At 35.0% G+C, this 123,276-nt stretch overlaps 1 protein-coding gene across 2 annotated transcripts; it reads right to left on the bottom strand.

Moving 5' to 3' along the window:
• Positions 1–6,536: 6,536 nt before the first annotated feature.
• On the bottom strand, positions 6,537–120,315 carry Uvrag (UV-resistance associated gene). Of its 2 annotated transcripts, none has more exons than XM_090385827.1 (15): positions 120,095–120,315; positions 87,403–87,513; positions 84,116–84,227; positions 76,821–76,855; positions 74,732–74,792; positions 71,296–71,390; positions 67,376–67,462; positions 60,729–60,826; positions 56,814–57,046; positions 43,235–43,407; positions 42,644–42,707; positions 25,313–25,478; positions 22,018–22,096; positions 14,964–15,055; positions 6,537–7,577 (listed from the first exon to the last, which is right to left on the bottom strand). In XM_090385827.1, the coding sequence occupies exons 2-15, from the start codon at positions 87,469–87,471 to the stop codon at positions 6,686–6,688; spliced, it is 2,256 nt and encodes a 751-aa protein (XP_090241953.1). In that variant the 5' UTR covers positions 87,472–87,513; positions 120,095–120,315; the 3' UTR covers positions 6,537–6,685. The 2 variants fall into 2 exon arrangements, with proteins under 2 accessions (XP_090241953.1, XP_090241949.1); XM_090385823.1 differs by having other exon boundaries at positions 120,099–120,315.
• Between the last annotated feature and the right edge of the window lie 2,961 nt (positions 120,316–123,276).

Here is a 123,276-nt window from a genome sequence, read left to right as displayed (position 1 = left end):
TGAAATATTAATTTTATTCCAGATTATCCTAAGTTAAACATAATTTCCAAAACAACAATAATGGAGCTAAAGCTGCTTGTTTGTTAACTGAAGAACTTAATATTTGGCAAGCTCAAAGTCGTAATATCATAAGACCATAAAATTTGAAGAAACCAGAAGCATAAATGATGCAAAAAAAAAAATTGCATCATTTATGCTTGATGTGATTACATTGCATGACCACCACAATCACAGATCTATCCTCTCTTGATTTCTATCTGTGGGATGTAATGAAAGATCTTGTCTACAAGATGAAACCACAAACAATTTCTGAATTAAAACAAACAATTACTCAATATGCTATGAGAGCTTGTAGGAGTGTTATAGCAAGGGCTGAAGCTTGTATTGAACAACAGGGGAGGGGACATTTTGAACATTTTTTGCAGATAACATTCTGCTACATAAAGGAACATATTAAACATTAGATGACAGTGTTTGAGTTTCTTTAATAAAGTGAAATCATTAAAAATTTATAAGAAAAACTATCAAGAATTTGTAAAATAAATAGAAATAAAAAAGGGCATTTATTTTGGACCACCCTGTATGTGTGCACTCTAGGCTAGCTTGCATATGTATGAGAGGAAATCAGAGTTTCTGGGAGATAAAAAATCCCACACTGCTGCTTGAGATCAGCTAGATATAGTCTCAAGTGAATTGGATAAAAATAACACATGTCTTACTTAAAACTGCATCACTTCTCATCACTGTTATGTTGCATAGCATTACAAAGGATGAGGGGGGGGGATAAAAAGTATTGTAGTTTCTCACCACTCAAGGTTTGTTATAACTATCAGTGGGCATATAAAATGTGGTTCATTTTCAAGGCCATAATGTTTTGAAACTTATATTTAACATTACTCTTAATTATTCATAGAAAACCAATAGGAACCAATATAATAATAAAATTTATGTGAAATAAAATTTTTAATTGTAAAAAATGTAATTTTTTTAAATTAAAAATATACTAAAACATGCAGTTCTACAAAATGACTACATGAAAAAAAAAAAAAAAAAAATTGTGTATGAATTGTAAAGCAAACTAAAAGTTCATTTATTTGTCCACTAAGAGTGTTTAATGGAATATTGCTAAAAATATTTGACTCAAAAACAAAGAATGCAAACTAATGAATCATTTTTCCAAAATTAGACAATGGTTAAACTAAACAAAAGAAACCTGGGCAACTTCCTAAGTATGAATTAATTGAAATGGCAGATTTTTTTCCAACCAAATTCCAATGTTCTGATATAAGTTTCCAGTAAATAGCATTATTATAAATATTTCACCTTTCTCATCCCTTGAAAACAGTGATTATGGAAACCCTACATTTCTACTGACATGCATGCTATTTTTTTTTTTTTTAAATAACAGGACTTTTTTATAGCAAAGCGGGATTTTTTAAAAACTTTCTCTGCCAAAACCAAACAGAATGATCACATCACAAGTCTAAGTAATATAATTTCACAGAGTTAGAAATAAGTGCAAAAATTAATTAATAACAAATCACTATTGTTATCCCAAGATTACTTCAGTAAAGTAGACATAAATACCAAGAAGTCATTGTTATTTTGGATATATTTACTAGACAACAATAATGCAATTGTGTGCACATTTCTTTTGGATCATGTTTAAACAATATTTTGGAAAATATAATATACTTCTCACAAAATATACCCATCCTAGGAACATTCAATACCATTTGCATATAACACCTTTCGTTAAGTCTACAATTACAATTGCTAAAATTAGAGAATTCACTGGATCATACCAATTAAAATCTAGTCAATGTACACCTTAATATTGTTTTTTCATTAACCTTAGTTAAAATTATTCATACTAAACTAGGGTGACTAGATGCCTTAAGACAATTAAAAAGGAAAAAAGAACGAGAACTTCATGTTTAGGTAACATGCATTCTGAAAATGAAAAACATTCATAAAAGAGAAAGTAGGGCTTAATGTATTGTAAAATAATTATATTAATATACTTGAGTATTGCAATAAAATAAATCAAGAGCTTCAATCATATTTTATTGAATGACTTTCTACCTTAATCATGTTTTGATGAATAAAAATCTTTACACATTAAATTCATTTTAAATTTACACAATACAATGGCTTTAACATTCTTGCATCCAGACAGTTTCATCCATATGACTGATAAACAGATAGTACCATCCTAAAACATACTTTAATTAATAAATTTTCCAAGGAAATAGTTTTAGTGTGATTGATAGTAGATTATAAATTACAAAATCTTTTAAATGAATTATAGGCTTTGTTCAAATGAACTCAAATTTGAAAACTCAATATTGGTGTGGCCAATTATAATTTTTTTTGAGAATATATTCTTCATTATGGGCCAGAATGGCAAACAAAAAATAGATAATTTTTCAATTCCTAAGGTCCACTCTTCAAATACAAACAGGATAAAATAATGATCACTGACTGTAACAAGTTCTCTTAAACAACCATTTCTCTTTCAAATCACCTAAAATGAAATTTTTAAGCAAAAGAAAACTGAATAAATATTGAATGGGTTTTTCAATATGAAATTCCACATCAATAATATTTTGATACATATTTTGATACTTTCTCCCAAACAGTTATTTTTAAAAGCATCCAATTTCATAAATTGGAGTTTATTGAAGGGTTCAACCAAGTTTTCTAGGTATTCACAAGTTGCTTTATACATATCAAACATTTCACCTTTAAATAATATAATTTTTTTTTTACTTTGAATTTTTGATCAGTTAAAATTTTGCAAGCACTTAAGGCAAAAAAAAAAAGAAAAAAGTTTTCTTCAATATGTAAAATGCTTTCTCAGCATTTCAATCATTTGATGCATTTTAACTTGTGACCTGCATTATGCAATTTTAGGAACATCAATTTTTAGTATTTACTTATTAAATATGCCAAGTGCACTATTTATAAATGGAAGTATGCTTCACTTAATGGTTATTCAAAAAAATTTCACAATAAATTTCAGCAGCTTTTCTTCCACAAGAAAAATGCCTTGAATATTTAAAAAAAAAATTGTAATGATTGATTGCTTGGTATAAACTTAACCAACGAGTTTTTGAATATATCAACAGTTTGTTATATGCTACATTGTCTAAAGAACAAAATTAAAAAGTTCAACTACTATTAATGAAAATAAAATCACATCCTTGAGCAAGATCTATGGAGATTGCAAAGCAGATTGTCCCACTACAGAACACAGATTGTCTGTTGTCTACTGTCCATGTGGAATTCTGCCTTTTAGCCCTTTGAGGGGGGGGCACTGCAGAATGACAAAGTAGGTGCACTCAATCTGCACCTGCTGTATCATACACTAAGACTGCTTATAGAAAGAAGAGAAGGAAGGGAAATGTGCCCAGCTGTCATCCTTATTTTCTTATAATCAGCTGTTGAACTTATTTGTATAAATGCTTTTCCCAGTACTAAAAATGTGAATGTCTTTTATATAGAGTGACCATATGTATTAGTTTGACCAGGACAGTACCGGTTTCAGAGAACTTGTCCCAGTGTCCTGAAAGGTTAAAACATCACATTTGTATTGGTATTGCCATATGACTATGCAGGAACAAGGCAAAAAAAAAAAAAAATTTGTATGGATGCACAAGACGGGAATTGTTGTGTAGTGCTGTGCATCCACACTACACAACAATGCAGAATAATAAATCAGACATTTATTTGGATTTATAAAATTTTTATTGTGGTTTCACAGTGAATAATTTAAACAGAAGAAAAAAAAATCTAAACAATGAATTTTGTCAGTTACTCTGTGCTATGTCACAATCTCTGTATTTCATATTCAACAGCCACTTGCCAGTTAGCTAAGTGTTTAACTTAAAGAGTGAACAACATTATAAATAATTTTAAAGAGTTCCAAATTGTTTATAGTCCCTAAAAAAGCAGTAAACTCAATACTGATGTAGAAAAACTGCTAAACTTAGTTTAATCCTACTGTCAAAAGTACTTGAAAATGAGACTTTATTCCAGATATGTTAGTTTTATCATATTCAGTTTTTTTTTTTTAAACTGTTTGTTTGCTTATTACTTTTTTTAAGGGTCTTGATTTTTCATTTTTAAAATCAGATATCTGGTTGTAACACACAGCATTATAACAAGGTGACCTAGTTTGAGTTTCTGAAACTCTCTCCAAAAAAAGACAGATTTAAAATTAAATCCTGCAGATATAGATGACAAAAACCATTGGGTAAGCCATTTAAAATTTTAGAAGAAAATCCAGGACATTTATGCAACTTGAAAAGAATCTTTCAGGAGACTAATAAAGCAACAAGCAAAATGTGTACACCGAATAAAATCAAGCTATCACTGGAAAATACACCAAGGGAATCCTCAAATCTCCTAAATACCATTCAGATTTAAAAAAAAAAAGTATAGCAATTTTTTTTTTTTTTTTTTTTTACATTTTCACTATGAAAAACTCAATATGAAATTTCTAAAAGTTATGCCCCCATACAAAAACTCATGTTTAATTTTAACATGATACAAAGATCACAGAAGAGTAAAAACAAGAGTCTTGTAAACTGCTAACAATAACTTAAAGGAACAAAAAAAAAAAAAAAAAATCCCTTTTGATACAAGGAACTACAAAATAATCAACTAAAAATGTAAACTCAAATCATATAAGGTTTTTTAAATAATTTTTGCAAATGAATTTAAATAAAATAGAATCTTTCCACTTATCATAAAAAAAAATATACTCTCTGGGAATTTAATATGCTCAGAATTTAGGAACTTTAACTCCCAAACATACTGTCAAGAAGTGTTATATGGTTTTGACACAACAAATGCCAATTACTGCATCACTTTTCAACTCTGCCTTAACTGGGATGATTTCTTGATTCTCTGAAGTAGTTGAAATGTGATTTTTAATCCTCAGATAGGTATGCTTAAAAAAAAAAAAAAAAAAAGCCATGAGCAAGTGCACTGGTGTACATTGTACACCATTGTTTTTTTTCTGGGAATGGAGGCTAAAAGGTTAAACTATGCACTTTGCGATGCCATTTTAACATTATAATGGATAGAATTTAAAAAAACATTTTTTTGATTGGAACATTGCAACTAAGCACCAAAACCAGCTGTCTTTGTGGGCAAAAGTATTAAGGAGCATGGTGTATTTTTATTCATCAATCAATATATTTTGAAAAAAGAGCAAGAAAGTAACTTAAGATAAAGATTTGGTTCTTCATTATTTTAATTTTTAAAAATAGTTTTCTCAAAAAACAAATAAAACAAGGTACACCAATGTCCTCTACTCTAACTTATATATATTCACACTTCTTGAATTCTAACAGTGATGCAATTCAGAATTTACGAATGCTAAAATTCACATGCATCACGCTTACCGATATTTTAATTTTTATTATTTTAATGTACAAATACAACCAATGCACCTGCTTGACTGCTAACAACAAAATTTCCAACATTCTGTGACCAAAATTTTCACATTCATTATGCCAGCTTGACATCACCACCTCCTTCTCTTAAAAACTAATTCTGGAAGCCCTGCATTTACACTGACAAGTAGTCTATACAAAAGATGAAACAAAAAAAGTATACATATTATAGAAGTATTATATTTTCATAATGAAAATAAGTGTAAAAATTAATAACTATACTGAATTTAAATAACTTGACAAAATGAATAAGAATCCAATGCCAAGAGAGATCATGTAATTTCTAGATTGCAGTTATAATATGCCAGTGGTCTTCTTTTAGACCGTGCTTAATATTTATGAAAATATAATACCACACCATGCCTCTTGCACAATGCGTATATGAATAAACCTTCAAAACCATTTGTGTAATGTTGCCATTACGTCTAAAGTTACATCACTGATATTCAATATGACAAAAGAATAACAAGATATTAGGTTAAAAACTGCTATGTTCTTTATACTCAATACTTTAATTAATGAAGTTTTCAGAGAAGTTCTATATTATTAATGGCTTAATTATTAAATAAAATTCAATAATAACTTAACAAATGTAAAATATATAAATCTTAGATGGGTCGTTAAAATTCTATGGGAAAGTTCATCAAGTTGAATTGCAAATAATTTTTTAAATATTTACTATGATATAAAAAAATTTCCTCCTAAGTGCATAAAAATTCCACTTTAACTGGTTTACTGGACAGAAGAATAAGATGTAAGAATATTTCATGTAATTTAAGATTGCAAAATTTTTTGACAAAAAAGAATTTACATAACAGACTACTTAAATCTCTGAAAAACTATTGTATATAATATACAGAATCTTCAACATGAACAATAAGCTAGTTTTTACAGAGAATACTGAACCACTGAAAGACTCAATACTAGGCAAAATAAAAATTTTAGTCTCCTTATAATTGATAGCTACTATTTTACATGGCTTAAATGGATAGTCTTCCAAAGCTTAGTCCAAACTTTATATTTCAAGAACCATAAAAAGGTTCTTGAAGTCTTTTTACTATTTTATTTTTTTACACATATGGGTGGATAACGAGCTTCACAGAAGCTTGCTTAAATAAATCTCTTGCACGCGTGCATACACACAAATTGATGCCCACACAAGAATATAGCTATTTAAAAGCTCACTGGTATTTTATGTCTGCTATTTGGTTGTTGAGGCATTAATTTGCATTTACAGAAGAGGTGCTTTTTTTCCTCAGGTGAAAACTACCACTCTTATTAGCTAATTGATCTGTCCTAGCTGCCAATTCTTCATTGAATGATATATCTAAACTTGCTTCTCCAGTTAAATTACTACAACAATTGTCACAACTCATATCACAACTGGCTGGGTTGTGCAGAGAGTTGCTGCTGCTACAATGTGCAGTCCAGGGCACCATATCATTGAAATACCACAAAGATTCTACTGCAGAATCTACACTACTCATTGTATTCAGTTTCTTGGGATCTTCATGAAGAATCTGCTCTTCATCTGAATTGTTTTCTGAACTAGCTGTTGCCCATATTTTCAGAGCAGTACCAGGATTATGCTGGTGATTCTCAGCGAGGAAATTCTGATTATCTAAGGATACACAGGATAGGTTAGCTGTGAGATTGGGAACACTGGAATGATGGCATCCTTGCCCAAGTTTTCGCAGCTTGGACTTCAGTTTTTCTGAACTTGAAACACTATCATTTTCCATGGATAATTGTAAAATCTTTATGTCATTTAATCCCTTGTCAACAGAACAACTAAGATTTGTCCCCAAAGCATCACCTGATTTACTTGGTGATAATGACCCCTCTGCAACTTCTGATACATCATTAGGAAGCATTCCTTCAATTTCTTTCTTCAGATCCTCTATCATATCAGAATTCTTTTCACCTGCTCCATCATTCTGATGTAGGCCATCAGTGACACTAAGCACAGCTGTTGTTAATCCATTTTGGGCATTACTATTTGTCTGCAACAAATCTCCAGTTTTCTCATTAATAGGTACAACCAACTTCTGATCAAGGAACAATGGGAAATTTGGAGCCAGTGGAGATGATGCTAACACAGGAATCTGTTCACTGTAAGAAACAAAGTAATATTAGGTAAGCATAAATATTTCACCATTTACATAAAATATAAACGAACACTGGAAACAAGATTTTTAGCAGATTTTTATTAAAATACAAAAATGCAGTAAAATTAAATTATTATTATTAATAATAAAAATGATTTACATTCTTATTATTGGTTACACAGTGCAAGGAAGCCAAAACACACATCTATATATATTTCTTTTTCCATAGACAACCAATCTGTCAGACCTGTGAATTTCCCAAGACAATCTGCCTCAACTATCCACTAACTTATTCCAATGATAAATATGTTGCAAGATAAAGGAAAACTTGCTACAATCCAGTCTATAATTCTTTCCCCTTAGTTTGAATTTATTTTCACCTCCATTACCTCTCTTGGCACAAGCACCTTACAAATACTGCTTCCTCTACATCTAAAAAAAAACCTTGGTTTTCTTTCACTCTCAGCTTTACTTTTCTGAGCCCGTGCCCACCAAATACAGAGGAAGTGGAAAGGTCAGGGAATGACCACCGCATATCCTCCGAGCAATATGGCCTTAGTTGCTAATGCTCCTAAAAACCAAAACAACAACAACTTTACTTTTCTTCTAAACAGCTATTCATTCACTCTGGACAAATTGCAAATCTGCCCTACCATGGAATATTGTTCCCACATCTGGAGTGGCGCCCCCAAAACCTCTCACAGGCTTCTAGATTCCATTCAGAAGAGGACAGTTAGGTTAATTAATGACTCATTTCTAACAGAGTCTCTCCACTCTATCTCACAGATTTACTGTTTCTGCTGCATGCCTTTTCTACAGATACTTCCATGGGTGCTGTTCTGAATTGGCTTCTATAATTCCAGCTCTCTCTTTCAAAACAGTCCAAACACGTGCTGCCACCAGCCAACATCCACTTACTGTCCAGCTTCAAACACAGAGCAAACTTTTCATCTTCCTCATTTATTCATTCAACTGCCATTTTCTGGAACAACCTTCCTTCACACATATTTCCCGAAAATTAAAGTCTACAGAAATTCAAGTCTGTCAACAAATATCTTCTTTTGCCTTCTCAACCTTCAACCCATGCACAGTACTAAGTACTATAGGTTCTAATACCTCTCGTATTAGGGGTTTTCATAAAAAAAAAATTAAAAATAATGTAACCTGCAATGGACAACAAATTGCAACTTTTAATTATTTTCCTTCTTGAAATTGTAATATCTCATGGATTTTGATGAGCTGATCAAAATTTGAAGTCGGATATTGCCTAGCACCCACAAGTTTAGAGAGGAATACTGATTATGCTTATTGAATACTTTAATGAAATTTCAATGTGTATTACAATAAATTAACACGTGGATGGTACCAAGTACTACAGGTTGTACTACTTTTTGTGTGCTTCTGTAGCCAGGTGGGCAGGAGCAGCAGTGCGTAGCACACGCTTCTTGATTAGACCGGGGTTCGAGCCCGTCACCACCAAATATGGAGGATGCGGAAAAGTCAATGAATGACCACCGCATATTCCTGGAGCAATATGGCCTTAGTTGCTAATGCTCCTAAAAACAAAATAACAAACAACGTTTTTGTTTTTGGGGTTTTCATAAAAACAGAAAACTATAAAAAATAAGGTTTTTTCTTGTTTGTCTGTAATGATTAGGAGTCTCTCTGATCAACATCTAGCTGTTTTGTTTGTTTGTTATTTGGTTTTTAGGAGCATTAGCAACTAAGGCCATATTGCTCCGGGATATGCGGTGGTCATTCCCTGACCTTTCCGCATTCTCCGTATTTGGTGGTGACGGGCTCGAACCCCGGTCTAATCAAGAAGCGTGTGCTATGCACTGCCGCTCCTTCCCACCTGGCTACGGAGGCGCCCAACATCTAGCAATAGTTTGCCAGCATACTGAGCTTCCAATCTCCTTGATAACATTTCTCCATGGTAGCAATATCATGACGAAAACTTTCAGTGTTCAGCACTAATAAGTCTGAGTAAAATTCTAAATGAGAATGGAGAAAGTGTATTTTTAGAGATGTATCACAAATATTTTGGTAGGCTTGTAATAAATTCTCAATCAAGATTTCATATTTCTCCACTCTGTTGTTGCCTAGAAATTGTTCACAAACTTTCTTGAAGGATTTCCAAGCTTCCAGTTCCTAAGGATGTAACTCTCAAAATCATCACATGAAGAACCTACTTCATGTCCTGATCACCTAATTTGCAGCCAAAATAAATTTCACACACTTTCTTTAACAGAGCATTACAGATTGAGCTTTAAGTGAGATTTAACTGTGTAATAACTGCACAAATAACAAAAGCTATACAGCGAATCAAAGCAGACATTTTAGAAGCACATTCAAACTACAATTGACACCAAAAACTAGAAAAAAAAAAACAAAAAAAAAAGGACAAGTTCACTAATATATAAAAATGTTAACTCACACATTTATAACTCTGTTTGACTGATTGACATGCCTAGGAGGTTTGCTTTTTACATATGGAATGTGTGTGTGTGAGGAGGAAGGGGGAGGTGAATCTAGAAACTGCTGGAAACTGAACACTGCACATTCCAGAACTTCTCAATCAGCAGGCCAACTAATATGAACAGACTGAACAAAATCTAAGTAAAATGAAAAAACTATAAAATGAAATATACTGCAAACCGAGGGTGACAGGGTAAAAAAATGAAAAATGGGCTGTACATTTGAAATCAGCATTAAAAAAAATACACCAAGTTCATTCTATTTCTGCTGAAATTTTTTCACTTGTTTAATAATACAGAAAAGTCATAGGAACATAAGAAAAGGCAATTCAGTACTTGATGATCTTGAAAAAAAAAAAAAAATGCACACAACAGAATACATATCCAGAAATTTGTTCTTTCAAATTTTTAAAAAATAAAGCATCAAGGATAATCTTTTAAGGGGAATAAAAAGTTTGTATAAAAATAGAAAACATGCAATGAGGATTGAAGGGTTCAATGGAAAACAGTTTTACATTAAACCTGGAGAACGCAGAATTGCACCTTATCACTGCTTTTTATAATTTTATGGGTCATTTTAATAAAAGAAAAGCAGTTATTGACAAATTTTAGTGTGGGAGATGTAAAAATTGGATCATTAATTGTGTGAGTTGGATATGTTTTGTTCCATGTTGGGAAAACTGCACTCACAGTGAGATCCATAGCTGATGAAGATATCAGCACTTTCTGTATGTCAAAGTTCAGACAATAAACTCAGACTGGAGAAAAAAAAACCATGCACACAATCAACATTTTCACTTTCTAAAATTATAATACATTTAATCAGAATCTATTGTTAAATGCTATATATCACCTATTTTAAGTTATAACAAATAAACTGAAATCAAAAGCTATTTGACTATTGCTTTTTAGAACACTTAAGTAGTCTCTCTCACAGTATCTATACCTCTGGTATTACTACTGCTTCATTAGTTTAATTTCTATGGTGATGACTCTTTCCAAAAGCAAAAGAATGCTAATCAGGTGCAGTAAATTCTTATTTGTACAGCTCTTTATTATATGGATTTCTCAACTAATCAGCAATATATCATTCCAGATAAAATTTGAATAAATAGCCATTAAATTTTCAAGGAGGTGTACAGCACATTAACTTTATTTTTTATTATTACTCAATTTTATTACCTTATTAATTTTATGTTTACTTTATATTAAAGGAAATAACTACAATTTTTTAATTGCAAACTGTATTTTTAAATAAAATTTAAAATAAGTATATACTGGTATACTTTTTGTGCCTGTGCACCCACTTGAGCAAATGCACTGAAAAATTATGACATACAATATACAGTAGAACTGGCTGTTATCAGGAAGTCAGTCATTATCCGGAATAATTTGAAGGGCTGATTTTTCTTTTTCATTAATGGTAGCATTTGAGACAAATGTTTATTATGCTACAAGAGTATTTCTGTCGAGTGTAGGACTTGTGCATTCGGCACAAATACATAACATCAACCTGGGCCTAGAGAAGAGCACTGGGCAACAGCTGTCTTATATTGGCGACGGTAAAATACCTCACACATGTTTTTAGGCTAGATTTGTTGAGGTTCTACACCAAAACAGATGAACTAGGTGGAGATGGGCTTTTGCCTAGGAGCCACCCTTGACTCTGGGATACACATACGAAGTGCACCATGAGGTATAATATAATGTCTTATATATGTGTAACAAGAATGTTAATGTATATATCTTTTTGTAAATATTGTGTATAATATATATGTAATAATTGTGTGTACAAATAAATGAAAAAAAAATGTTTTTTTTATGTCATATCTGGTGAAATGTTGGATTAGGCCTGATGGGTTTTCTCATAAACCATGAGTGTTAAGAGTTTAGTCATTCACTTCTGTGAACCCAATTTTCCATGACATATTTTGTTGCGCCTCCGTAGCCAGGTGGGAAGGAGCAACAGTGCGCAGCACACGCTTCTTGATTAGACCGGGGTTCGAGCCCGTCACCACCAAATACGGGGGATGCGGGAAGGTCAGGGAATGACCACCGCATATCCCGGAGCAATATGGCCTTAGTTGCTAATGCTCCTAAAAACCAAATAACAACAACAACAACATATTTTGTTCTCTTCATTTCACATTATGTTTAGTTTAGCTCCAGATTCGGTAAGAATAATATCAGCTCGAAACTGCGATTTATTATTATTTTTCTCAGATTTTTTCATGGTAAAATGTCAACAGCATTGAAATGGGAAGAAAAGCGATATAAACTGGAAAGAATGCAATATAATCAAATTGTTATTATTAAGGAACTTGAGAGATTTAGCAGCAAAAAAATATATCACAACAAACAAAACAATTGAACATTTAAAATTTTTTTTTTAAAAACTAAATTTTTTCCACATAAAATTTTCAGTAAATTACTTATCCAAATATACATATTTAAACGTGTGAATTTTTATGTATAAGTTATTGTTATTACTTTTGTAATTAAATAAATTTGTTTTTTTTCATGCTATTTAAAGTCTTTCTTTTATCTTAATACATTATAAAAGAATTTGAAAACAAAATGCACAAGGCATAATTCTATGGGTTTTGGTAATTAACTATATAATATCGGTGTAAATACACCATAGTTAACCCATAAATTTGAACTACATAAGTAGTGTAGAAGGCATCGTTTTAATTGTATCTCATATTGTGGTTGCCTTCACAACAAGATAGCGGTATTGCACTACTTCAAATAAATAATGCTTCTCTAGTAGAGAAGACTACTGTTATTTATTTTCAGAGGATACCACCACCCAGATGATCATTTCGAAGCTATTGGGCTTCATCATCAGTGGGCGGGCAGGTACCCTGGTAATGCAACATGCCATCAGAGTTGCGAAGTTATATCCACAATATGAGAGATGCCAAAGGGTGTTGGGTAAAAATGCAATTTGAAAACAAAATGCACAAGGCATAATTCTATGGGTTTTGGTAATTACATTTTTACAAAATCGAATTACATTTTTACCAACACCCTTTGGCATCTGACAATGTCTTTTTTATGAAAACACCCAAGAAAGAGAAGAAAACTAGCCACAGCCCTGTAGTTCTGGTGTAACCACATTTCGTCCATATCCTTCATCTGCATCTCCTCCACATCCTAATTCCAATAATGATAACAACCTGCCGTCACTTTCCCCATAATTCTGCTGCTTAAACTCTTTCTCACGCTTTTCCCTCAAGCTGTCTTCATTTATTTTTTAAGGTAGGAATTAAATTTAAATGATTAAATTATTAATTTTACATTTTTCAACTGTGTTTTATTACAATTATTTATTGTGCTTGGTTATGTTTTGGTTACAAATGTGTATCCAATCTTGGGTAGTCAGCACCTAACTTTATTTTTCCCCATAAGGTCTGTTATTTATATTGCATGAGGGTTTCTAGGAACACAGCTATCGTGTTATACAAGGACTGACTGTACTGTCTAACAGAGACAGTGCAATTTCTGTACCACCTCCGCAATAGAGTGACCCATGTGTCGGGCACCCACTATCATCCTTCTTTCAAAGTCTGTTAACTCTCGATATTTATCCATACTGACGTAGAATTACTGTCTACATGAATGCAGTGTACCTATATTGTACGTCCACTAGTGACAGTGTTGCGTTGCCCAAGAACCAGGTAACCCACGAATTCTGTCCTTTTGGTGCATATCATATTAGAAAACAAATATGATGAAAAGCAAATTCGATGTAATGTTTATATTACAAAATTTCAAACCAAACTGAACATGAATAATATATTATTTTAAATAATAAATTGTGTTAAACATTAATAATTATAAATTTAATCAGTTGCAGGCAGTTAGTTCATCCCCAACTGTTGTTTTTGAAGAAATTAGAAATTCTGTTGAATGATGGTCCTGTTGTATTGCCAATTCATAATGCCATTCTTCATTTCTCTTAGAGTGCAAAAATAATTTTAAAATTCCTCTTCAGAATTATAAAATTTAGTTAAGTGTTGAGACAACTTCTGCCTTCATATAATTTAAAACATTCTTTTCTTTATTCCTTTTCCCTTCCCATTTCACATATGGCTTTTCCCTTCCCATTTCACATATGGCTTCTCTCAAAATGTTACTATTTGATCTTTCAAATTAAACTGCTATCTAGTATATAATTTGATCTTCTTTATCTCTGATTCCATCTAGATAAACAAGAATGTCGAGATCAAAGTTTTGTGTGAGCATTTACTTCATGTATTCCAGCTTTCAGCTCAGCTGTAAACAGAACATTTTACATTATAGTTTTGAATATTAGCTACTGCCTTCTTTCCTGTCAGAGTATCAAAATTTTCATTTATATTTCATTTCAATATAAACATTTAAAACTGAGTATAAACTCCCTGATCCACAGACTGTATGAGGACTGTATAATTGAGAGATAAGAAAAGGCACTTGATATTGCCATAATCACTTGATAAAGTTTCATCAGGGATGTGTAGGTACATTAACTGACATTAAAAACATCTTAAATGTTCTCATTGTATATAATTTTTCCTTTTGCAAAGTGATTGTGAGCTGTTCTGAAAAATCTCTATTCTGCATAAATAAAATACACACATTAAAAAAAGCAGCCAAATTAATTTAGACTGCCTTCTTTTTAATTAAATTAGTTTTAATTATTAGAATTTTGCTGTAGTACATAACATCAACAGAAATAGGTATTAGCTCTTGATAATTCATAACATTTAAATAAGCTGAAAATGGGATCAAGGCATAGGAAATACAATATAAAGAAAACATAAAACACATCTGAATTGCTAATCACTCACACCTAAAATATAATTTTAGCCATCATCTTATAAATTATACTTTAGAAGACAAAAATAAATATCAGAAAAAATTCTTACCTGTGTACACTTAACCTTAAGTCAAGTAGACTGTGTAGGTTTAGAAGAGTAGCTCGTAAATCTGGTGTAGTTAACCCGCAATAGTGACGGAACTAATAATAAAAAAAATTTAAGTAATAACAGCTAAAAAAAAAAAAAAAGCTTATAAAATAAATAATTTCTGATATGAAAATTTATTAGTTGGTTTAGAAAATGTAATTTAGTTTGTCTTAAACAAAAAATATATATATATAATTTTATTTCAAGGAAAATTAATGACATTACAATTTTCCTAAACTGAATAAATATAAATATTTATTTATTTAACAATTTTGGTACAAAGTATTAATAATGCTTGTTTACTACAAAATACACTGTTTATATATATACATTCAGAATCTGAGAAAATTTTTATTTACTGAATGTAATAGTATTGGCAAAATGATACAAGAAAGGAAACTTATGGTAGCACCAACCAAAAAATAAATAGCATTTAAATTAAATTTAAAAAATAAAGTAACCAACACTGTATTGCCTCCTTACATTTACTTATTTCTTTCAAGTGTTTATCCAATCCGACTTTAAATTTAGACAAACTTCCAACATTTCCACATGATGTATATGAGAGTTCACTCCAACAGCCAATCACTGACTCAAAGAAAATTTTTTGACAAAGTCTATAATTATCCATTCTCAGTTTAAGTTTATACTCTGTTGTGTATGTCACATGAATAAGAGTAAAAATTTCCTTGGTATTCAGTTTACTGAATATCTCTGATGCCTTAAACATCTTGATCAGGTCACCACACACACATATACCTAGTTGCTCATGCTATCGAGACAATAAGTGGGTCAGAAAACTGCTAGCTTGGAGGGATACACAGATAAGTATAGCCACAGGCAGAGGTGAAAGTGGTCTTCCATTGGTACATGGAAAGCAAGGTATCTGGGATTTCCAGCGTTGTTGTGGGTCATCAAGGAAAAAATGAATACGTGGACTGTGTTAGAGTAACTAAAAGTAAGAACACGTGCATGTATACTTGTGTGTACACTAATACTAGGAGCATTGTACAAATAGCAGATGATACAAAGGTTGGCAGGGTGGTTAATGACAGTCATCAGGGTGAGCTACTGCAATAATATCTAGGAAAATTGGGGTCAATGGGTTCAGAAATGGCAGTTGAAGTTTAACATTGACAAATGCAAGGTGGTAACATTTGTCAATGTTAAACCCCATTCTGGCAGCCTGTCTATATTATTCAGAAAACTTCACATCAGATTGTATAGTTACTCTGAAGTACTATTTTCATTAGTTACATGAGTTTGGTGGTACTCAAGTGGAATGTTACCTTGGTTTACTACTACCCAGATTGAAGACCTTGCATATCCTACACTCTGTGGAGTTGAACTAAAGTCAGTAGTGGAAGAACAGGGACTTGGGAGTTATGATAGGGCCAGACATAAAGTTCTCTGAGCATTGCAGACAGGTTGCAAGGAAGGCTCATGATGTCCTATTGATGATTTATCAAACACTGGCTAGTAGAGATAAGGATGTCAATCCCATTATATAAGGCTATTCCAAGACCACACTTGGAATACTGTGTTCAAGTGTAGAGATCACACCTAAAAAAAGAAAAAAACTTAGAGCTTCTTGAAAGGGTCCAGAGATGGGTAACTTGTCTGGTGAGATTGGCAAAAGGAAGTCCTTATGAGGAAAGACTTCAAATATGTGGGTTGCACAGCTTGGAAACTAGGCACCTTAGAGGTGACTTGATTGAAGTATTTAAGGCTCCGAAAGGCAATAGTAAAATGAATGAGGATTAAATTTTCACAGTTATAATTCTAGAACTAGGGGCCATAAATTCAAGTTATGGGGCGAGATGTTTAGACTGGATTGCAGGAAGTTTTATTTTAGCCAGCGAGTTATAAATTACTGGAATAAGTTACCTACATGGTTGGTAGAGGCTGACAGTTTGGGGAAAATTAAAGATCAGCTGAACTCATAGGTTGTCTATTTCTTTTTTTCTTATTATTATTTATTTATTTTATTTTATTATTTTTTTTTCAAATAATTTATTTGTCTTGTTAAGTAGCATACTCTGATTACTGTCATTGACTATTCTGCCCAATTTTGTGTCATCAGCAAACTTAAGCATTAAATGCTAAATACCTACATCAATATCATTAATGAATATTAGAAACAGAAGGAGCCAAGAACTGAACTCTCTGGGATCCCACTCATAACATACAGCAAGTCCATGAAGAGCAGAGGCCATTTATAATTACTGTTTCTTACTGCTTAGCTATCACACACTATTCACAGTAGTAACTTTCCCTTAGTGCCATATTTCTCCAATTTATACAATCATTTATGTGAGACTGTATCAAAAGCTTTAGCAAAATGCTGATTCATTCTATCCAGTTCTTTACTGACAACCTCATAGCAGCTAATTAGATTAGTCACACATGATCTGTTCTTAAAGCCATGTGAATCCTTTATAATTCCATACCTGTCCACAGGATATTGAACATCCTAACTAAGCAACTCTTCAATTTTCCCTGGGGCAGAAGTCAAACTGACAAGGCTGTAGTTGCTCATTTGACCCATATTTGTAAATAGGAGAAACATTTGCACATAATGCTTCTCTAGTAGAGAAGCATTATGTGCAAGTAATGTCCCTATAAATCTCCAATTTATAGGGACATTATTCAGATTCATCAGCTCCTGGTGTGTTCAGGAGCTGATGTTATGTTATGATGTTTACCACCAGTCTGAAGCATCATTTAGTAAGTAGAAAGTACTGTATGTGCTATTTTTACTTGTCCTGCATTTACCAGATTCATTTAATGATTTTAATTTAACAATTCCTTTTTAAAACTGTGTCAAATGCTCATGAAAGGAGAGACATCAAATATGACTGGAGCTTTCAAGTTTAAAATATTAAGACCACTATTATAAAAATTAATAACTAAGGACGTGTCAAAAGATTTAACCCACTTAGAAGCCATAATGGCTGTCTCTGCTGGGAAAGATGAGGACATACAAAGTAACAGCAGAGTTAACAGATTCATAAAAAAAAAAAAATAACAGAAATGTTACAGCTGTGTAAAAAGAGTATACAGATATCAACAGGTCATATTTTAAATAACCTCATCTACATAAAAAACAAGAATCTTCACATTGTCTGTGACAGACTAAAAGCTAAACACAGGTAACGAAGTGATTTCCCCACCCGTACAACTTTCCTTTCTTTCATAGTTATAGACTTAATAGAGATGGCTCCATATTATATAAACAAACAAACCATAGAGCTTCAATCTTCTCTTATTATATGCAGCCAGGCTGTTGCTATCATATTGTTTATATAAAAAAAAAGTAAATCTATTTCTTTCATTATTACTTATTTAAAGTTTGCTACTTAATTTTTCTTTTTGCAGTTTTACACCTACTCTTATGTTATCATTATAACACAGGAGTAGATGGAAAAATTGCCATTTACTTAACATTTTGCTTAATGATTCTTTTTTGAGGTACAAACCCTGTCTTAAAGAAAGGTATACCTGTATTCTCACAAGAAAACATGTAATTAATTTAGGTCAAAAGAGCAGGAAAGTCACTGAAAATGTACCATATGATTTACAGAAGTTACACCATCTGTAGGCATTACCTGTTTAAGTAAGAAAGAATGTATTTGGACAAAAAGATACATTTCTAAACACTTGAAATAAAAATAAAGCACTATTACAAATAAAGACATTTGAAGACTTCATATCTTGACCAGCAAAATTTCAAGAAACTTTTAACTCAGCAGTAAGGCATTTTTACTGACCTAACAATTTTGAAATAAGCAAGAAAGTTTGACAATTAGATAAGTTATAGGATTTCTTAAAGTACCAATATGATTGGACTCAAGTTCAAATAGCAAAGCTTAGTAAACGGTACTCACCTTAGATAATCTGCAGTTGTTACTTGAGGTAGGCTGGATGAATAATTTTGGGGTTTAAGAGGTTTTGAATAATTTAGAGTTTAAATGAGTTAATTAGTAAGGATAGGGAATTAAAAATTAAAAACGGAATTAAAATATGCTCAAGGAAGTAGAAGTGCACAACTCTGTTCCTGGAGTTGTGCACTTCTACTTCATCAATTAATTGATTAAAATATATGAAACCGGTGAAGCCAAAAGTCATAACGACTGACTTTTGTTTTTTTTAACGTCTCCAGTTGGTAATACTAAGTGAGGAGAGAACACGTGTTTTTAAATAACTTCTGTGTTCCCGTGATGCTCTTTGTGACATGTAGAAATCTAAGGTGCGCGAGATTCCAGACCGGGAAAAGGTTGGAGGGTAGTTTCGCATTTATGACATTTAATTTGGAGTGACGGCGGAACCATTCTATAATAAGGGCTTCGTATTGAAAAATTTTGTAACTAGATTTTAATTTTATGATGGTAATGGCTGAATCAACTAAAGGGGTGTGGTTGTGGGAATGTACGTGTAGTGTAAGCTCGGTACTGGATTGCCCTGTTCTGAAACTGTTGTAATGGTAATAAGCCCGTGTGTTAGAGGTTTTTGTGGAACTGTACATGGTAGTGGTGCTTCCGATGTAGCAGGCATTGCAATTTTGCTGACATTTGATTAAATATACAATATTATTCATGTCATTTATTAGGTATTTATATGTTTCTTTGTATGTATTAAACAGTGACCCAAGTTTGTTATATGAGGAAAATATAAGTGTAATGTCAGTGCCTGCGAACACTTGATGGAATTGTCTGGCGAGACTACTGTGATAAAGGAGAATGATGCACGTGCTCCCTTTTGTGTTGTGTTTGGGTGAACTATTGGTGTTATTTTTGGTGACGGAAATAATGTGTTGGATTAATTGGAACGGGTATTTCCTGGACATGAACTTTTTTGTAAGATATTGTAGTTCAACAGATAAGTCATCTTGTGATGAGCTGTATTTAATAGCATTGTGAATTTGGTTATAAAGAACAGCTTTTTTTGTGCTAAGTGGGTGGTGCGATTCAAAGTGTAGATATTTACCCGTGTGTGTATTTTTTCTAAAAATCTCGGTTCCCAGTTTGGTGCCTGTTTTGTATATTGTGAGGTTAAGGAAATTGATTTGTTTAACTTCTGTTTCAAGTGTGTATTTTAGTCTATCATGTATTGAGTTGAATTAATAAAAAGATTATCAATTGTAGTTCTATTTCCTATTATAAGTATGTCGTCTGCATAACATATATATAGTTTAATCCCTGAAGGGTAAGGCTGTAGTATTTGGTTTTCTATGGTTACTAAATAAATACTACCATAATTTCCAGTGGAGACATCTTAGCATCTTTTGATGTTGTTTCTTTATATACAAATGTACACTTACCATTTACACTACAAGCCTTATGAGAATTCCTAAGGACAGACAATACTTTAATCAACTGCACCTCTCTCTCTCTCTCTCAACAATATCTTAGAACTTACTTTGTTTTTACTGGATACTAGACACTTCCGGTTCCATAACCAAATATTTCAACAAACATTCGGCCCATTCTAGGAATTTCTGCCCCCTTATCTTAGATTTATTTAGCAACTCACTTTTAATCCTTTGAGGGCATCCACCCTGTCCTTCAAGCTCTCATATAGGCCCATAACAACGCCGAGTTGTCTCCTGATTTCGTTACACTCCTTGCATCACGCACACACAAAGACATCCTCCATGGCAATATCATGTCCCGTACCCGATTGCTCCACAAACATCAAGCAAGCAGTGATTCAGAGGGCAACTGCCCCTTTAGTTCTCCTCTGAGCCACAGCACTCCCATTAGCTTGAGCCTTTTGCTTTGCTGCTCTGGTCTGAGTCATGATTTCGATTTAATTTCTATTTCAGTATAAAATTATAACCCTAAACTTGTTTCCCAACACAGTTATAACGCTATATATATTTTTCAGTATCAAGTATTATCTACAAGTTCCGTTTATATAACTTCCATATCAACTTATGTATTAATTAATTATGTTACGTTTGTAATCTAAGTCGTTATATGCATTTAGTTAAAAGTACAATTTAATTGACAATGAAGTTTAACAAAATTAATAGATTTTACTGATTAATTGACAATATTATATTATATTATATACTATACTAATGCTATCTAGTTCAGGATATAACGTATCGTATAACAATGGCAGCAAGTTACGAACGGTAAATCTACGGACACTTAAGTATTAATTAACTTCCAAATCTCGCTGTCTCAATTCAGAATAACCTAACGATCCTGACTCGGTCTATAAGCTACTTATAGAAAATAATTTGATGTAACAATTGGTCAATAAAGCGGCTAAATATGGCTAAAAAACTTCTTGTTCAGTTTTTGTGGCCATCACTTTAATTATGCTCTATTTGCTATAAAGAAAACTCTTTCTTTTGTCCAGAACTGAGTGTGAGTGTGTGTGTTTACAGAAGTTGCTTAAAAAAGTTGCATCTGTGTGGGGATGCCAGAATCTCTCAAATTAAGATATTTTGCAAAAAAGATAATAAATGATGGTGAGGGAGGGACAGGGTTTAGTTGATAATAGGTCTCCACGTGCTGGATGACTTAGAACTTTCTTGCTTACTTCAAAACTGTGTTAGGTCAGTAATCAAGTTCTTATGAATGTGGGCGTGAAAATGCCTTTCTGCTGAGTTAAAGCTTCTTGAAATTTTGCTGGTAAAAATGAGTTGGTAAAAACATAAAACACCATACTGGAAGTGCAGCCTGTCTTTTCCTTTTGAATATAATGGAAATCTGTTGGGGGAGAAAAATAGTAAAATGGTGACTAAATTTGTAACATTTTTAATATTCAAAAACAGAACTTGGCTCCTCACAGTGTTCTAGAGAAAAACACATATTTGCATATCAATATTATTGTGTGCGTGTGTGTGTGTGTGTACACACAAAAAAGGTATATTTATCTGTCAATATATGCAAATAAAAAAAAACTTGACCTAAAAAAAAAAAAAAAAATAAGGTATGGGTCATAAAATGTAACTTATGAATTAACCTAAAATTTTCTCAATTTTTAGCTATTTAACACTCACTTGAGCTATATTTTTATTGAGGAGATAAACACCATACTGGAAGTGCAGCCTGTCTTTTCCTTTTGAATATAATGGAAATCTGTTGGGGGGGAAAAATAGTAAAATGGTGACTAAATTTGTAACATTTTTAATATTCAAAAACAGAACTTGCCTCCTCACAGTGTTCTAGAGAAAAACACATATTTGCATATCAATATTACTTACTCTACAATACTACTGCTACTGTTTATTACATGTTTCTTGTGTAAAGCAAAAGTAGTGAGATTATCTTATTGTAAAAAAAAAAAAAAAAAAAAAAGCAAATATTAACCAGTATATGCTCAGTAGACAATTTATTGGGGAATATATCACATGATGAATGATGGTGTGCAGGATACTACTGATCTTTAGAGAAGCAGTGATTTACTTGGCATGAAGTACATGAGATAATGCTAAACTTCCTCCAGTACATTCAAACTGTGCAACTGATAAACATTAATTTATCAAATATTAAACAAAAAAAAAAAAAAAAAAATATATATATATATATATATATATATATAGGATAAAGGACAGATTGTGGATGTTCGACTAGCTAGTGGCTAATTTCCCTAACAGCTGAACTGGTGGGGTGTTCGAGAGCCACCGTTGTTAAAGTGTACCAAGACTGGCATCAAAATGGTCAAACAACGACCCGACGGCAAAACTGCAAAGGTCAGCGAAAAGTTGATGTTAGAGGTGAGTGCTGGGTCCGATGACTTGTACAGGTGAACACGCACTGCACTGTTGAAGAGTTGACTATCCAATACAACATGGGCCAAACTGGAACAATATCTGGCATGACTATGCATTGCACGTTCACAAATATTGGCTATACCAGCAGACAACCCCTACGGCATCCTCTCCTAACCAAGGTTCTTTTTTTTTTCATTAGTTGGCGCATCGGCTTCTGTGGCCAAAATGCACCTCCCAAGGTTTTTGCACTACTCTGATCTAAGCCCGAGGCGGGATTCGAACCCGCAACCTTTGGGTTGCCAGGTTCGAATTTACCCACCCGGCTAGCCTGGTCGGCAACCAAGGTTCATCGGAGTAAAAGACTTGCCTAGTGCATGCAAGTTGGACATTAGAAGACTGGAAGAAGGTGTGCTGGTCAGATGAGTCGCATTATTTACTCCACACTGTGGATGGTCGTGTACGGATTTGGCGTCAACAACATGAGGCTTTTCACCCATCATGCATGGTATCGAAAGTGCAAGCTAGCGGAGGCGGTTGCATGGTTTGGGGCATGTTTCACTGGCAGGAACTTGAACCCCTGGTGCATGTGGAACAACGTATCAGTGGTCTCTGCTATCGTCAACTGCTTGCTGACTGTGTACACTCCATTATGTTATACTTTTTCCCAAATGGCGATGGTGTCTTCCAAGATGACAATGAGCCGAGCCACCAGGCACTTGTTGTGCAGGAATGGTTTGAAGAACACAGTTCTGACTTCCAGCATATCGAACCCCTGGACTCGAACTTGAACCCCTGGTGCATGTGGAACAACGTATCAGTGGTCTCTGCTATCGTCAACTGCTTGCTGACTGTGTACACTCCATTATGTTATACTTTTTCCCAAATGGCGATGGTGTCTTCCAAGATGACAATGAGCCGAGCCACCAGGCACTTGTTGTGCAGGAATGGTTTGAAGAACACAGTTCTGACTTCCAGCATATCGATTGGCCTCCAACCCCCCCCCATATCAATCCCATAGAGCACTTGTGGGACACTATAGAAAGGCATATCAGGCATCTGGATACACCAATCACCTCCACAGCTGACCGAATTACACACAGCTTGGTTGGCCATACCTCCCAAAAGCTTCCGACATCTTGTTGAATCAATGCCACATCAGATAGCTGCTGTACTGAGGGCAAAAGGAGGACCTACGAAGTATTAAGTATATCACTCAGTGTATATCTGACAACCCTTTCAATTTCATCCTTTAAATGCTCTGTTTGGCTGAGCCACAACAGCTGTGCAAGTTAGGGAAGTAAGAAGGCATCACTGTCATGTTCATGGAATGCTCCTACATGATATGGGTCTGAGAGCAAAGAACCATTCTACTAGAAGTAGCTAGGACAATTCACCATGCATTTGGTCCATAGCTCAAGTATTAACCTAAGTATAGACTAAGACTTAGTTGGTTAAAGTCAAACTTATAAAGAGTTAAGGGCAGAGGATTAGGCAGGTCAACAGAGGGCCCTCCTTATGCTATAACCACAGTTTAGGAAGAATGGAGTTGTCTAGAATGTTAGTGTACCACACGGAATTCTTAGTTCCAGGACCAAGACTAATAGTTCAAACCAAAATCAAGAGAAACAACCTCACACAATGACATTACTTCTGCCAAACTCCATAGCTGGGATGACACATTTACTGATAAGAGCATCTACTCTCATCAGTAAAGAGTAGACACCCTTTACTGATGAGAGTAGATTCAGTCTCAGCAGCGATTCTGGATGGCAGCTAATCTGGCAAGAGGTTAGCCCTCAAACATCACTGATAGGGATTGATATGGCTGTCGAGGTGTTCTCGTCTGGGGGGAGCGTTATCTTGGATTGACGTACACAACTCTAGACACTTACCGGTGCACGCTACTGTACTGAGGTAATCCGTCCCCATCTGCATCTGTTCCAAGGTGCCACTGGCCCAGAGTTTGTGTTTATGGATGATAATGCCATACTCCATCGCACTGCAGCTGTTGATATGTTTCTGGAAAGTGAGGATGTTGTTTGTATGGATTGGCCTGCCCATTCCGCTGATCTAAATCCCATCGAACACATATGGGACGCTCTGGGGAGACACCTAGCAGCACGTGCACACCTGTCCACATGTATCATGGCAGCCAGTGCTATATTGCCATTTTTGAATAAAGTAAATACCGTTTTGTTTCCGTTGTTGTGTTGGTGTTGTTTCCTTTGTCATCACGAGGTTCCTTTGGTATGCTTTTCCCATATCCTGGCCACTCATATCAGAAGCTACAGGTAACCTGAAAACCTGACTGGTTCTTCTGTTTTGCACACCAGTGTAGTATGAACACAGTTGCTTTCATACCTATTCCTGACATATGAATGACATGTATAGTTCACTTTTGCCTAAATTTCAGGGGGGGGGGGTCAACTGCCATATAGTCAAAAATAACTTCGGCTATATGGCATAGTTGTAGAAATACAACACTAGCATACAGAAGGTGAAGGGTGTAATTGTTCACGAAATGTACATGGTAAAATATAGTTATTTATAACATTTGATATTGGCATTCAGTATAACTTACTCTCTCTCCTTTTCTTGAATTTTGTTATTTATATAATCCATAACAGAGGAGCGTGATCCGTAATACCGAAGTGGATATCGCAATGGCACATTTAGAAACTGAGATATCATAAGAACCATGTGGCACACATATCCAAGGGCAACTGATATCATTGTTTCATCATGTCCTGTAATAAACATATTAATATATAATGTTTGCAAACATTACTGAAAATACCTAATTTCAAGATCCTTATTTTACACAGAAAAAAATATTTCAAAAGCATGCAAATAAAATTAATTTTAGGAGGATTATGATTGATCTCAGATTTAATACAGGTCAATCATCACTAATCCAGCAGCATTGGGACCTGTGAGGTGCCGGATTAATGAGTTTGCCGGATCACAGGTGGTTATTTCAGCACATACAGTTTAATCAAATAGCTAACCACCTCATTCTACCTTTAACACGTTAACTGCCAAGCTAGTTTAAGAAAAAAATTCCCCAGGGGCCAAAAAATATTTATCACATAATTTGATTAGTAATTCTAAAATAAATATTGTAATGTCAGTATTGTTGTTTTTTCGCTTAAAAAAAAAAAAAAAAAAAATATTTTTTTTATGTCGCATATATGTGGCCCAGTAAGTTACTTTATTTCTTGAGAAGCTGTGTCGGCTACATACGTGCGACACTATTATGGCATACATATGAAGATCGTTTGTGATTAGTTTATTGCACGTGTGGTGAGTGCAGCAATAAAACAAATTGTGATAAAATAAACTCTCAAATACTGTATTTCCCCACAATACTGTATTTCCCCATGTATAAGACACACCTTAATTTTGGGGCCCGAAATAAAAAAAAATGTATTACATAAAGTTATTGAACTCAAGTTTTATTCATCATAAAATTCATACAACTCCTCATCACTGTCAAAACTCCCATCCATTAGCTTGTCCTCATCTGTGTCTGATGACTATAGTTGGTTTCTTCACTCTTCCTGCCGGTGTCAAATTGTCCCCAGAAGACTTCATCCATTAGTTCCATTCGTCTCTCATGGCAGCTTTGAAGGGTTTGTTAATGCTGACATCAAGTGGTTGGAAGCTGGGATGTCAAGCTTCCAGGTATGACGGCAAGTTTTGTTTTTTGCTCTGCAGCAATCTTCTTTGTGTTTTTTGTTATGTGTGCTCTGAACTGATCAAGCACCAATAGGGCAGGTTTGCGTAAGAGCCCACCTGGTCTCCTGCTCCAAACTTTCTCAAACCAGATCTTCATCCCATCCTGATCCATCCAATCCTTCTCATGAACATGGACAATCACTCTTTGAGGAATTTCTTCTTTTGTCATTGTTTTGCATTTGAAAATCAGCATAGGAGGCAACTTGTCTTCACAGTTACAGTTTTCACCCCCTTCTTAGCAAGAGTTCTGTTACTTGGAACATCAAATTGAAGGGGGACTTCGTCCATATTTGCAATCTGTCCCAACTGAAACTGATGTGTGTCTTCCGACATTGAATGACAAAACGATGAAATTCAAGAACCTTCTGCTCATAGCTTTCAGGCATCTTTTGGGCAAGTCTGGTGCATGTACGCATGCTTAGTCCATTCCGTTTCATGAACCTGAAGCACCAATTGTATCCTCCTTTGAAATCAGTAACTTCTTTTTCATCAGCAATTCTTCTTGCCTCATGCTGAACCATCTTTGTGGAAACAGGAATTCCAATTGCCCTTTGCTCTTCAATCCATATCTTCAATTCCCTCTCTAAATCAGGCCATTTTGCTGACTTGCCTCTCATGGCCTTCTGCCGTGGCATTTTCAGTAGGGTTTCTTCTTCCCGTAGCCAGTCTTGGATTGTTTTCTCAGTTGGAGGAGGCCCAAACTTACGTTCAGCAGCACGATTTCCATTCACTTTTGCAAACTGGATCACTTTTAACTTGAATTCAGCACTGTACGAAAATCTTTTCTGAGCCATTTCTGGGCAGAACGTGGCAAAATGTAACCTAATATACCGGTAACAAGTGCAAAACAATGAGCGCAGAGACAACAAGCGCGAAAAAGCGGGAAATGCAAGTAAAAAAATCTACAATCACTGTATAAGATGCACCCAGTTTTTAGACCCCAAATTTTTCGAAAAAGGGTGCGTCTTATACATGGAGAAATAAGGTAAGTTTTGTCAGTAATGTTAGAGAGGTTCGTTAGGGCGCTGTGTTATCCATCATATTGTGTTGTGTTTTTCTGTAAGTTTGTACAAGTGTGTTGTAAAAAAAAAAAAAAAAAAAAAAATCTAAAAAAGGAATGGCTAAAAGAAAATTACTAAAATAAGAGGAACTGAGAGAAATTGCTGGAATTTACAATTAAGCAGAGTTAAACTTCTCACAAACACACCGCTGTCAGAAGTTCAACTTTATCTGTTATGGACAATGTACAGTGTTTGTGCTTTATGCCATGAGAGGCACTTCCTTTATGCATTGGAACCATGGCTGGGGCTAAATGCGAGCAGGTTATAATAATAAATGCAGAAAAACAAGTGGGAATGGCTTGCTAGTATTTACAATTTCGCCCCAACAGCTGATGTTGCAACCAATGCCACCAAAACAGTAGCGGAAGGTTGGTGCGCCATCCTGGGAAATTAAGTTTGCGGAAATTATGTCCGAATTAGCGGTGGCAGATTAGTGATGGTCGACCTGTACTACAATGTAATTGGTTAAAGACTTAATACTACTGTGAAAACTATAGTATAATTTTAATATAAGTTCTAGTAAGCTTTCAGCTATTTACAACTGATTTACACTCTGCGATGACCAATTCTAAAGTGATAATATTTCCTGTTGTACACAGGAAATATTTTATCAGTTACTGTGCTTCAATTTGGCCTTGTGCTAATAAATCAGCTATATTGTCATTATTCTCCTACAATTTTGAATAATGAAGTGGATGACCCTGAAAACACATGGAAGATACACATCACACTTTCAAGTCTACTTACAATTGGCATACTTCAGATAAAAACTCCAGAGTACCTCAATCCTAATTTCTGGAAAAGAAACCTTATGTGATATAGGGAACATCATGGCATGATGAATTACTATGGCCCAAATGCATCACAACCTGATATTCCAATCTCAGAAGATAGGAATTAAAAAAAAAAGAAACCCCTGTTTCTAATTTAGACATTGAATATTTATCAACCTTATTCTGGATGGAAAAATCTGGGGACTGGATAAACAAACATTACTGTCTCCATACTATTAAAAACCTGGTGCCCAAACTACTTAAAAACTCAACTACTCTTCAATAGATCAAAAATTCTTCATTTTTAAACTGGTATTGCTAAATAAATCTTAATTTTTTATTTTAAAATTGTGATTGCATACTGTACACCTTATTGAGGTGTGCTGAGATAAACATTTTCTTTCTTTTCTTCCCCCCCCCCCTCAGGTTAATAAAGGATATTTTATAGATATACACTGAGTGATCACTGAATTATGACCACCTACATAATATTTCGTAGGTCCTCCTTTTGCCCTCAGTACAGCAACCATCCGATGTGGCATTGATTCAACAAGATGTCGGAAGCGTTTGGGAGGTATGGCCAACAAAACTGTGTGTAATGCGGCTAGCAAAGCAGGTATGGAGGTGATTGGTGTATCCAGATGCCTGATATGGCTTTCCATAGTATCCCACAAGTGCTCCATGGAATTGATATTGGGGGAGTTTGGAGGCCAATCGATATGCTGGAAGTCAGATCTGCGTTCCTCAAACCATTCCTGCACATCAAGTGCCCGATGGCTCACCGCATTGTCATCTTGGAAGATACCATTGCCATTTGGGAAAAAGTGTAACATAGCAGGGTCTACACAATCAGCAAGCAGTTGACGATAGTGGAGACCAGTGATACGTTGTTCCACATGCACAAGGGGTCCAAGTTCCTGCCAGTGAAACATGCCACACACCATACAACCGCCTCCACTGGCCTGCACTTTTGATATCATGCATGATGGGTGAAAAGCCTCATGTTGTTGATGCCAAATCTGTAAATGACCATCCACAGTGTGGAGTAAATAACGTAACTCATCTGACCAGCACACCTTCTTCCAGTCTTCCAACGTCCAACTTATATGCTCTTTGCACCAGGCGAGTCTTTTATGCCAATGAACCTTGGTTAGGAGAGGATGCTGTAGAGGTCATTGCTGTTGTTATTTGGTTTTTAGAAACATTGGCAACTAAGGCCATATTGCTCTGGGAATATGTGGTGATCATTCCCTGACCTTTCTGCATCCTCTGTATTTAGTGGTCACAGGCTTGAGCCCCGGTCTAATCAAGAAGCGTGTGCTACGCACTGCTGCTCCTGCCCACCTGGCTACGGAGGCGCTGGTCATCTGCTGATAGCCCATACGTGTGCGACGCATAGTCATGCCAGATATTGTTCCCGGGTTTGCCCATGTTGTATTGAGTAGTCAACTCTTCAACAGTGTTGCGCCTGTTTGCTTGTACAAGTCGTCGGACTCAGTGCTCACCTCTAACATCAACCTTTTGTTGACCTTTGCAGTTTTGCTATCGGGTCATTGTTTGACCATTTTGATGCCAGCCTTGGTACACCTTAACAATGGTGGCTCTCGAACACCCCACCAGTTCAGCTCTTTGGGAAATCGAGGCACCAGCTCATCGAGCTCCCATAATCTGTCCTTTATCAAAGTTCGATAAATCCTTCCTTTTACCCATCAAGCTTGGAATTTTACTACCTACTGAACCACTGACACTTTATCTATACTATGTAGGTCAACTAACTGCGCACTCTCGTACCTCACGTGGTCAACAGGTCGCATTATTTTCATAGGGGTGGTCATAATTCAGTGATTACTCAGTGTATATTGTAGAAGTATATACATGTACCTCCATATAGCATAGAAAATCGTATTAACTTTGTCAAGGTAAGTTGTTATGCTTTAGCATATTCCCATACATCAAAAAATTTGTGAAGCCTCAGCCCTATAGACAGTTAACTGAGGCACTAGTGAAGAAACTTCCAACAGTAATATAAACAAATATAAATATGGTGATATTGTTAACGTGTAACAATACTGACACGTGTTAAACTTATGTTAATACTATGATGCATTTGTGAGCATCGCTAGAGTAGAGCTAAAACTCTCACTCTCTTCACAGTGGAACTTCTCTATTACGAACTTCTATTTAACGAATTTCTCTATATTACGAATTTTTTCGCAAAACATTGCACCTTGAAATGAAATTACAGGTAAAATTAACCCCATATGGCAAAGTGTTAGTCTCTCTATAACGAATTTAAAAAAAAAAAAAAATTAGTAAAAGCATTTTAAGATTTTCAAGCATTTACTGCTAAACAGCCACTCAAATATACTGCCTCCTTCCTTCCTTCCTTCCGAAATTGTGCATTAGCATCTGGAATTAAATAATCATCCTTTTAGTGAATGCATGTGGCCATTGACGCCCGTAGGAGGGTCTTTGCTTCATTTTTGTTACAGTTATTAAACCAAATGGGTTTTCTTAAAAGTGGTCGTGAACTTTACAATAAATAGGGTAGATTTGTAAATTGATGTTGGCTCAGGGGAAAATGAAATTCGCTGCGGTAAACCTTTAGCATGCTGCGGCGGCAATACATAGAATGCTACCAGAGTCGGTTTTTAGTAATGCCTACTGAGTGACATTTGCTTCTCACCTCAACTGTACCATGTGACCTTCCTCTCAATCATTATATGATATGTCCGTTCTCATCTAACTGGACTCCCAGTAGATGGTTTTCATGAATTTTTTTTTTTTTTTTTTTTTAATTTCGTTCATCAATCACATAGGCTATATGCTCTTGTATTTTTTTTTTTCCTAAAAAGTAACATACAGCATACATTAATCAAATTTTCTTTCGTGTATATGTGAATGAAAGCCGAATAAAGTAAATTTACAAAATCGTATATTTCTTCAAAGTAGGTTATTTTGTTATTGTCATTTGGTTTTTAGGAGCATTAGCAACTAAGGCCATATTGCTCCGGGATATGCGGTGGTCATTCCCTGACCTTTCCGCATCCTCCGTATTTGGTGGTGACGGGCTCGAACCCCGGTCTAATCAAGAAGCGTGTGCTACGCACTGCTGCTCCTTCCCACCTGGCTACGGAGGCGCCTTCAAAGTAGGTGCCTCCATAGCCAGGTGTGCAGGTCTAATCAAGAAGCAGTGCATAGCACATGCTTCTTGATTAGACCAGGGTTCCAGCCAGTGACCACCAACTACGGAGGATGCGGAAGATCAGGGAATGACCACTGCATATCCTCAGCCCGAACAAAGGGTGAGGGTTGGCATCAGGAAGGGCATCCGGCTGTAAAAATTACATGCCAAAACAATAAAAATGCTGACCCCATATAATAATGGGAAAAGGCGACAAAAAAAAAAAAGAAAAAGTATATTTCTTCAAAGTGATTGATAGGAAAGGTCATGTGATACTGTTGAATTGGCAAGTAAATGTCATTGAGTAGGCGGTACTAACAATTCACTATACGGCCAGTGCAGCGGTGTATGTATCTGCAAGAGCTGCAGTAATTGTGGAAAGAATATCGAAGAGAAAATGTTTAAGTATTAGTGATAAAGCAAAGATTGTTATGATATTGACCAGGGTTTTAAGAAAAAAGATGTTGCGGAGAAATATGACATACCTGCAAGCAGTTTATCTACGATTTTTAAAAAATCGAGAATCAATTTTAAATGCAATTGAAGGAGGAGCAGACAAGAATCGAATTAAGTTGTATGAAGATGTTGATAAAGCTGTTCTAAAATGGGTGCAAATGATATGTAAAAAGAATATCCCAATATCGGGCCTAATAATTAAGCAACAAGCTCTGAAGTTTGCACAGTCCCTTGGACATACAGAATTTAATGCGAGCACTGGGTGGCTAGATAAATTTAAGAAGCGCCACAGAATTGTGGAAAAGGTTATTTGTGGAGAAAGTGTTAATGTAAGCGAAGAAGATTGCAACAGTTGGAGGAAAAATACCTTAAAGAAGATTTTGGAAGAATATGAGCGTAAGGATGTTTTTAATGCTGACAAAACAGGTTTATTCTTTAAATGTTTACCGGATAGAACACTTGCTTTTAAGGATGATAAATGTTTTGGTGGAAAACAAAGCAAAGAAAGAATCACTGTTCTATTTGGAGCAAATATGACAGGAAGTGAAAAATTAAGACTTTGTCATCGGAATATCAAAAAACCCCGAGATGTTTTAGGGGCACAAAATATTTGGAAGTTGACTACACCTTTAAGAAAAAAGTATGTATGACAAGTGATATTTTTGAAGAATGGGTATTAAAACTAGACAAGCGTAAAACAAAAGAAAAAAGGAAAACAGTGTTGGTAACTGACAACTGTACGGCATGTCCTGCCAGTATTTCTGCCAAACTTAAAAATACGAAGTTGTTATTTTTACCACCAAATGTAATGTCAAAACTCCAGTCAATGGACCAAGGCATTATTAAAAATTTTAAATTTCATTATCGAAAGAGAATAATAATGAAGATTGTCAATGCGTTATCAGAAAATAGAAACTTGGAGGTTACCTTAGAGATTGCATCTCTGAACTGGCAAAAGTTTGGACAAACGATGTCATCGAATGCACTATTCAAAATTGTTTTTTGAAAGTGGGATTTGCATTGAATACAGAAGTTGAACAACAACTGGACGAACAAGATGAACTGGCCCTTTCACAACTGAAAAAACTTTTGGACATTATTAGAATCGTCCGGAAACATTGAAAATGAAATAACACTGGATAGTTATGTTTATGTAGATCAAGATCTGACTACGGCAGAACATCCAACTGAAGATAAAATACTGCTGAACAGTGTTAGACGTGATCACGAAAAAATTAACGATGATGCTGAAGACACATCAGAACCCATAGAAAAGCCAACTCGTGAAGAAATGATTAACGCTTTTAAAACGGTTCGTTTGAGTCTACAGTTTTGTGAAAATGTTCCTGATAATGTTTTTAATGCTCTGAAAAAAAATGTGAGGTTTTCTTTGAGAATCAGACATTTAATTGTACTGTGCAAACGAAAGTTACAGATTTTTTTTTGATTTTTGATACTTACCTGCGAAAATTGTGTAAACTTAATTTAAATAAGTATGTTTTTGAAATAAAATACATTAAAAATGTATTAATAAATAAAATACATTAAATTTAAATTGATAGAATTCTATCAATTTAAATTTAATACTATCACTTAAAAATTTATAACTGGCAAAACTGGTATGGGGACAACAGAAATGGGTAGGTATGAGACATTCCTTTAGTCTGGCTATCATTCTAGTCAAAGCCCCCGATGGAGTAGCAGATTGATGGCCAAGTGAGGGAATGTTATTACAATTTACTTTGTTTATTAGCATTTTTATTGTTATTTTCATTATTTAACATCATATTTTTAATACCATTTCATTTATATAACGTTTATAGGCCTCTCAGGCTAATGCTAGTCTGATCCATATACAGCTAATTGCCTACAGATTAATAACATTTAATTAAATAAAATCGACCAATATATATATATATATATATATATATATATATATATATAAAATGTGGTTATTACGTTTAGATGTATGTATTCTTTTAGATTTGCGAGTTCTTCTGTGCTGCGTTAATGCCATTGAATTTTTGCCATAGGCCAATTGTACATTATACCCGCCAGTATATATTCGTTTAATTGTAGATCGTTACCGATTATTGGTGTTTTTCATACAAGTATTAATGTTCATACAAATTTGTAATCAAGTTAACCTAGTTTGGTTATCTTCATTCCATATGGCCTATACATTTTGAGTTAAGATAAAAAGTATAATGCTAAATGATAATGATTTTTCATAATAGTGACAAATGGGCCTGGAGTACTGGGGTCCATAGTTTAACAAATAGATATTTATTTAAAGTATACCCAGTATAAAATAAAATAAAATAAAATATTTCAGTAGCTTTCGGAACTCGTGTCCCTTTATCAACTGACAAAATACATTACAAGCAAAGTGTGGCACGTTACTCATTCGTCATTGTTGTAGCACGGACGTGTGCTGCCTTGCGCCAGTGATCATCCATCAATAAAACGGTTGTCTCCAGGATTGGATGTATACGCATGCCTTTCTGGCGATTTAATGCCTTAGGGTTGTTCATTATGTTTAGTGACTCTAGCCATAGGCGGTGGCGAAAGTGTCGCGCGTGGTCCACTATCTCAAAGTCGCGCTTGGGGTCAAGATCGTGATTGGTAGCCCAAAAATGTTCTGCAAGCGCGGACTGGTCAGTTTCGGCAAGCCGGATTGCTCTGTCGTGTTCCGTGAGGCGATCCTGGAGACGTCTCGATGTCTCACCTACGTAGCAACTGTTACAGGCCCTACAGGTGATACGGTACACTACATTGCTGCGTAAGACAGGTGTGACAGGGGTCTTCACACTGGAGACAAGTGAACGTAGGTTCCTACCTGGTAATTGCACACATTTGATGTTGTAACTTCTCAGGATCTTCGAGATGCGTCCTGACACTCCTGGATAGTACGGAATGTAGGCGGATGATATGCCGACTTGCTTCGGAGGTCTTGGGTTGGAAGTAAGTTCTTGTGCCTGTAACAAGCATCTGTTTAGTACATGGGATGGATAACCGCATCTGGTTAGGTCCGCCTTCACACGGGAGATCTCGTTACGTCTAATTGTGTCGGTGCTGGAATGGCTCCAGGCCCTGGAGAACAGGGTGCGGGCAGTGCTATTGAGATGGCTTGGAGCGTGGCCGGACCCGTAGTTGGTGAATTGACCGCACCACATGGGTTTGCGGTATACTGAGGTCTCTAGATGTGGGCCTACGCGATGCACTAGCACGTCCAGAAACGGGAGCGAACCGTCCACCTCTGATTCTACGGTAAACTTGATGAAATTGGATAGAGAGGGAGAAGATGGGTGAAGGCGGACCTAACCAGATGCGGTTATCCATCCCATGTACTAAACAGATGCTTGTTACAGGCACAAGAACTTACTTCCAACCCAAGACCTCCGAAGCAAGTCGGCATATCATCCGCCTACATTCCGTACTATCCAGGAGTGCCAGGACGCATCTCGAAGATACTGAGAAGTTACAACATCAAATGTGTGCAATTACCAGGTAGGAACCCACGTTCACTTGTCTCCAGTGTGAAGACCCCTGTCACACCTGTCTTACGCAGCAATGTAGTGTACCGTATCACCTGTAGGGCCTGTAACAGTTGCTACGTAGGTGAGACATCGAGACGTCTCCAGGATCGCCTCACGGAACACGACAGAGCAATCCGGCTTGCCGAAACTGACAAGTCCGCGCTTGCAGAACATTTTTGGGCTACCAATCACGATCTTGACCCCAAGCGCGACTTTGAGATAGTGGACCACGCGAGACACTTTCGCCACCGCCTATGGCTAGAGTCACTAAACATAATGAACAACCCTAAGGCATTAAATCGCCAGAAAGGCATGCGTATACATCCAATCCTGGAGACAACCGTTTTATTGATGGATGATCACTGGCGCAAGGCAGCACACGTCCGTGCTACAACAATGACGAATGAGTAACGTGCCACACTTTGCTTGTAATGTATTTTGTCAGTTGATAAAGGGACACGAGTTCCGAAAGCTACTGAAATATTTTATTTTATTTTATACTGGGTATACTTTAAATAAATATCTATTTGTTAGATTTTTCATAACATTTTACTAATGAAAAAACATTTTATCTGTAGCAAGATAATTATTAAATCTCAATTTCTGTATAAATTTATATAATAAAACTAAATCTTAAAGACTGTACAAATTTATATAATAATATAACGTATTGCATTACACCACGTGGCCGTCAATCCCCTACTTCATCGAGGGCTTTGAGTGGATTGACAGCCCTTTTTGACGTAATGCCTCATACTTACTTGTTTCTGTCTGTACCTATACCAGTTTTGCTATTTTAGTTTATATTTTCAGGTTCATTTTCTTAAAATTTTTTTTTTTTTTTTAAATTTAAATATTATTTATTTTCCTAATTTCTTCTATTAATACTTAATTTTTATTTATTTAAATATTACTAGTTTATTTTTTATCGATCTCTTCAGCAAACTGTGATAGGGTACACAAAGCTCAATGAGTAAGTATTGTATATTGTAATACTACTACTTACATAGTGTTGTACTCCGGTGGAGGCCGTTGAGTAAAAAGGGGGTTTTTTCGCCTTCTGTTTTTATGGGTAGCTATTATTACAGCGCAGTCGCACTAACTAATTACTCTGTGTGCTGATGGCGCATTGGTCTATGTCCCCGATTTTCATGCCAATGCATTCTATGGAGGTTTGTTGTTGGATGGATGAATTTTTAAACTCTATATAGGTTGTGTTAACATGTGGATTAAATCTTATTTACATGCGTATTTACATTTTTTTTTTATATGTGTGTTTTTATGCTTTACCACGGAACTGTGTCGGTATCACTTTTCTAAGGCATAACAGCACGTATATGTCCAGTGGTAAAGCTATATACATATATACAGCCTCTTACTATGGGGGGTTTTTTGTTGGGAAGGGGGGGTTAAATTTGGCAATAGGTTGTAGTGCAGTCAGGCGACTAGCCTCGCCTGACAGCAATAAACCTTATAAACATAGGGATACTTTTTCTGAGTAAATACTATTTTATTTTTAGATGGTTTTTGATGAATGTATGTGGGTCTACATTGGGGTGGTGTTTTCTAATATTTGCGTATATGGCAGTTTTTATGTGATACTTACTGTATCGTTTGGGAATTTTGTTTATATCCTGGGTTTTGATGAGTTTTTGTATTGCCATATTTACACTATCTATATTGTTGCAGATTTTTAAAACACCACCCCAATGTAGACTCACATACATTCATAAAAAACCATCTAAAAATAAAATAGTATTTACTCAGAAAATGTATCCCTACGTTTATAAGGTTTATTGCGTTCAGGCGAGGCTCGTCGCCTGACTGCACCACAACCTATTGCCAAATTTTACCCCCTCCCAACAACCCCCCCCCCATAGTAAGAGGCTGTATATATGTGTATACAGCTTTAGCACTGGACATATACATGCTGTTACGCCTTAGAAAAGTGATACCGGCACAGTTCCATGGTAAAGCATAAAAACACACAAAAAAAAAAAAAAAAAAAAATGTAAATAAGATTTAATCCACATGTTAACACAACCTATATAAAGTTTAAAAATTCATCCATCCAACAACAAACCTCCATAGAATACATTGGCATGAAAAATCGGGGACATAGACCAATGCGCCATCAGCACACAGAGTAATTAGTTAGTGCGACTGCGCTGTAATAATAGCTACCCATAAAAACAAATAGAAGGCGGGGAAAACCCCCTTTTTACTCAACGGCCTCCACCGGAGTACAACACTATGTAAGTAGTAGTATTACAATATACAATACTTACTCGTTGGGCTTTGTGTACCCTATCACAGTTTGCTGAAGAGATCGATAAAAAATAAACTAGTAATATTTAAATAAATAAAAATTAAGTATTAATAGAAGAAATTAGGAAAATAAATAATATTTAAATTTAAAAAAAAAAAATTTAAGAAAATGAACCTGAAAATATAAACTAAAATAGCAAAACTGGTATAGGTACAGACACGAGTAAGTATGAGGCATTATGTCAAAAAGGGCTGTCAATCCACTCAAAGCCCCCGATGAAGTAGGGGATTGACGGCCACGTGGTGTAATGCAATATGTTATTATTATATAAATTTGTACAGTCTTTAAGATTTAGTATTATTATATAAATTTATACAGAAATTGAGATTTAATAATTATCTTGCTACAGATAAAATGTTTTTTCATTAGTAAAATGTTATGAAAAATCATTATCATTTAGCATTATACTTTTTATCTTAACTCAAAATGTATAGGCCATATGGAATGAAGATAACCAAACTAGGTTAACTTGATTACAAATTTGTATGAACACTAATACTTGTATGAAAAACACCAATAATCGGTAACAATCTACAATTAAATGTGTGTGTGTGTGTGTGTGTATATATATATATAGAGAGAGAGAGAGAGAGAGAGTGTTCCTGTGTGTGTGTGTGTGTGTGTGTGTGTGTGTGTGTGTGTGCGCGCATATATATATATATATATATGCACAGTAACTCCCCAACTTACGTGCTATTCGACTTATGGAAATTGGACTTTACGCAAGTTTTTCCCGGCTCGTACAAACTTTAAAAAATCATGGAAACTTATTTTGCATCCCGCAAGAATAAATGGAGGTATTGTGAAATTATCGTAATGTGAACCCAATAACAAGTTTTTTTTTTTTTTGTAATTCGTTCCAAGTACTTGGAAGTCAAAATTTTGCTATATTACTAAGCTATTTTTCTCTCTAAAAGGTCATATTTATAATGGAAATTGCACTACCCTTTCATCGTTATCATATGTTCCCATTATAAAAATAAATTTTGAACTCCTTTGTGATATTTTTCTAAAGCACGTTTCTGGAGGTCATGACCAAAAAACAATTTGCATTTTCCAGTATACTGGGCTTTTCTGTTCGTGCATCTAATTATAAATGGGTAGTAAACTCGATCTTCTTGCATTTGAGATAATACCGATAACTGAAATGTGTGGGTTTTTACGGTATTATGGCGAAATATGTTTCCCTTCGCTGAAATCTTCAATTATATAAAGGCTCCTCCGTAGCCAGGTGGGAAGGAGCAGCAGTGCGTAGCACACGCTTTTTGATTAGACTGGGGTTCGAGCCCATCACCACCAAATATGGAGGATACGGAAAGTCAGGGAATGACCACCGCATATCCCTTGAGCAATATGGCCTTAGTTGCTAATGCTCCTAAAAACCAAATAACAATAACAATCATATAAAATACAAATTTTCAGAAACTTCTCTTCATTCCTATTTCCTTATTGCAATGATGAAATTAAAGCAACCAACAAAAAAAGTGCAAGTGGTGGTAGTGCCAGGAAACGAAACAAAATTGATTTAGAAATGAAGATGAAAATGATTAAGAAGTACGAAGCAGGACAAAGTTTGTCATCTATTGCAAGGGAATTAGGTCTCGCTACTTCAACAGTGAATACTATTTTAAAGGACAGTGCGCGTATAAAGGAACATGTCAAAGGATCAATGCACTTAAGATCAACAGTGATGCAAAACAACGTTCAGGTGCTATATCAAAGATGGAACAGCTGGTAATAATATGGATGGAAAATCAGATTCAGAAGAGAGTGCCGCTGAGTCTAATTACCATTCAAGAAAAAGCAACAAGTATTTAGAAAGATATTAAGGATAAGTATGGCGAACCCCAAGTCAAGTTCGTGGCAACGGTTGGTTTAAGCATCGCGCTGGTTTCCACAACGTTAAAGTATGTGGTGAAGTTGCCAGTGTCGATTCTGCAGCTGCAGAGAAATTGTTATGTGTTGGAAAAAATTATTGATGAAGGCGGCTATTCAACGCAGCAAGTTTTTAACGTTGACGAGACTGCTCTGTATTGGAAAAAAATTCCAGATCGAACATATATTGCCAAAGAGGAAAATACAATGGCATGTTTCAAAAGAAAGGGCCACACTCTTGCTTGGGACTAATGCAGAGGGAGATTACAAATTGAAACTACTGCTTGTGTACCATTCTGGAAATCCTCATGGATTTCCGATCGAACCAGAGAGAATGGATAACAATATCTCTCTGAGGACTGGTTTAAATGCTGCATCATTCCGGAGGTTGAAAAATATTGTAAAGACAATGAACGTTCCTTTCAAGATTTTGCTTCTATTAGATAATGCTCCTGGACATCCTACGCATCTAGATTATTTCAATTCGAACATGAGAGTCATATTTCTACTGCCAAACAAGACTTCACTCATTCAACCTATGGATCAGGGCGTTGTTTTGAATTTAAAAGCATACTATTTATGTACAACGTTTGCTCAGGCATTGTCTGCAATAAACGGTGAGGAAAATTTTATGTTAAGAGATTGGAAATCTTACAATATTTATCACACCATCTTAAACATTAAGAAGGCCTGGGCGGAAATTACTAAAAGTTGTTTAAATGGTGTATGGAAGAAAATATGCTCATTGCATGTAAAAGGCTTTTCATACAAATCATATGATTTGTATGAAAATCATATGTGGCAAATCATACAAAGAGGTTACAGATAAGATTGTAAAGGTTGCAAAGCTACTTCAGTTGGAGGTTGATGCCAAAGACGTGGAGGAGTTAACAGAGGAAGAAGAAGGAATTATCTAACGAAGAACTTATTGACTTGCAGGCAGCGATGGTGAAAGAAGAAAATTCTGACGAAGCTCAAGACGAACCAAATGAAGAGCCGAGATGCTTCATCACCAGAGAGATGGTAATGGAATTTCGTGAAACTGCATCGGCAATGGCAAGGTTTGAGAAGGTGGATCCTGACAGCGAACAATTCTTAAAAGTTAACAGAGGGGTGAATGATATGCTTGCTTGCTACAAAGAAATCTATGATGAAAAGAAGCAAGCCACCATCCAGTCATCAATTAATACATTCTTTCGTAAGGTTGAGCACCTTCTAAATCTCCACAGCGGCGTACTTATCAGCTGAAGACGTTGATTCTGGAAACGATGCTTGAGAGGTAAAACTTACTGATATTATGCCTGTCTCCTCTTTTTTGTAATTTTAAAAGTTTGAAATTTTTTAAAATTTTTTTTGTAATTTTTCTTTTTTATAATTTTGTAATTATAACGCTTTTGTAATTTTTCCTGCGCATGAGATAAAAAAAATAGAATACAATAAATAATTCTATTTATATGTTCATCAAACATTTCTTTTTTGATTCAATCAATTCAGCAAGCACAGTTGCGAGTGCTGCACAAGCATGGGGGAAATTTCCCAACTTACGTAGCGTTCTGCGGAACACAACCCTTACGTAAGTCGGGGAGTTCTTGTATATATATAATATATATATATATGCAAGTGCCTTTCTAATATATTCATCAGTTTCAGCTTAATGTTGATATAGGAACTCCACAATACATAAAAATAGGTTTAAAAAATATACTGGGGCTACTGTTTGCCTTCTCGGACTCTTGCCATTCTTTAAATTAGGCTAACTAAATTTAAGAAATAATGATCTCCCCACCCAAATTAAGTATAGGTAAGCAGTGAGTAGCAGGTGAAGTGAGTGGTCAAGAAAGTGTTTGAGCCTTTGAAATGTTTACTATGAAAAAAGTAAATTATAAACGTTAGTCACAAATAATATATGAGGAACTACCAGCAGAGTTAGAGTGGTGATGTAAAAATATTATTATGTAATGTTATCCAACTATAGTGATATGATATATATTTTCAGCAATTTCATGTTTCATCATTGCAAATCTCTACAGAACAGAATGTTTTTTTTTTTTTTTTTTTTGAAATAAACAATTACAAAGAAAAAGTTTGAATCACATTGTTTTAAAAACACATGGCATGTTACGAAAAGGTTTCTGATAAACATAACATAAAATGTTCAAGTGTTGGTTTCAAGAGTCCAAGTTACTCGTGCATTCTGTCTTTTTTGGCATTTTCTAGCCAGAAATCAAATGCTTGTAACTCTTTCCAGCCCTTCTCACTTTCTCTGAACCTTGCTCCCCGAGACTTCTTGTTTACAAAGACAAAAATTGAAGAAATATCTAACATCTTGGAGATCCACCAAAAATCACATAAGACAATAACTGGCTGAATTGCTTGTCCTGGGTCCCTCTCCTTTCCGAAATTGGCAATCCCTTAACCCTTAAAGCCTCCTCTGACATTAGCAAAGACCTATAATTCCATCTTTCCAAAAAATTCCTTCTACATTGTGTATCTGCCTCTACCTCCACACTAAATTCTGTCCTCTCCCAACCTCCTTTACTCTTTCATTAAGAAAATGAAATATAGTATAAAAAATAATTAATAAGGTTTAATGATTAATCATCCCAAATCAAGAAAACGAACTTTACACAAATGTAACAGAATGATTATCTTAAAAAAAAAAAAAAAAAAAAAAAAAAAAAAAAAAAATGATATGGAGAAAGATAGTGAATGGAAGCCTGACAATTCAGGACTGACTGATTTGTACTATCACAGTGAGCTGAACACTAACTAGCATTTAACACATATGGAGGATTACAATGATAGAACATTTTAGATATCACAAATTTACAAAGCTAATATTTGATAAAACATAAATCTTGAAAGCATTAGTTTTAATTGAACACATCTACAATCAAAAATCATTCCAAATTTTTTGCATACAAAATACATATGTAAAAAAAAAAAAAAAAAATTACCTGCGAAATCTTCTGAATTAGGAAGATGTACACCACATATGCTATATCCTTTCTTATCAGGAAACTGCAAGTGTAAAAAAAAAAAGTAGTATAATATACAAATAAAGGACTATGAAAAAATAGTGTGTGTGTGTGTGTGTGTGTGTGTGTGTGTGTGTGTGTGTGTGTGTGTGTGTGTGTGTGTGTGTGTGTCATTTCCTCCTAAGTCTACAACACTACATTCTTCTAGAATTATTGAATTGATTAAAAATTCCTGTACATTTGAAACTATGCATTTCCAAATTATACCAATAGAATATACTTTTATAATCTCAAGGAACAAAAATCAACAACAAGTATAATGGAGCAGATAAAGTTGGAGTGAAACTTCTAGATGAAAATTGTGCTATGCAGGAACAAAGTTGAATGCATGTAAAAATCACTGAAATCATTTAGAAGTGCATCGTGAGTACTCAAACTTATCTAACCAATTTTTTTTGTGGAACAATTCAAGGGATATTTCAATATTGTTTTGACTAACAAAATGACTAATATAAGGCTAACTTTGACTAATATAAGGCTTTATTGGCTACAAATACATAATATACATACCGCAATTATGGGATATATACATGATAACTCTGATATAAGTTCTTTTCTACGAAAATCTAAATGAGCTCTTGTTTTTAACAGAATTTCTCTGTACTGAAAATATTGCTGTTTCATTGATCCTAATTTTTCCTTTTCTTTCTTTAACTGTTCAAACCTATTGGCCAAGTCAGCAGCTAAAAGAAAAGAAAGAAAGAAAATGAAAAATCAATTACTTTACAAGCATCAATTTAATTTAGATATTTTATTAGTCAATTTAATATATAATTTATTTCTTTTAATATGTACATCAGTTAACAAAAATTAAATTTAGGGAGTTGAATGCAAAACAAATGTGTACTTTTATTTTTATGGTGAGGAAAGAGAGGGCATGTCTGTAGCAATAAAACACTAAATATTGCATCCCATAGAGTTTATTCTTTAAGCATGCATTCTGAGAAATTAGTTTCCCAAAGGATTCAGTTCATTTTAATATTTATTTTTAATAGGAAAATGGCTATCAACGAGCACTGAGTATTCGAAAGCTAAAAACTGAGAGTAAATAATTAGACATAAAACTATATGTATTTGCATATTTTGATCATTTTAATCATTAGCGCATATATAAATGCTTATAACACGAATATCACTAGAAAAACTGCATATTTCATTAATTCACTCAGTTTTTCAGACAAACTCAGAAATGTGACTTCAGTGACTGGAAACATGTTATTACAATAAATTAGCATGGGAAAACATATCAAGTGTTTTACATTAATTCTTATGCTATCAATGAAGTTGAATGAGAGTACATTCTTTGAACATGCAACATAACAGTTCAATTTTGCTATAAAAAAAATAATAAAAATAGAATTTACAGAACAGGCAGTAGTAACTTTCATTCAAAATAACAAAAATTTAATTTTCTGCTAAACTTATGGATTACCAATCTGAAAATATTTTAATGTGGGTGGCAGTAAAGTCTTCTGTTAATTGTGAAAAGAACACACAATGCTGAAAAAAAAATTCAAGATAGACTAAAGCTGCAAAAAAATTACCAAACTAAATCACTTTGTACCTCAAGAGAGAAAAAAAAGTGACATTTTAAAGACTCTAATATGTCACTTTGGTAACAGCAATATCTCTTTTGATTAGTTCAGTAAGCCATTTTTCAAATCATTTTTAAAAAAAATATTTTACAACTGAAACATTCCAGATGAATCTACCATGAGGAAGAATTATCGTAATGCTATTTATGATGGCATTATTCATGAAATTCAAGAATGTTGGAGAAAAGTGAATCTAGATGTTGGTCGGTAAAATAGAGAATCTTTTTTTTTTATTATTTTTTTTTAATATGAAAATCCCAAACATGAGAGGTATTAGAACCTATAGTACAGATCGACCATCACTCCGGCAGCGTTGGGACCTGTGGGGTGCCAGATTAGTGAGTTTGCTGGATCACCAATGGTTATTTTAGCACATACATTTTATCCAACAGCTAACCACCTCCTTCTACCTTTAACACGTTGACTGTCAAGCTAGTTTAAGAAAAAAATTCCCCAGGGGCCAAAAAATATTTAGGAAATAATTTGATTAGTAATTCTAAAATAAATATTGTAATGTCAGTGTTGTCGTTTTTTCGCTTAAAATATAAAATAAAAGACTTTTTATGTTGCATAAATGTTTTATAACTAAAGTATGTTGGTTACTTTATTTCTTGAGAAGCCGTGTCGGCCACAAACGTGTGATGCTATTACGTCATACACATGATGGTCGTTTGTGATTAGTTTATTGCACCCGCAGAGAGCGCTGCAATAAAACTAATTGCGATAAAATAAACTCTCAAACGTCACAATAAGTTTGTCAGAAATTTTGTGAAAACAAGTTCGTTAGCACGGTGTATTATCCATCATACTGTGTTGTGTTTTTCCGCAAGTTTCTATAAGTGTGTTGTAAAAAAAAAAAAAAAAAAAAAAAATCTAAAAAAGGAATGGCTAAAAGAAAATTACTAGGATAAGAGGAACTGAGAGAAATTACTGGAATTTACAATTAAACAGAGTTAAACTTCTCACAGACACACACCACTGTCGAGTTTTTTCAGAAGTTCAACTTTATCTGTTATGGACAATGTACGGTGTTTGCGCTTTACACCATGAGAGGCACTTCCTTTATGCATTGGAACCATGGCTGAGGCTAAATGTGAGCAGGTTATAATAATAAATGCAGAAAAACAAGTGGGAATGGCTTGCCAGTGTTTACGAGTTCGCGCCACCAGCTGATGCTGCAACCAACGCCACCAAAACAGTAGTGGCATGTCGGTGTGCCGACCCGGGAAATTTGAAATTACATTCGCAGAAATTATGTCCGAATTAGCAGTGAAACCGGATTACCGGCGGCCAGATTAGCGATGGTCGACCTGTACTTAGTACCGTGCTTGGGTTGGAGGTTGAGAAGACTAAAGAAGATATTTGTTGACATTAGAATTGAACTTCTGTAGATTAATTTTCAGGAAATACGTACGAAGGAAGGTTGTTCCAGAAAAGGTGGTTCTGTGAGTTTGAAGTTGTATAGTAAATGGACTATACAACATGTTTGGACTATTTTGAAAGAGAGAGTGGGAATCATAGAAGCCAATTCGGAAGAACAGTGCCCATGGAAGTATCTGTAGAAAAGGCATGCAACAGAAACAGTACATCTATGAGACAGTGAGTGGAGAGACTGTTAGAGAGGGGTCATTAATTAACCTAACTGCTCTCTTCTGAATGGATTCTAGAAGTCTGAGAGAGGTTTTGGGGGCACTGCCCCAGATGTGGGAACAATATTCCATGGTAGGGCAGATTTGCAATTTGTACGGAGTGAACAGCTGTTTAGAAGAAAAGTAACGCTGAGAGCGAAAGAGAAAACCAAGTTTTTTAGATTCAGAGGAAGCAATATTTGTAATCTGCTTGTGCCAAGAGAGAGATTAGAAGTCAGGGTAATCGTCAAAAGAGATATATCATTTTGCCTATAAATTGCAGTGTCTCCAAAGATAAGCATAGGAGCAGAAGAATCCTTTTTGTGAGATATAAGAAAAGACTGAGTTTTACAAGCATTGAAATCAACTAAGTTGTCTTTCCCCCACTGGAGAATTACTTGAAGATCCCCATTTAAGGAATTGGTAGCAGATTTTCAATAAGTTGAAGCTGATTGAGCAGAGCAAGGTTTCTCAAAATGGAAAGTGGAATGCAATGTGCTATCATCGGCAAAACTATGAATAGGATTTCCAGTCAATGGAAGAAGGTCATTAATATACAAGAGGAAAAGAGTGGGAGAAAGAACTGAACCTTGGGGGACACTGGCATTAGTGGAGAAGTTAGAAGACAGAGAGCCATCTACCATCACCCTCAGTGAGCGATCAGAGAGAAAACTGGATAACTAATTACTAAAAACAGTTGAAAAACCATAAGATGGAAGCTTGTTTAGAAGACCTTTATGCCAAACACGATCGAAAGCCTTTGAGATGTCAAGAGCAATTACTTGTGTTTCACCGAACCTTTCCATTGAATTAGTCCATAAATGGGTAACATAAGCCAGAATATCACCAGTGGATTGACACTGATGGAATCCATATTGGCGATTGTTGATCAGACGGAAGGTTTCTAGGTAGTTTAAGAGTTGGCGGTTAATTGATTTCTCCATTACTTTAGAAAGAGTAGAAGTAGTAGTAGTGGCATGTGATGCAAGAAAGCAAATGTATGAAAATGAAAAATGAAAGAAAAGCAAATGCTTATGCAGCATCAGGCCAAAAAAAAAAAAAAAACACACACCATTCCCTCCAAATGCCTGTCCAGTTCCTCCTTAAATTTATTCAACCTATCAAATTCCACAATGACAGATGGAAGTTTGTTCCAGCAATTAAGCACCCGCTGGCTAAAGGCAAATTTCCACACATCTATTCTATATCTGTCCTTTCTTAATTTGAATTTATGCCCCCTTAGGTTCATAATCTGAACAAGTGGAAGGATCCCATCAGAATTCAGCGTGCTGAACCCATTCAAGTAATTGCAATGGGACGATAATTGGATGGGAGGGATTTGTCACCCTTTTTAGGAAATGGCGGGATATGAGAAAATTTCCAAGCAGAAGGAAAAACACCTTTGGAATAAGAAAGTGAAAAAAGGCGGCAAAGAATAGGAGTAAGCTCAGGAGCGCAGATTTTGAGAACAAGTGGAGAAATACCATCGGGACCTGGAGCTTTCTTGGCATCAAGATTCGTCAAAGTCCTGATATCCTTTGGACGGAAGACCACAGGAGGCATTGAATGGAGCGTGTTGGGAATGGTGGGAAGTGTTTTACCAAGATCATTAATACGTGAGTTGGAAGAAAATGGGTTACTAGCAGGTCGGCTTTATCCTTGGCTGAAATGACAACAGAACCATCTGGTTTGGACAGAGGTGGGAGCAGAGATGGGCAAAAGTTGCAGCCAATAGCTTTGGCAAGAGACCAGAATGCTCAGCTACCATTAGGGCAAGAAGCAAGTTTTCTATTCTTAGCCTGTTCAAACTCTAGTTTGGACTGATTAATAACCACTTTACAATTGTTGCGAGCTTTGGTATAGGCAGAAAATGAAACTGGAGAATTAGAAACAAGCCAATTACGATATGCAACATTCTTCTCTTGAACAGCCTTAACACATTTATTGGAAAACCAAGGTTTAATTAAAGGACGAGATTTTAAAGTGGAGTGTGGGATAAAGGATTCCATTCCTGTAAGAATAATTTCACTGACACGATCTGAGTAAACATTGACATCAGAAGTTTTGAAACAGTAATCCGACCAAGGAAAAGAAGAAAAGAAATCTTGCAGGTCATCCCATTTTGCATTCTTGTAATGCCAAACAATATGAGGTTGGGAATAGCCAAGAGATAAAAGGCTTCATTGGAGAAAAGACAATCACCAAGTTGTGATCTGAGGTGCCTAAAGGACCACTCACTTCGACCGTGTACTTAGAAGGGTTGTTTGTGAGAAAAATATCAAGCATGTTGGCTGTATGGTTAAGATTGTTTGGTATTCTTGTAGGTAAATGAACAATCTGTGCAAGGTCATTAGTAATTGCAATAGCCTCAGCATCTCGACCAGCTGGGTAAGTGTGACAAGAAAACGGAAGCCAGCTGGAGTTGTGAACATTAAAATCACCAAGGAAAATTACCTCACTGTTAGGAAAGTTGGACTAGAGAAAGTAAAGTTGCAAAGAGAGGAAGTCAAAGCTCCAAGTGATTAGTGGAGTTGGGAGAACGGTAGAAACAACAGATGAATTTGCCACAATGAGGTAGAGAGATTTTAAGCCAGAGAAGATCAAAAAGAGGAGATTCCAAATTACCAAGTCTCTGACAGGGGATATTGGAATGGACATAAGCACAAGTACCACCTTTGAGGCGAAAGGAATCATACAGCAAATAATTTGGGCAATTGAGATGAGCAGTAGTTGAGTCAACCGATAACTGAGATTCTGTTAGAATAAAACAAAAATTTATGAATTATTGCATTAAGTGTATAGGGAGTCAACAATAGATCATAGTATAATTTCACATTGGCTTCAAAGCTTTAATCAAAGTCAGACCAGTGATGAAGATAAGCAGTTCTCAGGCAGAATGAAATATCTATGAACACATTGGCAGTAATTATTGCCACCGTTTTGGAGGAACACAGATATAAGACCTGTGAAGAAATGGCCCGCGAATATGGCATACCAAAATCATTTGTTCATTGAATTTGGGTTTTATTGGCGCATTAGCAACTAAAACTATAATGCGCTCATTGAACTTGGACTGAGGTTACAAAAACAAAAGGTTACTGCCCAGTGCATCTCAACATTTGTTTGTCAGATGAACAACAAGCAAAGCACAAAGAAATCACAATGCAGTTACTCACATGTTGCCAAGAAGGTAGAGTTTTTAAATGCATTGTTGCCCCTGATGAGACATGGACATGACTTTGAACCTGAAGTCACAATCAGCTTAGTGGCAACATCCATCTTCATCATGCCCCTCTAAATGCCACCAGCAATAATCAAAAGGTAAAACAAATGGGCATCATAGCCTATGATTATGAGGGAATTATTGCCACTAATCATGCACCACTGGGAAAATGTGTAACTGGGGACTACTATGCAACAGTTCATCAGAAATTATCCCAAAAAGTTTATCAGAAGCGGTGTTGGAAGCATGTGAGCTTATACTCCATGAGAAGGCAAGGCCTCAAATCACATATACAGTTTGTTTTCACTGATTACAAGTGGGAAGCACTACTACACTCCCCTTATAGTCCTTATGACCATCTTTTCCCCAAGCTCAAGGAACCATTGCATTGAAATTTTTCTGTCTTTAGAAGCACTGTGTGAAGCTGTGACCCAATGCATCAGATAGCTTAACTTCTGCAGACAGTTAAACAACGTTCAAAATTATCCAAATGTTGGAAAGTAGTCATGAAGTGTGAAAGTGGCTACACTGAAAGTTATTAATGTAAATTATATCCTAAAATGGTTTATTTTAAATAAACCACTTTTGTGCATTACTTTTAAATTACCCTCATAGAATTAAGGTATTTAAAATTAAAGAATAAAAATAAATTAAAATTAATTTAAGCAAATATAATGAAGATTACTTTGTAATAATAATTTTGAAGAGGGGCATTGTGGTTTTTGAAAAACCTTATAGGAATGAATTAAAGCAATGCTAATATATTATACGAAAGATAATTTTGATGAAAACATTATAATTATTGAAAATACACCTTAACAGACATTTAATCAATTTGAAAACATTTCAAGAAACAGTAACTTCTTAAAACATTGCCAAATTATTTTAAGTGTTTCTGTTGAAGTGTTTTTCAATGTACTTCAAATAGGCCTCTGAGGTTGGGTATATTCATACTATGATTTTTTAGCATTTCTCACCGACCATTGAAGTAAATCTTAAATAGCTTTATATTTAAATTTACAGTAGATCAAACAAAATAAATGTGATTATACAAATAAAATGTTACTGATAATAAAATAAAATACTGAATTAAGATTTTGTTTTATTCTATCTTAATTCAGTATTTTATTTTATTATCAGTAACATTTTATTTGTATAATCACATTTATTTTGTTTGATCTACTGTAAATTTAAATATAAAGCTTTTTAAGATTTAGGTTTTTTCATTTTTACTTCAATGGTTGGTGAGAAACGCTAAAAAAAAAAAAAAAAAAAAAAAAATCAGTGTGTTTTCAATGTAATTGTAACATTTTCGATAAAACAACAGTCTTTCATGTGGTATATTAGTGTCAGTTAATTAATTCAATCCGATAAAATAATTAATAGGCAAGACATCTTATTTTTTAATTTTGCAGTCACTGAAGAAGGGGAAAATAACCATGAAATGTATGATTTGTAGACTAACAATAGATTCTAAAATTTACACAGGTGAAGTGCTTTCACTTAGAGCAATTTGATAGCTTACTCTAAATGAAAAATACTATGTGCAGCATGCTGTTCATATATACATTAAATAGAGATTTTTTCATAGTGCTTCCAAGATTTTTCTTTAGCCTTTTTCACATTACTTAGCTCCAATACTTTTCTTTATATTTTGATCAGCCTTTATTAGTTTAATTTCAAAAAATTTCTCATAATTACTTTTTTCTCTGTCTTCAACTACTTCAGTCCAACATGGTTTTCTGAATTTCACATCTTTAAAGACCTATTTCCCCACATTCTACTTCTGTAGCTTCCCCACTAGTTCTCTTAAATTTTAGTCTCTTTTTTTTTTTTTTTTTCCTTTTTTAGATCTTTTATTTTCGACACCAATTTTCATAATTAATTTGTTTAATACAATAATGATCACTTCCAATCTGAAATCCTCTATACACCCTCATAACTTTGCCTAACTGTTTAAGAATTTTTTTTGGTAATGATATAATAGATTATGGATTTGGATTTCTTGTTTCTATTTTGTTTCTTCACATTAACTTATGACTGTCTTTATGTTGAAATACTCGTTTGTAATTTAGAGTTATTGTTAGGTTTACCTTTCTTTCCAGTTATTCCTAAAATAGCTCTGTAGGTGTAATTTAATTTCGTACACTGCTCTATTCTTAATTTATCCATCAAACTGCTTCTACTATCCCTTCTAAGATATTAAAAAAAAAAAAAAAAATTTTTTGGAGCCTTTCAACTGATCTGTATGCACAAGCAAATTTCATTACCAAACTTTTTATCTTAAAACTTTCTTTCAAACTATTTTTAGCACTCTACTTTACTTTCAAAATAAATTAATTTATAATTGTTTAGCAGCAGCCATCCTGTTGATAGGTGTTATAATAACATATTTAGCACTCTGTATCCTGGTTCCCTGGCAAACACAGTTAGGACCTTGTTGACCCAGGTGACATTCTAGTCAGTATGATGTCACAACTGCTTTGTGCAACTATATGTAATGTTTCAGTCTATAATTTATCCAATTTGGTTGGTTTAGGCTCATATTCCCAGTCCATCCTTGTTTTCAGTAGCCATACAGCTGGTTCCTACTAACAGGTTACACTACAAAAAGGTGAAGGATAAAACTTGAATTTGTAAATTTATAACTAGTGAAAATACTGCTGCATTATTATTATTTTTTTTTTTTGGTGTGGTTAGCCTTTCTTGTTATATATATATATATATATATATATTTCAGCTTCATATGGAGGAATTGCATGTCGCTGCCTCTAATGAATGCTTAATTAATTATTTATTTATTCACTTTATTATAATTTAACTTATGTTAATAATTAATATAATTCAATGATAGTGTATATATATATATATATATATATATATATATATATATAGAGAGAGAGAGAGAGAGAGAGAGAGAGAGAGAGAGAGAAATATAAGGGACATCACTGATCTGAAATCAGCCTGTTTAGTAAAGAGTTATTAGCAGCAAGTTGCCAAAGTACCTTTATGGGTTGGTTCTGGGTTTTTATTTTTGGAGCATCAACTACTTTGTCTATATTAGACCAGTTCGTGTGGTTTTTAGTGTGTATTATGTCTAAAGCTTAATTTGCATGTTGCATGCACTGGAAAAAAAAATTCAGAGTAACTTATAGAGGAACCCTACTCCTGCCTGAGACTGACAACTACAGCCACAATTGAAGATACCTTTATAAGAATTCCTCCAATCAGTCCCTGACAGGATCTGAATCCAGATTTTTCCAACAAGTAACAAGTGGTGAATCTACTGTGTTGTTGCAGAAGAAACCTATAGGAATGATGCCACTATCATTATAACTACCAGCTGTTCCTAAAAATTCTTTTCTTTAGGAAAATTCTTTCCTAAAAAAAGTGGTAATCAATGGACACTGCTCGTCGTGGACTGTTATTAGTGGAGTCCCTCAGGGCTCAGCGTTGGGTCCATTATTGTTTTCTGTATTCATAAATGATATTGATGAGGGTATATCAAGCTTAATGTCGAAGTTTGCAGACGATACAAAGGTAGGCAGAGTTGTCAAGGACACTACTGACAATATGCTGCTGCAACAGGATCTGGAAAGGTTGAGCATATGGGCTGAGAGGTGGCAAATGAAGTTTAACATTGACAAATGTAAAGTACTACACATGGGAAACAGCAACTCCAGAGCAACGTATCAACTCTGTGGTACTACACTGACAGTGGTAGAGAATGAAAGGGACCTGGGGGTGGTTGTGCAGGCAAATATGAAGTTCTCTGAGCAGTGCAGACGGGCTGCAAGAGTAGCTCATGGTGTATTGTCAATGATATATAGGAATTTTTCTAGCAGGGATAAGGAGGTGATTATTCCCTTGTATAAGGCAATGGTCAGGCCACACCTAGAGTACTGTATACAGGTCTGGAGGCCTCATTTCAAGAAATGATGTAGAGCTGCTGGAACAAGTACAGAGAAGGGCAACAAGATTAGTGAATGGAACAAAGGGGTGCTCTTATGAAGAAAGGCTTAAGTTTTGCAAATTACAGTGTCTGGAGACTAGGCACCAGCGAGGTGATCTGATAGAGGTGTATAAAGCCTTGAATGGTTTGAGCATGCTCAATGCTGATGGGATTCTTCCTATCGCTCAGAATAATCACCTGAGAGGGCATAAATTCAAATTGAGGAAAGACAGATGTAGGATAGACGTGCGGAAATTTGCCTTTAGCCAGCGGGTGGTTGGTTGGTGGAACAGACTTCCATCCCTTGTCATGGAAGTTGATAGCCTAAATAAGTTTAAGGCTCAGCTGGACAGATCTTTTGAACGAACAGAGGGGTGAAGTGGAAGTGTTTTTTTTTTTTTTTTTGGCTGATGATGCATAAGCTTGCTTTCTTGCATCAAATGCCTCTACTAATGCTAATGCTAATTCAGAAAGGTAAATAGTTTAATTTAGTTTATATAAGTCAGTTGGTTCTACTGAATGTACAGCATAGGAAAATATAAGTGCTTAAGAATTATGGCACAAAATACCACCCCGATACTATAATGAGTTAACTATACTAAATATCCAAAATCCAGTGATTTAGACAGTTGTGCACATTCAATCTCATCATAATTCTCTAATTTGTTTATAAAAATCAGTGTTCCACAAATAGATTCTGTCAATCCCAAAAAATTTAAGCAATTATCTGGAGAGATATATCACTGATGAAAGAAACTATTTCCAGTGCATGCTACTGCCATGCATTTCAAATGCATTTTTAACATTTAAATGAGTAGATGGAACAAATTTACGAGGGGTGTTTGAAAAGTCTGTGACCCAGTACGGTGGGTTTATTTGTGGTGTCTGGTAACATGTTACTTTTCAACATAGTCCCCTTTGGAGTCAATGCACTTTTGCCACCGGTGCTGCAATGTGTTGTTGATTCCAGCTGCAAAGAAAGCGTTCTCTTGTGCTTCCAGGAATGCATCAACTGCAGCAATGATGTCACTATTGGTGGGAAAATGGATACCAGCCAAGTATTTTTAAAATTAGGAAATAGGTGAAAGTCCAATCATCCTAGATTTGGTAAAAAAGGGGATTGGTCCAAGATTTCAAAGCTGTACCCATGACACTGCAGCCATGTAAATGATAGACTTGCGAGCAGGTGCATCATTCTGGTGGTACAAAATTCCTTTGCTGAGTTTTCTCTCAGAGTTTGTCTTTGATATTTTCATGCAAACTTCTCACAAGATCTGAATAATACCCCTGTGACTGTCTGATCCTGAAGCCAATCCAGTAGTAACCCCTCCCCCATCAGCATCCTAAAAAACCTCAGCATTTTTTGGAATGCTGATAGTGTTGCTGATGGAGTTTTCCCTAGAATTTGTCTCTGATGTATTCATGAAAACTCCTCACAAGGTCTGTGTAATACCCATGTGACTGTCTGGCCTTCCTAATGGTAATCAACTAGCAACACTCCATCAGCATCCCAAAAAAACCAGTTATCATCTTGCCAGCAGAAGGAATCAAGTTGGCTTTCTCTGGAGTGGGGGGAAAAAGAACCATCTCCACTGCTTGGACTGCTCCTTTATCTCTGGCTGAAAATAATGGACCCACATCTCATCCATGGTCACAAACTTTACAAGAAAATTTGCTGGACCTACTCAAAAACAATGTAAATGTTCACTTGACAAATCTTGGGCATTTTTGATCTTCTGTCAACAACTTTGGGCCCCATCATGCTGAAACCTTTTTCATAACAAGAACCTATTATTATGTGGTAACACAGATTCAGATGAGATGCCCAAGATGTATACAACAAGGTAGTATCGTACTTAACTGTCACTTGTCAATCACTCCTCACCAGATCATACACAATGTCAACAACTTCTGGAGTGATCGACATTGCAGGTCTTTCACAGCGTGTGCCATCTTCCAGGCTCTCCCTCCCTCATTTAAACTCTGCTGCCCACTTCTTAACCATGAAATAGGAAGGGATATCCTCCCCAAATGTTGTAACCATATCCTCATGAATTTCCTTTGGCATTAATTCCTTTATACCTAAATATTAAATGACTGCATGGTGACTGATTTTGTCCATCTTTATTCATTTACAGAACTCTGTTGACTTCAAGACCTGTAATTAAAAAAAAAAAAGACATCACTGAAACTGCATGAAACTTGGTGGGTTACTATTTGAAGTGTTATACATTAAGTACAGAAAATTTTAACACTATCACTAACCTTTCATATTCAGGACACAAATTTTTTTTAAATGTCCCTTGGACTATAGAATTTTTGAAACAGTGGTGAGCTTCTTGATTCATTCTTCTTCTTCTTCGGTCCTTAGCTGGCAGCTGGGGGAGGCGGTTGGCCACGCAACCAGTATGCTGCTGTAGGTGCCGCAGGGTTTCGGACTTGCTCTGTGATGTTCTTCCATACCTTACGATCCATGGCTTCAGTCCTGGCCTGGTTAAGGTCGAGACGTCGGCTCTTCAAGTCATCTTCCACTTGCTTGGCCCACGTTTTCCTAGGCGCGGTCCGTTGGATGCTCCATTGGGTGGGTCGTTGTCTCCAAAGGAGTGTGGATGGTATTCTGTTCGTGCCCATTCTACATACGTGGCCAAACCATCTGAGCCTTCGCTTCTGGATTTGGTCGGCAATGGTTGGTTGCTGTTGGCATCTGGCGCGGATGGTATCATTAGTGATGCGGTCGCGAAGAGAGATGCCCAAGATCTGCCGCAGGCATCGTATTTGGAATACCTCAAGTTTGTTCAAATCTAACTTGAGACAAATCCATGTTTCCGATCCGTAAAGAAGAATGGGCAGGATCAAAGTCCGGAAGAGTCGGATTTTAGTCTTTGTGGAAATGTTGGTCCTCTTCCACAGACACCATTTGAGCGAGGCGAACGCAGTGGCCGCCTGTCCAATTCTGCTGTGGATTTCCATGGTGGATGCAACTTTCTTCTCCTGGACCAGCGACCCAAGGTATTTAAAGTCCTGCACTTGCTTGATCTGGACGCCTTCGAGATAGATGGTGGCTTGCGACCCATCTGTTGTCAGGGCCTTTGTCTTACCAGCATTGATCTTCAAACCGTATGGCCGGGCAATGCGGGCAATGTCGTAGAGGATGTCCGTGGCTTCAGCGTCGTTACCGGCAAGGATAGCACTATCATCAGCAAACATCAGGTCAGTCACATAGTGATCCTTGTCATATTGTATGCCCTGTCTGTTTCTGAATGCTTGCCTCATAATGGCGTCGACCACGATGTTGAAAAGCAACGGGGAGGCTACATCCCCTTGGCGGACTCCAGTTTGGATGGTAAATTCCTCAGATAAATCATTCTGGATGCACACCTGGCCGGTTAAACTGTTGTATGCAGTTTGGAGGAGTGTGATGACTTTTCGAGGTACATGTTTTTCTTGATTCATTAAGAGGATTCAAAACCATACCTTTACAAACAAGTGAAGTAATAAATTCAATTGATCACAGAAGTCTAAAATATCATGATTGTGTATTAGCCCTTTTAAAATTTTACTAAGATATCCAACTCTTGCATATTATTTAAGGTATCAGTTGTATATATTATACAAAAGCTAAATTTTAAAATTATCAGATTAATAAGGAAACTACTTATTTAAATAGGAAAATACCTGGAAAAAACCTTACATTTGCTCTCTGAAACCTGTTTGCAATGTATTTTTCGTAAATGCAGGAGTGCTAAACTATTCTGCTGGTTCTGTTTTTCTGCTTTTAACATGCTTAGCCTGAGTTTCAGCATTTCCCTTTCTGCAAATTTTTCTTTTAGCCTAGTAGATCTTGTAAGTTTCTGTTCAATATTTACACGAGATTTATTCACAGCAGCCTGAGTTTGCTTAATAGCTCTTTCTATTGTTTTAATCCTATAAAATAAATGCAACCGAATGAGGCATCTACTTCTGTACAAAACTTCAACATGATTTTTCAGTTTATCATAAGCTTCCAATTATATAAGTACAGTTAAAATTAATACTGTTTGGCATTTTCTGATCATATTTAGTTATGAAACAGTGAAGTAAACATTATTTCAACTAAAAGAAAATCTTCTGCCATCAAAAAAATAAGGTTTTGCCATCAAAAATTTACAAAAAAATAAATAAATAAAATAAAAATAAATAAATAAAAATCTGAGTTATTATTTCATCCGAATCATAGAAGACTAATAACTACACAAGCCCACAGCCGACCTTCAGTAATCCAAGTATGCTCAGTCCAAAAATGACATCCATTTTTCTAGATAGCACACTGATTTTTCACAAAACATCGTAACCTGAATTATGTTTTTGAATAAAGCACACAAAATAACACATTTTTTTTTTTTATTTTCACAAGGCTGGCTACAATCAGTTACCAATTTTTCTAGTATGATCATGAACAAAATAGCACACTGTTCTATTCATGGATATTCTGTACACTCAGGGGACACATTTCTCTCATTCTTAGAAATCCTGTACTACACTGAATTCACTGACATTGCACATTTAGAGAACATTAGAACCAATATATGCAAAAAAAACAGTTAAAAAGGAAAAAAAAAAACAATTGCAAACTAATATCAGATTATTTCCTGTAAGTTAATTTTATCTTCTTGTCTTAAAAAATGTAAAATGAAGTTACAAACAAGATAAATTTTGCTTGTAGTTAAATATATATACTGTACAAACAAACTGTGCATTTCTTGTGAATAAATTAATTTAGCTTGAAATTGGTTATACTTTTTGTACCCATAAATATTATGAATTTTGAGGATTATTTGTATATTTTGGTATTCCACCCTCAGTCACTACTGTATGTAAGTATAAATGCAGTGTTTTGTGACATGAGCCATACTTTTGGGATTGATTCAGGACCTGAAAACAATAAAAAAAAAAAAAAAAAAAAAGTTCATATAAACATTGTCTGATCCTGAACAATTATGAGGTTATGGCCGTTTGAAGTTTAAAAAATGGCTATGAAGTTTTCAACGGTAAAAATAAAAAATAAATAAAAATAAGCAAGCATGTGTACCTAATATGAATAAACATTTTACTAAGTATGTGTCTGCATATTCTCATTTATTATTTTATTGCCATTTTTTTTTAAATTCAAGCAGACATAACTAACTGCTCAAAATTGGACTTATGTTTGTATAAATCTAATTGTTTCAAGTCTTGAATCAATCCTGAGGGAACAGCCCATGTTATGAAATGCCATGTACGAGGGGGTATTAAAAAGTTTGTACGCTGATCTAGATAAAACATCAGTAGGAAGATGCTATTTTTAATATAAGTTGTCTACATGTTCAATAACTAACATGAGAAATTTCATTCCCATAGGCGATCGTACACCAGTGGTGGAGCCTGGTATCTAAGGAAGGATGCTATGGTTGACAAATTGGAGTATCAAGCGGTGATCAAGTTCTTGCATTTGCAGGGCAAGAAAGTTCAGGAAACTGATGAAGAAATGAAAGCTGCATACAGGCAGAATTGTCCATCCTATGACACTAAAAAAAGTGGAAACAGGAGTTCCAGTGTGCAGTCGTACAAGTGTCTTTGACGAGCTAAGAGAAGGAAGGCCCTCAACATCCACAGACAGAGACAGTTGCAAAGGTTGAGCATCTGGCACTGAGTGACAGATGTGTTACAATTCAATTCATCGCAAATGCAATGGGAATTAGTTATGGGTCTGCCCACAGCATTTTACACGACCATCTGCACACGTCTAAGGTCTCCACACGATGGGTTCCAATATTGTTGACACCTTTGCAGAAGCAATGTTCTCGCCAACTGTTGGATTTGTGTAATGCAGATGTCAAGAACTTTTTGATCTGTTGGTGACAAATGATGAATGCTGGGTGTACCAGTATGATCCGGAGACTAAAGACATGTCAAAGCAGGAAGCATGCTACTTTGATTCATCTCAGGAAGTCATTAATGAAGTGGAATCATGGTTTCAAGCAAAAAGTGTGGACTTCTATGATCAAGGCATTAAACAACTGATCCACAGATGAGAGAAATGTGTTACTATTCATGGAGAGTACATAGAAAAGGATTAAAGTTCCTGTGAAGTTTCCCCTTTCTAGGTCTATTATTTCTAGGTAAGGTTACGGACTTTTTGATACCCCCTCGTATATATTTTTTATGATTTCAGCACATCTTGCAACAACTGGAAGCATTATCTAGCATGCAGTGTTACCTCCAGAAATACTGGCCCAAAACTGCTTTTCCATGAATATTGTAGCACACTATTACTTTTGGATTAAGCTGGTGATAAATATCAATGACATGATGATTACCTTGAATCCAATACATAATGCTGTAGCATCCATTCAGATGAAAACATGCCAAACAGTAAACATAATATATCATCTGCTGTGTTTGTCTTTGATTTAAACCATTCAAAAACTGAACTTGGCAACGGACATCATACCTGTGCAGTCTTATACAAAACATATCTTATAAATGAGAAATTTGTGATGTTGCTTTATTCTGACTAGAAGCCTTTGAATTCAATTTTACAGTTTTTGGGTAACCTGCTCTTGGACTGTTCATAATACTCAGTCTCCTTGAAGCTTATTGACTACTGTCCAGATAATTTTTTTACTGGGAAACTTGAAAGTAATTGCAAGTTTCTTCAGCTGTCTGTCTATCTTTGATTATGGCCAAAGGCATTCAAAAAGAATACTTACTGCAAAGTATCTTTCTGAGAAGTATCTTTGATATAATACCTTTTTTTATATAATCATATAAAAAAAAAGTATTTTTCATATAATCTCTTTATACAATCTTTCTATCCAGAGGTTATCCCCTTCATAGAAAGATCCAGAAAGCATATTTAATAGGAGAATAAAGCAAAAAACTGCAACTTTATTATTATGGATGAACCAATAACATCTACAATATGGCAAACATAAATAAACAAATGGCAGAATAATAATTAGAAAATAAAAATGCAAACATAAAAAAAATGCATGCCCAATTTAGTCAACTGAAATTAAAGTGATCTGACAGAAACATCAGTATGGTACGTCTGGGACTTACTGTATCAAAAAAAATTAAACAAGAATATAAATATAGCTGTCCTGTATTACAATATAAATGAATGCATTATGTAACTAAGTTCACAAGGAACCAAGAATTCCAGACATTGACACTTTCCGATGACAAAAACTATTGTAGTTAAGTATAAAAAAAAATTATTTGTTGATAACTTTATTGCTAAAATTCTTACTAAATAGAGTCAGCAGTTACTAAATTTTCTAGTGCCTAAAACTGGAGAGAGAGAGAGGAGGGGAAAAAAAAAAACTCCACACAAACAGAAAATGTTAAGTCAAACATATCTGGAAATCCAAATGTCCTAAGTCAAGTACCATAAGTTGCCAACTGTTATTATTATAATATTAGCAGTCATCTGATATTATAATTATCTGCAAAATACCTCTCAATACTACACCCACTCAATCAATCAAGAAGTTATGCCCAAACTTGAGATGAACCGCACTGATATATATCAACAATACACAATAAGCCTTCATAAATGTTCCTCATTTACAGGTCTCATACTTACCTACTTACAGTGGTAACAGAATAAGATACTCTAACCGATGATGAGTCTACTGGAATGGAGTCAACAATAGGCACTTGATCAGATTCTTCCTGATGAATCTGAAAGAAATCTCTTATGATTCAGATAAGTTTTTTAATAAAAAAAAATTATTTGTAAAATGCAAATTAAAAAAAGCACAAGAACACAGATATCTCATGACCATAAAAATTAATTTACAGAATTAATGGATGTTCATTTATTTTTTTAATGTTTTTCTTCTTTCCTAATAGTAACAAAAATCTGTAGTATAGTATAATACTCTGTACTATACTACAGTTAGTTATTGTTATTTTGGTTTTTTAGAAACATTAGCAACTAAGGCCATATTGCTCCGGGGTTATGTGGTGGTCATTCCCTGACCTTTCCCCACCCACTGTATTTGGTGGTCACGGGCTCGAACCCCGGTCTAATCAAGAAGCATGTGCTATGCACTGCTGCTCCTGCCCACGGAGGCACCCTAAAGTTAGTACTGAGAAAGTAAGAAAGAAGGAACTTACTGACGTACTTTTAATTCCTACCAGCTATAGTTTCTGAAAATTTACATATTAAGGGATGCTGTTCCAAAGAACAGTAGTGAATTAGAGAGGGCTGCTAAACATTTGTGCTGTTTATAGATCTATGTTAAATTTGAGCACAAGCCATTAATATTTTAACTATCAAACAGCATCTTTAATGCCATTAACAGGAATTTGTTTTTATGTCTATAAGTAATAATATAACTGATATCAAACTATTGTGCTGAGAGCAAGAGATTGTATTTTTTTTTGCAAAACAACTGGAAGCATTATCTAGCATTCAGTGTTAACTCCAGAAATACTAGCCCCAAAGGAATTATTTCTTAAAATCTGATTTAGATGTGCAGAAAATGAATGTGAAAGCATGCCTACCAACTTTTATGTATCAAAAATCAGAAAATTCTTACTATAGATTGGCTTTCAGGCAGAGGAAATCAAAAAGCATGAAAATACATCTTAATGAGAACAGTGATGTACACTTTAATGCAAGTTAAGACTAACAAGAGGTTTAGAGCTGAAAGCTTCAGATAATGGGGCTTTACAAGTAGGGCTTAAATTTATCTGTATTATTTAAGATTGATAAAATTAAATCCATAACAGAAAACTGATTAATATTATTACAGCTTACTCAGATAGTAATGATGGACAATGCCCACTACTTCGTTGGCACCTCCGTAGCCAGGTAGGCAGGAGCAGCAGTGCATAGCACATGCTTCTTGATTAGACTGGGGTTCGAGCTCGTGACCACCAAATACGGAGGATGCAGAAAGGTCAGGAAATGACCACCGCATATCCCTGGAGCAATATGGCCTTAGTTGCTAATGCTCCTAAAAACCAAATAACAAACTACTTCGTTCAGCTAATACAGGTACATTTGAAAAGTGAGGCTAATAAGTGAAGTGATTCTTGAATTTGAATGAAACAATTTTATGAATTTTAGTGGTTTATGTATATTCTCTTTCTTCAGAAAAGAAGATGTTAGGCTATCATATTTTCTATACAAACTGATTACTATTAAACATCACTATTATTTTGTCTTATAATCAGTGAACTATTACTGCTAATGACAATAACTAAAAATTTTCTCATAAGAGGTAAAAAAAAAAAAGGGTAAATTTATAATAAATTCCTGTCATATTGTTAAGGTAAGGTACCAGATAAGACTTGCTCACAAGGGAAACTTGTGAAAATTTATTTTAATTTAGTATGGAAGGATGTTTTTTTGGGTACCAATAAAAAAAAATTAATAATAATAAAAAATAAAAAAAAACCCACCATACTAAATTGATACCCAAAATATAGGTCGCTATACCTTTCATGAATACACAAATGAAAATGGGTGCCTCCTTACAGAACTTTATAATTCACATAACCTTGTAAACCTACAGTCCATATTTTCACATAGACCTGAAATTTTTTTTTTTTTTTTTTTTTTTTTTTTGGGAGCATTAGCAACTAAGGCCATATTGCTCGGGGATATGCGGTGGTCATTCCCTGACCTTTCCGCATCCTCCGTATTTGGTGGTGACGGGCTCGAACCCCGGTCTAATCAAGAAGCGTGTGCTACGCACTGCTGCTCCTTCCCACCTGGCTACGGAGGCGCCATAGACCTGAAAGAAAATGGACCTGGGAACACCCAAATGGAACAAAAATACAAATAGATCATCTGTTAATCAACAGTAAATGGGCAAGATCAGTACAAAACTGCTTGTTTGTTATTTGGATTTTAGGAGCATTAGCAACCATGGCCATATTGCTCCGGGGATATGTGGTGGTCATTCCCTGACCTTTCTGCATCCTCCGTATTTGGTGGGCGCGGGCTTGAACCCCGGTCTAATCAAGAAGAGTGTGCTACGCACTGCTGCTCCTGCCCACCTACAGAGGTGGGCAGGAGCAGCAGACAGAGGCGCCAGTACAAAACTGCAGAGCCTATAATAGTGTAGAGATAAACTTGGGCCATAGAAAACTGCTCATGTTAAACTTCACCTTAGTGCACTCAAGCCTGCTAGCAAAAACAACCCTAAATATAACTAGTCCAAATTAAACTTGGGCCATAGAAAACTGCTCATGTTAAACTTCACCTTAGTGCACCCAAGCCTGCTAGCAAAAACAACCCTAAATATAACTAGTCCAAATTAAACAATCTTAGAAAAGCAAACAAATAATAGAGAACACTCTCAATAAAGAAGCATTAACAGACAACCTAGACAACAATTTTGATAACATAATAAACTCTATCCAACAAGCTGCAAGTCAAACCTTCAACATTACAAACTCTAAGAAGTCTAAAAGAGAATGGGTGTCCCAATTCACAATTGCCTTGATTGAATAAAGGAACAATCTCAAGCAAAGACTTAGGAAATGCAAACATCAAGATCTTCTCACTAGGTTACACACATTAAATAATCAAATCCATTCAGCATTTAAGACAGATAAAGAAACCCAAATACAACATAGCCAGATTGTTAAGTAATAAAGAAAGAAAACCTAGGAAACTAAGAATCAGAGGAGCCCTCGAAACCAAAAAAAAAAGAAATGGAAAAAACATTTCCAAAACCTATTAAATCCAGCAATCCCCACAATCACAAAAACTTTACCCAATATAGTAGTCCAGAATGTTCTCCCAATAAATTGTAATAGCTTCACCATACAGGAATTTGAAAAAGCATTACAGCAACAAAAAAAAAAAAAAAAAAAAAAAAACGAGAAGACAGCAGGACCTGATGAGTCGAGGCCATTAGGTATAGAACTTAGAACAACTCTTAAACATATTCAATACAGCTCTGGGCCACTGGTACTATTTGCAATGGAATGAGGGACTCATTATACCAATACCAAAAAAAGGGTAATCTCAATAGACCCAAAAACTACAGAAGAATTACACTTCAATCAATCGTTTTGAAAATTTATAACAGGATTCTATTAAATAGAATGGAACCCTATATTATTCCTCTTCTCCGCATAAATCATGCTGGATTTCTTAAAAACCACAGTACTCTTGAACATATCCACTGTATTAAAAAGGTTACTTGAAGCAGCCAAAGACAAAAATCTTCCACTGATTTTAAACTTTATTTCTCCAAATGATTCGACTCAGTTAACAGACAGGTCAAGGATGTTTGAAATATTAAAATTCTATGGAATTCCTGAATAAATAAAAAGCAATAGCAGACAAATTTCCCATCACCTCAGGAGTTCTACAGGGAGACACCCTAGACTATATTTTCAGGCTAACAGGGGACGAATTCAAGATCAACCTAGAGAATTCTCCAGGTCAATTTCCCTTACAGGATCTCAGTTTTGCAGACAATATTGTGCTTATTTTTTAAAAGCCAAATTTGGTTTTTAAAAAATTTAATTGACACAATATAATAGCGTAGCTTAATTTAATTTATTATGATACTCACCTTTTTATAATCTGCATTGATGTTGGAATAAATTGGATGAACTATTTCCAAACATAAAAATAAGCTTGACATTATTTTAAGGAAATTATGATCCAACAATGAAATTAATTTATACACCCTTCAACAGATTGGTATCCGTAACAATATTCTACCGCATATGTTTGGTATTACCAAACTCCATAAACCCAATCACCCACTAAGACCCATAATATCTTTCAGCAAATCAGCTTTCACTAATTTACCTTCCTTCCTGGTCAAAATTATTTCCCCCCTCACCAGATTTTCGAAATTTAAAGTAAACAATACCTCCCAAACCTTTGAAAAAATAAATTCTATCACAATAACCAATGATGACATCCTAGCATCTTTTGATGTAGTCTCATTGTACACTAATGTACATTTACCGTCAACATTACAAAACTTACGTAATTTCTTAACAGACGACAAAACCTTATCCAATCACACTTCCCTTTCAATTAATAGCATACTAGAGCTCACAACCTTTCTATTAGATGCCAGCTACTTCCGATTTCTTAATCAGATTTAGCAGCAAACCTACAGCCTACCTATGGGATTAGGGATCTCAGCCTCCCTATCTGAAATTTACCTAGCCTCCGTAGAAAATCATATATTACAACCATACCCCCCAGATATTAAATTATCTATATGATACGCTGACGATATCCTCTTAATAGGGCACAAATCCACAAAAAATGATCTTTTCATTAAATTTAATTCCTTGCATAATAGATTAAAATATACCCTGGAATTGGAAGAAAAGGGACAAATTAATTTCCTAAACCTCACTATATACAGAAGCGATACAAAACTAGGAAAAAGAATTTTCAGACAAAATACTCACACGGGCAAATACTTACACTTTGAATCACATCACCCCCTCAACACAAAAAAAGCAGTCCTTTATAATCAAATTTACAATGCTATCAAATACAGTTCCACACACAATTCATATCTAGGAAATATCCTATTCAATTAATCAAACAAACTATTATCACAGTCCAAAATAATATCAACAATCCACCCAAACGCATCTCCAATAATAATCCACGTATTATCCTCCCTTACCATAGTAATTTTGCCAACCAATTCTGCCATTTATTCAAAAGTACTGATATCACCCTTACATTCTCATCTTACAATAAACTAGGTTCATTATTCAACTCATATAAAGATACACAAAATTACCACATTAGTGACATGAATAATATCATCTACTTAATAAAATGTCAAGATAATTGTAACGTTTGCTACATTGGTAGCACCACCACAAAATACGGTTCTACCAAAACATCAAACACACGTGCGTACTACCACTACAATAGCTTTAGGATGGGACAGTCCAATACCGAATTAGCAACACATGTTCAATCCCACAACCACAACCCCTTGGTAGATTCAGCCATTCCTATTATCAAATTAAAATCCAGTTTTAAAATTTTCCAAAACGAAGCCCTAGTTTCGCCGCCATTCCACTCTTCAAGTATTAAATTCCAAACTACCGTATAACATAGCACTGGTCTGGAATCTCATGCACCTGAGATTCCCAAGTGAATCCAAGAGCATCACGGGAATCTAGTCTTCTTAAATACACGCGTTTACTCTCATTCTACCATTGCCAACTGAAGACGTGTAAAACAAAAGCCACTTGTTATGGCTATTGGCCTTCTGTTTCCAACCGTATAACTAAAATCGTTTCAAATTTTAACATTGACAACCAAGGACAAAGATGTGCACTTCTACTTCCTTGCGCACATTTTAATTCTGTTTTTAAATCCTAACTTATTCATGCTAACTTAAATTTAAAATTATCATCCAATTTATTCCAACATCAATTTAGATTATAAAAAGGTGAGTATCATAATAAATTAAATTAAGCTACGCTATTATATTGTGTCAGTTATAAATGGTACTTTAAGAGATCTACAATTTTCGAAAATTTAATTGATTATTAATATATTCATTTGTATTTTCTAAATTATTTTGGAGCATTGCTTCTACAATATATTTAGTTTGCTACAATTTTTCCTCTCCTTATTGGTTTGATTGTTTGCATTTAATTTTGACTACTTTTGCTCTACTGGTTTGCCATGCTACTGGCATAAGTTTTATTTTATTATATTATATTTTAGTTTCATTTCAGTTTTATACAGCTAGCATCATGTAGAGGAATTTGCAATTCTGCTGTTTGCTTTACCATTTTATTTTCTTTTATTAATTATTCTGTTATCAACTATTGTTCATTATTTAATGTGAGAGAGAGAGAGAGAGAGAGAGAGAGAGAGAGAGAGAGAGAGAGAGAGAGAGAGAGAGAGAGAGAGAGAGAGAGAGAGAAAATGGCACCTCCATAGCCAGGTGGGCAGGAGCAGCAGTGCATAGCACAAGCTTCTTGATTAGACCAGGGTTTGAGCCCGTGACCACCAAATATGGAGGATGCGGATGGATCAGGGAATGACCACTGCATATTTCCGGAGCAATATGGCCTTAGTTGCTAATGCTCCTAAAAACCAAATAAAACACAGAGAGAGAGAGAGAGAGAGTTAACTACCACAAATGGCTGTGGTATTTCTGATAAGTTTTATCTAAGCCTTTTACAGGTCTTTCAGAGCCATAAAAAAAATTTACTACCAAGAGATCAAAAACCACCACCACAATTAAGTCCACTTGCCTGAAGAGAAGAAGAACTTCCATAATAACCTTCTAACATCACAAATAGCAATGCATTTGGTTTGAACGTTTTCCCTTCTTTCGGGACCTGCATAAAAATTCACACAAACAATAAATTTCTTATTAAAATAAAGTAAAGTAATTTTATAATGACATAAATGTAACAAGGTATAAATATAATCAAAAATAATAATAAAATAAAAGTACTAGCAGTAAAAAGCAATAACGAACAAAGTAAAGGTAACGAATAAACATTCATAACAGTATAATGCAATGAATTTTAAAACTGCCCATATGTGGCATAAGAAGTTCATTTATAAAAGTTGGCACCTCACTGATAAAGCTGCATCGAGACTGCAGTGCTCAAAATTTATTTTTTAAATGCTTCTGAGTTGACTACGATTCAATTCGATGAGACTGCTTAACGTGGTTAATAATATTCTCAATGAACAAATACTCTTTACTCCTCTGTGTTATGTGGTCACTCCTGAGCATAACACAGAACTTTTCTTTAAAAATTCAGAAATCAATAGAATAATGTAGAAGAGTGTATTGCCAGAGAAAGATTATTATTATTATTAATATTATTAATGGTTACAAATGTTTAAAATGGACAAATAAGTGTAGTAGATCAGCGTGTTGGTGGATCTGGCACTACCATTACAAACTAAAAAAAAAAAAAAATGGCACGTGTGCTCAGCACACGCCAGCAGTAGATGATTTTATGTGAAATATCCTTGGCTTGGAAGAGGTCGAAATCAAAGCCAACAACGTAATTACCTATTTGATTGTAGCCATTTGAACAGCAACAATCAAATGGCAGCTGCAGGAAGTACGATTGTAACAGTACAAATATTTGATTACAAATACTTGTATTGTTGCAATCATACAAGTATGATTGCAACAACACAAGTTATGATAATTTGCCTCTGGTGGAAGCTACAGGTGACATCACTTCTGCATTGCATTTTTCGTGAATGATCAAATTTACTTGGTTGATGTGCTCCAAGGACGTTTCACATCAAAAAGTACTAGCATAAAGAACCTGAAAATAAAAAAATGAAAAAAAATCAAAACTTCTATGTGCATAAAATAGCTGATACCCCAAACATCATGTGGAAGTACACATTCCATCATTCGTGATAACTTGAAATTTTTTGTTCTCAGTGCATTCCAAAGTTTTGACTAACCAACAGGAACACATTTGAATGCTTGCTAAAATATTTTGGAATGCTTTCAAGCAAAACATGAAGAATTTTTATGTATTATATTGCTGCCAGAAATACAAGGAGAGTATCAAAATGTTTTTCCCCTGACCTTCTTCTCTGTATTCCATGAATTCTATGTTTTATTGAATGTATCACTTGTTTATCTAGTAATAAATGCCAGAAGATTCATTGCTCTAGCTCATGTTTCTTTTGTTATAGAGCTGGACGTATGAAAGAGTGTCACTATGGATAAAGGTGAATATCGATCCATTATCAAGTTCCTATTTTTGCAAGATAAACAGTCAAGGACTATCCGTGAAGAGATAGTCTACGGTGTATGAGGATTGTATGAAATTGTAAAACACTGGTGGAGATAGTTCAAGTGTGGCTGGGAGAGCATCCCTGATAACGAAAGAAGTGAGCATCTCACACTGATGAATTCACAGTGAAAATGGAACAGCTGATCCTCAATGACTGCCTGATAACAATTAAACAGATAGTCGATGAGACTGGGATAAACTATGAATTAGTGGAGAGAATAATATACAGCTTTGAATATGAATAACATCTCAGCACAATGGATTCCTCACTGCTTACATGTCTTCAGAAAGAAAAGAGGCAGGCCTGCCCTGCTCAATTGATTGCCATGCGTGACAGTGATCTTGACCTGTTCTTTCTCAATTGGTGACTATGGATGAACTGTGGACAAATCACTTTGACTCAGAAACAAAACAATGGAAACAATTCCCAAAAAGGCCAGAGTGTAACCATCTGCAGAGAAGGTGTTGCTGTTAGTTTTCTGAGAAGATGGGCATTATTCTCACAGATTATCTGGAGAAGGGTACCATCATCAATGCATTACTACAGCAACTTACTGAAGAAGGGTACCATCATCAATGCATTACTACAGCAACTTACTGAAGAAATTATGTTTGGCAATGAAGGAAAAGCAATGTGGAATGCTCAGAAAAGGCATGCTGTTGCTTCATGACGATGCACCAGACTGCCCACACTGGTGTTGCAACCACTGATCTTGCCTAGAAGTCAGGACTTTGTAACTTGCCATACCTGCCTTATTCTCCTGAACTGACACCTGACTTTTTCCTCTTTCGACAGCTGAAATCAATTTTCCATGAAAATGTTGGTTTTTTTTTTTTTTTTTTTTTTTTTTTTGGCAATGCAGAGGTAATTTCTGTGACAGAAGCATGGGTTCAAGAGCAAAGCGAGACCTTCTACAAAAACGGTATAAGGAAGTGCCGCAAAAGATGGGAAAAATGTGTTGCTTTGGATGGCAACTACGTAGAGAAGGAGCAATATATGTTCCAAATCTCAGCTTCTTGGGACACACAGAACATGTCGGGGAAAAACTTTTTGATACCACCTCGTAAAAGCTGAAACCTAGAAAAAAATAAAAAATTACAATAAAAGCATACAATCACCACAGTCCAAGAAAGTCTGGACTCAGCAAGTGGCTTTAACAATTCTTTTGGGATTGTTCTTGTCCAGTGGCATAGTGTATGTTGCAGAGAGCCATGCAATGCACCAGGATCCCAATGCTCCTGACACGCTTATATCAAACCAACAAAATTAACAATGGGGGAAAAATTGAATTTTTAACTGGAGCCCTGAAGTTTTTTTATGCTGCTGTTCTGGTATTATAATTACCAATTTAAAAAAAAAAAAAGAAAAAAAAAAAGGGAATGTATAGCAGTAGCGTAGCTACCCTACTTAATTAATGAAAATTGCAAAAAGAGGAGACAGCCAAAGACGTCGCGGCCCCTAAACGGCCCAGAGGCAATTTCCTTGCCTGCCTACATGGTAGCTGTGCCACTGAAGTATAGTGACCTTCACTGCAACATCCTTAAAAATTAACTCAAAGATATGGTATACTAAGTATAAGTGTTTCATTGCAGCCTGAATGCTTGGTCAGTGTTCTGCAAAAATACAGACACCATTGCAAAAATGTGGATTGGAATATTTGTACTCCAATCCACAATAGCAACAAGGCACAATACTATTTCCCTCATCATTCAGTTTAATTGCTTATGGTTAATACGACTTCCATTGTCACCATCATATATTGCAGATTGTATAAAACAAGTTATCTGCTTACAAATAATTTTTAGAGGAGAGGAGGGCCACTTTTTATTGCTAATCTAATAGTGTAATCAGTTCTAATTACACTATATGTAGGTGGCAGCTAGCATGTTAAACTACTTATTAAGACCATCTATTTAAGTGCGTGAAGATTTTTTTGGGGGGGGGGCTAAAATCGTGTATTGTGGGTAAGATTAGCTCTGTACATGAGGCTAGAGTTAATTCCTTTATCACTGATATTTGCAAAATTAGCGAATGCATAGCAACACAAATAAAAGATATATAAACTGCAATCATCGTATAAAATTTCCTGTTTTAATAGGAGTGATAATTACTCATGATAAAGGAATTAGCAAAAATCCCATAATGCAAAACTAATTGAGTGTATTTTTTTTTTTTTTTACATTAAATTATCAGTTATATTGTGGAATAATCGGTAATTTCAACTAGTATATTTGATGTAAGCTAAACTGAGATATGATATAATTCTTCATGGGATCTAACTCATGAAAGAAAAAGAACAATTCATTTAAGCACAAAATTAAGGCAACTAACAAATCTGTTTGCATACTAAAAAAATCACATTAACTAAAAACAGACTAATATTGTGAATTACCTGTTCGCCAAAGTAGGTGAGGCCACTAAAGTTGACTATCCATTCAATGAGCAAATGTGGTGGGTTTCCAAAGACCCACACCCTAACAGTAACATCTTAACCTGTTCAGGAACATCATACTCAACAGACAAAAAACAAAATTAATACTTTTTATAATTGTGTTTATTATATTTGAAAAAATGAATTACAGCCAAGATATTTGAGATAGTAAATAATTTGGAATCTATACACAAAATAAATTGGAGAAGTCTTATTTTATCGATATTATTAGGTTCAACTGCTTCTCACAGAAGCTAAGTTTAGGCTTTATTCTATAGACTGCCTTCCATAGGAATACATCAAATTTACAAGCAAATAATACAATAGACTTTCAGAATAATGGCACCTTCAGGGATTCAAGATGCTGTTATTTTGATTTTTCCATTATCTAGAAAGTTTTATTTTTAATATATATAATGCAGAAATAATGAGGCTAAATAAGAAATAGAGATTAAGAATGCAATTTTATTAACTGCACATAAAAAACAAACATGTTGATCCAATGTTATATTCTGCCATTAATACACTCCTACTTACGCCCATTCTATTTTCTATTATTATATCAAGTTTATCACTAAACTTTAATGTTTTTAATTATTCTTTTTTTCTTCTCTGTATGGGGTTTATTAACTTTAGGAGCCATAGAGAGAGAGGTTTTTAATTTAAGATAAATGTAAAACAGCGGTGATATCAGTACAGAATTCACTTTGAATCTGACAAATTTAAACAAAAAAAATAATCGCATGACTTGCCTTTCTCTTTTTTCGGCACTGCAAGACATCTGTGCTGTACGTAAACATCCAATCTCAATGTGCTGTTATTTCGACAGTCTGCTGTAGCTTCTTCCAGAGGAGTCCAAAGTATAGACTAAAAATAGGCTTTTTTATATCTGCCAAGAAGTTACAGTAAGATGCCACATTTTATATATGTATGTTTGTTATACAGCAAGACAAGTGACTCATTCAAGCCAACTGCTGGAAACATCATATGGAGTGGAAGGCAGGGGGGTAAATATATTATCATTCACCCAATGCATGGTAGGCTACTACTGAACAGATTTGCAGAATCTGTCAGCAGTGGAGATGTGTTGTAAAAGGAAACCCCCACCACACTCACAAACAAGAGATTTGAGAATAAGGGCAGCTGTTGGACCAACTACCCATCTGAAAGACACCAGAGGCCCATGCTGTCACCGCACGACACCAGTCACTGTATGCTGTATGGTGCACAAAATGGAATCAATGGAGCTAAACAATGGCAGAGGATAATGTGGAGAGAAAACCTTTCTACACAGTCCACATATCAAATGGACATGTCTGGAGGTAGCATATGCTCAAGCAACATTTCGAACAAAGTAACACCAATAATGAGGTTCTGTGGTGGTGGTGGTGGTGGTACAGTAATAGTACATTTTTTTTGCATAATTTGGTATATTATTATTAGCTATTGTGTACAGAACCATGATGATGATAACCATCATGACATCCTGTACAATTCTGCCTATCTACATTGTTGTGTCATCATGATAATTCCCCACACCACAGCTGTCAATAATGCAGTAGCTAAAAATCTGCCTAAGGAGCAACTTTAATCCAACAGAATGCCTCTGCAATAATTTGAAGAACAACAAATGGAGGGAAAAAAAAAAAAAACTGAGATAACAAACTTCTATGAGTAAATCAGCCACTGACTTAAGAAATGAGTTTCTGCATACAGAAATACATATATTTGCAGCACTGCCAGTCATCAAAGTTTATGTTAACCATACCGATATTATATTTGTATGTCCCGGCAAAACCAGTTTGTTTTTGCAGGTGTCTCAAAGTGTGCCAGAGGGCAGAATATCTTATCGAAGCTTAATTTAAAGTGTCCAATTAACAAACATTTATTTTAAATTACCGATACAAAATATTTCTAATGCTCCAATTACTCAGTATTCCTTTGAATATTTCCAATAATACTGACCTTTAAAAAATAAACTCCTGATTGATTTAGATGCAAAACTAATTTCAGTTTTCTTTAAATAATGTAACAATTTAAAATAAGGTACAACTATGACAATATAATGGTTTAGCCATTTGTCATCCACTTAATTCCTCCACTATGGTTGCTAGGTATCCAGTTAAATATCCAGATTTTCTAATGAAGTAAGTTTTACTATCATTTTATACCTTCAATAGTTTAATTTTAGTTACATTCAGTTTTCATTATAATTATTTTCTAGAGTTTTAATACATTTTGCAACTGCTGTTGCTGCTTTATACAACTGTATTCTGTAATCTTTATTATTTTTACATAGGCAGCATAATAAAGGTTCAACTGTTTCAATGAAATTTTAGTTTCTGTGGACAGATGAACATAACAGCTTCTCATTGAAGCTGTACAAAGTTTTTTTTTTTTTTTTTTTTGTGGCAAACTTTTCCTTTTTGCATATACAGAATTTTTATGGAAACCATCCAGCAAACCTATCTACTTTGACACAAATACCCAAATTGGAAGATGCATATAAATGAAGCTGGAAGCAATGGATGTGAAACTGATAGCTATCCATTTTTTTGGAGGAGGTCACCTGGTAACCCTAACAATCCTCAGGATGGAGTTTTGGAATTATTGCTAAGGCAACCCAGGCAAAAAATGTCACTGTATAATCTTTATAAACTAAATGTTTTAAGAATAATTGTTTGTCTGTGGAATGTAATAAACTTGATAATTACTTGTAAGAAAATTAATGATGCCTTCGTGGGAAAGATAAACTCATTGCTTGAGAATGCTTCAAGGAGGTTCCTTTTGAAAAAAAAAAAGATATGAACCTTTTCAAGCAGATGGTGACAAATCTACTCATCTAGGACAGCAATGGCCAACTTTTTATGCTCGCAGCCATTTGCTTCTCATTATAACAATTTTGAGGTCAAACCTTAAAATGAGTAATGTTCCAAAAACATTTTAGCAATAGTTAATATAATGTGAATATAGACATAATGGTCACAGACTTAAATGAAATTCTTTGGAAGACTACATCAGGCTTGCATGCAGTCAGTTGGTCACTGCTAATTTAGAAGAAAAAAAAACCAATTTTGTTTGGGTTAATTACCTAATATATAAACAAACAAATATTTAAAGAAATACTTATCAAATTTTAAAGAAATATTTATTAAAGAAAAAGAGAAACATTTCTGCCAGACAGCTTTTTTCATATAATAATCATATTTCAGCTATTGCAAGAAATCAACCTATAATTACAAATAGTAACTTAGTCTTTCCATTAGGGGCAAAAAGCTTAGATTTCAAAAAAAAAAAAAAAAAAAAAAAAAAAAAACTTTTAATTTTGGCTGATAGTTCTTAAATTGGTGAATAAGAAAACTGTAATAAGAGCAATCATATGCACCTTAAAGGATACTAGATGATGCATTTATCTTATCAGGAAAATTTGATGTTTCAAAACTTTTCCACGATGGATTCTGAAAGAAACACAAGAAATTGATTTAAAAAATGAGTTGCATTATTTCATCCAAAATGCAAATATTAACTTTCCTGTTACCATACTCAAGAAGTAACTTAAGTAATTATCTGGTATTTCATAACCTATTGTTTTTTTCCTATAAAAATCCCAAACACAAAAGGTATTAGAATCTCTCGTAATTTTTGGGAAATGCAAGCAAAGGAAAGTTGTTCCAGAAAATAGAAGTGGAAATGAGTAGTCTACAAAGGATAAAGTGTGGCCAAGTAAAATTAAATTAATACAATTCTGCTAGTACAATGGTCAGTTTTAAATTCACACACTGCTATCATCACATTGGTTGACTAGTACGGAAAAGTCAATAGGCCTAATGCTTGACAAGTCACAATACAAAACGTGATGGTAACATAACTTATCATACGAAATTGACTAATTTGGAAATCCAAAGATGAGGAATATTAAATTTCTATAATATAACTAAATTATGGAATAATTTGGTTATATTGTAGAAATTTCCACTATTTTCCAGATGGTTATTTGAAGTGCTAATTGACACCCCATAAGCAGAAAGCCAGGCATTTGAAAGGGGAAAAAAAACCTATCAACAAACAACTCAATGCTCTCTCATTTTATTGTCACTTTCTCTTCATTCATTCATTGCTTTCTTATCATGTCTGTTTCCCATGTTATTAAATTATTCAAGGGCTGAAGCATTCTTTCTATCCTTTTCTCATCTTAGGTTTAAGTTATTAGAAGCAGTGCAAACAGGTTGCTGGAACAGCACTCATGGCATTCTGTCAATGATATACAGGAACTCTGACAGTAGGGACAAAGAAGCGATTATCCCATTGTATAAGGCAATGGTTAGGCCACATCTTGAATACTGCATACAGGAATGGAAGCCTCATTTTAAGAAAAGTGTGGATCTCTTGGTACAGGTGCAGAGAAGAACAACCAGATTAGTCAAGGACACAAAGGGGTACGTACCCCTTACACACAAAAGACTTTGGTTCTGCAAACTGCAGCACTTGGAAACTAGGTTACTTGCAAGGAGACCTGGCTGAAGTGTTTAAGGCTTTAAATGAATTGAGTAAACTTAATGATGATGGTATTCTAACTCTTTCTCAAACAATGCACACAAGGGGGCATAAACCTAAACTGAAAAAGGATGACAGCAGGATAGATGTGCGAAAATTTGCTTTTAGCCAGAGAGTAACTGAGTTGGAACAAACTACCATTTAGAATTGCAGAAGTGGATTACTTCAGTTTGAATAAATTCAAATAAGAATTAGACATATTATTAGGGCTGATGCTATATAAGCTTGCTTCTTTGCATCACTACTACTACTACCTACTAATAACATTAACAACAACCTAGATGCTTGGAATGGTTTTGCCCGTTTCAACATAAATTCAAGTGCTTTCAGTCTGTGGGTTATTAGGATTTTTTCATTCAAATGTCTGATATACAAGATTGACATTTTTACTACCAAATAATCAAATCACCAGAACAGCAACACATAATAATAAATAATCCATGACTGACCCAACAGAATCAGATAAGATTTCATAACAAATGAAATGCTGAAAACATCCATTGTCCATCCTCTTACTGGTGGTTCTAAATAATATTATTAATATTGTGTGCACACACACACATCATATAGATACCTAATTTAACCGATTACCTGAAAAACAGCTACAGAACAGAAATTACTAATAATTAGAAGAATAACAATGAAAATTAAGTATAATGTGCCTGACATCAGAGGTACACAGAGCTGCCAGGTCTGAATGCCACCAATTTATGACACCTATGGTAGAGGACGGATTTTTCCCAATATGTTCATTTATTTCACTCCAAAACGTATAGTGTTATATACTGTCATATTACTTAACTAATTTATTGGGATATTTTATTCCTTTATCATTAGCATAATATAACTGTTCAATTATCTAATTAAATTTAAATTATATATTTATGTGGTTTTGTTTTGTATTAAAGGTAAGTATAACACAAAATACTTACTGGGGTATTATGTATGACTTCACTGTTGTAGAATGCTAAAATAGAAATTTATATTTAGATTAAATATAAAAATGAGCATCAAATAAAAAGTGTTATAAGCCTATCATGATGTGAAACTAACACCATATGATTACACAGGCTGATTCAATATTCATGCAACTCAAACTGTAATTGTTAATTTTTCAGGGACAACTTGATGGATTCTAAATGCTATAGCAGCAGCACTGGTTGTCTCCAGATTTCCAAAAGTTATTGTTATATGTTAGCTTCACTAACAAATAGTGTTTTGTTCACAATGAAGGCAGCACATCACTGTTCAGCACATGTTCATAACTGAACATTCAAGATAGCCTGAGATTTTTTTTTTACCTTTCAGATTACTTAAAAGAAATGGCATTTACTAACACACTTTCAAACATATTAAAAGAATTAAAAATCAATATCAAATCAGGAATTCCAATAATAACAATTGCTATGTTAGCAATTGTTTCATCAAACATGATAAGGCTTTTGTGCTTACATTTAGAAAGGAGAACACTCCATGTTTATTCCAATCTCTATTGTAATTAAGCTTATAATAATAACAGAAATAAAACTGAAAATATACTATGGGTTTTGAGTCTTTTGAATCATCATGTATAAAGGTGAATATATTTCCAAAAAATAATAATTTTTAAAAATTCAAATTAAATGTTGTAAATAATATTTTATAATAAAAACTATGAAAATTTAATCTTCTTAATCAAAACTTTCAACTGATTGACAAAAAAAATCTATGTATGTACAGTTAACAGTGAATACAGCTTTCTACAAAATGCAACAATCTATTATTGAAGCAATTTGTCATACGTTGTCTCAGTCTTACATTTAAAATAAATATGTAATGTTCTCTAAAAAGTTTATTGTTGTTTAGTTGTAATTCATGCTATTTGTAAAACTGGCTATTTCAAGGAACCAGTCCTTGAAATAGCCAGTCGGATAATGAAACATTACAAATAAGTATCATACTTCTAAAAGAGCACTGCTGCTGTTTATTTAAATGAAAGCCAAGAAAACTTGCAATAACTTAATACACAATGAGAGACTGACGCAACTTGCAGAAACTTTAGCTTACTCTTAGCTAGGTAAATAACCGAGGCTTTTATAAAAATACATGAATGGGAATTAGACATTTCTCCTAGAAATATCTACCTTAGTGACAAGTATCAAGTAATAGTCCAAATAAATGTTTAACATTTAGGTAAATTTAAGCATAGATATTTCAGCATTTATTACTGTATATAAGAAAATAACTTAACTATTGCAATGATACTGTTATCTTAGAAAACTGCATAACTTTCTGATAATAATACTTAAATGGTATACCAGAGATTTACTAGGTCCATAAACTATACTCAGATGTGGCTTATGCTCATCTATTATTATATTATTTATGATAACCTATAGGATGCAATAGCAAGTGAACACGCATAAATACACATGTTTGACAGCAATCTGGTCTAACTATTTCACATCTGACAAATTCCTGGCCAAGCAAAATTTGAAATGACTATCGTTGACTACTGCCAATAAATGATATATGTAATTATCTACATATGGCAGAGATCTCCAACTGATGTTTGGAAGGTTCATTCATAGGCTGCCTCAGTGTTCTTCTACAATGCTTAATTTTCCTTATCTTTAGTTCATTTTGACATGCAAACTATGCATTTGCTTTTCAAATGTCAAAAGTCAAGCCTGCTATTGGAAATATCACTTAAACTCAAGTTTTCCGATTTAAAGGAAGGGTGGAAGTTTTCTTAAAAATGAACTCCACTCTTAGAAGCAAGGATGGTGGGAGAAAAGAGTCACTGCAGTGATACACACACACAGACACATGGTCCTCAGAATTTTTGGATATCATACACTGACCAAGCCTATCCATTATAGGAAAAGGTTCCTGTTTTTATGAAACATTATTTCTTTAATCCTACAGCAGTCCTTAATTACAGCATACACTTAGAGTCATCGGATCACACACCCTCCCATAAAATATGAGCCATGAGTGTGCTTCTACCATATAAATACAATTATACAATACAATGTTTGTCAAAGTAATATTATTTCATATATTACTTTGATGAAGTTTAGTGAGCATAAGCAATTGTGATTTTCTGAGAAATAAACATGAAATAGATAAAATATCAGTTCTTACCAGAATCACATACATTGCAATTTGTGCAAATAATTGTGCTTACAGAATGTGTTTTTTATCCCCCTAACATATTCCTTTATGAAACTTTTTATAAAAAAATATTTACTTTGTCACTTTTTAGAGAAAGTGTAGTGTCCTCTTTTTTATCCAAATTTAAAACATAGTATGAGTAGAATAATGATTACAAATGTTTGTAAGGCATAGGCTGGCTGCAAGTCTGATTTTTTGAGTTAAATGTCTCATGAGAAACTAGCACACGATAGATAACTTCTGTTTTCAATATAAGCTTCAACGAACAACCATCTAAGAACTTAAAAAAAAAATTTGTCTTTTAGATAGCAAGATGGACTTCCACAATGCATTTATTGCTCTTAACAGCAAGCATATATGCAGAAATATCTAACATAAGATATAAAAAAAAACTATTTGGGCCAACTTTTTGTTTGCCTTTTTGTAATATAACAGGCTATCAGTTTATCCACTATATCTACAGTCCCTTTAGCAGAGTTATAATCAAGAATAACTTTTAGCATTCAATAATCAAAATCATTTACACATTTATCGTGACAAAAAATCTTTTTGTAATACAATATATTTATTCTTTTGGACAACATAAGAAAAAAAGTAGCATCTTTTGTACCAAACTGGAAGCTGAATACTGGCATCCCTTTCACTTGTAGTAAAACTTGTGAAATCAACAATGATTTTTGTCATTGTAATGTTTCTCTTCACAAGCATTTGGTCCAGTTCATAGGAAGTAAAAAAAAATACTTATAACATGTGATGTTGTGACCATTCAAACCCAAATCATAAATTCAGCATGACTCTCAGACTGATTTTTTTGCAGGTGCTTATCTGGATTGTTTACCAAGGTAAGGACATACATTCTCAATGTCACTAGTCATGATACTGTATAAAAACCCAAACTTCATACCATATTTTGCAAATGTGGAAAGCATATACCGGTGGAAAGGGGACCTGACTCTCTGAAACTAATAACCTATTCAACCACAGCTACAAATGCACTTGGGTTGAATAATTTTGGCAAACATTTCCATCCTGGTATTTCACAGTTCCCTAACTGATACAAACTTATCATCAACACTGTTGACTACAGGTGTCATTACAGTTAATTGTATAATTCTATATCTTTATGAGCATTTTTAAGGACATGGCAGTTGGAAAAATAGGATGCCATGTTTCATCATTTCACAAGCTTTCATTTGCTTCATCTTTGGACTTGTTTACATCAGCTAATAGCAGGCCACCAATGTAGGGCAGCAATTTTTTTTCCATTTTGTTATGCACTGATTTCCTTTGGAATTAGTACTGTCAAATAAAACACAAACATGAGGTAGAAAAAATTAAAAAGAAACTTTCATGCAATATGCCTAAGAGGTTATTCCTTGAGTGGGATTTATAATATTTTGGGAAGATATTCTGCTGTGCTGCTGAAATACAGGTTACAAGTATTGAATAACCTTATTTTTTAACAAAGAGCTGATATTTTTCTCCTCTTCTACCTCAACAACAGAAGAATCACTCACTTTCTGACAGATGATCTTCATATTTAAATCCATCCTCATCCAATTCAAAGGCATCTTCATCAGATGCACCAAACAACTGTTTGAGTTCCATGTCTGATAATTCCCTTGCCATTTTTGCATTCTTTTGTACCACTATGTGCTACACAACACTATAAAACAAACTGATATTTCTTTGTACCACTAATAAATGAGTCTTCAATTGTACTATGTTATTATCATAACAAAAACATTTACAATATATAAAAGTGATGTAGCACACAAGTACATGTCAAGATTGTATAAATGTTCACAGGCCAGGTTTGACCTGAAGACCCTAAGTTTATAAATTTTTACCATAAAGTATTATAGTAGTTAACTATTTTGTACTCCTCTGCTGCTTTCAATATGTTTAGCACAAAGTACAAAAGAATGAGTATTACAGCAGTATTGAATAAAGAGATATTGTCCAAAAAAAGAAAAAAAGGTTCTGGGTCAAAATCCACTTAAAGACTTTAGGAGGGTTAAGAGTGCATGATTAATATAAATTAAGTAAAAGGGATTTAATTAATATTTTCCCAGACATATTAAAAATATTTGTAATAGAATTTTTCTATTGATAGTTATTCGCTATCTTTGTGTAAAAGCATATCAGTGCTTCCTAATATAAAATAACTCAAATAATAACTGTTGCATTGAGTTAATTTATGCAAATTAACTTAATGCAAACTATTTAAAATATGAGGCACTGATGTCCTCCAAGAATCTTAGTGCCTCATATTTTAAATAGTTTGCATATCTATAATGAGTTTCTGTTAAGCCTGAAATTCTTTCCACAGCAATTTAACTTTTTTTTTTTTTCCTGTTAAAATGACGAATATAATTTTGCTTACCATTTACTTATAATCCTATATGTTCACTTGTATGTTGATAATGTTGTGCTGTTTATTAATCCACAGCAGAAAGTAACCAATTTTATGTTAGTGCCATATGCATATAAACGTTCACTTCATTACTTGTGTTACCTTATGCCAGTATCTGTACTGGTGTCACAAATCAATGAACACACACTTTATGAATTAATTTGTTCGTAGCGCGCGCGCTCGTAAAGCGAGAATTTATTTCCCATAGATGTAAAGTTAAAAATAGGTGTTACGTTCTCAACAATGAAATTATTTAGCTAATTTAGTTTATGTTTAAACAATGATTGATTTATCGAAAGAAATGAAAATGTAGCTTGTAAAATCAAGCAAATTATAATAATAGAGAAATTATTTACGATTTACAAACGTTAAAGAATGTTTATTCTTCACCATCATCGACTAAATGCACACTCATTGATCACTCATTATTGGCTCGGCACTCATTGGTTTGTTGCACAAGGAGCCATCTTCAGAAATGTTTCAAGAGGCGTTTGTTTCCAATATAATCTCTTTTAATTATAAATTTCACGATTGCATGCATAAGCATTTTTTAACGGCACACACAAATTGCAACTAACACGATTTGCGTGGAGTAACAAGTTTACGAAGCTTAAAAAAAAAAAAGGAATGAAGAGAAGATTCTGAAAATTTATTTGTGTTTTTTATACAATTGAAGATTTCAGTAAAGGGGAAACAATTTCACCATAACTTTAAAAAACCACACAATTCCAGCTATCGTTATTTTCGCAAATGCAAAAATATTGAGTTTACTACCCGTTTATAATTGCTTGCAGTAACAGAAAAGCCCAATAAATCGGAAAGTGCAAATTGTTTTTATTGTTTTATGGTAGTGACCTCCAGAAATTTGCTTTAGAAAAATATCACAAAGGCATTTAAAATTGATTCTTATAATGGAACATATGATAACGATGATGCATTTTAATGATTTGAATTGGTAACTAATAAAATTTACAAACCACGCTCACGACCTTTTATATGGCCTTAAGGTCACGAGCGTGCCCTTAAAAATGACATTTTAGAGAGGTAAATAGCTTAGTTATACAGCGAAAATTTCAACTTCTGAGATCTTGAAACGAATTACCAAAAAACAATGTGTTATTGGGTTCACATTACGATATTTTAATGATACAATGGTGTCTCTGGAACTGATTAATATCGTAAAGCGGGGTATGCTCTATTGTATAACTATGGACATAGTTTGGAATGCAGTATTTATGAATGATTAACATTCATTTTTTGCAATTAATGTTCATATTTTCGATTTTGTTGATACTTGGGAAAAAAAACTCGTAAACCCGGGAACTTGTAAAGCGAGAACTGCCTGTATATAAAAATTACTAATTTTATTTACTGCTGTTATGAAATACCACAGTGGACGACATGAATATAAAAACTAGTCTTATGAACAACTTCATCAAAATTATGAACTGACAAATGCACATGAAGATTTTATTAAACAAATAAGTAATTATATATTTTAACAAGAAAAATATGCTTATTTACCATGGAGAGGATTTTAAGTTTAACAAAAAACTATTACAGCCATACAACTAAACAGAAATGATTAAATGACACTTTAATCAATAACTGTAAATTGCATATGAAGTGTCAATACACAACATTTCATAAGCAACAGTTTGTATAAGATCATTAATGTATGGTATTGTTCACTACATTTTACCACATTTAATTATAAGCAACTTTGTCAGAAATAAAATGTAACACTGACAACTAGCTTTTGATACAAAGTAAAAATAGAAATGATATAAGCCACTGAATAAAAAAAAAGAGCTCACTTAACACCCTGAAGGCACCAATTTAAGCTAATTAAATTCTTAATTAAGTTCTTATATAATTTTCATAATCTCCAACTTCATAAAAATTTAAAATGAAGATCAAGAAAATTGAGACAATCACTAATATGATATTATATTTTATTTTCTAGACAAAATATTAGAGGTTTAAGAGAAAAAACAAACAATAAAAAAAAAAAAAAAAAACTCTGAACTGCTTCTCAAAAAAAAAAAAAAAAAAAATTGGCATAAAGAAAAACATCTCTGAGAACAATCAGTGCTTTGCCCAAAAGGTATAATTCACTGTTAATAACTGACACCTGATATTGTTATGTGCTATCTTTTGAGGTCTAGTTACATGGATGGATAGATTACATGTGTACTATAACTGCAGAAACTTCCAAGAGGAATTCCTCTGATTTCTGTTTTCCACATTCATTATTATTAGCAAATATATTCAGCAAGGGTCTATCCATGAAACAGAGGATTAGGTCATAAATTAATTTTTTTATAATTGTGAAAAATGCACAGCAGTAACAAAAATAAAATACTTTCTTTTGGTATTATTTGAAATTTTAATATTATTTTCTAATTTTGTTAAAAAATTATCAAATGCAAAGTAAAAAATTTATGTAAAAACATGCTAAATTGTTAAATTATAATATGTATTATATTATTTTGGTAAAATTAGAATTATTTATTTATTTTTAACTTTGCATACAGTTATTCCTAAGAATTAAAGTCGCAATAAAAAAGAAAGACAAAGTTAATTATGTAATTAGTTTAGAACATTCACTAAGCTATATGTATATTTTAAAGAGAGAGCTGGTGATAAATTTACCTGGTGACTCTGGACTAGAATGAAGACTGAAATACAATCCAAGATCTGAAACCTGACAACTGTCTTTCATGATGTTACGTCCTGCTATACTTCGTAGATGCCGAACTCTATGCTACACCAAAAATATACATCGAAATATAAATTACTTACATCTATAAATTAAATTGGGGGAAAATACAAATTTATAAGCCACTATTTGAATATTTTCTTAAAACATTACTATTCATCAATATCAATAATTAAATAAACAAGGTCAACAATATGTCAGTTTACCAAGAAATAATATATGCAATTTAAACCTTGAAGTCAATTTCATGTCCATATTACTTTATAAATGTTATTATTAAATTTATATTATGTTATTTATAAAAAGTGAATTGTTTAAACTATTTTCAGTAATTTACTTTTTGGTAAATTGTATCTCTTCTCAGTAAACTGAGAAGAGATGCACCCAAAGAGGATGCTGTACATGTCATAGCTAGCTGGCAGCAAAAGTTGTTCCATGCAAGTTTGCTTTTTAAATCTTAATATATTTATTTTTATTGTTCTATGGTGCATTTTTTCCCCCATCAAGTAGTCTCTTTTTAACAGTCTGAAGACTGTGTTCAAGTTTCCAACTTGACGTTTGTTCCAAGTTGCTACCATAAAAGATTTTGGTGCAATACTCCTTAGGATTTCAAATGTGTTTGATGCCTTCCTAAGTGATATTTTTACTGGGACAAAATGCAAGTTTGATGGTTTTCTTTATTTTTCTTTTTTTTTGTAAAGACCTCTGTTATAATATACTAGGGTAGCCTTTAATAAATTTTTTATTGTAATTTTTTTTGAAATAAAGTGATTTTATACATATTTCTTAATAAACTAAACTCAATCTCAGGCATGCTAATAAAAGTCTGTATTCCCTGGCCACCACTGCCATAACTGCATCTACAAGATGTAAGCCAATCAACCACAGAGGCTGCAGAGATGACACAGAAGACATTCGAAAACTGATCTTTCATTTCATCAAGCACAATCCATAATGGGTGTTTCCAGTTAAACAAGTTTTCTTCATTCCAACTATCTATGCTGAAATTTGTCCAGCTATATATGAGAAACACAGGGATGACTCCCACCAAAGTGAGTATTACAAGCAGAAGACCAGAAAAGCTCTTATCAACAGCTTTTCTGACTTTCCAACTGTAGACTTCAAAATGATGAAAATTTTTGGAAGATTTTCTTGAAAAATAAACAAGTTGACTGTTATAAGGTGGTTAAAGCTTTAGCCCAGATTATAGCTAGACCAATAAGCACATAATGCTAGGTTTGAACTTCTATCCAAATTATGAGAAGCTTTTCCATCTTTGCAATAAGTCTAGAAAGGGTTTTGCTTGCATAACAGCCAAGTTTTTAACTCATTCAAAAATTTGAGCCTTGAGAATCGTCACAACCATTTTAGGAAGCTTCATCCAATGTGTGACCATCACTGCTAAACTGGCAAGCTTCCAAATGCTTGATTATATTTAACTTAATTTCAAGCACAAGATCATTCACCTATGTTTCTTACTGCACTTTCTTTTCTTGGACATGATCAATGGAAAATAACTGGAAGCAGAAAAATAACAATAAATAGGAGCACAACAAGTGTCGCATTTTAACTGTATCCAATTGTGAATTGCAATCAAAACAAGAAATGAATGGAGAGAAACCAGAATGCTAACTGAGTCCCTTAGAACATACATTGTTTCCACAAATACAAAATGTTATCTATTCGATAAACTGCAATTATAAACAATTTCTCATGCTATACATACTTAAACAGAGATAGAATGCAGTTATAGTGAACTTGGAATTTCATTATACTGTATAGTAGTTCATTGATATGTTAAAAAAAAAAAGTCATTGGATAACCTATTTGAATTCCAGTAATATTATGGTACTGTACTGTACATTAGTACAGTATAACATATAACTCAATCTGATATCCTACAAGTGGGTTAATTATGATTACGATCTGGTACCCTACAAGTGTCGTTAATTATGAAGCATTGGGTGTGTAAATCACTAAATAATAAGAGCTTACTCAATACATCAAATGTATTAGAAAGGTTTAAAAAACTGCTAACTGCAAAACTATAAAATTCAGTTATAATACTTCTGATTGAGTTACTCTGTTTATTAATAAAACAAATTTTTTTAAAAATTATTTTTTGGGTGTTAATATGGATATCAGTTTCAAGAAATGTTTTCAAGTTGCATTAGCTATAGTTCGTGAAAGTCTAATTAAAAAAAAAAAAAAAAAAGCTGAAATTACAGAGGAACTATAAGGGTTCACTAAAAGACATATGAAACAGTAATTGGAAAAAATTAATATGATGATTAAATAAACATATACAGTCCATTTATACTGTTTTTTGTTTGTGACATTTTTATTTATATTGCCTCACTAAAAATGAGATCAATATTCTATACCAAAGTTTTCAATAGATGTCCCAAATTTACAACATAATGACATTACAGAAAGTAAAAAAATTTCCAGAATTGTCTTTCTCTATGCAGTGAGACAAAGTGAATCACTCATATCATATGTAATCAAGCAATAATTATCTTTCAGGGGATTACACATTGTGATGGTATACAAATGGTATCCAAATTGCAAAATTCTGACAAAATTATGGAATATCCTCTTAGTATGAAACCAAGAAGTGCTACTAGAATTATAAAAGCATGAGCTCAAGTTATAGAAAATATGGAGAAACTGTTTAGAATATGGGCTGAGGATCAGGCCTTTGATCATTGACTTTATTCCAGTAACAGATAGCTTCATTTCTCCACTGTCAGACAGTTCATGTCAACAATTTGGCAATATATCAAACTGTTGATATGCATCTAATAGAAAAACAACCTGTTTATATCAATTTTATTTCACCAGAAAATTACGTTTTGATTAAAGTCATTTAAATCATTTCTAAGGGCACATCCCTGTCAAACAGAGGATATCTGTGTATTAAACAAACCAATATATGTATCAACAGTATCAAAATTCATACTACATATACCCAGTATTACAATGTATATCAAAGCAATAATATGAATATATGCATATTAAACAGCATAATATGCATATGACATTAGTTTAAAAATAAAACAACTTGTTTTTGCAAACTAAATATTAAAAGAATATCTATATGATCCAAATATATTTCATGTCCTAATCTTAACTGTTAATCTCAAAAGGCATATGTGTAATATTTTAAACAGTGGTAAAAAAAAGCTGCAGCTATAATATCTCATTAAAATATTCTCACCTGCTGAGTAACTAGTGCAACATGATGCCTGCACATTCTTGTATCGAGATGAAATTCAGATGCTGCCATTTCTTTTTCTAAGCTGATATGCAGAAAAGCCACACATATATGCTAAAAAATTAAAATATAAAAATTTTCATTTCGAGAAAAAAAAAAATTTCTGTGCATAATAAGTTTGAATTTTAAGTATTTATATTCAGTCATATAGCAAAAAAGAGGTGACAAAATGGGTTTCTTATTAGTTAAAAAAAATTTTTTTTTTTAAATATCCTATAACTTGGTTCCTTGAATGAAGAAAATACCTCCGTATAAGTTACCAAGGCAATTACAATTAAGAATCCTATTAAGTAAATAGGATTTAATATATTTTATTCAAGGGAAATATCAATATTTTCCAAATAAAAACTTTTAAGCACATTTATAGCTATATATATATATACAGGGTGTCTCAAAAATACACAGCATAGCTTCAGGAATGAGTTCCTCATATGTAGACAATAAAAATATTTTATATCAACACAGTTCCGGGAATGCTTGGTTTCCGAGTTTTGAAGGTCTGTCTATGACACTTAACTGTTCACATCACCTTATAGTAATTGTTCAAAATGTCCACCTTCTGCCTGAATACAGGCCTCACATTGACGTCTCATGGACTCGCAAAGACGCCAAATTCCTAGCATATTTCGTATTGTCTCACAACCTGCCACAATTTTCCTTGTATAAGGCAATGGTCACGCCACACCATGAGTACTGTATACAGGTCTGGAGCCTCATTTTAAGAAGGATGTAGAGCTGTTGGAACAAGTACAAAGGGTAACAAGATTAGTGAATGGAACAAAGGGTTGCTCTTATGAAGAAAGGCTTAAGTTTTGCAACAGTGTCTGGAGACTAGGCACCTGCGAGGTGATCTGATTGAGGTGTATAAATCCTTGAATGGTTTGAGCATGCTCAATGCTGATGGGATTCTTCCTCTTGCCCAGAATAATCACCTGAGAGGGCATAAATTCAAATTGAGGAAAGACAGATGTAGGATAGATGTGCGGAAGTTTCACCTTTAGCCAGTAGGTAGTTGTTTGGTGGAACAGACTTCCATCCTTTGTTGTGGAAGTTGATAGCTTAAATAAATTTAAGGCTGAGCTTGACAGGTATTTGGAACGAACAGAGAGGTGAAATGGGAGAGGTTTTTTTTTTTTTTTTTGGTTGATGCTGCATAAGCTTGCTTTCTTGCATCATATGTCTCTACTAATGCTAATTCAATTGCGGAGAGTTTCCACATCAGCTAAAGGAGTTGAATACACCAATGACTTTAAATAGTCCCACAAGAAAAAATTTAGTGGGTTTAAATCAGTGAGCGTGGAGGCCAGGCAGTTGGTCCACCCCTCTACTTCAGGAGTTGTAGATCTTGGTTGTCCTCTGTCGGCAGCACGAGGTGTAAAGGTCCCATGTTCACAAAGGTGGCGATGGATACCTTCAAATGTTTTCCTGTCTGGACATCTTCATTCTGAGAATATTTCGTGGTACAAACGATGAGCCTCCAGAGCATTGCCATCCGCCAAACCGTACATAAAGTGCATATCTGCTTGCTTCTGATTTGAGTACATGGTCAGAATGGAAAACCACCAGATTCTGTCAGTACCTTGTGATGAAGGAAATCACCTGTGGGAGATAACACATTCCAGTTAATAACTCGGGAACCAAGCATTTCCAGAACTATGTTGATATAAAATATTTTTATTGTCTACATATGAGAAACTCATTCCTGAAGTTATGCCATATATTTTTGAGACACCCTGTATATATATAGTTATTATAGTAAAAGTATAATATGTACTATATAGATGCTGAATATGTATATAAACATAACAGTATAGAGCAGGCCATAAGACCAAAATAACTTATAAAGACTAAGATAGCCTATGTAGGTCTACAATGCCATACCCTGGAAATAAACATAATTAGTAATAATATATAAATATATAATACAATAATGATTATGTAGCTAATTACTGATATATAGGTACATTGAAAGGAACTTTTTCGAGAGCTAACCCCTTTCAATATATCCCACCAATAATTAACAGAGCTATCTGTTTCTGATTGCTATCTGCCTGTTTAACTAAGTCCAATCATTATACATAAACAGAGGCTAAAATGGTTATAATTTAAATTTAGCAGCAAACAGGCAAGATAACAGCTAGCCCGACAGATAACTTACGAATATATAGAAAACAGAGGGCCAACCATAATTTTCAATTGTGGTAATTTTATTTGATTTATATTTATGCAAAAGAAAGCTACTCTGACTGACACACACACGCGCACACACACACACACACACATGATCTACTAAGAGACTTTTGTAGTAATCTAATTATGAATAACGTAGTGATTTACATTCATTTAAAAACTATCAAAAATACAAATAACTCAAATAATGGAGTCCAATGATAAGATTCATAGATAAGTGTATTTATTTTAGAAAACTTTTTAGATGTATTAAAATAGAGATGCTAGCACAGACATTTAAATTCAACCATGAAAAAAAGTCTTACAAAAAATAAAATCAGTTCATGAAAAATCAGTTTCATCACAAATTCAACCCTACAATGGTATGATGGATCTGTCTGTACAGAGACCACAAAATATGAAAGTCTTATGCATATATTTCTAAAGAAAGTAAAAAATGTAAGAGGTATTGCTAATTGCTTATGCTAGTATTTCCCAAATGGTGGTTTGCAAGAAACTTGCAAGGGATTCATGAGAAAAATTTGGTAACTCCTTTTTCACTTTTCTGGTTCTATAGTTCTTATTGCTATTTCAGTTTCCTTCTAATTTTTTAAAATATTCAGAAAAAGAAATCAAAACTGTTCGCATGTTTCAGGAATTATATTTTAATATCACTGTAGACCTAACTACAAACTGACAACAATATAAGAATTTAAATTTAATTGAATATGTTATTGTACTGTGTTGAAAGAGCTTTTTTGAATAAATTCATTATGTTCAAAAAGTTTTTAATTAAAAACTTTATTAACTATTAAGAGGGGTTTCACGGCAGAAATTACTCATGGTAGTTGAAGGGAAAAAAAAAAAACAAAAAGGTTCAGAAACATTAGCTTAAACTGATGCCACTTCTGCTAGTATTCTTTAACTATCTGTTTAACACAAATGAGACCACACACATCACATCACACATCACATCACATCACATTGTATGGAAAAGTGACAAATCAAAAATTGTGGAATTCAAGTTAACATAACAGGAGGATGCACAAGCTTAAACTCCACATTCTGGAAAAAACAACATATTTATAACTCCAATTTTTAGCCAGTAGGGTGCAGTTGTGTCACTTTTCTACTAAGCAGGTAATGCCTCTGATCACAGTAGAAAAGTGAGAGTTGTAACAGACAAGACTGTATTTGTTAGGCTGGTAAAAAGACACTTTTTTAATTGTAATAGGGTGACATTTCCTTATTCTATTACAAATCTAAATTAAACTGCTATAACTTTATGATTTCACAACTCAAAAGTAATAAAGTGCAGTGTTTCTTTTGGCATGAGAGTGAAGGTAACCAGAGTGGGGGACATCGAAGTAGATATTTGTGTTTACAAATATTAGAAGAGACTGCCAGATCCATGAACATCTCAAGTTTATCTTCTACTCAGACAACTGCACTGGACAACAGAAAAATAAATTCACTATTGTGATGTGCATGCATGCTGTATCCATGTTGGGCAAGTCCATCACTCACACGTTCCTAATTACAGGACATACACAAAATGAAGGGGACAATGTGTATTCCGTGATAGAAAAATCCATAAAGAAAGCATTAAAATCAGGACCAATTTATATTCCTTGGCAATATGTTACATTAATATGTGTAGCAAAGAAACAAGGGACCTGTATAAATTAACTGAAATGACCTGTGACGATTTCATCAAAATTTAAAAATATTTGCTTAATGCTGACAAATATTAAAAATATTTGTCAGCATTAAGGGAACACCTTCTCAAAGGTGGAAGATAAGAAAATGTAAAGTTAGGCAAAATCCAGATACTGAAGGTTGAAAAATGTAGTCTTAGCACATTCTTCATAAAAATGTCGTACGAGCAAGAGGACTATAAAAAAATAATTGCGACTAACAAGAAATATCAGTCGTCGCAGGGTAAAATCATCAAAAGGAAATCAGCATAAACCAAGAAGATACAAGGGTTAGATATAAAAAAATATATATATATATATATATATTATATACCGGTATATATATATATATCCTGGACCTGATTAAAAAAAATCATATCCAACAAAAAAAAAGCTACAACCATTTCACGTTTTGGCATTCAAACTTTAAACTTTATTTTGATTAATAAGAGAATTGTTATATTTTTTTAAAATTACATTTGCTTGTTTTTATTACATTGTTCATTTCAAAATATATTTTCATTAATTAAAATATGCTAGTTTTGGCTAAACTATTTCAAAATAGTTCATTTTTCTGAACCATTCCTATATTAAAAGTGTCACAACTAAAAAAACAAATAAATAACAAATAAGAAAAGTGACAACTAAGTCATGGTCATGATATAGCCCCTATGGTAGTCATGGTAAAACAAATTTGAAAATATAAAATCTGTTAGAAAGGTTTACTGCACTTTATCAAGCTGGTAATTTTTTCTAATCTGTTATTACTTAACACTTGTTAAGTAATAATAAATGCTGGAAAAAAAACCGTGAGTTAGGGTTGAATTTGAAAGTGTGCAATTCTGCCCAGACACGATAGGAGGGAGTATATGATGAGAGCCTTGTCGATCGATTTGGCCCTGGAGAGACTGTGCAAGGCTCAAGGGGTAGAATTTTTCTCAGCTTGGTCCGTGCTTGTTAACAGGACAGACTGCTTCTACAGGGGTGGGATACACTTAAATAGAAAGGGTGCAAGAATATTTGCTTATGCTATCGAGGCAGTGTTAGGTAGGTCAGAAAACTGCTAGCTTGGGGGGGGGGGAGGGATACATGGGCTAATAGAAGAGACTACTAGGAGTCACTGTGGAACAAGTAAATACATGGGCTGTGTTAGGGTAGCTAAGAATAGGAACAGGTGCACGTATACTTGTATACCCAGGAATCTGGTAAATAAATTTGATGAATTTCAGGTGTTGCTCAAAAATCAAAGACAGATATTGTTGGGATATCAGAGACGTGGTATCACACAAATATTACGAATTCAGAAACGGAATCTGGGGAGTACAATGTGTACAGGAAGGATAGACAGGGTAGGAAGGGAGGAGCGGTTATGCTATTGGTTAAGAAACACAAAATCCAAAGAAGTACAGCCAGTCGACATGGCTGGACAGTGCAGTGTTGAGTCAGTTTGGTGTGACATAAGCACTGGGAAAGCCAAATTGAGAATAGAAGTGTGTTATAGGCCTAATGACTCTGATGAGTATAAAAAATAACTGTACAGAGAAATAGAGTGGGCCAGTAAATCAGAATGTCTTATAATGGCGATTGTAATTTCCCAGATATTGACTGGAATTTGTGGGTTGGTCACTCACACACTAGCAAGGCTTTTGTGGATTTATTGGATGATTGTTTTCTACATCAGCATGTTCTGGAGGCAACTAGAGGGAGTAATACTCTTGACCTGATTATCTGTAGTACTTCTTCATGCATTAAGAATCTGCAAATAACCACTAGGTGGCAGTGATCACTGTGTGCAGAAGTGGGATTTACTCAAAGAGGTAACTACCATCAGGGTAAAGGGAAGGGTTTTTGCTTTCGTAAAGGTGACTACAGTGGTCTGAGACAGTATTTAAATTCTATACAGTGGGACCGACTGATGATGTTACCAACAGCAGATTCAAAATGGGAAGCATTCAAAGAATTAATCTTGGAAGTTACTTGGCTTTACATACCAACTAAGAAATATTGTTCAAGGTTTAGGCCTAAATGGATGTCAGATGAACTAATGAGATATGTGGTAGAGAAGAAAAATGCATGGGATACATATAAATTAACAGGTGACACGGAAGCCTATGATAGATATAAGCTGGTCTGAAACCAAGTCACAAAGGAGGTTAGGCAGGCAAAGGCAGATTAAGAGAAATCGTTGGCAAAGGATGCAAAGAAAAACAGCAAAGAGTTCTTTTACTTATGTAAACTCTAGAAGGAAGGGGATGATTCAGATTGGCCACTTGATATTGATGGTTCAACTGTTGATGATCCTGCTCAGGTAGCTAACAAACTAAATGAGTATTGTGTATTTAGATTCACACATGAGGAGTTATTCAGGGAGGGGAATAACATGAAGTGGTCATGAAGTATTTGATATAGAACATGGATAAGAAAATAAGTTTGACAAATAACAAGAATCACATAAAATAAAAATATTAAAATACAAACAAGTATTTATTTTGATAGCCTTTTTTTAAGAATTATATTTATAATTCGGATGTGGAAAATTAAATGATTAAAAAAATAGTATTAATACATAAGCACTTTTTTGTTAATTATATTCATTTTAAATATGAAAACATGAGACGCCAAAACAATGAATTCTTTATGTCTGTAAATAACTTCTAAAATGAGTCGCATCCCCCCTCCAGTTAAGAAACACTGAATTATACCATTGTAGGCTAAGAAGAACTGGAAAGAAATCGCCATGAGAAAATTAAAGTTTAAAGTGCCCATATCTATCCACCTTCCAAAATTGTATACAAGTATATATTTTATTTAAAATATGTATAACATGCATACAAGTTAGTGCAATTGCATCATTCCTGTACATAGCCAACTACTTAAGTAGTTATAAATTGGCATCATTAAGTATATATCTCATATTGTGAATACCTTCACAATGAGTTACTATGATATTGCACTCCTTGAATAAGTAATGCTTCACCATAGGAGAAGACTATTGTTACTTATTCTCAGCGGATACCATCATTCATACAGCAGCATTTCAGAGCTTATTGGCTCCTCATCAGTGGGTGGGCAGGTACTGTGGTATTACAATGATGACAACCCAGTTGTGAAGTATTACTCCATAATATGAGAGATGCTGATGGTGTGGAGTAATTTAGATTACAGAATATGAATTATAGCAGCACCATTTCAGAGCCAATAAGCTCTGAAAATGGTATTCTACTAGAATACAGTTTTCTTTTGATGAAAATATACCATAATTTTTAAACAAAAATGAATATAGTAATTTCTGTAATATAAATTTTTACAGCAATTATCTAGAAAATGGTACCAAGATTTCTTGGTGTAGTCTGATCCTGTATTTTAGAATACTGGCTGTCCATGTAGGACAAGGCAAAATTTTGTTTTTTTTTGGTGTTACTCATCCCAAAAAATGTAAAATGGATGAAATAAGAATCTTAAATTAGGCCTATGTATTTTTGTGATCCTGCTGTTCAAAAGGCTCAAAGCAATGTAATATTCTAAAATACATAAAAGAAATAAATTGAGAAATAAAAGAATTAAGATGGTGAACAGTTATCAGACAGCTACCAATGTAAAATATCTTCACAAAATATTCTCTCAGTACATCTAAAGGAATTCACAACTGAACCTTTCGTATTATGTTTACCAGAATTATTACTTTGTAAATTTAGTTGATGATGGCCAAAGTTATTGATGCTAAATTCTGTTTTTAAAGTAATAAACTTTTAATATAACTATAATTTAATATGAAACTTTTAATACTTTCAGGGCTTTATTTTTTAATTTTATTATTCTATTTAAAATGCCTTTATTGCTAATAAATTCTTTCAAGCCTCTTTACAAGTTTTGTAAGATAAACAACACTGCCTTACAGTGGGTGTAGAAACACCCACAGTAGGCAGTGATGTAAATGAAGGAATAAACAAAAAATTTGATTTTTTGGTAAGTCAGGGTAAAATTCTTCACTAATTTCTGGCTGGGGCTTAGAGGGGAACAGGCATTCTGTGTGTTATCAGACACTCAGTATAAAACACTGATGGATCCAATATCTTTCTATTTCAGAAGATTTAGGAGAAGTCCGGTTGGCCTGCCTCCCTAAAATCCACTCATGCACACCTTCTCGATGGTAAGCCCTGTTACATCACTTAGGTGGCAATGAGCATGTAGAGTGGTTCTCTTCAAGATGCCTGGTCAGTGTGAAGAGGAAAGGACCAAACCTTCCAGCACATGACAGTAAGACAAAACAAATGGCCCTCAGTCCCCAGCGGCTTTCACTCCCTCTCTTACGGCAGCGAGAGGATCAGAGAGGAAGCAGAGGGTGCTAAGAATCTCTGGGTATGACCATGCTGCCATGCACGGAAACTGAATTTGGCCTGTTACAACATAAGATCTCTCATTGGTGAAGACAGGATATTAGAGCTGGAAAAGGAATTAGAAAATGTGAATTGGAATATCATCGGTTTGGCTGAAATAAGAAGAAGAAATGAATCATTTATAAGTTTATCAAGGGGAAATCTGCTGTACAACAATGGAAACAGTGAAAGGAGCGAAGGTGGAGTTGGCTTTCTGGTCCATAAAGATATTTTTTTTAACAACATTTTGGAATTCAAAAGTACATCACAAAGGGTGTCAAGACTACTACTTAGGATTTCTAAGAGGTATAAGCTAAAGGTTATAATGATTTATGCACCAACATTGAGCCATAATGATGAAGAGGTTGAAGAAATTTACATTGAAATTGAGTCTTCTAGATGAACAGAAAACTCACTACACTATCATTATGGGGGACTTCAATGCTAAGCTTGGAAAGAGACAAAACAGTGCAGAAAGGGGAACTATAGAAAATTTTGGAATTGGTGAAAGAAATGAGAGGTGAAAGACTTGTGGAATTTGCAGAATCTCGAGGAATGTCAGTAATGAACACTTTTTTTCAAGAAAAGGGTGAACAGAAAGTGGACATAGAAGAGCCCAAATGGATTAACAACTAATGAAATCGACTTCATCCTCATTAACAGAAGATATATCGTGAATGATGTTACTGTCCTGAACAAGGTAAAGGTTGGAAGTGATCACAGAATGGTAATATGCACACTTGATATAGATGTAAGAAAAGAAAGGAAAAAAACTGACTCGAGTGAATAATACAAAAGACTTTGAGATAACAGAAGAGGAGAAAAAGCAGTATGTACTGGAACAAGTTTGAGCTTCTGCAGACTTCTCAGGACCAAGATATCGACGAGGAATATTACAACTTTCTGAAAGTGATAAAGTCCAAGAAACCTATAGGTAAAAAGAAATCCAAAGAAGAAAAAAATTAGTCAAGAAACACTTGTCATGATGAACCGAAGACGACAAATGAAGAGCAAGAAAAACACTGACAAGGAGAAAATTGAGTAACTGAGTTATGCAAAGCCATTAGAGACTCAGAAGACATAAGAAAATTTAATGCAAGAAAAGTAGAACAACAAAGTATTTGTTGTTCTACTTTTAAGTAGGGAAAACAAAGGATTTAAAAAGAAAAGTAGGGAAAGCAAAGGATTTAAATCAGCAGCCATGAGCAGTAATACAGAAAGACAAATGATACTGAAACTAAAGAATAGCGATGGTGTACTTATAAATAGCAGAGAAGGCATAATTCAAATAGCAGAAGACTACTATAGAGAATTATACAAGGAGCGAGGGAATGATGCCAGCACAGGGGAAGATGGATCACAAATTAGTAACACATACAATATACCTGATATCCTTCCTGATGAGGTAGAACATGCATTGAAGAAAATGAAGAATCAGAAAGCCCTGGGGGAAGATGAAAAGTTACTGTAGAGTTGTTAAAATTGGGAGGAAGAGACATGATGCAAAAACTGGCAAGACTCTTCACAAAATGCATTAGAAAAGGTGTGACGCCTAAGGAATGGAATAATGCAATCATAGTTTTGCTGCATAAGAAAGGAGATAAATCAGAAATTGGCAATTATAGACCAATTAGCTTGTTATCCCACATCCACAAGTTGTTCACAAATCAGAAAGAATACTTGATGAGAATCAACCGAAAGAGCAAGCTGGCTTTAGGACAGGATTCTCAACTATGGATCACCTTCACATAATATCACAGCTAACAGAGAAAGCAAATGAATATAAAAACACCATTACACCTGGCATTTGTGGATTATGAAAAAGCATTTGACTCTATACAGCATAAGGCAATGTTTCGGGCACTGGAAAGACAACCCCATATATTATGATTTTGAAGAAAATATATGAGAATGCTACCTCCTTTATTAGACTAGACAAAGACAGTAGTAAATTTAAAATTGAGAAAGGAGTTTGACAAGGAGACACAATATCCCCGAAATTGTTTACTGCTGCCCTTGAGGAAGCTTTCAGAAGATTAGACTGGTTCAGAAAGGAGTCAATGTGAATGGAGAGTACCTAAACCATTTACAATTTGCAGATGATATTACGGTCATAAGCCACAATCCCAAAGAATTAAGAGGAAAATCTTAATCAGTTATGCAGAGTTAGTAAGGATTTTGGACTAAAGATGAATATGGCTAAAACAAAAGTAATGACGACCAAGTATGCCACAGAAAGGGATATAATGATTGAAGGAGCAGTAATTGAAAAGCTGGAGATGGCTGGAAGTCAAGCGAAGAATAAATTTTGGATGGTAGCATTCAGGAAATATAGTCACATACTGAAGAGCAATATCCCAGTTTGTCTGAAACGTAAAATAATGAACCAATGTATACTCCCCACCATGACTTATGGAAGTGAAACTTGGGCACTCACCAAAAGAATGGAAGAGAAGCTGAGAACTACACAGTGAAGAATGGAACGAATTATATTGGGAATCAGACTGTTAGATAAGAGAAACACATGGATTAGGCAGCAAACTCAAGTAAAGGACATTCTTATCAAAACTAAAGAACTAAAATGGTCTTGGGCAGGACACATTGCTCGAAGACATGACAGATGGATTAAGAAAATAACAAAATGATACCCAAGAGGAGCTAAGAGAAAACCTGGAAGACAACAATGGAGATGGACAGATGAAATTCATGAGTTTGTGGGTAGTAAATGGATGGCCATTGCACAAAACAGAAGGAACTGGAAAGTTGCTGGAGAGGCCTTCATCCTGCAGTGGATTGAAAATGGCTGATGATGATGGTGAATTTCTGGCTCAATCAGTCCTACATCCAAGTTAAAATGACAAAATTTCTGAATTCTATATTGACTTGTCATCAGACTATGGTTTGCATTCTGAGAACTCTGATCCAATGACAAAATCCAAAAGGCAATTCAGAAATGTCATCATTTTAATTTAGATATCGAAACCGAATGGGTCAAAAATTTTACAAATTTTTTATTCTCCTCACTTACCCAATAAATTTAATTTAAAACTTATCACACTGAGAAGTGCAATTTCTGTAGAACTAATGTAGTAATTTTACCAAATAATGTCCTTTCCATGATTAGTTAATGTATGCAGTGCATTACATTTCAGGTGCATTACCAAATAGTAATAATTCATGATTTATAATGAAAACGTAATAAGCAAAAAGCAATGACTATTATGCATGAACCATGAAAATTTTATTTCTGCATATCCAACACACAGACCATTCCTCCAAACAGTGCATGACAACAAACAGTATCCAAGTACTTCAAGCTAATATATGGTATGTGGATAGCTTATGTGATATGTATGAAAAAAATAAATAACTGCTGGATTTCTATTGTTCAGATATTAATGAAATTTAGAATGGGTTGAAAGATCTTTTTAAAAGGCCCAAATATAAAATTTGATGAAAATTCATCCACTGCCATCAAGCTGTTACATGCGTACGGACATGCATGGTGAAAACAATAGGTGCATTATGCATATATACTAATGTGAAAAAAAAAAAAAGTCTTTTCATTAATTTAAGAGAAACTAAAGAGAAACCAAAAAACGAGTAAAACAAAGGGTCAAATTTCAAGATTTAATGGCATTATAACCATTTCATGTTACTGAAATATGTAAATTATAAAAATAATACAAAATTATCTAAAACAGAAGATAGTAAAATCTGATAAAAGAGGCATTACCAAAAAAATATGGAGACTGAACTAATATCTGGAAAATTATTAAGATTGCTAGCTATTCAAATGGCTCTCATTCAAAGTGATCTCCTTCACACTATTTACATGCTTCCAATTCAACACAAATTCCAATGTTTCTGAAACTTCTAGAGGTATTCCCGATAAATAGTTCCTGCATTGTGTTTGAATAATTTCATCAGTTGTTGCAAAATCTGTAACCTTTCAAGGAAAATTTAAACTTTGAACACAAAAAAAAAAAAAAAAAAAAAAGGGAACTAAATCTGATGGGTATGGTAGATGAGGAACCACAGTGATAGAGTGCTTTACAAGAAATTCTTGAATAAAAGCATTAAGTGCGCAGGAGTATTGTCATAATATAAGTGCCAATTCTCTGAAGCCCACTTATCTGGCCATTTTCTCTGAAAGCATCACATGATCACTGCAGAACTGTCTTGTAGTATTTCTGGCTCACTGTTTGGCCATGCAGGGCAAATTCATAACAAATGATACCACCACTTCCAGAGTCAAAAAATATAAGCACAACCTTCACATTTGATTGAAGTGGTCTTGCTTTTTTGAGTTTTGGAGAAAATTGAGCCATCTGTCAAGAAGACTGGACCTTTACTTCCCAGTCAAAGCCATGTTCCCATGATTCGTCAGCAGCAGCACATTGACAAAGATTCTTATGTGCAAGATCTGCGATTCTCGGAGAGGATACAAGACAAATTTGGCTGAAATGAGCCACATTACCAAATCTTATGTCAAAATTCACTGCCATATCTCATAAGAAATATCAATTATATTAGCAACTTCATGGATGGTTAAGCATCACTCACTTCTGATCAGATCATGACTAAATCATTTTCAGAAGTTGAACATGAGGGGTCAGAGCAAGGATCATATTTGAAAGACAAGCAACCTTCTTTAAACTTTACAAGCCACTGAAAAGTCCTTGTATGACATATAGCATCATCTCCAAAAACTGTTTTTAACATTCTGTGGGTTTCTTTTGTCGCACTTTTTCACTTCAAGGCCCAAAAGAAGAATTCAGAAATTCTCTTGTGGCCGTTGTTTTGTTACACAAAACAAATGCCATGTTGCTAGCAATTTCTGACTGTGAGGCAGTGCCCAATATAAATATGTACCAGAAAGACAAACAATTAATAAAAAGAGTTCTATGTTGAAGGTCTGAAATAACATTACCATTAGCAGAAGCATATGATGCAAGAAAGCAAGCTTATACAGCATCAGCAAAAAAAAAAAAAAACCCTTTCCATTTCACCCATCCATTTACTCCAAATGTTTGTCTAGATCTGCCTTGAACTTATTTAAGTTGCTGACCTCCACTACAACAGATGGAAATTTGTTCCAACTATCAACCACCCGCTGGCTAAAGGCGAATTTCCACAAATCTATTCTACAATTGTCTTTCCTCAATTTGAATTTCTGTCCCCCTGAGGTGAGTAATCTGAGCAGAGGAAGAACCCATTAGCATTTTATTATTAGTCATATGGTGCAAGGAAGCCTGAGGCTTATGCTGCACCAGCAAAAAAAAAAAAAAAAAAATTTCAAGTTACCCTGAGAGAGAGAGAGAGAGAGAGAGAGAGAGAGAGAGAGAGAGAGAGAATCACCAAGTAAGAGAAGGATGATGGTGACCAGCTCAGGACCCTGGGTTTTGAGCTTGCTCAATCCAGTCAAGGCTTTATACACCTCAATTAGATCACCTCAGAGGTGCCTAGCCTCCAGAAGCAGAAATTTGCAGAACTTTCGCCTTTCTTGGGAACACCAACCCTTTGTTCCACTCACCAATCTCATTGCCTTTCTTTGTACTCTTTCCAGCAGCTCTACATCTTTCCTAAAATGGAGGCCTCCACACTTGTATACAGTACTCGAGGTGTGGCCTAACCATTGCCTTATACAAGGAGACAATCACCCTCTTATCCCTGCCAGCAAAATTCCTATATATCATTGACAAAACCCCATGGGCTACTCTTGCAGCCTTTTTGCACTGCTCAGCAAACTTCATATGTGACTGCACAATTACCCCCAAGTCCTTTTCTCATTCTCCACTACCCAGAGTGTAGTACCACCCAGTTGGTACGTTACTCTGGGGTTACTGCTACCCATATGCAGTACTTTACATTTGTCAATGTTAAACTTCAGTTGCCACCTCTCAGCCCATCTGCTCAACTTTTCCAGATCCTGATGCAGTAGTACACTATCATTACTGTCATTAACAACCCTGCCAACATTCGTATTGTTTGCAAACTTAGACATTAACCCTGATACACTTTCATCAATATCATTGATAAATACCGAAAAAAAAAAAAAAAAAACAATGGGCCCAACACTGAACCCTGGGGGACTCCACTAATAACATTAGTCCATGAAGAGCAGTATCCATTGATAACCACTCTGTCTTCTCCCACTCAACCATCCTTTTATCCATTGTAGCAACTTGCCATTAATGCCATACTTCTCCAATTTGTACAGTAGTCTTCCATGTGCCATTATCAAATTGCTTTCCTAAAATCCAAGTATATGATATCAAAATTATTCTTTGCATCCAGTTCCTTTGTGACCACATCATAGTATCCAATCAAATTTGTCAGACAAGACTTTCCCTTAACAAACCCATGCTGTGTCTGAACTATAACTGCAGTTTTGTCTAGATGATCCTTCATTGCTTCCTTAAGCAGTGACTCCATTATTTTCCCTGGAACAGAAGTTGGACTAATAGGTCTGTAATTACCCATGTCATCCTTTCATCCCCCTTTGTGAATTGAGGACACATTTGCACATCTCCAGTCTACGGGGATCTCCCCCTGAGTCCAAGGCAGCTTTCATAATTATGGCTAAAGATTTGCTTACCTCCTTTGCTGCTTCCTTTAATATAATTGGATAGATCCCATCCACCCCAGTTGCCTTTCTTATGTTTAACTTCAACAATTTCTCCTCCACTTTACTATCATTTATTACAAAATCATCTAGCTCCCTGCCAGAGTTTAATTCACCTCTAGCATTCCCCTTCTTGAATAACTCCTCATGTGTGAATGTAGATGCAAAATACTCATTTATGTTAGTTACCTGAGCAGGATCATCAACAGATGATCCATAGATATCAAGTGGGCCAATCTGATTCATCCCCTTCCTCATAGAGTTTACATAAGTAAAGAACCCTTTGCTGTTTTTTTTTTTTTTTTTTTGCATCCTTTGTCAAAGATTTCTCGTAATCTGTCTTTGCCTGCTTAACCTCCTTTGTGACTTGAAATACAGACTAGCTTATATCTGCCATAGGCTTCTGTGTTGCCTGATAATTTATATGCATTCCATGCATTTCTCTTCTCTGCCAAGAGCCTCATTAATTCCTAAACCTTAAACAGTATTTCTTAGTTGGTATGAAAAGCCTAGTACCCTCCAAGATTATGTCCCTGAAGGCTTCCCATTTAGAATTCACCATTGGTAACAGCATCAGTTGATCCCACTGTATAGAATTTAAAAACTCTGAGACCATAGTAGTCGGCTTACAAAAACTCTTCCTCTTACCCCTGATGGTAGTTACATCTTTAAGTAAGTCCCACATCAGCACACTGTGATCAATGCCACCTAGTGGTTCCTTTATACGCAGATTCTTAATGCATGAAGAATCTGCTGATAATCAGATCAAGAGTATTACTCCCTCTGGTTGCCTCTCAAACATGTTGCTGCAGAAAACATGTCATCCAATAAATCCACAAAGGTCTTGCTAACATGCGAGTGACCAACCCACAAGTTCCAGTCAATATCTGGAGAGTTAAAGTTCCCCATTACAAGACATTTTGATTTACTGGCCCACTATTTCTGTGCACTATTACTCATTATGCTCATCAGATTCATTAGGCCTATAACACACACCTACTCTCATTTTCCCCTTCCCAGTGCTTATGTCACACCACACTGACTCAACATTGCATTGTCCACCAATGTCAACTGGATACACTTCCTTAGATTTTATGTTTCTTAACAAACAGCATAACCCCTCCTGTCCTGTCTATCCTTTCTGTACACATTGTACTCCCCAATTTCGAATTCCGCACTGTTTAAATCCCTGTGGCACCACGTCTTTGATATCCCAACAATATCCACATTTGATGTCTTGACCAGCACTTCAAATCCATCAAATTTATTTACTATACTCCTAGCATTGGTGTACATGCAAGTATACATACACCTATTCTTACTCTTAGTTACCCTAACACAACCCATGTATTTACTTGTTCTATGATGACTCCCAGCAGCCCTTGAAATCCCCAGTAACTTGCTATCCAGGCTGTCCCTCATTCCAATAGAAGCAGTGCAAGAATCGCTTTCATCTCTGCCTCTATTGGTCTGCGAATCCCCCCAAGCTAGCAGTGAAAAATAATGTGTGAAAAAAAAAATCAGAAAAGTGGAACTACAAAGACTGACTGCTTCATCGCAATGTTGCATCATAGCATTTTTGTTACCTGTATGAAGATTTTTTTTTTTTTTTCTTCTGGCCAAATATGGAATTTTTCAAGACCAGCAACCCTCCAATTTACCAGATGTCCACATCTATGTGGTTTTTTTTTTTTTTTTTGTTTCTTATGCCGTGGGTAAAAAATGAAAGAACATTGATTGATAACATGTAAACAAAGAGTATGTTGTTGTTATTTGGTTTTTAGGAGCATTAGCAACTAAGGCCATATTGCTCCGGGGATATGTGGTGGTCATTCCCTGACCTTTCCGCATCCTCTGTATTTGGTGGTCACGGGCTCGAATCCCGGTCTAATCAAGAAGCGTGTGCTACGCACTGACACTCCTGCCCACCTGGCTACGGAGGCGCCAAACAAAGAGTAATACAATGGCTTGGCCTTAGGCAATTTCAAAATCAGCTTTCTAGAAGTGCTTCCAAGAATGGGGAAATTATTGGGCCATGTGCATTTCCCCAGAAAGAACACTATTTCAAATATTTCCCATCCTGTAAATATGCTGACTGTCACCATACTATATCAGTTTGGATACTTTTTTGAATAGACTCTATTCATATAATTATAATAATCATAAAAATGCTAACTACACTACAGAAAGCCATAACTGAAGCCAAACAGAGTACAGCATCCCTATCAAGGTACTAATACCAAATTTTAGAAAATGAATAAATGAATTGGGGATTACAAACAGGTGGAACTTACATTTGAAAAATTAACTCTGGGAATAGAAAGTTCATTTCTTTCTGGTATGGAGATAATGGGAGGATATTTCAAATACTAAGTTTATGCTCCTTCCTGCCTGAATGGGGTAAGACATTGCTTCAGAGTTTGTTACAGCTCTGATGAGTTTCTCTTTCTATTAATAGATGTACTACTGTCATTTCTTCACAGATTTGTTGACTCTAAAGATGACTGTAATTCCTGTCTGTACTGCTACACTGATTCAGTATTGAATTTATTTTCGAAATGCAGATTATGTGTTTGTGAAAGTGTGAATGGAGTATGAAAGAATAAAGGAGATGCCCTACTTTCTGTTCACAGCTTCTATGGAGAAGCATTTAATGGGAAAATGCCTCTTTAGAGGGTCTTCTCTGGTACAAGATGTCCATGGACAGCAGGGATTTTCTGAACTCCTATATATAAGGACACCCTAATGTATGGAAAGCTGAGTCAGATCTCATAATATACATCTTTAATGTGCTCTTTGAAAAGGGTGTTAAATCACCTATAGGATTCCTCCACTGTAGGATTCTCAGTGACAGAATGCTTGAAAAGCTGTTCTGATCCTACCTGGAATACTGAGATATTAAACTCCCTAACAACCTTTGCTTCCATCTCAATGATGTTGGGGCATTGAATATGGTGGTATTGCCCCTGTTGCAAAGATGGTACTTTGAGGATTGCTAAAATCACAAATGTACTAATAGTCTTTAAAATAGCTATAATGGTAATGTCATTGGAGGGATGGCTATTTCCTGGTGATGGTTCTGGTGTTTTTAATCTCCTGGAGAAGAATTTTGCCTTCCCATACTTAAAGGACAGATCCTTCTTTCAGGCTTAAGTGAGGAGACAGTCCATAGACAACCATTTTTCACAGTTTTAACAAACTGGATGGCTGGGGATCTCTATACTGAAGAGCTTGATCCCACAGATGCTCAAATTGCATTATGGTCTGGTGATTGGGAAGTCTCTTGAATTCACTCTCATATTCGTGGAACCAGTTCTGTACAATTCTAACTTTATGATATGGCTCATTATCCTGCTGGCTGGAAGAACTCATTCATAGATGGATACACTGTAGCCACAGGTTATCTGGAAATTGTTTCCAGCCAAGTACCAAAAACAATTTCCAGAGATATGTGGCATCCAAATGTGAACTACAAAAAACTAATCTCCACACCATTACATTGCCCCCACCAACCAGTCCGTATAAAATTAGATCTTAACATCAACCAAGGAAACTTGCAAGTGGATTACTTAAGGTCCTGAAACTGTCTATTGTTAGGAATAGTGATTAACTGGGGAATGCAAAGAAAAACAGCAGGCTTCTTTACTTATATAACTCTATAAGGAAGGGGTTGAATCAGATTGGTCTGCTTGACATCGATGGTTTGACTGTAGATGATTCTGCTCAGATAGCTGAGTATTTTGCATCTACATTCACACATGAGAAATTGTATAGGGAAGCAAAGAACAGAAGCTTATTAAATTCTAACAGGGAGCTAAATGATTTTTTAATAACTGAGCAAAGTGGAGGAGAAACTGAAGTTAAACATAAGAAAAGTGCCTTCACCTTTTGAATTCACAAAGGGGGGATCAAAAGCTGTTCTGATCCATTATGAGTCCATAATGGATCAGAACAGCTTTAACCAATGAGTCCATTATTTTCCAAATTATTTAACCAATGAGTCCATTAGGGAAAATAATGGACTCATTGGTTAAAGAAGCATTGCAGGATCATCTAGAGAAGACTGGAGTAATAATTCAGACACGGCATGGGTTTGTTAAGGGGAAGTCTTGCCTGACCAATATGAGTGGATACTATGATGTAGTCACAAAGAAAGGAACTGGATGCAAAAAATAATTTTGATATCATATACTTTGAATGTCACAAAAGCTTTTGATACTGTTGCACATGGAAGCCTACTGTACAAATTGGAGCAGCATGGCATTAAGGGTACGTTGATATAATGCATAAAAGGATGGTTGAGTGGGAGAAGACAGAGTGGTAATCAATGGACACTGCTCTTCGTGGACTAGTGTTATTAGTAAAGTCCCCAGGGTTCAGTGTTGGGCCAATTGTTGTTTTTTATATTTATCAATGATATTGATGAAGCTATATCAAGCTTAATTTTGAAGTTTGCAGATGATACAAAGGTTGGCAGGATTGTTAATGACAGTATGCTACTAGAGGAAGAATCCCATCAGCATTCAGATTGCCCAAACCATTCTTGGCCTTATACACCTCAGTCAGATCACCTCATGGGTGCCTAGTCTCCAGATGCTGCAATTTGCAGAACTTGAGCATTTCTTGGTAACAGCAACCCTTTGTTCCACTAACTAATCTCATTGCCCTTCTCTGTACTCATTCCAGCAGCTCTACATCTTTCCTAAAATGAGGCCTCCAGACCTTATGTAGTACTCAAGTGTGACCTGACCATAGCCTTATACAAGGGGATAATCACCTTCTTATAGCTCAATCCAGTATGAAAAGGTAGTGAGATGAAAGGTTTAAGTGAATTTGAATATGGAATGATAATTAGCATCACACATGCCAGTATGACTATCTCAGAAAATGCAACTTGCTAGGGTTTTCACATATGACCATGTCTTGGGTATATCAAGATTAGTCTAATAACCAAATAACACCCAGCAACAGTGATACTGTAGTCAGAAACAGCTCATACAGTACTCTAGGTGTGGCCTGACCATTGCCTTATACAAGGGAATAATCACCTCCTTATCCCTGCTAGAAAAATTCCTATATTTCATTGACAATACACCATGGGCTACTCTTGCAGCCCGTCTGCACTGCTCAGAGAACTTCATATCTGCCTGCACAACCACCCCCAGGTCCCTTTCATTCTCTACCACTGTCAGTGTAGTATCACAGAGTTGATACGTTGCTCTGGGGTTGCTGTTTCCCATGTGTAGTACTTTACATTTGTCAATGTTAAACTTCATTTGCCACCACTCAGCCCATCTGCTCAACCTTTCCAGATCCTGTTGCAGCAGCATAGTGTCAGTAGTGTCCTTGACAACCCTGCCTACCTTTGTATCGTCTGCAAACTTCGACATTAAGCTTGATATACCATCATCAATATCATTTATGAATACAGAAAACAATAATGGACCCAACACTGAGCCCTGAGAGACTCCACTAATAACATTAGTCCACGACGAGCAGTGTCCATTGATTACCACTCTCTGTCTTCTCCCCCTCAGCCACCCCTTTATCTACAGCAGCAATTTGCCTCCAATGTCACACTGCTCCAATTTGTGCAGCAGTCTTCCCTGTGCAACAGTATCAAAAGCCTTTCTAAGATCCAAGTATATAATATCAAAGTTATTTCCTGCATCCAGTTCCTTTGTGACTGCATCATAGTATCCAATCAAATTGGTCAGGCAAGACTTCCCCTTAACAAAACCATGCTGTGTCCGAGCTATAACTGAAGTCTTGTCTAAATGATCCTGCAGTGCTTCTTTAACTAGTGCCTTGAATAATTTTACTGGAACAGAAGTTAAACTCACAGGTCTATAATTACGTGTGTCAGCCTTTGATCCTCCTTTGTGAATTCGGCTCACATTTGCACATATCCAGTCTGTGGGTACCTCCCCTGAGTCCAAGGAAGCTCTCATAATTATGGCTAAGGGTTTGCTTACTTCCTCTGCTGCCTCCTTTAATATAACTGGATAGATCTCATCCACCCCGGGTGCCTTTCTTGTGTTTATCTTCAACAATTTCTCCTCCACTTTACTCTCAGTTATCATATGATTCTCTAGCTTACTGCTAGAATTGAATACACCTCTGGTTTTTCCCCTCACTAAATAACTTCTCATGTGTGAATGTCGATGCAAAATATTCATTTAGTTTGTTAGCTACCTGAGCAGGATCATCAACAGTTGACCCATCGATATCAAGTGGACCAATCTGATTCATCCCCTTCCTTCTAGAGTTTACATAAGTAAAGAACTCTTTGCTGTTTTTCTTTGTATCCCTTGCCAAAGATTTCTCATAATCTGCCTTCGCCTGCCTAACCTCCTTTGTAACTTGGTTACAGATCAAGTTGTATCTATCATAGGCTTCTGTGTCATGTGTTAATTTGTATGTATCCCATGCATGTTTCTTCTCTGCCATATGCCTCATCAGTTCATCTGACATCCATTTAGGCCCAAACCTTGAACAATATTTCTTAGTTGGTATGTAAAGCCTAGTAGCTTCCAGGATAAGTTCTTTGAATGCTTCCCATTTTGCATTTGCTGTTGGTAACATCATCAGTTGGTCCCACTGTATAGAATTTAAATACTGTCTTAGTCCATCGTAGTTGCCTTTACAAAAGCAATAACCCTTCCCTTTACCCCTAATGGTAGTTACCTCTTTGAGCAAATCCCACTTCAGCACACTGTGATCACTGCCACCTAGTGGTTCATTTATCTGCAGATTCTTAATGCATGAAGAATCACTGCTGATAATCAAATCAAGAGTATTCCTCTCTACAGTTGCCTCCCGAACATGCTGATGTAGAAAACAATCATCCAATAAATCCACAAAAGCCTTGTTAGTGTGTGAGTGACCAGTCCCCAAATTCCAGTCAATATCTGGGAAATTAAAATCTCCCATTATAAGACTCTCTGATTTACTGGCCCACTCTATTTCCCTGTACAGTTTCTTATTATACTCATCAGAGTCATTAGGCCTATAACACACTCCTACTCTCAATTTTGATCTCCCAATGCTTATGTCACACCAAACTGACTCGACACTGCACTGTCCCGCGATGTCCACTGGCTTCAATTCCTTGGATTTTATGTATTTCTTAACTAATAGCATAATCCCTCCTCCCTTCCTATCCAGTCTATCCTTTTTGTAGACGTTGTACTCCCCAAATTCCAGTTCTGCATTCCTTATATCTGTGTGACACCACGTCTCTGATATCCCAACAATATCTTCCTTTGATGTTTTGAGCAATACCTCAAATTCATCAAATTTATTTACTAAACTCCTAGCATTGATGTACACGCAAGTATACATGCACCTGTTTCTATTCTTAGCTACCCTAACACAACCCATGTGTTTACTTGTACCGCAATGACTCCCAGTAGTCTCTGAAATATCCTGCATCTTGTTTTTCAGGCTTCTGCTCATTCCAATAGAAGCAGTGCAAGAATCTCTTTCACCTCTGCCAGTGGCTACTGTTAATCTATTCGTCTTTGTCTCCCCCCAAGCTAGCAGTTTTCTGACCCCCCCTAACACTGCCTCGATAGCATCAGCAAATATTCTTGCACCCTTTCTATTTAAGTGTATTCCATCCCTGTAGAAGCAATCTCTCCTGTTAACAAGTACAGTCCAGGCTGAAAAAAAATTCTACCCCTTGAGCCTTGCACAATCTTTCCAGGGCCGAATTGATCAACAAGGCTCTCATCATATTCTCCCTCCTATCGTGTCTGGGCAGAATTGCAGACACTTTCAAATTCAACCCTATTTCACTGCTTTTTTTCAACCGTGACCTGTACTTGTTAAGCAATTCTGCCGGTCTCCTACTCTTGATATCATTAGTGCCAACGTGTACAACTATATCACCTTTTGTGCCCTTAAAAGATGATATCTGCTTTACAACGTCATCAACCTTTGCCCCTGGCAGACATACCCTGGCAGACCTACATTTTATACCACTGTCAAGTAAACTGTTAAGAAAGCAATAAGCACATACAGTACTCCGTCATGTAGAAAGTAAATTTAAATTAAATTAAATTTAAAAAACACTTAAACCACAAAATAATGCTGTTAATAGTTATAGGCAAGGCAAGGTGCTATTCTGCTCCTACGAACTTAACCACCCCATACCAAAAAATAAAGTAAATATAAAAATATAAGTAAAGAACAGAAAAGAAAAAGAACCAAAAGCAACACATCCTCAGGGGGAGAAAATGCATGATTCCCTGCCCAAAGAAAAACATACTCACAGCCCAGAGTACAAGTGCTACTAAAATAAAAATATCACAAAAAAGAAAACAGAGACCACAAGCACTATATTTTTAAGGGATTTGATATAATTTAATTTGTAATGTAACCAGTCATGCCTTGCTGCCTATTTACTATTGTAGGGTAAATTGTTTCACCCTGGACAAAGACATACAAAGGAAACTTACATATAAGTTTAAATAATAATTAATATCAATTCACTGTTAATGAAAAGTCAATAAGAAGCCCAATGTAATTCACAATGTAACTGCTATTGGCAACTCAGCCTATGGCCAGAGACTTGTGTAAAAGCCAGTGCTTTTACACAAGTCTCTGGCCATAGGCTGAGTTGCCAATAGCAGTTACATTGTGAATTACAGTGATGAAATGAAATATTAGTTGAGGTAGCATTAATGCCAAAAGTAACAATTGTGACAGTTACAACTGTTTTAAGTATTTTCAGGATCGATCTCCCCAACATCTGGGTTCAATAGTCTATAGAGCACGATCACTGTTCAGAGAATTTAGAATGCCTGGAACCATATTTGGGAAATATCTTTTGAATATGCCGAAAGCTAGAGCATATCTCAGACATACTTTGGAGGTTTCTTCCTGGTATTTTGCAGCCAGCGATGTTTCCAGATGTTGAGATAATCATGCAAGTTGAGAAATGCCTTTAATTTTTGAATGTGGCACTTATGCTGGGGGGGGATATAACAGGTTTATATATAGAGTCATCTTGTAAGCAGTATATGAGAGGTGAAATCAACTATTGCTCACTTTATCAAGACCCCAAACTTTCTTAACAGTGATCCAAGATCAGGTGAAACATCTCCAACAAGTAGCACATTATGGAACTTTAAATATATCACTATATACTTCCTGATCTTCCTGATTATTTCCTAGTTATGGGTTCAGCAGAGGTCAAGTTTTGATTTCCCAAAAGTTAAAATTTTGATGATAATGTATGTAGACTTGCTCATTATTAGCATTAGCAGAGGCATTTGATGCAAGAAAGCAAGCTTATGCAGCATCAGCCAAAAAAAAAAAAAAAAACCCACTTTCACTTCACCCCTCTGTTCGTTCAAAATACCTGTCCAGCTGAGCCTTAAACTTATTTAGGCTATCAACCTCCACCACAAGGGATGGAAGTCTGTTCCACCAACCAACCACCCGCTGGCTAAAGGCAAATTTCCGCACATCTATCCTACATCTGTCTTTCCTCAATTTGAATTTATGCCCTCTCAGGTGATTTTTCTGAGCTAGAGGAAGAATCCCATCAGCATTGAGCATGCTTAAACCATTCAAGGCTTTATACACCTCTATCAGATCACCTCGCTGGTGCCTAGTCTCCAGACACTGTAATTTGCAAAACTTAAGCCTTTCTTCGTAAGAGCACCCCTTTGTTCCATTCACTAATCTTGTTGCCCTTCTCTGTACTCGTTCCAGCAGCTCTACATCCTTCTTGAAATGAGGCCTCCAGACCTGTATACAGTACTCTAGGTGTGGCCTGACCATCGCCTTACACAATGGAATAATCACCTCCTTATCCCTGCTGGAAAAATTCCTGTATATCATTGACAATACTCCATGGGCTACTCTTGCAGCCCGTCTGCACTGCTCAGAGAACTTCATATCTGCCTGCACAACCACCCCCAAGTCCCTTTCATTCTCTACCACTGTCAGTGTAGTACCACAGAGTTGATACGTTGCTCTGGGGTTGCTGTTTCCCATGTGTAGTACTTTACATTTGTCAATGTTAAACTTCATTTGCCACCTCTCAGCCCATCTGCTCAACCTTTCCAGATCCTGTTGCAGCAGCATAGTGTCAGTAGTGTCCTTGACAACCCTGCCAACCTTTGTATCGTCTGCAAACTTGGACATTAAGCCCGATATACCATCATCAATATCATTTATAAATACAGAAAAAAACAATAATGGACCCAACACTGAGCCCTGAGGGACTCCACTAATAACATCAGTCCACGATGAGCAGTGTCCATTGATTACCACTCTCTGTCTTCTCCCCCTCAACCACCCCTTTATCCATAGCAGCAATTTGCCTCCAATGTCACACTGCTCCAATTTGTGTAGCAGTCTTCCATGTGCAACAGTATCAAAAGCCTTTCTAAGATCCAAGTATATAATATCAAAGCTATTCCCTGCATCCAGTTCTTTTGTGACTGCATCATAGTATCCAATCAAGTTGGTCAGGCAAGACTTCCCCTTAACAAAACCATGCTGTGTCCGAGCTATAACTGAAGTCTTGTCTAAATGATCCTGCAGTGCTTCTTTAACCAGTGCCTCCATTAATTTTCCTGGAACAGAAGTTAAGCTCACAGGTCTATAATTACTTGTGTCAGCCTTTGATCCTCCTTTGTGAATTGGGGTCACATTTGCACATTTCCAGTCTATGGGTACCTCCCCTGAGTCCAAGGAAGCTCTCATAATTATGGCTAAGGGTTTGCTTACTTCCTTTGCTGCCTCCTTTAATATAACTGGATAGATCCCATCCACCCCGGGTGCCTTTCTTGTGTTTATCTTCAACAGTTTCTCCTCCACTTTACTCCCAGTTATTTCAAGATTCTGTAGCTTACTGCTAGAGTTGAATACACCTCTGGCATTCCCCTCGCTGAATAACTCCTCACATGTGAATGTCGATGCAAAATATTCATTTAGTTTGTTAGCTACCTGAGCAGGATCATCAACACTTGACCCATCAATATCAAGTGGACCAATCTGATTCATCCCCTTCCTTCTAAAGTTTACATAAGTAAAGGACTCTTTGCTGTTTTTCTTTGCATCCCTTGCCAAGGATTTCTCGTAATCTGCCTTCGCCTGCCTAACCTCCTTTGTAACTTGGTTGCATATCAACTTGTATCTATCATAGGCTTCTGTGTCATGTGTTAATTTGTATGTATCCCATGCATTTTTCTTCTCTGCCATATGCCTCATTAGTTCATCTGACATCCATTTTGGCCTAAACCTTGAACAATATTTCTTAGTTGGTATGTAAAGCCTAGTAGCTTCCAAGATAAGTTCTTTGAATGCTTCCCATTTTGAATTTGCTGTTGGTAACATCATCAGTTGGTCCCACTGTATAGAATTTAAATACTGTCTCAGTCCATCGTAGTCGCCTTTACAAAAGCAATAACCCTTCCCTTTACCCCTAATGGTAGTTACCTCTTTGAGTAAATCCCACTTCAGCACACTGTGATCACTGCCACCTAGTGGTTCATTTATCTGCAGATTCTTAATGCATGAAGAATCACTGCTGATAATCAAATCAAGAGTATTACTCCCTCTAGTTGCCTCCCGAACATGCTGATGTAGAAAACAATCATCCAATAAATCCACAAAAGTCCTGCTAGTGTGTGAGTAACCAGCCCCCAAATTCCAGTCAGTCAATATCTGGGAAATTAAAATCTCCCATTATAAGACACTGATTTACTGGCCCACTCTATTTCCCTGTACAGTTCCTTATTATACTCATCAGAGTCATTAGGCCTATAGCACACTCCTACTCTCAATTTTGATCTCCCAATGTTTATGTCACACCAAACTGACTCCACACTGCACTGTCCAGCGATGTCGACTGGCTTCACTTCCTTGGTTTTTATGTGTTTCTTAACTAATAGCATAATCCCTCCTCCCTTCCTATCCAGTCTATCCTTTTTGTAGACGTACTCCCCAAATTCCAGTTCTGCATTCCTTATATCTGTGTGACACCACGTCTCTGATATCCCAACAATATCTTCCTTTGATGTTTTGAGCAATACCTCAAATTCATCAAATTTATTTACTAAACTCCTAGCATTGGTGTACACGCAAGTATACCTGCACCTGTTTCTATTCTTAGCTACCCTAACACAACCCACGTGTTTACTTGTACCGCAATGGCTCCCAGCAGTCTCTGAAATACCATGAATCTTGTTTTTCAGGCTTCTGCTCATTCTAATAGAAGCAGTGCAAGAATCTCTTTCACCTCTGCCAGTGGCTACTGTCAATCTATTGGTCTTTGTCTCCCCCCAAGCTAGCAGTTTTCCGACCCACCTAACACTGCCTCGATAGCATCAGCAAATATTCTTGCACCCTTTCTATTTAAGTGTATCCCATCCCTGTAGAAGCAATCTCTCCTGTTAACAAGTACAGTCCAGGCTGAAAAAAATTCTACCCCTTGAGCCTTGCACAATCTTTCCAGGGCCGAATTGATCGACAAGGCTCTCATCATATACTCCCTCCTATCGTGTCTGGGCAGAATTGCAGACACTTTCAAATTCAACCCTAATTCTCGGCTTTTGTTCAACAGTGACCTGTACTTGTTAAGCGTATAATTATTATATTAGCTATATTTAATTATTAGCTATAGGTTACAAATAAAAACATATGAACTAAATCAACACAGCAATTCTCTGGGTTTTAAATAAATATAGTAAATGAAAACAAGACAAGATAACAACAGTTGATTAAAAACACAACTTGTATTAAAAAAAAAAAAAAAACTGAAGACAGACAGCTATGGGGGAGCAGAAAAGTTCTTTTCTAGACTCTGTAATAAATACAGAAGGCAGAACTATAGAAAGTTCAAACACCCTGCAGTATAAGTAAGATATGGAAGTCAAAAGCAAAAAAAAAAAAAAAAAAAAAAAAGCATGGGCACCTCCGTAGCCAAGTGGGAAGGAGCAGCAGTTCGTAGCACACACTTCTTGATTAGACTGGGTTCGAGCCCATCACTACCAAATACGGAGGATGCGGAAAGGTCACGCAATGACCACAGCATATCCCGGAGCAATATGGCCTTAGTTGCTAATGCTCCTAAAAACCAAATAACAAACAAAAGTATGATATTCAATACTAATAAAAAAAAAATTTATTAGTTATGTTTTTGAGATCAGATCCCAGTAAGCTGATAAAAAGATGTGTGTGTAAAATTAATTATTACTGATAAAGGCAGAAAACAAGAATATAAAAAAAAAATGGAAATGTCTGCTGAAAGAGGTAGTGAAGGACATAAAAACATGCTAGTAATTTGACATTTCACTTGTTGGTAACAAAAAAAAAAAAAAAAAACTCATGCTTTGATAAACATGCAGTACAGTAATACATTAATTTAGAATTGGAAGAATAAAAATAAAAGTAAATTTTGATTACCCTGGCCATACATAGTCTCCAAATTGTAAATTACTATAAGTTCATTGCAACAGTTGTCATGATGGTTTCATAAAATTAAATTTTTTTACTCACTAACCATGCAGCACAGTAAAGCATCTAACTACTAAGAAAAAAGTAGTGTGTGCCGAACACGCATAACGGAAGTTAAGTGAAACTTCTTTAGGCGAATGTTTATCACTTCACCAAGGATCCCGTATTGAGCGTATGAATGCCGCAGGTGATGAATCTGCATGAATGGGAGCCTCGGAGATATGAGATGTTTCATTACCAAATCTAGTTTCGTCAAGTGCTGTGGCACTGGATGATATTTAAAACCATTTAATTTCGATACAGCCGGAATGACTTTGTTCTTGAGAGAGCCACTACAGCTGATACAGGCTGACATCTGACTTGCATCCTCAGTTGGAAATGCTGTTTGAAGAAGAGTGTGATCACGAACTGCTACAATCTTCACATCATTTTTGAACGAAAGCCGATTACACACAGAACTGAAATCTGGATGCTTCAGTGTTTCTCAAAATCCTGGTGCTGCTCCAGCTGTGTATTACGTGTTGAACGATCTGATAGAATAATTCTGTCAGTCGGTTTTGGCTTCTTTGCTTTTCGTTTATGAATGGGCTTTGAGGACCCTTCATTTTCATTTGCAGTATCAACTTCCATCACAACTCCTTCCAAATTCACTTCTAACATTTCTGGGGAGATGAAAGGCTCTGAAGATGTGGATGGACCTTCTCTGGCTTCTTTGTTCAACTCCATCACATGCTGTAATTTCTCTGCTGTCGAAACAGCTTAGATCTCTCCTTTGTACTCAATAAAAGTGGTTTCAGTGGTAGCATTGCACGTATACATGCTCTATAAGCCTTAAAATGCTCACTATCAATGTTTGACATGTTGAATTATAAATTTTTTTCTGTCAAAATTTTTGTTTATTAAATACGGTGGAGAATGACACAATCAGTAGAGATACTGATTGGGTCATGTGACACTCATGCCTGGTAAGGGGTGGTACAATGGTGGGGGGGATGAATCATTCCATGTTGCATTTTCTTGGTGATTTTTGTCAATCCACAGATATTAGGGCAAATAATGCAAGATTATATTGCATCAGCAAAAAAAAAAAAAAAAAAGTCCATCTCGTCTAATAATTTATATAATTGTTTCTTAAATTTATTCAACACCAAATGGAATTTTATTCTAACAATCAATTACTCTGTAAATTTTGGCACATCTATTCTACAACCATCCTTTTTCAATTTAAAAAAGCCTCCTTATGTGCATCAACCAAGAAAGAATAAGGATGACAAGAGCATTTATTTTATTCAATTCGTTTAATGCCTCAAACACTTCAATCAAGTTTCTCACAGCTGCCTGGTTTTCAGATGCTGCAATTTACAGAATGTCTTTTGTGGTAAGAGTATTGCTTTTGTGCATCTGACTAATCTTGTTGGTCTCTCTGTACTTCTTCCAACAGATCCACATTCTTTCTAAAATGAGGCTTCCAGACACATATGCAGTATTCAAGATGCAGCCTGACCACTGCCGCATATACAATGGTATAATAGTCCCTAGTCAAAAATTTATTGTATACTGCTGACAGTACCCCATGAGCTATCCTAGCAGCCTGTCTGCACTACTCTGAGAACTTCAATGTTGGTTTATACAATTACCAATAGGTCTTTTTCATTCTCCACCACCTTGAGTGTGGTACTGCCCAATTGGTAGGCTATTCTGGGATTACTGCTAACCAAGTGCAGTCCCTTGCATTCAATATTAAACTTCAACTGCCACTTTTTCCATCTGCCCAGTTTCTCTAGATCTTGTTTCAGTAGCAGACTGATTCCTGTCATTAACCACCCCTACAACCTTTCAGCAAACGGCATTAAACACGGTATGTCTTTATCAATATTGAATATTGAAAACAGTAAGGGGTCCGTCCAGTGATAAACGCTTAAAAAAAATTATAATTGGAATAGCTTAAACAAATATAAAATTACTAATTAAAATCTGAACATAGTGAGAGAGAGAAATAAAAAATTGCAGCTAATTTTTTACTACTAAGTTGTAATAGCAAACCAGTATTTGTTCAGATTAATTTAATTGGAGTGGGCAATTTGTTTTTAATAAAATTGAATGCATCCTCTAAGCAGACCTATGGCAGTTTCCTGCAAAATTAAGATTATTGTTACATTAAAAGCAGTATATTTTGTTGCTAAGTAGATCAAAGGCATCAATCCTATTCACCACAGTGTTACTGCTGGCATTGACAAAATTTTCTCATTTTATACTCAAAACTGCTAGCTTTGCATAATGAATGCAATAATAATAATTTAATAGATGTATTTATGATTAAAAAAAAAACTGAAATCCTAAGGGTCTGAAGAAACCTAAAAACTGAAGCTTCCACACCCACTTTAGCCTTCCTATGATTTCATAACAAAATATTTCCATGTCAAACAGAATACAGCTGTTATGGAAGGAAGAAAAAATAAATAAAAACATGCTGTTACAAATCTTTAACTTCCTCTGCAAGAATACTGTAGAATTTATAATTACAGATGACATATTAAAGATATATTCATTATAATATATATGTCTTCTTTATATGGTCATATATAAAGATATATATGGTCATATATATCTTTATATAAAGAAGACCATATCTATATATGGTCTTCTTTCATATACAAAAATCTCAGCTCAAGTAGCACTAAAACAGAACATATTTACTTTTTGTTAAAAAAAAAAAAAAAAAAAAATTCAGAGAAATCATTAGTGTTTTTTTTTTTTTAAAACTGGGGTCAATAACAGAAAACAGCTGAAATATTCATTCTCCTTTCTTTCTGTTTCTTCAAAATAATTTGTTAGTAAACAAGTCTGGAGTCTAGGCACCTGCGAGGTGATCTGATTGAGGTGTATAAGGCTTGCTCAATGGTTTGAGCAAGCTTAATGCTGATGCGATTCTTCCTCTTCCACAGATTAATCATCTGAGGAGACAAATTCATATTGAGGAAGGACAGTTGTAGAATAGATGTGCAGAAATTTGCATTTAGCCAGCAGGTGGTTGATTGCTGGAACAAACTTCCATCTGTTGTTATAGAAGTTGACAGGTTAAATAAATTCAAGGCAGAACTAGACAAACGTTTGGATCGAATGGATAGGTGAAATGGGGAAGGGTTTGATTTTTTTGGCTGATGCTGTATAAGCTTGTTTTCTTGCATCATATGCCTCTACTAATGCTATTTACAGTATAATTTAGAGTAAATATTGTAACATAACTGTTGGTCAAGCAAAAACATTTCAATGAAGAGAATTCAACAGATCATTTCAACAGAAGATAATTCAAAATAAGCCAATGTAAAAATGGAAATACTTTGGTTGATAATCAAGTATGGAAATTTTTTGTTTTTCTTTTATTGCTTTCTCTTACTGTGCTAGCTTTTTTGCTAATGCTAAGTTGGAAAAAGTTAAATCACCTTGGACTACTGAAAATTGCTATGCAAATCCATTCTAGTTATAATACACATTTTCCGTTATATTTTCTTATTATTTGATGATGTGCGCTATTTGAAGAATTCACAAACCATCGGCACTCTCACCACGTAATCTTCAAGGGCACTCGCGATAACGGGTATCAAATAATATCGTTGAGACAGGTAATGGAAAAGGCAATTAAGGCCACGAGGCGTCGTATTATTCAGTGTGTAAACTGTATATATTCTTTGACCAGCGTATGTAGGAGGGGGAAAAAACCGAATTGGTTTTTTCCTCCACCTGGAACCGTTAACTACAAGTGAAAAAGTAGATTTTAGACAGAGTTCCACGGTCTGCGATGAGAATATAACACCTTTTCCAAACGGTAACGAGTGGCGAAGTCACTAGGTAGTACGGACGGAAGACGCTGTTACGAGATAAACAAAACTACAGGGGAAAGAAGGGGGAATCACTTAACTGGTCAGGAGATTAGAGTAAGTCAAGTTTTTGAATAAATGGACATATTTAATGCGCAGACAGCAGCTCACACTTGCTTGTTTCTTAATTTCCTTAAGAAGCAAAATCACAGCTTGTTTAATCAATGATACCGAAAGGTTGCGAAATATTCATCTCTAGGTTTCTGCTTCGCAAGTTTACCTAGAAAGATATACACACTTGTCAAGATCTACCGTTAAATGTAATTTTCCATAAGTCTTCTCTTAAGAACTAGTGATCACTTATGATATCATAGAAAAATCTTAAAAGTTTCTCAAATTAATAAATCTTCGTTAAATAAAGAACTACTTATGCCAAATACCGCAGTAATCTAGTATGGAAAAAAACAATACCTACGTAATCTCACATGAATGACCCATTAACATAACTGTCATCCCGCTAGACAATACATCAGCTGGATAAGATATTGTAGTTCTTTAAAAACCATAAATATTTGTAATTTAAAACCATTAAATCCACTGACACAACAAGAGAGTAGAAAACAGTTTACGATCAACTCGTGACCGCATATCCATTGAATCACACACGCCAGTTCCGAGTTATCTGTCGACACATTTTATCATAAGCTAAACTTAAAATTTATTCCTATTCATATAGATGATATCATAAAATTACAAATACTTATTAATTACATATTGTAAAGACTATGAGTAACCGAACAATCATAACACTACAGTCCATGCTGAAACAGTTATTTAATATAACCCATACGGTTCTTCAGATGTTATCGTTCACAATTAACCGGAAAAACGTCATTCGCAATATATACACAAGAGAGGGCACTAGTGTGCACAAATACACTAAAGTTGCAAATAATAACAATACATAATATTGTTATTGATAAATATTAAAGGTTGGTCTGATGGTTGTTGCAAGGTTCCAGGAGCAACAGCAATTTGGGTCATATTGCACTGCATATAATATGCTTGTAAATTGCGTGTGTGTGTTCTGTGGTCGATTTGCTGTTTCCTGGACGAAAAACAGAAGTTTCCGGAACCAAAAATCATGCTGCGCTCGCCTAAGAACGACTAACTCAGCCACGTTGTGTAAAAGGCACAAAAAATTCATAGCATCTTCAGATGTTTTTCACCGGTGTGGGGATAACAGCGATTATACCAGATATACTACCCACGAGGGCATTTAAATAATAAAAATATTGTTAAAAAATAAACACCAATGGAATTGTAATAAGAATACCGAAAATAATTGTGCACGACAATAATACACACAAAATAATAATATATTAAGTTTCTTTTAAAAATACAGTTTTCCACGTAATAAATTATAAATTAGATTTATTGATAAGTCAGAATACAATTTAGTTATTTTTAGTCTAATTGGTTGTTGATGTTGTAGAAGCGTTTTAAGAGCATCAGCGATTAAGGCCATATTACTCCACATTTTACTCTCTGTAAATTGAGTGTGTTCCACGGTCGATTTTCTTTTTTTTGGACGAAAATCCGAATTTCCATGAGGAAAAACCATGCTACCGTCGCTGAGACCGACGAACTCAGCACGTTTTGAAAAAGGCCCATAAAAGTTCCTCACGTCATCGACGTGACTCGAACTCAGTTCTTTTTCCAACTGGTGTGGGGGAGGACGACGACTCTATCAACTGTGCTACTGCGAGGGCTGCCTAATTGGTCTTATTATTTAAATTCAATTAAAGTGAACAAGCTACTAAGGGCTAAGAGAAATCCGGTATAAGATTGTTTAGTCATAAATAATTTGTAACACAGATTAGTTCTGTGAGAGTGTAAGCAAAAAAATGTTTCTGAATTACTTATTGAATTCTGTTATTGGGCTAGGGATTCCCTGCTGAGGGTTTCTGCTCAGAATAACAGACAGATTGGAAACTGTATGGGATGAAACCAAAATTACTTGCACTGAATATAAACTCGCAGAAATTCTTGGAACCCAAACACTGTCACAAGACAGAATTCAATAAGGAATACAGAAACGTAACTCTTTTATTTTAAACATTGGGAATGATTAAAGGGGATGCGATGGCCTAGTAGGGCATAATAATAGTGATAAGCTATATTGATAACAAGTATAACCGGTCTGCCAGATGCTCCTTTCATATGTACAAATTATTTCAAAGCTATTTCTCTGACGGCTCAATAATAATAATAATAATAATAAACACCGCGAAAGGCACTTCAGCGGACCTAATTCCTTCAAGGTCAAAGTGACGGCAGACTAGCTGCCGTTGATAGGCTGATGATGAATATGCGGTTATTCCTCTGGGATCGGAGACGCTGCTCCTCCAATAACCTAACTCCTTGCTTCTATACATTTCATTTAATATGTAAATGGAGGTGAATAATGCTCTTTCATTCTTGGATGGTTTGGTCCGTCGTGCTGGTCAGCGTTTAGTTGCTTCAGTTTACAGTTTTCAGTTTATTCGTCTATCTTTTTTTCACAACTAAGGAAATATAATAATGGATACATTTTTTTCATGATAAAATTTTAATATTGAGAATAAAAAATAACAGAAATATTTCCCATATCACAAATCAATATATTATCATTATTAGCCATATGGTGCAAGGAAGCCTGAGGCTTATACTTATTTCCGAATTCCCCCGAGAGAGAGAGAGAGAGAGAGAGAATCATCAAGAAAAAGAAGAATGATGATATCCAGCTCAGGACCCTGGGTGTGCCAAGCCCATACTCACCAGATGTAAGCCCCTGGGGTTAAAATAACAAAAACTATCACAAAACATTCTACAATATAAAAACAAATATTACATAAAAAAAAAAATTGAAGAGGGAATTTCACTCGATTTTAAAGGTACACTGTTTTCGACCTAAATCTCTAAAATCATTCATCTTTTATGAGAAAACTTAAATTTCTTCGTTTTTAACTGTCTTGCCACGGAGACGAAAGTTCATATTCCAGGTAGCATATGTTTAAAATTTCTTTCAATTCCTCGTCGTCAATAGTATCATTATATTCTTTATTTAATTTAAAATTACTTTGTTGCATTAATAACTTATCCTTAATAACGGGTCAAGAGGTAGTTTTTTAAATGTGTTCTTATTTTCGATTCTTTCAAATTCTTCAACTTCAACATGCTCTCAATTTTAGCTTCATAATTTCCTTCAAAATTTTTCAAATCAGTGATAGCATTGATAGTTAGAATAATTAATTTATCTGCTTTTACTATAGTGATGCTGCGACTTTGTAAAGCTTCTGAAAGGTAAGAGAGCTCCTGCAAGACGTCGATGATTAGTGCAAAATCGTTAAGAAATTCCAGATTGAAAAATCGGTTTAATAATCAAGAATATTTAATTTTCTGAGTTTGCAAAGCGGGATAATCCCTCCAACCCTCAATTGCCGACCTGACCTGGGGTTGGAGAGATAATCCCTCCAACCTTCAATCAGAAAGAAAACGCCTTCACCGAATCACAAAATTCGACTGTACAATCAATCCGTTCTACAACAACGCACACTGCACAGAGACAAGCGTTACCCAAATAATGGAATTTAGCCTTTAAGTATTATTAT

This window comes from Mastigoproctus giganteus, chromosome 1 (genome assembly GCF_048544385.1).
Source record: "Mastigoproctus giganteus isolate SK-2022 chromosome 1, ASM4854438v1, whole genome shotgun sequence".
Lineage (NCBI taxonomy): Eukaryota > Metazoa > Arthropoda > Arachnida > Uropygi > Thelyphonidae > Mastigoproctus > Mastigoproctus giganteus.
Note: the sequence above shows the minus strand (reverse complement) of the source record. Positions and strands in the feature narration are given on the sequence as shown.

Excerpts from the sequence above, each read along its gene's own strand:
- Uvrag (XM_090385827.1), bottom strand. The coding sequence starts at position 87,471 with ATGGCAGCATCTGAATTTCATCTCGATACAAGAATGTGCAGGCATCAT. Across the intron at positions 71,391-74,731 it reads TAAGATAAATGCATCATCTA|ATGTTACTGTTAGGGTGTGG; the intron begins GTATCCTTTAAG and ends GAACAGGTTAAG. Across the intron at positions 22,097-25,312 it reads ATTCAAGAAAAGGAGAGAGA|ATTTCCATTATATTCAAAAG; the intron begins GTAAGTTATACT and ends CCCCCCCAACAG.